The sequence below is a fragment of the Pinus tabuliformis genome, chromosome 9 (assembly GCF_031772625.1).
Source record: "Pinus tabuliformis cultivar Carrire ecotype Pingquan chromosome 9, CPIR1, whole genome shotgun sequence".
Classification (NCBI taxonomy): Eukaryota; Viridiplantae; Streptophyta; class Pinopsida; order Pinales; family Pinaceae; genus Pinus; species Pinus tabuliformis.
This window is the reverse complement of record NC_142307.1, coordinates 264,797,939-264,942,117: the sequence shown is the minus strand read 5'-3', so window position 1 is coordinate 264,942,117 and position 144,179 is coordinate 264,797,939. Positions and strand designations below refer to the sequence as shown.

Here is a 144,179-nt window from a genome sequence, read left to right as displayed (position 1 = left end):
TTCCAATTGTCTAGACATAGACTTGGTCATTCTCCTAGGTAATGCTTTTTAATTGGATTCTCTTGTACATATACTTGTTCTGGATATTCATCCTCATATTGATGTGTATATTCTTATTGCATGGTCTCATTTTCTTCTATTGTGACAAAGTGATTTCTCTTAAGAAAAGTTTCCCATGTCTCATGGATTTTGGCAAGTTTCCACTCTATAATCATCTTGATCAAGCCATGATGATAAATATGTTTGACATTATTTGGATATTTCTATGTTGTCTTAGACATTTTAGTGAGACTCTTCAATAAGTAATAGGAAAAATGCAAGATACTTTCTCCTCTTAAGTGTTGCAATATCCTAATGAGATAAATGTAGATAAGAATAAATCTACCATCACATGTTATGCACCTTTGTATTATCAAAGTTACTTCATCCCATCAATGCCTTAACTATGTTAGGGTCCCACCCTAACCCCCTTATTTATGTCATGGGATCATGTCATAGTCAAGAGTCAATAAAGCCCATATTAATATTTGTAAGTGGTTAACCCACAATTAATGACGGGACCACAGTTAGTTGCAAATGGGCGGTAGTATTAGATAGATGGTAAATGGGCGGTAGTATTAGATAGATGTTATTAATAAAACCCACGATATTGGCCCGTGGTATTGCATGTATGAGTCATATATAAAGGATAGAGACTCCCTGCGAGGAGTATCATGTCTTGTTTTGTAATCGAGCTCTGCTCTATTGGAGGTTGCCCCCTCGAAGAGGCCTGTGAACATTTCTCTCTGAATAATAAAATCATTGCTATTTTGTGCTCTGGGTATATTTTTTTCGCATATTCTGTGTTCTCGGTATCTTTTCTTCGCAAATTCTATGTTTGGGTATTACTTTGCAGGTTAAGAGCATAACAAGTGGTATCAGAGCACTTTCCAGGGCTCGGTGGGATCTCCAAATTTTAGCAAATTTTTTTTTTGGCTAGAGACGTGTTTCGGCGTCTTTAAACCACGGGATCTGTCGTTAAGCGCATAAACCTGCGGATTTGGGGAGGCATGCATGCAGGAAATACAAGAGGTGGTCACGTCTGTTGGACTCCCTTGTAACCCCTGTGGGTACCCCTTCGAGTAGTAGCGCATTAGACAGAACCGCGCACGGACTGTCTTCCACGTACCCTCTGGGTATATAGGAAGCCCCCTAGCTCCCTTGAAACCTCGCCATAGATAAACCTTCGGCCGTCTTGTGGCTACAGTACACCGAGAACAACACTCGGAGAGATTACTCGCCCGTACGATAGGGTAGTCGGGTTGTACGGCTAAGGGTACGGTCGATCCTCCTTAGTTAGAGCCCTGAAACATTGGGCCGAGTACTACTGTCAGACCCTTATGTATATTGCGATCTGTAGCACCTGACACTCCTCAAGACCATAGTTCCCTTTCTATCAGGGGATCACACATCACCTATTCCAGATCAGCAAGTGCAGCAGCAGCCGACATCAGTCCCGCAGCTCCATCAGATCAGCAGCAGCAGTTGTTCCACCATTCAGATCTCTCAGATCCACCAGATCGGAGTAGTTGTGAAGGGTTCCTGTCCCTGGATATAATTTTCGTAGGACTTTTGGCGGCATTGACATTCTGAGGATTTGGAGACTGCAGTATTGATCAGGAAGGAGTAAAACTCCGTTAGGAGTTTTCCAAAAAAAAAAAAAAAGTCTGAGATCTTCCGGGGCGCTTATTGGTGACCTAGCCCATCAGAATCAGGACGACGAGCTGAGAAAGGTGGTACCATTCAATTTCTTAGTAAAAAAATTTTAGGCGGTACCAATTTTTTCCTCAGGTTGGTGTATGGTAGAAACTCGCGCTCAAGCGATGGCCAATGAAAGGATCGACAAAATTGAAGACCATGTGCACTCTCTCCAAACTGCGGTGAAGAATATCGAACTTGAGCTTAAAGGAATAAGTAACCAAATACATGATGCACTCCCAAAGGGCAAGGAGCCAACCCACGAGGAGGCATATAATGGCCATGAATACCATGAGGGTGAGTCTAGCCACTCTCAGCACATCTGGCACACCCATCCACCACCTAGTCAGCGACCTCCCAAGTTGGATATGCATAAATTTGACGGTTCTCACACGTCTGAATGGCTAGCACAAATGGAGCAGTATTTCCAATTGAATCATATCATAGATGAGGGGACTAAGCTTATGGTGGGCACCATGTACTTGGACAATGAACGATGGAAATGGACGGAATGGCATCAGCGTTGCAATGGACATTTTCAGAATTGGGCTCAGTTTGCCAAAACTCTTCACAGTCGCTTTGAACAGGAAGACTCTTTTTTGGGGCATCTCACTAAGCTCCGACAGACGGGTACAGTGGAGGAATATATTACTGCTTTTGAAGCCTTAGCCTTCCGCACTAGGGGTCTCACAGATGAGTTCTACATGGAATGCTTTATCAGCGGTCTTAAAGAAGCCATCAAAGCTCAGGTTCTACTCCACCACCCTCCCACATGGACAGAGGCTTGCCAGGTAGCCCGTAAGGTGGAACATGCATTAACAACCCAATCCAGCCGCCCCAACTTCCCCGCTAAAGGTCGTCCCTCACAGGCTCCCAATACGACTCAGACACTTAAGATTCAAAAGGTGTCACCTGCGGAAATGGCCGAAAGAAGGAAGCAAGGACTATGTTACTACCGTGATGAAAAATATTCCCCAGGTCATAAATGCAAAGAGCACAAGTTTTTTTAAATAGAAGCCACTGACTATAGCTCCACCGAGGAAGATCCACCACTTGAGGAACCGGAGGAGATCGAAGAAGATAACCAAAAGGAAATTGTATCTGATGAACCAATTATTTCGCTAAATGCATTGGCAGGAATTTCTTCCCCTCAAACTCTCAAAATCAAGGGTTTTCTTAAACATCGCCCAGTAGTAGTCTTGATTGATAGTGGAAGTACCCATAATTTCATCCATAAAAAGATCGCTGAAGCAACACATTGTTTCGTCCGGGCAGTTTCTAACTTCCAAGTCCAGATTGCAGATGGAGGCACAATGAAATGTGAAGGTCGCTGTGAAAATGTCAAAATTCAAATGGGGGATTATCAATTGAAAACCCACATGTTTGCAATACACATGGGGGGTTGCGACATTGTCCTAGGCGCAGAATGGCTCCGCACTCTTGGGCCAATCACAATTGATTTCCAGGAGTTATATATGAGTTTTAAGCAGAACAACTCCACATATACCCTCCGTGGACTACAGGCGGGAGCCCCCTCTATCATCAGCTCGCATAGGATGGAAAAATTGTTAAAAAAGGGCCATCATGGAGTGGTAGCTCAATTCAATGCCATCCAGGTAGTAGACACCATGTCTCCGCCAATTCATCCTAAGATGCAACAGATTTTAAATAAACATCGGACGGTCTTTGACAAGCCTCATGAGCTTCCACCCTCGCGAGGGGAACATGATCATAGCATCACATTGGTTCCAGGGGCCCAACCCCCAAATGTGCGGCCATACAGATATCCGTTCACCCAAAAGAATGAAATAGAAAAAATCATCAAGGAATTGTTGGAAGCAGGTGTCATTCGTCCCAACATTAGTCCTTATTCATCCCAGTGGTCATGGTCCTCAAGAAAGATGGGGAGTGGCAGATGTGTCCCGACTTCAGGGCCCTCAATAAGTTAACAGTCAAAGATAAATTTCCCATCCCAGTGGTTGACGATTTGCTGGACGAACTCAATGGGGATCAATTCTTCACTAAGTTGGATCTTCGCTCAGGCTACCACCAAATTCGCATGAAGGAAGTCGACATTCCCAAGACAGCTTTCAGAACTCATGAAGGCCATTATGAGTTCCTGGTCATGCCATTTGGTCTCTGTAGTGCCCCCTCTACTTTTCAGAGCCTTATGAATCACCTCCTCAAACCATATCTCAGAAAATTTGTCCTTGTCTTCTTCGATGACATCCTCATCTATAGTGGCACTTGGGCGGCACATCTTCAGCATGTAGATCTACTCTTGCAACTGCTCCGCACGCATAAACTATTTGTCAAGATGTCTTAGTGTTCGTTTGGCATGGAAGAAGTTGAGTATTTGGGCCACATTGTGGGGCGTGAAGGTGTCAAGGTGGACCCCAAAAAGATCCAGGCAATGCAAGAATGGCCTCAACCTAAGACCTTGAAAAACTTGAGAGGATTTTTGGGTCTGACAGGCTATTATCGTAAATTTTTCCGCAACTATGGCCGCATAGCAAAGCCCCTAACGCAACTCCTAAAGAAAAATTCCTTCTTCTGGAACGAGGAAGCACAACAGGCATTTACCGCTCTCAAAACTGCCATGTGTTCCACTCCTGTCTTAGCACTACCGGACTTCACCAAATCATTTGTCATTGAATGTGATGCTTCAGGAAAAGGTATTGGAGCGGTCTTAATGCAGGAAGGGCGACCATTGGCCTTCACCAGCCAACAACTACGTGGGAGGAATCTGGGCCAATCTACCTACGAGAAGGAAATGATGGCCATCTTACATGCAGTCGAGACCTGACGACCTTACTTGTTGGGGCGACGTTTCCAAATCCGCACAGATCATCACAGTCTTAAATATTTTTTGGAGCAACGCCTATCTTCCCCACAACAAAATAAATGGTTAGCCAAAATGCTGGGATATGATTATGAGATCATTTACAAGAAAGGGAAAGAAAACAGGGTAGCAGATGCATTGTCGCGCCAATTTGAGGAGGAAAGTACTCTGCTCGCAATTTCCCTCCCCATTCCCGACTGGATTGAAGAGGCTCACAGGGAATGGTTTTCACATCTCGGGCTCTCCCAACTCATTTCTCAATTGCAGGTAGATCCTAATTCCAGCAAGGGCTACTCGTGGCAGAATGATATTCTTCGCTACAAGGACAGAGTCGTAATATCGCCAACATCCACCCTCAAAAGTCGCATTTTGGCAGAATTGCACTCATCTCCCATTGCAGGACATTCAGGCTTTCAGGAGACGTACGCTCGCACCAGAAGATCATTTTTTTGGGCCGGCATGAAACAGGACATCCTTGCTTTCGTAGCAGAATGTGACGTCTGTCAACGCCACAAAGGGGAAACCGTCAACACACCAGGCACATTACAACCATTGCCCATTCCGGCGTCAATTTGGACGGAGGTCTCCATGGATTTCATTACAGGTCTTCCAAAGTCTGGGAACAAGTCAGTCATCATGGTGGTTGTGGACCGACTGTCGAAGTATGCTCATTTCTGCGCCCTACCCCAACCATTTACACCAACTTTGGTTGCTCAAACTTTCATGGATCAGATCTTCAAATTGCATGGCATGCCCACTTCTATTGTGTCCGACCGCGACCCAATATTCACCAGTAATTTTTGGCAGGAGCTCTTCAGAATACAAGGCACTCAACTCAAACTCGGTACTTCATATCATCCACAAACAGATGGTCAAACAGAAGCTGTCAAAAAATGTCTAGAAACCTACCTTAGGTGTTTCACTTTAGAAAAGAAACACCTTTGGGTACAGTGGTTACCTCTGGCGGAGTGGTGGTATAACACCAACTATCATGCCACCACCAAAATGACTCCCTATGAAGCAGTCTATGGAAAACTTCCGCCTTCCCCTACTTCTTATCTCACGGGGTGCTCCAAAGTACAAGCAATGGATCAACTCCTACAACACCGCGCAACCATGCTTGCCCATCTGCGCGAGAATCTTCATCAAGCTCAGAACCGTATGAAGCAACAGGCTGACCAACATCGCTCAGAGCGCCAATTTCAAGAAAGGGATCAGGTCTTTTTGAGGCTGTAACCATATAAGCAAACATCACTCAAAGACAAGGGTTGTCAAAAGCTCTCTCCAAAATTCTACGGACCATACCAAGTACTTCAGCGCATTGGAGAAGTGGCTTACAAGTTGTCTTTGCCACCTACAACAAAAATCCACCCAGTTTTCCATGTATCGTGCCTCAAGAAAGTGATTGGGAACAATTGCCAAGTTCAAACTAGTCTACCTGAATTGGACAAAGAAGGGTCAATCTGGATTCAACCTGAACAGGTTCTAGACACACGAGACAAGCACCTGCGTGGCCGCATGGTTAAGGAGGTCCTCGTCAAATGGAAAGACACCTCTCCGGAAGATGCAACTTGGGAACCAACCACTATTCTTCAGCAGTTTCCGCAGCTTCAGCCTTGAGGACAAGGCTAGTCTTAAGGGGGAGGGCATGTTAGGGTCCCACCCTAACCCCCTTATTTATGTCATGGGATCACGTCATAGTCAAGAGTCAATAAAACCCATATTAATATTTGTAAGTGGTTAACCCGCAATTAATGACGGGACCACAGTTAGTTGCAAATGGGCGGTAGTATTAGATAGATGGTATTAATAAAACCCACGATATTGGCCCGTGGTATTGCATGTATGAGTCATATATAAAGGATAGAGACTCCCTGCAAGGAGTATCGTGTCTTGTTTTGTAATCGAGCTTTGCTCTATTGGAGGTTGCCCCCTCGAAGAGGCCTGTGAACATTTCTCTTTGAATAATAAAATCATTGCTATTCTGTGCTCTGGGTATATTTTCTTCGCATATTCTATGTTCTCGGTATCTTTTCTTCGCAAATTCTATGTTTGGGTATTACTTTGCAGGTTAAGAGCATAACAAAATAGCTATTAGGAATTCCTCTCTTCTAGTTTTGATTTTCCCTTGACCTTTTGATCAAATAAGTCCATGGTTTTCCTTGCAAATGTTGTGTCTTGAACCACTTTTCTCCACCTTGCGGTAACCTTCTAATCTAGATTAGTACATAGACAAGTGAATGGTTAGATGTCCCACTTGAACAAAATTTCCATCCAATGATAAGGAAAATTCCTTTGAAACATTTTTTAGTGTAGCCTTTCAACTTGAGGAAATATTCAACCCAATTTTTTTCCTCTAATATCTTAATGGTTTCAAGATGATATTTATCAATTTAAAAACTAAAAGGTTTAATTTTTCTAGTCATTCTTATTCTCTATATATCAACCCTTGTAAATCACTACCTATCCACTGCTTTATCAACCATGTATGCCCACTATTGTGATAATTTTATCTCCCTATAAGGCTATGCCAATTTATGTCAAATTACCCTAAAAATGATTACATGTGCACAATATGAATCAATACAACTGAATAGAAACATCAAAATTTCAATGCTTTAATATGTAAATTGTTGTGGATATTCCACTAGACAATTTTTCACAACAAATATGATAAAATTATACTTGAAAATCCAAAAAATATACAATATTAGGGTTTTTTTCCTCTTCAGATTTATGGATCTTTAAATTAGTCTTTGTTGCATATGCATGCAAATCAAATTTTATGAAAAAAATATAGAACAGGGAAATATAAACTCACAAACCATATTTGATACAAGATATATCCCAGAAAATCCTTTTGGGAGAAAACCTAGCTAGAAGGCGACATTGCTCCACTTTCTTTCTCTGAATAGAAAATAGATGCGAGTAAAAAGAAGGCTTGTGGCTTGTGGGCTAATACAATGCATAAATCATCTCTGTGTGCTCTCTTCATATCCCCCTTGGTTACTGTACTTATCTATGGAGTAGGTGCACTTGAAAAGAATGAAAACCCTTTTCCTCCTAGTGGCTTAATTATAACACAACCCAATAGACTATTGGTGGATAGGTTTCACTCCCTCAACTCTTAACCAAAGTTATAATATAGAAACTTCTAGAGTGTTATTCATCATGATCACATGGATAGCCATTTTCCATGAATAATGGGGGCTTACATGGCATTCTCTTGAATTATGGTGGTGAAAACAAGGCCAACTTCCGAGTGACATAACTTTTGCATATGGGATATGGTTGAGGTGATTCTTGCATTGTTGGAAAGGTATATGTGTGAAGGATAGGGAAAAAGGTGTGATTCTAATGTGGCAAATTTTAACCCCCCAAAAAACATCATTTGATGCCTCAAAATGCTCTCAAAAGGTTTCAAAACCCAATTTTCTAAATTGGGTCCCACGGGTAAAAATGGTCTTGTGAGTGATTCCTCCACTTTTTCCACTTTAAAAGAATCAAGATGGATGAAAAAAATAACATGATCCAATATGAGTCATGCCTCCCCATTTTCGAAGCATTTGGTTCCCACAATCTTCTACTAAATGTGGTGAGGAAATTTTTCCTCCACCTTTTCTTTGGTGTACCATTTAGCCTTGCTTGGAAGTTATCCTTTTAACCCAATCTACCAAAGTTCATATTGCCCCTATCTTGTAGTTTTGGACCTCTTCTGCAAAATTATGTCTTCTAAAAACTATTCCTGAGCATTTGGTGCCAAATCCTCCACAAAAGATAGGACTTTATCTAGCTTTGAAGGCTCATAGAGTTTCAAAATATCTACATTCACAATTGAGTAAATTCACATGTATGGGGGTAGACTAAGTCTATAGGCATTATCTCCCACCCTTTCTAGTATCTCAAAGGGACCTGTTAACGGTGCTGGACTCGCAAACATGTCATGAGATCTCCCTGGTAAGAAGTATCAACTAGACCTCAGACCATTTGGTGTAGGAGTCCCAACAGTGGGTCGTACGGTATCACCTTGACTGGGGTTGCGTGCAGAAGCAAGCAGGATGTCCTTGTTGGTAGCAAGGGTGTTACCAGTGCAGCAAGACAAGGAAGGTGCATGAAGGTTTCTAATACATGGAAAGCGGAATGAGTGCACCCCTTGGAAACATGTGGAAACACACAGCTTAGAAGGGAACACACGAGCGAAGATACATCACAAGCTGGAAGGCAGGTGAACGAACAATCCAAAGTGATGGTTAAACCAACAACACCTTTCATCAAGATTCATACATACATATATAGAAAGAGTCCATACATACATGCGTAAGAAAACAACTACATATATCATTAGAGTAACCAAGACAACTGAAATACAATAATAACATATGCATGAAACGTGTTGGATCTGTTATATTAAGAAAGTGAAAGTTCCAATCATACATGCAACCCTGACCAACCACTAGTTCCAATAGTGGAACGTTACAGTCATTGCCGCCTGCTCCTCTAAAGAGATATACTATCTCTGCACTTTGGAGAAGCCAAGGCTCGTTGCTATACACTCCAAGCTTTCTCTAAGATACACCTATAGGAAGTTTGGATCCCAAAAGGTTGTATAATGAGTTATGAGGTTCTATAAATAGCAAAGGGTGGGGTGACCCTTGAAATTCCCCTTTGTGACTCTTCACCTACCCTCATGACTCTTCAACTACTACATGACTATTACATTCAACCATCGACACTTGGTCTTTCACGTTTACAAGATGTTACATTACAATCTGCACATGTACCCATGTGAGACAAAATAGGCTTGATCAAGCCATGCAAGCTATCACTAAGATTGTGGGAATACCAACTCTTCGACATCCTCGTGATGATTGACGGTGGCAAACTGATGGCAATCTTGGTAGTCTATAATGGTGTCCGTGTGCTCAATGGTGACATCCTACTGAAGGTGAAATCTCACCTACGTTGCATCCGAGTACAATTATTTGGAACCTCTATCCAACTCGTTTGCTAACATGTGCATCATAGTCTTGAGTGCAACCGGACCAACCACATACTGATGCATAGTGTGTGCACTGATCTCCAAGTATGTGTTGGTGGCTACATACATCAAATCATCAAATTACATGTTCAGCTCCGTTCGGACTTGGTTCTTCGAATTCACCTCGGTGAGTGTGCCAATAGATGGGATCACGTGCATGCGCATAACGACATCCATGCTTCTGAATACCCATGCATGCGAAGCCTAAAAACATGTGATGAGCTACGGGAGTTCCCATAGTTTCGAATCTGACTCCGAATGTGTGCCTTCAAATCTATTGCCTTTGGCTTCATCATCTTTTGAAAATGCAATGGGGCTCCTTTGTATCTCATTGTCCATGTCTGCATGCGGTCAATAGTAGTATGAATATTTAACAAGATGCATGCTCTCCTTGCACAACATTGCTACCAACCGTTGAGATGGACAACTGCCTTATGCACAGTGCTGAATGTGGAAGACAACATCTGCATGATTGTTTCGAGGGACAATACTTCATCTAGTATTGCTCTCTTCAAATCTACTATGGTGGATGATGTAACATGTTCTCCTCCTTGCTTGGCTGCTTGTAACTCTTTGGCCATGCACTCATTTTTTGCTATCAATAATCGAACACTTGAGCTATTGGCCTTGGCATATGCTCTGGTTGCATTAGCCAATGCTTATAGATGCTTGCGCACATCAAATATGATCAATCGTTCTTCAAATTACACAGGAGATGTATGGAAATCTGGAGTAGACACTCTGTGCAACTGCATAACTCTGTGTTACGACTCATTGAAAGATATGTTGTGCATCTCCACTTCCAGATTGTCTTCAAGGATCTCTGTGTCTCCTTTATCGCTTAGGAGTTTCTCTGCTTCTGGATCTAGTGAAGCCAGTGGGGTAACCTCTTGGTTATGAGGCATGAGGTCTATGTCATGATCTAACTCTAGCTGCACCACATCTGTATGTATATTCTCTAGCATTTGTTCAATATCTTGAGCTAGGTCTTGCTCCCCCGTCTGCTCACCCTATCTGCTCTGTGCCAACTACTTGGATGAGTCTACAACTTGTATGGGTGCAGTTTCATAAATCTGTGCATGTTGCACCTCCTGCTATGTCTTTCCCTGTTGCACTTCCTTCTCTCTTCTGCATAGCTCCTATTCTCCTAGAGTTGCTACTTCAACTCTTGCAACTCCTTCTCTGCTTCCTCCATCCTCTATTTATCTCTTTGCCTTTGCGCGTTCCTCTTGTCGTGCTATCGCCTTTTAGCCTAAATCTTCAAAGCTGATTTCATCATGAGTGGATTTTATTTGAACTTGTAGATTTGTTCTGCCTCTGTGCTGTCATCAAACTTTTTCTTGCCTTTCTCATGTGCAAGTCTGTTACCCTCTTCTATTACTGATGATGGTGCTCTCTGAGATGCTACTTCGCTCTACTTCGCTAACCATTCCACAACTATGCCAACCGGTTCATTGAGCCTGGAGAAGTTGTGACAATATCTCCACGGGTCTTCCTCAGGCCAATGACATGCCCTGTGGATCCATGAAAATTGCACTCTCACATAGTGGTCCTTTACAAAGAAATGTGGGTTATATGGATTGAAACTTCTGGTTCCGAAAGTGAATCTTTTGAACTCCTCCGTCTCTGCATCATCATTCTTGAGATTCTATAACTCATAAAACCTGATACACAAAGGAAGAGCAGGCCAAGGTGCCTTCTTCTTCCTGTGCAGTCTAGCTGACAACCTTGTCAAGATGTGATATGAAACTTCCTGCATGACAAGCTTATCCATGGAAAACTTGGGTAAAACATGTGGAGGCTTCTTTGCTTTGTACATCCTTATGAAGGTGCCAAGGGGCGAGGCATAAAAATCTACTATGCCGATCAATGCCTCCACTGCTGCCTGCAACATGCAAGGTGGATCCTGCTCAAATATCATTTTGTACACCGGTGTGAAAAAGTGGTCTGACAACTATGTGATGATTCCGCGGAAGTTGCATTCAAAGAATAATCTGCAATAAGTCTGCATAGAGGTTTTTGAAGGTGTCCATGTCCACTTCAAACCTAGGAACTACTGACGGGCACAGATTGCATCCAAAATATAAGAGGACATGTATATCTATGCTTTCTGACCTTTGGGTGGATGTCGGGAACCTGTAACTTGTTCCTTCCAACATGTCAGACCAGTTGCATCGCCTTCCTTCGCTGGCTAGTTGGTCCAACGCAATCACCTAGCTTTGCGGGAAGGTCTTTGTGCTCTCTTAGCTGTATAAGTAGCATGAAAATATGGCCAACTACTAATGTGCCTTCCGCAGTACCAGACTGGGTGTTGTCCTGAACTTGGTTGGCTCTTTCACCCAACTCTTCAAGATATCTCTGGAGTTTTCATTGCTGCATGTGCTGAAGGGTTTCTCCATCATGATCTCTAGCTGTGGCAAGTGGTACATATCCTGATAGTCCTTCACCCTGAAGGTAGAAATCTCTGTCCCGCTAACACTACTCAACATCATCGTCTAAGGATCAGTGTGCAAGACAATCCAATGTATCACGTTCGTGCATGGAAATGCAGGATACCTACATGTAATATGATACAAGATAGATTTGTGGATGTTGACATACACCCTGCGGTCTTTTAGATCTTCCTCAAATGTACCTCAGAATGTATCGTTGATGTCTTGCCATTTCATCTTGATGTCTTTGTCTATGCACAACTTGGTGTCTTCCTAAACGGGCAAGGTCATAGACACTTGTTCAACTGCATCTCTAGTTTCACTTCGAATGGTGTCCTTTGACCCTGCTCTCTTGGAGGCCATTATACCTGTATTGCTGAGAGATGAATGAAAACCTGCTATACCTGGAGACATAGTGACACTCATGGAAAGAAATCTATCATTTTAAGAACAAAACAAATCTAAACACTGAAATGCAACACACCTGGGTGATTGGCAGTAAAGATTGTACAATTTTCACAAAGGAGGCTAGGAGACTGGCTGCCAAAACTACGCAAAGCACAATCTGGGTTGTTAGGAGGCCGAGTGACTCCTGGAACTGCACAATTCACAGTCCAGTATGCATGTTGAGGGTTGAAACTATGTAATGCGCAGTTTCAGTCAATAAGGACATGCATGCCTCTAGACTGCATTGTGTAATTTTCTGGGTCAGCAGGGAACTACCTCCCGGAATTGTGCAATGCAAGGCTGGAGGTCAATGTTGGCCAGGTTTGCGCAATTTCTCGAGGGAAGGTAGAGCCTTCACTTCCAGAAATGCGTATTTTTGTCTGGGTAAGGCAAGGTCTGGGCCAAGGCAGCCCAAACCTGCCGACGGACAACTAAAAACATGATAAGGTTTGGATGCATGGCGAGACTAAGTGTAGGCAAGAGTGAATGATCATGCATGCAAATAGTGAGTGCAGGATTTAGAAAATGGGAACACATGCATGTGATCTGAACTTAAATAGGAACACAAAAACTTACAGATATACTCATAAACATAGAGATTCAGCAGAAAAAACTTCATTTCATTAATAGAAAAATATTGAACTATGCTTACGAATAGGATGGAAATAAGATAGCTCGGGCGATGGTATCTTATCTATGAGAAGAGATGTGGCAGCTACATGCCTCTAGACTGAGTTACAATGAGGCTTAAGGGCCTTTTTATTATTGAACAATAAGAGAAAACTATAAATAACCAAAACCCTGACCCAAGGATATGTAACACCAAGAGTTTATGTGCCCCTCTGGGGTTAGTTTGGCAACCAACTTCCCGGGGTCGTAACTTGGTCATATTATCTCCGTTTGACGCGTATGATACCTCGTTGGGAAAATATCTCTGAGGACTACAACTGCCTATGCGATTACATAAGTAATCACCAGTGATTACATAGGTAATCGCATCGGAAGTTGTAGTCCTTAGAGATATCTTTCCAACGAAGTATCAAGCACATCAAACAAAGATAATATGGCCAAGTTACGACCTCGGGAAGTTGGCTGCCTAATTAACGCCAACGAGGCCCATAAACTCTTGGTGTTACATATCCTTGGGTTAGGGTTTTGGTTGTTTAGGGTTTTCTCTTATTGTTCAATAATTAAAAGGCCCTTGAGCCTCATTGTAACTCAGTTCAGAGGCATGTAGCCATTGTTGGGCCAAGGAAAAGGTATGTTTTCTCCTCATAAATAGCTTAATTAAGCATTTGTCTTCACATTTTTATATTCGATTTATGAATAAAAATACAGGAAACAATAATAAAAGCTGGGTAAAATCAATTAGTAACAAATTAGATAAATATGGGCATGGAAAATTGAATTTCACTATCTTTATATGCAGGGACACAAATTGGATGATTGTTGTTCAATCGACAGAACAACAACAACCAGTAAAGGAAAAAAGACAGCGTCTTGAGTATGGAAGGCAACGAAAGACTAGGAGGACCCATGCTATTCTATGATGAAATTAGATCAAGTGTTGTGAACTCATCAAGATCCCCTAATCTTGAGGATTCACTTCTATCCATTTACTTTTCCAAAAAGTTATATAAAGCCGTAAGGTGAATTGAACAACTAGTTAGGAATTCGCAAATTGTAACTATTCTTTTTGGGAATAAAATACTTTCATCATGGTGATGTTGTAACTCGGTTATTAATTTTAATGAAGAAGACTACGTTTCATCCGTAATCGTATTTTGAATATCTAACAACAGGGACTTCTGGAGACTTTGGGCCCAGTAAATAGGAGATCTTCTGCTTCAATTGTGTTATAATTATTTGTACTTATTCTCATAACTATTTATTATTGTTAGTTTGTAAAGTTAGCATCATTCTGATTACTGTGAGGATTGATGATTCTAATTTGCATTTGTTGTTCAGTCAAGATTCTATATTTAGCTATGTGTTATATATGTGTGATCCTCTTTATTGAATTGGTTATGCTAATTTCAGTATTAGATCGTTGTTCATTCTAAAGTGGCACTATCATAAATTTCAAAGCCAGAGTTGATTTCTTTCCATGAGATGTTTATATGTTTATTTGTTGTTCAATTGTTATAGCTTCCCTTCATGTTAAATGAATTAGTTTCAATACTAGTTAGATTGTTGAGAGTGGTTTTTTCTATTTTCATTCTGATTCAGTTGCTTACAGAATAGATTAAGTAGCCTTGAAAGTGTGTTACCAATTTCTTTCAGAATTGTTTGGATTGAATTTAGAGAGATAGACATTAGCAATTGCAACGATTCCAACTTCTTTCATTATGAATTGACCTCTGAACTCAATGCATATACAATGCTGACACTCTTGAAATAAAAATACTTTCCTTGGGTTGATGATTAATGTAGGTATTAAGATTGCTTGTAATAAGACATCTTAGTGCACCAACATTTTGGCACCGTTGTCAGGCAGAGTGTTTCAAATTGATTTCTTTTAGCTTTCTGTAAAAGAAATGGGTTTTAAAAATGAGAGGTAAGAACCTGCGTAAATGACAAGTAAAGTGCTTGCTCCTCCACCTACTCTTCAGAAATTGCATAGAGGTTAAATAGGATAGGCTTTTTATGAATGACTAGGAATAAAAAGATAGAAAAAGATCAGAACCCCCCACCTAAATCCACAAAACCCAAGGGATCGATGAACCTTGGGAGAACAAATTTTATAGACGAAATCATAAGAAAACATAGTCTTAAGAATCAGTAGGATTTTGGACTATATTTGGGAAAAACCCTACTGTAATCGCTCAAGTAGTAGGATCACCATGTGCAACTTACACTGAGATTCATAGCCAAATTGGAGGATCTGAACAGAGTTTTTAGGTTACAACAAATTTACATTCTGATCCTCTACAAGAGGGAAAATCGTGCAACTTAAGAGAAGGAGAGGGAGAAACCAATGGAATTGCTAAGGCAGAACCACAGTTGTCTGGACAAGGATCTCCTATGATCCTAGATCTAGGCAGTGCTGCAAAACCAATTTGGATTGGGAATCCTCTGCTTACTCAAATAGCACCCCCGAAATCCCTGAAGGATATTGGCACATTTTTGACCAAATGGCGAATCTACCACCTCAAGGTCAGACCTCGACATTGGAATACCCCATAGTCGACCAAGTGGCCAATGCCCCAATGAAAGCTATTCCCTTGCAAAGCATCTCAACCTTTCATGGGATGATCACAGAGGATACAGATGCCTTCTTATTCGAGTTCGATGTCCTCTACAGAGGGTATGACTATACCATTGACCCTCAAAAATTAAAATTGTTCCCTTCTACTCTAAAAGGAGAAACTTTGACGTGGTTCATGGGTTTAGGTGGACGTACTATTAACTCTTGGGATGACATGAAAACTTCTTTCCTCAAAAGGTACCAAGACTTCTGCAAGACTAGGGAATGAATACATGAGATATTTAAGATGGATACAAAGGATAATGAAACTCTAGAAGAATATGTCGAATGATTTCACTATAATTTTCAAAGACCCCCCCACACCACTTTACCAAAAGAAGTCCTGAGAGCTATCTTAATTAAGGGAGTGAAAGAAGAATGGATAGAAACTCTAAAGTTGAAGGGGAAAGGAGATATTTCTCAAGAATATTATGATGAAATCGTTCACTTGTGTATCAGGGGTTCACGAGGTAGCACATCCATCGGGTCAAGAAGCCGAGATCCTATGACCAGAGGAAGAAAACCACATAGTGGAGGCATAACAAGAATGGAAATCGGTAACCTCTTGGAAGACTTCAAGACAGACATCCTGGGCACCCTTACAACATAGCTGGATGTCCCGCAGGCTAAACAGAAACAAGCCTTAGCATAACAGAACTTGGATGTTTTCTGCCCACGTTGCCAGAAGAAGCACAACCAATGAGAGTGTCCATTGGACATGGTCCAGACATGTAACATCTGCAGCAAGGATCATGCCACTGAATAATGTCCATCACTTCCAGGGCTGAAAGCAGTTTTCAAAGAAGTAGAAGAAGAGATAGAGCCAGTATACTTAATGAACCAACATCGATGGTGGTAGGCCAAACCCACAGGTATGTCATAAGACACATCCCAGTTCTTTCCTTCTTCATCATTTAATTAGCGACAGAACCTCAGGGAAACATGGCAAGGCCAATAACCTTAATAAAATTGGAAATCCCAGCCATTTCCTATGACACCTTGGCCAACTCAGTCCTTTCCGGGTAATGGCTAGACGAATTCTCCTTTTACTCATGTTTGGCAAGGTAATACATATCCATCCCAGTGGCATGCCTCTACTTCTCAAAATCCAAACTGGTCTCCAAATTGGAAGCGACCTTTAGGGATATCCAATACACCTATGGGGACAGGTCCTCAACCTCAACCTACATTATCAGCCTCATATCCATTACAAAAAAATCCTCAACCCCTTTTGCGTCCTCAATTGCCAGCTCAATCAAATCCAAATCCCAATAACAGACTCATTCAGCTGGTGCAAATTGTCGAAAGCTCAGACTATGAGATTGAAGAAAAAGAATATAATGAACTTAGATTGAGGTCAGGACACATCATCACCCTTGGGGGAAATAGAGACCAACCATCAACTGAGTTAGAAACCCCACCTGTACATACACCATCAACTATGACTGACACAGAAATAAAACAAGGAGAAGATGCAGATGAGCATAAAGAACCTGAAAAACTCATAGTTACTTCCCCCCCATTCCCCGAAAGGTTAACCATGCCTAAACCAATTGTTTATTCAAATTTGATCTTGTTGGGGAATTGAAAAATCTTTGTATTAAAATTCCTCTCCTTTAGACCATCCAAGACATTCCTATTTATGGTAAAACGATTAAAGAGCTATATGTGAAGAAGCCTGTGAGGAAAGAAAAAGCTTCACCCACTATTCACGTTGTAGGGACCTTGTTTGATTTGCTCTTGGGAGGGGAAAATCTGATAAAGTATGGAGATCACGAGAATCCCATAGTTACAGTTCAAATATACGGCCACTCCTTTCCAAACACAGTAGTTGATTTGGGTGCAACCATTAACATCTTAACAACAGAAACTTGTCAGATACTTAGTGTTACAACTCTAGATCCAACCACCACCCTGCTAGAACTTACTGATTGTTCGATGGTAAGAACAAAGGGAACTTTACAGGATATTACAGTTTATGTTGATTCATGGGAGTATCCAGTAGATTTATTCGTCATAAACTGAAAGAGTCAATTGGATGCGCACCCTTTGATTTTGGGCCGACCTTGGTTGGAAACAATTGATGCTTATATAAGCTACCGAGAGGGAAGCATAACCATTGCTAAAGGGGATGCTATAAAAAATATTGTTTCATATCCTCCTACCAAACCAATTTTACCCATTGTAAAAATACATAAACAACCACACGCATAACTAGAAGAAAGCATTCGTTCACCTCTTACAGTAGCAGAGGCACTTGAATTTAAGGATCAAATTGAAGATGATGTTATCAACAACTTTATTAATTAGCTAGCTAATGTGAATAGTGTCAAATGTCAAATGTTAAAAGAAATTCTTGACAATGAAGCCTTGGAATACCCTTTGAAAGATATTGATGATCAACATATGCAAACAACTGTTGTTCACAACAACAAGCATGTTTAAATTAAACTAGGCAAGGTTTTACTCTTAATGATAGCCTGGAGAGTGGCCAACAACAAAAACTCATTTAGGTCCTGCAAAAATATAAAGGGATTTTTCCTGGGACTATCCTGACATGAAGGGCATAGACCCACAGTTATGTACGCATCATATCTACACCGAAAAGGATGCTCATCCTATTCAGCAGCCTTAATGGAGATTGAATCCGCATCTCAAGGACATTGTAAAATAAGAGCTACAGAAGCTGTTGGATGTGAATTTCATTTACCCCATTTTGGATAGAAAATGGGTCTCTCCATTGGTATTCGTCCCCAAGAAAAACAGGAAGTGGCGTATCTGTGTGGATTATTGGGAATTGAACAAGGAAACACAGAAAGATCACTTCCCTCTTCCATTTATTGCTCAATTCCTTGATACTCTGGCAGGGAAGCAATTCTTTTCTTTTTTAGATGGCTTCAATCAGAATAAAATCACCCCTGAAGAGCAAGTCAAAACAGCCTTCACCTGTTCATGGGGTACATTCGCTTACAGAGTGTTATCGTTTGGCTTATGTAATGCCCCAGCTACGTTTCAAAGAGCTATACTCAGCATTTTTGCTGATCTGATAAATGAAGGACTTGAAGTTTACATGGATGACATTAACCCATATGGGAATGACTTTTATCAAGAACTACAAACAATAGAGAAGGTTTTGGAATGATGCATCGCTACTAGGCCGTGTTTAAGCAATTTCAAGTGTCACATGATAATGACAGAAGGCATAATCCTAGGACATTACATTTCTGCAGTAGGGATACAGGTAGATCCAACAAAGATATAGGTAATTATCTTACTACCTACACCCTATACTCAGACTGAGGTATGTAGCTTCCTTGGATATGCAGGCTATTATCGCAGGTTTATCAATTTTTTTTCACAAATTGCTGCATCTTTATATGCTTTAACATGAAATGTTGAATTTAAATGGTTTGACAAATGTGACACAACTTTTACAGATTTAAAGAAACTAGTCTCAATGACACCAATATTGCGTGGACCTGACTGGGAGTTGCCCTTTCACATCTCCATGGACGCAGCAGATGCAGCAATAGGCGATGTCCTTGGCCAAGAGGAGGACATAAAACCTTATTTTATATATTATATCAGCAAAAATCTTACTTTTGCTAAACTTAATTATATAGTAATAGAAAAGGAATTCTTAGTTGTCATTTATGCTATAAAAAAAATTAGACATTATATAACTGGCTATCAAGTTTTTTCTATATACTGACCATTCAGCCAGTAGGTACTTAGATAACAAACCTATTACAAATGGTTGTGTGACTCATTGGTTGTTGCTTTTGTAGGATTTTAATATCACCATCAAAGATCGTATGGGGAAGGAAAACCCAATCGTTGATTTTATATCTTGAGTTCCAAAGATAAATGATCCATTGGCAGTGGATGACCAATTTTCAGATGAACATTTGTTTTTTGTAGTAGTAAAAACGCCATGGTATGCAGATGTAGAAAACTATCTGGCATTAGGAAAGCTGCCCAAGCACTTGACGGCAAGGGAAAGGAAACAAATTGTCTAGTGCAGTGCCCGGTTTTCTTGGATTGGCATATACCTTCTTCATACATGGTCTGATATGTGTATATGCAGATGCATTTGTGAGGATGAAATTTATGACAGCCTGAAGGCCTGCCATAACAAGCCCTGTGGAGGACACTTTGTAGATTGTAGAACAGGGCATAAGGTACTACAAATGGGCCATTATTGGCCCACTATTTTTAACGATGCTAAAAAATATGCCCAAGCTTGTGATAGGTGCCAAAGGATGGGTCGGCCTGGTCAATCTGCTGAAATGCCGCTGTAGGCCCAATTAGTAATAGAACCTTTCAAATGATGGGCATTGGATTTTGTTGGCCCATTTCATCCACCATCAAAACAAAAGGCCTATATACTGGTTTCCATAGATTATATAACAAAGTGGGTAGAAACAATAAATTTTCCAAGAGCTACGGAAGAAGTTGTAATTAATTTCCTTTTTAGGCTATTTCTGTGGTACGGTTTACCTAGGGAAGTGATAACAGATGGAGGAGGGAAATTTGTAGGGCATAAGATTACAACAACTCTAAGGAACCAACACATTACACATAGAGTCACTTCCCCGTATCACCCATAGGCGAATTGGTAGGTAGACAACACCAATAAGGTCATCGAAGCAATTCTGTCCAAGACAGTCTCAACACAAAGGTGAGACTGGGTGTTATGCTCTTGACCTGCGAGAAGATACCAGAATACCAAATATGCAGAGAAATATACCCAGAACACAGTACAATAAGAAATAAAAACACGTATTTTATTATTTAGAAAGGAAAGCAATGTTCACTTGCCTCTTCGAGGGGGAAACCTTTAATAGAGCTGGGCTCAATTACAAAATAAGACATGATGCTCCTCGAGGGGAGTCTCAATCATTTATATAGGATTCATACTTGCAATACCATGGGTGAGTACCATGGTTCTTATTAATACCATCTATTTAATACCATGGCCCATTTGCAACTAACTATGCTCCCTTCTTTAAATGTGGGTTAACCACTTACAATTATTAATATGCACTTTATTGACTCTTTACTTAACTATAACTATGACTCGACCCTATTACATAAATCAAGGGGTTAGGGTTGGACCTTAACATGCCCCCCCCATAAAAATAGCCTTGTCCTCAAGGCTGAAGCTGCAGAAACTGCTGAAGGACAATGGATGGTTCCCATGTCGCATCTTCTCGAGAGGTGTCTTCCCACTTGACGAGGACTTCCTTGATCATGCGACTGCGCAGGTGCCGTTCTCGTGTGCCAAGAACCCGTTCAGGTTGGAGCCAGATTGAACCTTCTTCGTCTAATTCCGGTAGACTGGTTTTAATTCGAAAATGGTTCCCAATCACTTTATTGAGGCATGAGACATGGAAGATTGGATGGATTTTACAATGGGTGGCAAAGCTAGCTTGTAGGGTACTTCTCTCATTCGTTGAAGTACTTGATACGGTTCGTAGAATTTGGAGATAATTTCTGACAACCCTTGTCTTTGACTGATGTTTGATTATATGGTTGCAGCCTAAAAAATAATTGATCCCCTTCTTGAAATTTGTGTTTTGAATGATGTTGATCTACTTGTTTCTTCATGCAGTTTTGAGCTTGATGGAGATTCTCTCTTAGGTGGGCCAGCATGGTTGTGCGGTTCTGTAGGAGTTGATCCACTGCTTGTACCTTCGAGCATCCTTGGATATAAGAAGTAGGTGAAGGGAGGAGTTGACCATAAACTGCTTCATATGGAGTCATTTTGGTGGTGGCATGATAGTTAGTGTTGTACCACCATTCGGTTAGAGGTAACCACTATACCCATAGATGTTTCTTTTCTGAAGTGAAACACCTAAGGTAGGTCTCCAGACATTTGTTGACTGCTTCAATTTGACCATCAGTTTGGGGATGATAGGAAGTACTGAGTTGAAGTTGGGTGCCTTATAGCCTGAAGAGTTCCTGCCAAAAATTACTGGTGAAGATCAGGTCATGGTTAGACACAATGGAAGTGGGCATGCCATGAAATTTGAAGATCTGGTCCATGAAAGATTGAGCCACCAAAGCTGGTGTAAAAGGGTGGGGTAGGGCGCAAAAATGAGCATACTTAGAAAGTCTATCCACAACCACCATGAGGACTGACTTGTTGCCTGACTTCGAAAGACCCTAATGAAGTCCATAGAAACCTCCATCCAGATTGAGGCCAGGATGGGCAATCACTATAATGTGCCTGGGGATTTGACTGTTTCTCCTTTGTGGCATTGACATACGTCACACTCAGCTACAAAAGTAAGAATGTCCTTTTTCATGCCCATCCAAAAGAATGAACATCGAGTGTGAGCATAAGTCTTTTGAAAGCCTGAATGGCCTATAGTGGGAGATGAGTGCAACTCTGCCAAAATATGACTTTTAATGGTGGATGTTGGTGATATCATGACTCTGTCCTTATAGCGAAGAATCTCATCCTACCAAGAGTAGCCTGTTGTGCAATTTGGATCCGCCTGCAAGAGTTGGGAGAGCAAAGGATGTGAAAACCATTCCTTGTGAGCCTCTTCAATCCATTCTAGAATGGGAAGGGAGATTGTGAGCAGGGTGCTTTCCTCCTCAAATTGGCATGATAAAGCATCTGCTACGACATTTTCGCACCCTTTCTTGCAAATTATCACATAATCATATCCCAACATTTTAGCGAGCCATTTATTTTGTTGTGCGAGGATATGTGTTTCTCCAAAATATATTTAAGGCTTTAATGGTCTGTGTGGATTTGGAAATGCCGCCCCAGTAAGTATGGTCGCCAGGTATCCACTGCATGTAAGATGGCCATCATCTCCTTATCATAGGTAGATTTTCCTAGATTTGTCCCACTTAGTTGTTGGCTAGTGAAGGCCAAGGTTCGACCTTCCTGCATTAAGACTGCCCTAATACCCATACCTGAAGCATCACATTCAATCACAAAATATTTGGTGAAGTCGAGTAGTGCTAATATGGGAGTGGAACACATGGCATGTTTGAGAGCTATAAATGCCTGTTGCGCTTCATCATTCCAGAGAAATGAATTTTTCTTGAGAAGGTGAGTGAGGGGTATAGCAATGCGACCATAATTGCGAACAAATTTGCGATAGTAGCCCATGAGACCCAAAAATCCTCTCAAGCTCTTCAAGGTATTTGGTTGAGGCCAATCCTGCATTGCTTGGATCTTTTTGGGGTCCACCCTGACACCTTCACGCCCCACGATGTGGCCCAAATACTCAACTTCTTCCATGCAAAAAGAGCACTTGGACATCTTGACCAATAATTTATGCTTCCAGAGTAGTTGCAAGAGCAGATCTACATGCTGAAGATGTGTGGCCTAGGTGCGGCTATAGATGAGGATGTCATCAAAGAAAACAAGGACAAATTTTATAAGATATGGTTTGAGTAGGTGGTTCATGAGGCTCTGAAAAGTGGATGGGGCATTACAAAGACCAAATGGCATGACTAGGAATTCATAATGGCCTTCATGATTTCGGAAAGCAATCTTTGGAATGTCTACTTCTTTCATGCGAATTTGGTGATAGCCCAAGCGAAGGTCGAGCTTAGTAAAGAATTGAGCCCAATTTAGTTCATCCAGCAAATCATCAACAATCGGGATGGGAAATTTATCTTTAACCGTCAGCTTGTTGAGGGCCTTGAAGTTTGGACACATACACCATTCCCCATATTTCTTTAGCACCATGACCACATGCGATGAATAAGGACTAATGCTAGGACGAATGACACCTGCTTCCAGGAGTTCCTTGATGATTTTTTCAATTTCATTCTTTTGGGCGAACGGATATCGATATGGGCGCACATTTAGTGGTTGGATCCCTAGGACCAAAGTAATGCTATGATCATGTTCCCCTCTCGAGGGTGGAAGCTCATGAGGCTTGTCAAAGACCGACAGATGGTTGTTTAAGATCTGTTGCATCTGAGGATGAATATGAAGAGGAGTGGGTTCAAAGGCTTGGATGGCATTAAATTGGGCTATAACTCCATGGTGGCCCTTTTTTAACAATTTTTCCATCCTATGTGTGCTGATGATAGAGGGAGCACCTGCCTGGAGTCCGCGGAGGGTATGTGTGTGGTTGTTCACTTAAAGCTCATATATAACTCTTGGAAATCCATTGTGATTGGGCCAAGTGTGCGGAGCCATTCAGCACCCAAGACAATGTCGCACCCACCCATGTGTATGGAGAACATGTGGGTCTTTAGCTGATAATCCCCTATTTGAAGTTTGACATTTTCACAACAACCTTCACATTTCATTGTCCCCCCATCAACAATTTGGACCTGGAAATTAGAGACTACTCTGACAAAACAATGCATTGCTTCAGCGACTCTTTGATGGATAAAGTTATGTGTACTTCCATTATTAGTCAAGACTACTATAGGGCGATGATTAATAAAACCTCTAATTTTGAGAGTTTGGGGAGAAGGAATCCCTGCCAAAGCATGAAGTGAGATAACTGGTTCGTCAGGTGTAGCTGGGAGCGCATTGTCCGACTGGTTGTCCTCATCTTCCTCCTCTGGTTCCTCAAATGGTGGGGTTTTCTCCGATGAATTGTGATCAGTAGCATCAATTTGAAAGAATTTGGGTTCCTTGCATTTCTGCCTCGGGGAGTATTTATCATCACAGTAGTAAGACAATCCTTGCTTTCTTCTTTCCGCCATTTCCGCTGGTGACACCTTTTGAACCTTAAGTGTTTGGGTAGTGCTCGGAGCCTGGGTGGGGCGATCGTTGGCTATGAAATTTGGATGAGTCGACTAGGCCACTAAAGCATTTTCTACTTCATGAGCTATCTTGCAATCATCTAGCCATGAGATTGGGTGTTGCAGTCGGACATGGGCTTATATGGCTTCTTTGATACCGCTGACAAAACATTCCAAGTAGAACTCATCTCGTAGACCTCCTATGCGGAAGGATAAGGCTTCAAAGGTTGTAATATATTCTTGCATTGTTCCTGTCTGTCGGAGCTTAGTAAGATGACCCAAAAAATTAGATTCATGGTCAAAGCAATCCGAAAGGGCTTTTGCGAATACCTGCCAAGTCACGGGCCTTCCATAGCAACATTGATGCCACTGCCACCATTGCCATCTTTCGTTGTCCAAGTACATGCTACCCACACTTAGCTGAGTCGCATCATCTATGATGTGATTCAATGTGAAATATTGCTCCATTTGTGCTAGCCATGTGGCCGGATGAGAGCCATCAAATTTATACATGTCCAACTTGGGTGGTCGCGACTAGGATTGTTGGTGGTTTCCAAAGAAGTGAAGCGAATGGCTAAACTCACCCTCAATGTTTTCATTAAAAGAATATGCCTCCAATTTTTCCCTCGACTTTCCCTTTGTGATTGTGTCAGCTAAGGTCTGGATCGTCTTCGTTAATGTGTCCAACTTTTGTTCAAGGGTGTCGATCTTCTCATTGGCCATAGCTTGCGCTCTCGTTTGTACCATGCACCGATCCAGTGCACTTGTCGTTACAGTGAGAAAAAATTTTGGACCACTTAATTTTTTTGACACTGTCAAGTGAATGGTACCACCTTGTTTAGCTCATCGACTTGATTCTTATGGGCTATGTCTCCTATAAGAATCCTGGGAGTGTCTTAGGAATACTGCAACAGCAGATTCCCTGAAAAGTTGCTTCTGCCCAATGTCCTACGAGAATCTTGCCCACGTATAGGAGCCACACAATAGTCAGATCTGTCGGTGAACCCTCAACTGCAGAGTATGAGTAGGAATGTGGCAGTGATCGAGCCCCTGCTGCTAGATATGAATGGCGGATCTAATTGTTACGACTGTTATAGAACCCAAACTGTTAGATCTGAATGGAAAATCTGATAGATCTAATTGGCAGATCTGATAGATCTGAATGGCGGATCTGAGAGATCTGAATAGCAGAATTGATTATTGCGGCTGCGATAGAACCCAACCTGCTAGATCATATCTGGAAAAGATGATGTTTGATCTAGAGAGAGTCAAGGGAACTATGGTCTCAAGGAGTGTCAGATGCTACAGATCGCAATGTACATAAGGGTCTGACAATAGTACTTAGCCCAATCTTTCAGGGCACTAACCAAGGAGGATCAACCGTACCCTTAGCCGTACAACCCGACTACCCTATCGTACGCGCAAGTAATCTCCCCGAGTACTGTTCTCAGTGTATTGTAGCAGCAAGATGACCGATGGTTCATCTATGGCGAGGTTTCAAGAGAGCCTAGGGGGCTTCCGATATACCCAGAGGGTACTTGGAAGAGTCCGTGCACGATTCTGTCTAATGCGCTACTACTCGAAGGGGTACCCACACGGGTTACAAGGGAGTCCAACAAGCGTGACTACCTCTTGTATTTCCTACGTACATGCCTCCCCAAATCCACAGGTTTATGCGCTTAATGACAGATTCCATGGTTTAAAGATGCCAGAACACGTCTCTAGCCAAAAAAAATTCTACTAAAAATGGAGATCCCACTGGCCTGGAAAGCGCTCTGATACCACTTGTTATGCTCTTGATCTACAAGAAGATACCAGAATACTAAATATGTGAAGAAATATACCCAGAACACAGAACAATAATAAATAACAGCATGTATTTTATTATTTATAAAGGAAAGCAATGTTCACTTGCCTCTTCGAGGGGACAACCTCCAATAGAGCTGGGCTCAATTACAAAATAGGACACGACACTCCTCGAGGGGAGTCTCGATCCTTTAGATATGATTCATACTTGAAATACCATGGGTCAATACCATGGTTCTTATTAATACCATCTATCTAATGCCATGGCCCATTTGCAACTAACTGTGGTCCCTTCTTTAAATGTGGGTCAACCACTTAAAATTATTAATATGAGCTTTATTGACTCTTTACTTAACTATAACTATGACTCGACCCTATTACATAAATAAGGGGGTTAGGGTTGGACCCTAACACTGGGTTTCTAGACTGCCAAAGGCCTTATGGTCCTATCACACTACTTGGTGAAATACTATTGGATATTCTCCATACCAACTTGTATTTGGGAAAGACCCTATATTTCCTATTGAATTTTAAATGAAGAGTCTCAAAACAGCTTAGGAAGTGGGATTTGATTTGACAGAAGCCCAAACCAAACAACTTCAACAAATAAATGAATTGGACGAAGCCCGACCACTTGCTCTAAAATGCAGCGCAATTATTCAAAAGTTGAGGGCAAAGTGGCATAATAGTCTTATTAAAAAGAATATGTTTCAAAAAGGAGATTGGGCACTCCTCTATGACTCCAGATTCCAAGACTTTCTGGGCAAGTTATAGACAAGGTGACTTGGCCCTTATGAAATTAAAGAAGTACATAACAATGGTACTCTCACTCTGACTACCATTGACGAGTCTGACCATTCTTTCAAGGTGAATGGGCATCAGGTGCGTCTTTATCACAAACCACTCACCAAAGAGTCTTTTTGTCAACAGGTAAGTGATGAACCCACTATACAAATTTTAGCTGCAGGGTGTGATGACCCGACAACTTTGCTCTCGTAAAAATGTATCTTTCTTCAGTTGTAAGTAATGTATATATTCTTTTATGGTTGGTTGCAATCTAGTTAGGCATCACCATGTAAATATTAGGATTTCTTTTGTTTTGGGTGTGTTTAGTAATTGTTGTTCAATCAATTGAACGATTGATGTTCAATCAATTGAATAGCACTAACTCCTTTTGTGTGATTCGATGTTCAATCAATTGAACAATTGCTATTCAATCAATTGAACAACACTAATTTCTTTTTTGTGCATTTTGTTGTTCAATCGATTGAACGATTGTTGTTCAATCAATTGAATAACACTTACTTTTTGTGTGTGCTTTGTTGTTCAATTGTTTGAACGATTGGTGTCCAATCAATTGAACAACAATTTTTTTGTGTTTTGTTGTTCAATTGATTGAAATATTGTTGTTCAATTAATTAAACAACATGCTTTTGTGTGTTTTGCTGTTCAATTGATTGAACGATTGCTGTTCAATCAATTGAACAACAATTATTTGTTTGTGTGTGATTTGTTGTTCAATCGTTTGAACGATTGTTGTCCAATCAATTGAACAACACTTTTTGTGTGTTTTGCTATTCAATCGATTGAATGATTGCTGTTCAATCAATTGAACAACACTTTTTGTGTGTTTTGTTGTTCAATCGATTGAATGATTACTGTTCAATCAATTGAACAACACTTATTTGTTTACGTGTGTTTTGTTGTTCAATCGATTGAACGATTGTTGTTCAATCAATTGAACAACACTTTTTGCGTGTTTTGCTATTCAATCAATTGAACAACACTTTCTGTGTGTTTTTCTATTCAATCGATTGAACGATTGTTGTTCAATCAATTGAACAACACTAATTTCTTTTTGTGTGTTTGTTGTTCAATCGATTGAACGATTGTTGTTCAATCAATTGAACAACACTAATTTCTTTTTGTGTGTTTGTTGTTCAATCGATTGAACAATTGTTGCTCAATCCATTGAAAAACACCAAGTTCTTTTTCATATTTTTGTTGTTTAATTGATTGAACGATTGTTGTTCAATCAATTGAACAACCCTGATTTTGCTTTTGTGTGTTTGTTTTTCGATCAATTAAACAACTATTGTTCAATCGATTGAACCATCACTATTCAGTAGAATAAATAGTTGTGATTTCTTTCTCTTCTATGTTTTGAATAAAAACCATCTAGTTGGATTTGTGCCTAAGATAAAGAAAAAAAACAATGTTAATACCATTATGATTTATGAAACCTTTTGATGGTCATCTTTATTCAAAAGCTGACATGGTGCATCTCTATAATGACTAGTTGAATATCTTCCCTTTGGACACATCATAAAATGATTTATCGTCTTAATACCATGATGGTTTATCTTTCACACTTTCAAATGGATAAATCCCTTTGATATGATGATATGGGGTAAAGCATAACTTTCATTGGCATTTTTTTACTTCTTACACCATCCCTGACTCTTAAAGAGTAAATGATCCTCCCTCTCTTTACAATAAAAGCATCAAAATATGAAAATATAAAAATATGAAAATGCAACAAACATTGTCTTAAAGAGGATAGGGGGTCTCAGTACGAGCTAGCCTACCATGATCATAAGGATGTAATGGGTGACATTCCATTATGGCCACCACACTAAGGTAATGACCTTCTTGATAATTAAAACTGTCAGAAGGACAGGGGGTCTCATCACGAGCCAACTTAATCACTTTGTTATATCCTGGTGAATGGCACTATGATTATCTAGTTACCATGCCAACATAGTGGTCTCTTTATAGCAAGAAAAGGAGAATCATCTAAATACTAAAAGGACTCTGGCTCATTTGTGGGGTTAAAAAAAAACCCTGTCGAGGCTATGAATGCCTGCTGGCAGTAGTGGCTTTGCTTGTGGTATTGAAGTACTATGTTACACTGCCAAATGCTCTCTATCCTATTACCACATATGGATTCATTTCTAAAGGAAAATTTCCCATTTGGACAACACTTCTAATTTAATTAGTCAACATGCATGGTAACCTATATCTTATATGCATTATATCATTACTGTCCAATCACTTTACCGATAGTCATTAATATTTATCGTCGGTCATACGCTTGTCAATTTTCCACCTAAGGTAAACATATATTTACATAATGATCTAAATCTCTATTTTATTTTACAGGAAATTCAAATATTTTGACGTGTACTTCGTTGATTGTCGGTGTTGTATTTTACGCTGCTTTTATTGATTGGTTTCCTGCATTTATGATTTAACGACGCTTTATCCCTTTTTCCCATGTTTGGTGGGTGTCGACGCCCTTTTCTGATTGGAGGGGGGATGATCTGCGTATCAACATCATGTGTGACAATTTATGGATAGCTTGTGTGATGATTATTAAACTGATTTCTGGTTAAAGGACTACATGATGATTGCACGTGTGTAATAATTATCAAACCATTTCTGATTGGAGGGAAGAAGGAAACGATTATGGAAAGTATGCAAGTTTATTATGATCCTGCGCCAAATATTGCTAATGAGACAAATAACATAATTTCCTTTGTTATTAACTCTCAAAACAACGTCATTTGTCTGTCAATAGCTTTAACATTCTCTGGTGCTGTCCCAAACTATGAAAGTATGAGAGAAATGCATGCAAGTGAACCAGCCATAGAAAGGAAAAAGCCATGCGAGGAAAATCCATTTGAAATGAACCCACAGTGCTTGTTGAAATGTGGCAACAAGAATATTCCAATTTAATTTTTCCTTGAATTAAATTGTGAATTAAAATCAAATTTCATCTTAACAGCTATTTGAAAATAATTAATTAAGTTATTTTGACTTAATTAGTTGGAGAAATTCAAGTTAGAAGTCTTTCTGAAGTCATGCAAGAGTTATCCCTTAAATTAAGGAGATAAGCCTTAAATTAAGGAGATAAGATTGAGTTATATTTGAGTTGTAACTAGTCAACTCAGTTTACTGAGTTAAGTCCAGTTAAATTAGTTCCAAAATGTTTGAGGGACTAATGGTGACTTAACAGTCAGCTAATGCATGCATGCACTCAACTAGTGTACTCCAGTTAACTGAAGATTCCCTCATCAGAAACTCATGCATGTATATTTTGAGAAAGACCCAGTTGAGATTAAAGTCAAGGACAATGTACTATCATTTGCATGTGTTTTCTTATAAATAAAACTCATGCATGTAGTAAAGGAATCATTCCTTGAGGATTGTGCAGTTCAGACAGTGCGTGAGAGAGTGTTCCACTTGGTGAGGTGTTACACTAAAAAATGTCACCATGACTATTTACAGTTAGGATGGCTCTATCAACAGTCATGTTACCCTCTTAGACAAGTCTTATGCCTCTGCTCTCCATGTCAAACTCCAAAAAAGAGAGAAAGTCTTTCTACATGTATTTATCTCTGGGGACGCAGGTTCTCTCAACCTTACCTGCGGGTACGCACCCAATGTTCACAAAAGCTGCGTCTTTGGACGCTCTGTATGTAAAGAGGCAGGTGCATCCCCCTGTAAAGGTTAAAATTCGCAAGTTTCATCTTTAAAAAGTCACTTGTGGTCATTTCTAGAGCATTCTAGAAGGTTGTTCGACGTGTATTGAGCGCCTCCAGATGGTTCATGCACTCCTACCAAAGAGGAACTTATCCCATCAATAAGGGAGCTATCCCATCCAAAGAGGGGATTATCCCATTGATGGTGGACCTGATTAACTTCCTCTTGAGCACTATAAATACAACCATTGGGCCAGAAGGAGAGGAGGTTGAAAGCTATACATTTCTAAGGGTAAATGCTGCAGGAATTAGGACTCTCATTTAGAAGCTTGTGAGGAGAGATTGCCATCTTTGCTTGTTCTATTTGGAAGTGGGTGAGCTTTGTCAAAGTAAAGGAGAACTCTTGATGGACCCTGGGAGGGACTTGCACAACACCAAGGTTCAGGTTGTATTTGTTCCTTTTGTTACCTATTAATGCAAATGAGTCCATTCTTCTCAATGACTTGTTATTTATGAGTTGTTTCATGTACTCCTTGGTCTATGTGTTAAATATGTTTTATTCTATGAGATTATCAAGTGCTATTTAATCGTTTGATTGTCAGTGTATGCAGGTTTCAAAGTGAAGGAGGAGCTGATCCGGATCAGCAGAGCTGGACTGCTACAACAGCGTTGGATTACAGGTAGGATCTAAACACTTGATTTCCCGTATAGTAAATGCATGTTTAGAGAAGGATTGCTCTTGTTTGTCTTGTTTGTCACTAGAGAGTCTTAGGCTCCTAGGGAGGTTGGTTGTGTCCGCACAATCGACTCTTTCCGCCAGACAAATTGGCGACTCCACTGGGGAATCCATTGATGTGAAAAGTCTTTTCCTTTGTATGAACTTTTCTCTGAGAAAATTGGTTTATTTTTCTGGTTTTGGCTCTGTGACTTTGTCTTTGGGTGGGTTAGCTTAGGGTTAGATTCATTTTGGTTTTTCTTGAGTTTTCCAGTAGGATGCACCCTCTGAGTATTGCACAGTGCGTCCCTGGACGCACTGTGCCTGTGTGCACAGAGCGGGCCCGCACCTGTTCTAACGGGTCGCCTGCGTCCCCTACTAAAATTTGAGAAAATTCCATTTTTTTCATTTTTGCTCTTAGATTTTGCTTTTTCTTAGTTTTTACTGCCCAGATTCATTAGTCCCTTGTCAAAGATCTTCACCTGAACTTGTTTCGATAGCATTGAGTGTTTTAGTGGATTTCATGGAAGTTTAAGCCCTAGGGTTTGATTTTTGAGTAGGTCTTGTAGTGACTTTGGCGGTAGAAGTTGTCAAGCCTTAGATCTCTCTGGTTTTGTCAGCATTCTAAGAAGTCAGACCTGTCATAAAGTCTACCTGTGAGAGCAACTTATCATTGAGTTGTCTCTTTGGGAAAATTTCGAAGTGCTTGTTGATTGAGTCTTGAATTCCATTTTACAAAAAGAACAAAAAGATTTGAGTTTTGTTTTGACTAGTCTTTTGATTCTGCATTAGCTGGTCCTTGATTTGATTTTGGTCAAGTAAAACAACCTAGAATCATCTTTGTGAGCTTTTGCCTTGTTAGGTTTGCTTAGAGTAGTTTCCCTCTTGATTTGCTTGTGAGTCAAGTTTTCATAGATTTTATAGCTTTTGAGATTGTTTTTTGTTAAGATAGGTTTATATGCTTTATTAAAAAGAGAAAATACAAAAACATCTCCTTTGAAAAGTTTTGTTTCAAGTAGCTTTGAAAAGTTTTGAAAGAAAAAGAGTTTTTTCGTGCACGTAAGGGGTGGTCATGTTTGTATGCTTGAAAAGATAAAGAGAATTGTTTCTTTGATTGTATTTTCTAAGGAAGTGGTTTTCTATAAAATTTGCATCTCTCAACTCTCTTAGTTAATAATTTCATTGAAAAAGGAAAGTAGCGTAAATCATCTTAGGTGCATCTTTGTAGTGGTTTGAGTCGAGTCTACACACCATTGGTTTCACTTCCGCTACCTTTTGTCTTTAAGAAAAACCATAAAATTAACGCTTAAAGTAAAATCGACGTAGTAACTTTTATTTACTAGGGCTCTGAAACACCAATTTAGATCAGGCTAGTGTCTTGGAGTAGGTGAGTAATTAACTCTCCAAGACAACAAAACCAAACAAGTAGCTTATCTTGTGATAGAATAAATCCAATTGTCTCATTTGTACTCTGGGAAAGCTCCTCTTAAAGGAGAAGCACGAGCTCGTGTCCGAACCAGTGAGGGGATCAATCCCCCCTCGTTGGGAACGACGCCAGACACGCACGTATTACAAACGGTAAACCTCGGATTAACCATTGTCGAGGAGCCAGGGGTCACTTGTCGGTAAACCTTGGATTATTGTCAAGGAGCCGGCAAGGGGATTGAGCTTGCTACTCTGCCCTTGCGTGCTGTCGGAGTTTAGACTGTTCCCCCAGGTGCATTTGTTGCGGTTGGTAACCTTAGTGACCATTATCTTTAGGATTCTACCGAGGTGACGGTGGAGGGAAGATCCCACTGTACCTGGAGCAGACGTCGGCTAGACTCACTTGGATTTTCTGGGGGGTTCACTTCACTCGAGACGGTTAAAGTGGAGGAACTTGGTCCAGTCTATTCATTAAGCAGGTTGCCGGGGTAACTGTTCCACCCGCCACTTCTGTACTGAATCCAGCGATGTTGGGCTTCATCACCAACTAGCGCTTTCGGTCTGGAAGGCTACTGTTTGTGCTTGGTTTGACGCCCTAGATTCTTTAGGCGTGTGATTCAAATTTGTTTGGTTCTTTAGAGACTTTAGGTGGTTTGATTTGAAATTTTATTTTGTTTTCGTGTGTAGTAGTTAAAAGTTTTTAGCTGTGGCGGAATTACCGAGACAGTCCCGTAGACTTCGGGGCCAGTCTCCTGAAGTTGTTTCTGTGGCCGAATTGTTGAGAAGATCCCGTAGGCTTAGGGGATCACCTCCTCGAGATGACCCGGGTAATCTAGAAGGTTTAAAGGTCCTTGTAACTCCTCCTAGTGGCAGTAGAGTAGGTTCACCTGAAGAAGGAGAATCTTCCTTGGTAGTCCATTCAGATTACCAAGGCTTAGAGACAGGTTATAATCTCGAAGCTGTTACAGTTTCTGAGCTTGTTGGTAGTTTTTCGTCTGCTAGTGATACAGGCGAAGAACCAGAAATATCTGAACCTGTTACTCCGACTTCTAGTGTTCCTGATTCACCGAGAATAGAAAGAATTATCACCGAAAATCTTCCTACTGGTTTGATTGCTATCGAAGAACTTGCTCCAGAGGAAGAAATAGGCGTCTCTAATCTTGAAGATCAACTTACTATTGATCTAAGGGAGCGTGAATCTATCTTTTACAGTCCTCCTAGAAGTACTACTTGGTACCTTTCGTTAACCAATTATTTAGACAACTTTGGGGTAGGTTTTTCTACACCTCGTACTCCTTTTCCACCTGGAGGTATTCATACTCCTGTCAATATGGCTGGTCCGTCGTCCGTGTTTACTCAAAGTCCTGAATCTTTCTTACATGGCGGTCCTTCTGTTCCCACTGGGTATCAATCTCTTTCTGGTACCTTTGCAGGGGCATCTCCTCAACCCGTTGATCATGGGTTATTAGTTGGAAACAGTGGTAATATACCATTGGGTGTAGGAGACATTTACATGATGTCAGGTTCAGTTCCCGTTTCCCAACCTCAAGGTGGCCAATTACTGCCTGGGGGACAGCCTCAGTTAATGCCTGGGGGGCAACCTCAAGGTACATCATTTGTGTCTGGGGGGCAACCTCAAGGTCAGTACGCGCCTATGGTGCAATACATACCTCAAGGTCAACCCCAGCCTCAATATGTACCCCAGGGTCAACCTCAGTATCAATATCAACCTCAAGGTCAATACGCGCCTATGGTGCAATACATACCTCAAGGTCAACCCCAGCCTCAATATGTACCCCAGGGTCAAACTCAGTATCAATATCAACCTCAAGGATGGCAACCTCAAGGATGGCAACCCCAAGAGTATCAACCTCAAGGGTACCAACCTCAAGGTCAAGGTCAACCCCAGTATCAGTATTTACCTCAAGGTTATCAACCTCAAGGTCAATACTCAGGTCAAGGTTATCAACCACCTCAAGGTCAATCATATGGTCAAAATATGGGAACTACACCTTACAATTATCAATCCTATCCTCAATCCGGTTATGGATCTCAGTATCCTCAACCTGTTATGGGTCAATACCCTGGAATGTTAGTGTGGGATCCATCACAGGGTCAACAGGTGTTGCAGCCAAGTATACAGTTGGTACCTCAAGCTGGACAACCCGTAGTTTCTGGTCCACCCCAGCAACCGCAACCTGTCCAGTCAAATGTTCAAACTTCTGTAACTTCGGTAGTTACTCAGCCGCCAATTGCACCTAGTACTCCATCTCAAACGGCTGCTGCAACTACCGCCACATCTACCATACTTACTTCTGGAGTATCGACGGCTCCGGTTTCTACTGTCTCTGTAACCACTCCTCAGACATCTTTACCGTTGTCTGGATCTACGATTCAAACCACGGTCCAGATGCCTGCAGGTCAGCCTGGTATAAGTACGGTTGTCACTACTCAACCTCAATTTGTTCACCAACCGTACCAGGGACAGTACCAACCTGGGCAAGCTGTCCAACAACCGGTTTACCAGTATCAACCGTATCCTGGGTACACTTATCAACAACCTCAACAACCCCAGTACGGTCCGGTTAATCCTGGTTTTCCAGGAGGATATAATATCCCAAATGCGACTCCTGTTCCTAGTTATCCTGGATATCCTCCTCCTGGGGCTGGTATTGTGACCCAGAGTTTTAGAGATCCTAACCGGCAGTTACCGTTTATCGCAACTTTGGATTTACCAGACTTGACGCGCCTAACGAACGATCCAATTCAATATCTTCCGTTCTGGCCGCCAATGCCAAATAAGTTGCCCAGCGATATACCCAAGTTCGAAGGTAAGTCTGGAGAGGATCCGTCCAATCACGTGATGACTTACCACCTCTGGTGTGCTTCAAATTCTATCTCGGATGATTCGATCCGCTTACGTCTTTTCCAGCGTACACTCATTGGTCTCGCGGCCAAGTGGTACATTGAGTTACCACGGGCCTCTTTTTACAATTTTAGCCAGTTAGCTACCTCGTTCTTAACTCACTTTCAGTTGCCGGTCAGATACGATAACGGCACGGAGTTATTAACTTCACTAAAACAATCAACGTCCACGTATATTTCTGATCACATTCATGAGTGGAGACGTCGAAGAAGGCTAGTGAAAGTTTTTATCCCGGACCAAATCTTAGCTGAATGGTTTGTTAAATCATTATTACCGAAGATTACTGAAGATGTAGCTAAGGCCGGAGTAGTTACTGAGGAGCAAGTCATTGCTCAGGCGCAATACCTTGACTTAGTTTACACTCAGTCGGGTACGTTACACGAGAAGATTCTGGATCTTCCAAAGTCGAATCAAATCGCTGCTGCTCCTTCGGGATCTCATGCCGCTGATGGTATGATTGGTATCGTGAATACAAAGAGCAAGAAGAAGTCTTCCAAGGCTTCAACTACTCCTATTATCACTTTGCCTGATTCCCCGACAGGAGAGTCTTCTCCTGAACTTACCGCCGATATTCACGCTGTAGAGTCATCTACGGCCAAATCAAAAAACGGTGGAAAGAAGAAAGGAAAGAAGAAGGCTAAAGCAGACAAGGCTCCGAAGGAGAAAACAGAAAAGTCGGAAACCAATGACGAAAAGCGCAAACCTCGATATCCTTGTCTTATTTGTGAAGAGGATCATTTTACGAGAGATTGCCCTCATCGGGCCGAGGTTGTGAAAATAGTCAAAGGTTCTCCCACTCCTGCTGTGTTAAAAAATCCATTTCCGGAGCAGGAGAATAAGATGATAGGTTCTTCCTCGAATGCCAGTGAAGAACCCATTTTGATGATGTCTCATGTGAGGATTGCGACTCGATCGCAAGATTATGGTAGTAAGAATCCTGTTGATGGTAAGGAAGCAGAATCTTCTCACTCTAACCCATCAACCTCAGCTCCTGGTTCCGATCCACTACAGATCGAGAAACCTAACCCGGACTTAGTAATTAAACCGCCCGCCAAGGGTGTACTTCGAAGGTCTGCTTTCAATCCACATGCGAGAGCAGCCCAGAATTACAACATTGTTGAGGACTTAGCTGTTTCACCCTCAGCAATGTCGGCGTTAGAAGTGCTGCAATCATGCCCAGCACAACGAAAATTACTTTTGTCGGCTATCAGAGCTGTTGATGTTCAGGACCCGAATCTAATAATCTTCGATCTAGAAAATAGTACACCGCGTCTCCCCCATCAAATGGCTTTCCAAATTCCAGTGATAGTAAAAAACAGGCCTATTCATAGGACTGTGATTGATGAGGGAGCTTCTACGTGTATTATGTCGATTCAATGTTGGAGATCTCTTGGTTCTCCTTCGTTGAACCAATCCCCCACCATCCTTAAGGCCTTTGATGGCCGTGGGTTCCGTCCGTTTGGTATTCTACAGGAATTGCCTATAGGGGTAGAAGGTAAAACCGTTAGTCTGGATGTGGAAGTGGTTGATGCCCCTCTAGACTACAACCTTCTTTTGGGTCGAAGTTGGTCATATGCTATGACGGCGGTCGTTTCATCGGTCTTCAGAGTAATTAAGTTTCCACATAACGGTAAGATCGTGACTATTGATCAGCTGACATACTTTTCATCCGACCCAGCCTCTTCAGAGAGTATCCAGCATGTCGGTAAGACGACAATCCCTTATAGGGACGTTGGTGTAGGTTTAGTTAAGGATTCCGGTTTACTGGGAACTTTTCCTCTCCCTCCACTCAGCGTAGAACCTTCATTTGCAACAATTCATATGATTACATCAGAAAACATTATTTATGATGATCCTTGGATTGTCCCATCTGACTCTGAGATAGACTCATTCGGTGATGCTATGCCTTTGAGTCCATATGAAATTGCTTATGAAGCTGTCATGTCTTTTACCGACTCTCGTTCAACCGAGCTCGACCAAATGAATGTGGTCAGTGAAGAATCACTTTTCACCTCAACCTTAGAACGGATAGCGTTTCCCGAAGTCGTGTCATCTGACGAACAACTTCGCGAAATCCTAAGTGTAGACGATCTACCATGGGAAGATCTCCATCACAGATCTTCGTTTTTACCTAAGGATGATGCATTTGAAAATGATTTTTCATCTATCTTTACCGCTGAATATGTCAAAGACGCTCAGGATCCAACGAAACATTCTGATTCAGAGTTGAATTTAGGGAATATTTCTCGTACTATTCCCATTGATATTTCAGTGAAGCCCGGAATTGAGGAGAACATTCATATAGGTGCCGCATGTACAGAAGATGAAATCCAAACTTACAAGGCCCTATTCCAAGAATTCCGCGATGTGTTTGCCTGGTCTTACGAGGAAATGCCGGGAATCGATCCTGCCATTGTTGTTCATGAAATAAAGACCTACCCGGATGCTAAACCCGTCCGGCAACGGTTGCGTCAGATTCACCCTCGAAAAGCGGCTGCGATTAAAGCAGAAGTCGAAAAGCTGTTGAAAGCAGGTTTCATTTATCCGATCCCGTTAACGGATTGGGTATCGAATATTGTTCCGGTCAACAAGAAACAAGGAACAATAAGAATCTGTATCGACTATAGGGATATCAATCGAGCTTGTCCAAAAGACAACTATCCTACGCCTTATATCGATCAAATTATTGATGATTGTGCCGGAAGTGAAATGTTTTCCTTCATGGATGGTTTTTCGGGCTATAATCAAATCAATATTCTACCTGCCGACCAACCAAAAACGGCATTCATTTGTCCATGGGGGACATTTGCTTATTGCAAATTACCTTTTGGGCTTAAGAATGCCGGGGCCACTTTTCAACGGGCGATGTCTTACGCATTTCATGACATCAAGCACATTGTGCAACCGTATCTCGATGATTTGCCTGCTCATTCTTTACATCGAGCTGATCACCTTGTCCACTTACGAGCAATCTTTATGAGGTGTAGGCATTATCGAATTCGGTTGAATCCCCACAAGTGTGTTTTCTGTATAGAAACAGGTCGATTGCTGGGATTTGTTGTTTCAAAAGCCGGCATTCGCGTCGATCCCTCGAAAGTCGAAGCTATCATCAAATTGCCTCCTCCTTCGAGTTTGCGCCAACTCCAAAGTTTGCAAGGGAAAGCGAACTTTTTACGCCGATTCATCCCAAACTACGCCGAGGTCACTAAAGGTTTTACACGGTTGTTGAAACAGAACGCTCAATTCTTTTGGGACGAGATTGCCCAACAATCTTTTGATGCACTTAAACACGCGTTGACCCATGCACCGTTGTTGCATCCTCCCAACTACAACCAGGACTACTTCTTATACCTCGCAGCTTCGCATTCCACCATTGGAATGGTGTTAGTTCAAGAAGATGAATTCGGAGCGGAACATGTGATATATTATCTCAGTAGGACCTTAAATCCCACTGAGCTAAAATATTCGCATGTGGAGAAATTGGCCCTGGCAGCCGTTCAAGCTGTCCAGCGTTTTCGTCACTACATTCTTCTCCGTAAAACTACAGTTATTTCGGATTGCAACCCTATGATTTACATTTTGACAAAACAACTGCTAGGGGGCAAGTACTCTAAATGGATCGTTATCCTGCAAGAGTTCGACTTGGAGTTCGAGAAGTCCAAGTCTAAGAAATCCTTAGTTTTTGCGGAATTGATGTGTGATTTCCCGCGTGCTGACACAGAGACTGTGGCAGAGGAGTCCATTGCGGACGAATCTTTGTTTCTTATCAGTACTTTAGATCCGTGGTACGGGGATATAATCATCTATCTCCAAACCCAAACCTTTCGGCCTGAAGCTTCAAAGGCGGAACGTCGAAAAATTCGGTTTCAATCCCAGCAATACAAAATTATTGGAGATACACTTTATCGCCGGGGGCAGACTTAGTTTTTCGACGTTGTTTAACTCACGAAGAGGCTGAGAGGGTTTTGAATGATTGTCACTCTGGAGCATGTGGCGGTCATATGTCTGGGTATGCCACAGCTCAGAAGGTGTTGCGCGCTGGTTACTTCTGGCCATCTATGTTTAAAGATTGTATCATTGCAGTCAGGAAGTGCCACAACTGCCAAGTGTTTGATCGAAAGATGCGCGCACCACCTGCTCCTCTCCACCCTATAATTGCCGTTGGTCCATTCGCCAAATGGGGTATCGACTTTATTACTTGTAACCCTCACTCGGCCGGGGGGCATGCGTATATCATCCTCGCGGTTGATTATTTCACTAAATGGGCCGAGGCGATGCCTACATTCGACGCAAGCGGCAAAACAGCTGCAGTTTTCGTATTCAATCATATTATAACTAGGTTTGGTGTCCCACAAGCAATCATTACTGACCATGGGAGCCATTTTCGAAACATCATGATGACTGAGCTTACAAGCCAGCTTGGTTTGCGCCACGATAGCTCTACTCCTTATTATCCGCAAGCCAACGGTTTGGTTGAGTCTATCAACAAAGTTCTGGTTATCATGATCCGACGAACCATTGGTATTCATCGGTCGAATTGGCACAACATGTTATTTTCAGCGCTATGGGCATACCGAACCTCAGTGAAAACTTCAACAGGGTTCACTCCTTTCCAGCTAGTTTATGGCTTGGAAGCTGTGTTACCCATTGAATGCGAAATCCCATCACTTCAAATGGCTGTCGAATTACTCCCAGCTACTTCCGAAGAGGAGAAACGTTTATTGTACTTAGCTAAATTAGATGAGACTCGACGTGACGCTGCATTGGCAATCGAGACTCACGCGAAGCGAATGAAAGCTCAGTATGATAGAAATGTGACCCCTCGAAGTTTTTCGGAGGGAGACCTAGTGCTATTATATGATCAAGCTAACGATAAGCTAGGTGCTGGAAAATTCGTTCCTATGTGGCATGGACCCTATATTGTAAAGCGAAAGCTAGCAAAAGGGGCTTATGAGCTGGTAGATTTTGATGGGGACTCTTTGGGTAAACCCAGAAATGGACTTTACCTAAAGAGGTATTATGCTTAAATGGTGGGTATGGAGAATTTTTAGTTAGGTTAGGTTTTCTTTCTAGCTAGTATGTTTGTTAGTTAGTCAGTGTGCTTAGCTTAGCAAGTGTGTTTTTCGTCGTTATTCTGGCTTATCTTGGTTTTACTCTTGATATTGCAGATGTCGACGCCTCTCCAAACATACATTGGATTTGCTGATGGTGCTTGTCGTAGTACACGGAATATCTCTTCCGCAGCTTGGGTTATCTATTCACCCTCTGACGAGTTAGTTTCTATGCATGGGGTAAGCCTCGGTCAAACAACGAACAACATTGCAGAATACAGTGCAGTGGTTGAATTATTATCCGAATCTATTTCATTTGGAATTCGACGTTTGATAGTGAGGTTAGATTCTGAACTTGTTGTATTACAGCTTAATAGAGTTTATGCCATTAGAAATCCTGTGTTATTAAGGTTGTTTTTGAGAGTGCGTCTCTTGGAACGTGAATTTGATTACATTGAATATCAGCATATTCCAAGGTCTTTAAATACATTAGCAGATGCAATTGCTTCTCGAGTGTTGGACAGACATTTACGATAATCATGCAAGTAAATTTAAAAACATTTCATCACATATGTTAAACAAGATAAGCCGGTAATAGTGATATATATATAGATAGGAGTGTGTCAAAAAATATACATCGTCTTCGATCATAGGTTGAAAAACACCTTATGATCGGCAAAAATGATAAAGTACAAAAAGTCAAAAATGTCACATGTGTCTACAAAGTGACTAGCCAATCACTGGTGGTGCTCCCTATACGACACCACTGCACGGGCTACCTTACGCAAAAATCTCCTAAACGGTCCAGGGACTGCGACTACATAGCGCTGAAGTCTGATAGGAATATCATCCATGGTAGTCTCAGGCATATCCGCCGTCAGACGCTCTAGATCCTGCTCCAACTCAGCTAGTGTCTCTGCAGCCGCGTCCTGTGGGGCCGGTACCGGTGCAACTGGATGTCTCCTCTCAAAAGGCCGGAGGTTGGCTGGGCGCTGTGGACCAACATCTGCATTTTGAAAATTTTTACTGTCAGTTTTGAGACGATATATATAAAAAACAAAAAATACATAATTTGAAAACTTGTGAAAAATAAAGTACCTCTGTCATCCCATTGTTCTCCCTGTGGAAGAACCATGTCCGGATCACCTCGAAAATCTACTCCGGCATACGGAAAGTCCTGGATCGAAAAAACCTGGTCCTCTAACCAGTGAAAATAACTATCAGTGAATCGAACAACCGCCGCGCCCTCGTCAGGATGCCGGGCCATCACCGCAACCCATCGTACCAGCTTTGGCTCCCGAGGACCCAAGATATCAACAGTGAGTTGCTGAGGGATCAGCATCGGAACTCTCTCTAAGGCAAAGCTCACGACTAAAGGCCCATATCCAAAGGTTTTCAGTCGTCCGTTCTTTGCCTTAGTCAGTTGGCTCTTCATATTAGCCGACACAGCATCACACCAGTTGAAAATGGTGCCTTGGTAACAGTCAATCGCCATCCGCATTTGGGACCCGGAAGCAATATGTAAAGCGGCTGCGCCGCAAATTCTGGTAACCGTGAAAGCTATAACTTTGAGTTCACGCAGAGAGATGTGTTTGATTTCCACGCCTTTCGCATGGTGTGCATTGGGTGTGCACCAATCTGCCCGGAGACTAGCAAGGGATTGGCCACCCGGCCTAGTCCCGGCTAGATTGAGTTGCTCACCTCTATTTGGCAAGCCAGTGAGAAAGTATACATCAGAGGGCTCTATCTCGAGCTGGTGCCCTCCTATGTAAAAGCATTGCTCTTGAACGTTCCATCTCTCAACCAGCCATTCTAAGAATCTCACCTGAGCCCTCATGCCAGGTATGGCCCAGTATTTATATAGCCCGCATGCTTTTAGGGCATCAATGGAAGGTTGATGTTCAATTGCAGCTAAATCAACATCCTCGTGCTCTCTTTCTCTCCAATCCAACATGGTGAATGCCCTACACACCAAGAAACAATGATTAGAATTAATTTGGGGAAATTTGAATGGTTATTTGTGAGGATTGGGGTTTCAAATTCCGCATTTCACGGAGGACGCACCCCGCGTTTAGAACACAGGGCGTCGGGACGCAGCTGGCCTGAAGGTGGGCTGCGTCCCCCGACCTTTTTCCTGTATAGGAAAAAGTCGGGGGACGCAGGTCACCCGAAGGGCACCTGCGTCCACCGCAGAGCGCATTTTGAAACCTAAACCCCCCCAAAAAACAAAACTAAAACCTAAAATACAATTTTAATCGGATGAAAATGAAGAGTAGGATGTTGTAAAATACCTGGAAGAGACGGCGTTCGATTCTGACGGTCGGATTTTCCGCAGCGACCACGGGAAGTTTCTTGCCAAAAGCCCTTTTTTCAACCTCAACAGTAAAATGGTAAAAATGACATGGTAAAAAGTCTTTTTATAGGTTTTTTGGATGAATTTGTTCATTTTTCACCATGGAAGGATGATTTTCGATGTATTTTTTCCTATCTTAAACAGGTATGAGTAATGTGTTGTTTTTGTGCAGGACAAAGGGACTTAGAGGGAAAATTGTCATTTTTCACGAACCAAAATATCAGAGTCATCTTTTAAGCCCTTTTCTGACTCCTAAAAAATGAAAAGATTGCCGAGCGTTTCTTTTACACTCGTTAAAACGGAATTAAAAGACGGTCCCCTTATAGCTCTTTTCTGACCGTAAAATCAGGAAAAGATTGCCGGGTTTTTGTCGTTTCAAACTCGATACGGAAATAAAACGACGTGTCCTTGATCGCTTTTTACTTTTCAGGTCAGTGACACTAATTATGAAAGTACTCCTTGGTCGCAAGATCAAGCGGTTCCCCCAGGTATTATTTTATACTTTTTCGGGCTTGAGGGACACAAATCTACGAAAAAGTTCAACTTGGAGTCTTCTTAAGTTTTTTAGACTCTCTAAAATTGAAAAACGCCGAGTTTCTCCTATACTGGGCTCGTTAAACATTTCACAGTAAAGGACCTGTTCAATTACAAACAGGAACGAACCACTCCTTCCTAGGGTTCGAATCAAAACTAGGTTGGACTCATTCGAAGGATGAGCTTATAATCAAGCATATGTTATCCTCCTCAAGCTTGTTAAAAATAAAGAGGTACTTGCCAGAAATGGTGGGGGAAAAGAGAGAAGAATGAGCCTATTTGTTACCTTTTGTCTCAGAAGAAACTTTATTACCACTCTTGAACATGACACTTTTCATTCACCTGGGTTGGGAAATCCTTTACCTCACAGTTGATCAAACCACTTTGAAAGTCTTCAGCCGGATTCCGGGGATTAACTTTGAGTCGTTTATCACCAAGCCATCTGTTGTGTCGTTATGTGTTCAAGAGGTCTGCAAGCAAAACTTTCATCTGCAAAATACTTGTCATCCATTTGACCATCCCTGAGTCAGTCCTTACAACAACATTTCTTCAACTTGAACAATGATTTCATGTTGCGGGCTTGCCTGCAACAGGTCGCTTTCTATCGACATCAGCACATTATCTAGAGAGATGACTTAGAAATCGTCAGTACCTTGAAGTCTGCATGCATCAATGGCAGGTTTCTCGCCTTTGACGTCAGTTTACATCATTGACTTTCGATCAAAGGATTCCGTGAAATGTTCGACATCAACTCATTCATTCACATCTCATGGATTGTACTGGGTACTTTGAGAACCATTGACATTACTGGTGGTCTCTCTCACGCTTGTTAACAGTTTACATCATCGACTGGTAATCAAGTGGTTTCTACCATGTTCGACATCAACTCATTTATTCGCATGGCTAGAATCGTACAAATTCGAGAAGTAGAAATGAAGACCCTGGATCTAGTTTCCACCATCCAGGCTGCGAGGAGTTTTGTATTCATTATCTAAGTAGACTAATCATAAACAGATGGCTGCGCCCATACTGTGTCTACAAAAGTCTATGATTATGATGTACTGCAAGATCATTCCTGTATCAGAGTAGTTAGTCTGTTAGTTAAAGTTTTAATCTGAGTATGGGAATGCCTACCTCAGTGATGATATAATATTATACATGTATTTTGTGTTGAAAATTGCAGGTTCTGACCAGGCTCTCCACGAGATAATCCTTGAAATGATAAAGCGCTTCACCCTTCCTAGATAATACAAAACCCTAATCTATTTCAGGCTTCGCACTTTAGGGGGCAATCTGTTACACTAAAAAATGTCACCATGACTATTTACAGTTAGGATGGCTTTATCAACAGTCATGCTACCCTCTTAGACAAGTCTTATGCCTCTGCTCTCCATGTCAAACTCCAAAAAAGAGAGAAAGTCTTTCTAAATGTATTTATCTCTGGGGACGCAGGTTCTCTCAACCTTACCTGCGGGTACGCACCCAATGTTCACAAAAGCTGCGTCTTTGGACGCTCTGTATGTAAAGAGGCAGGTGCGTCCCCCTGTAAAGGTTAAAATGCACAAGTTTCATCTTTAAAAAGTCACTTGTGGTCATTTCTAGAGCATTCTAGAAGGTTGTTCGACGTGTATTGAGCGCCTCCAGATGGTTCATGCACTCCTACCAAAGAGGAACTTATCCCATCAATAAGGGAGCTATCCCATCCAAAGAGGGGATTATCCCATTGATGGTGGACCTGATTAACTTCCTCTTGAGCACTATAAATACAGCCATTGGGCCAGAAGGAGAGGAGGTTGAAAGCTATACATTTCTAAGGGTAAATGCTGCAGGAATTAGGACTCCCATTTAGAAGCTTGTGAGGAGAGATTCCCATCTTTGCTTGTTCTATTTGGAAGTGGGTGAGCTTTGTCAAAGTAAAGGAGAACTCTTGATGGACCATGGGAGGGACTTGCACAACACCAAGGCTCAGGTTGTATTTGTTCCTTTTGTTACCTATTAATGCAAATGAGTCCATTCTTCTCAATGACTTATTATTTATGAGTTGTTTCATGTACTCCTTGGTCTATGTGTTAAATATGTTTTATTCTATGAGATTATCAAGTGCTATTTAATCGTTTGATTGTCAGTGTATGCAGGTTTCAAAGTGAAGGAGGAGCTCATCCGGATCAGCGGAGCTGGACTGCTACAACAGCGTTGGATTACAGGTAGGATCTAAACACTTGATTTCCCGTATAGTAAATGCATGTTTAGAGAAGGAGTGCTCTTGTTTGTCTTGTTTGTCACTAGAGAGTCTTAGGCTCCTAGGGAGGTTGGTTGTGTCCGCACAATCGACTCTTTCCGCCAGACATGAGGTGAAGATCATCCCAGAGGAACAACGCAGAAATATGAGCTTGTAGGGCAGAGAGGAAGGCTGGAGAGTAGCCAAGATTGCCTATGAGCATCTGTGAGGATTGTACAAAGAGTTGGCTAGCTGTGAGAGCTAAGGCTTTGTATAATTCCTATGTATTTCCACCTTGTATGATAATAAGATAGTGGGGTTTCTAGCTGAGGCTTTCCCCAAAGTATTTTCATGTGTATTGCACATTGATTCTTCTTCTTCTGGTCATATTGTTCAACTCGATCTTTAAGCTTCCGCAAATTGATAGTAGAAGTAGGTTATAGTTTTCTACTTTGATTTATATTGCATTATCGGGTTAACCTACATCAGATTTTCTACACGGTATCATAGCAAGATTTCTAGAAATTTTCTACATGGTATCAAAGCTGGATTTGTAGAAATTTTCTACATGGTATCAGAGCTGTGAACAATATACGGAGAAGAGAATTCGAAGTTTGAAGTTTGTGATCGTAGGTGCAAATCAAATTCTTATCATACTTCCAGGTTGGCCAATGGCGTTCTATGGCTTGAGACTCGAGTATGCCTTGGAAGGTAGCTCGAATTACATAGCATGGAAAGGTAGAATGGAGGCTATATTAGAAGACAAGGGATTGAAGGAATTCATTGATCAAGAAATCCCAAAGCCAGCTTCAACTAATGCACAAGAGTTTGCTGAGTGTAAGAAGTGTGTGGCGAAGGCGAGTTGGATCATCCTTGAGGGAGTTCGAGACCATATTGTCTTGAGTCTCCATGGGAAGGATACTCCATTTTCAATGTGGAAGAAATTAAAGGACCTCTACCATAACAGTATCGACCAGAGGAAATTGGCGCTCGAGGATAAGCTTCGAAGAATCAAGATGGAGAAGGGCGATACTATTTCCACATATCTGAACAAGCTCACCACCTATAGAGATGAGCTTGGTAGTGTGGGAATAACTACTGCCGATGAATATATGGTGAGCCTCACTCTCCTTGGCCTTCCAAAGAGTTGGAATAGCTACCAGGACTTTGTGAATGGAAGGGAGAAACCGTCGGATTGGGAACGACTGTGGTCGAATCTTATGCAGGAGGAGATCAGGAGGAGCACATGAGATGGTTCTTCATCCAAGGATGATGATGAAGAAAATATGGCCTTAGCAAGTAAGGCAAGGAAAATGAAGGGGAAGGCTTCTCATTCCAGATTGAATTCTTCTCATGGAGGGAAGAAGGGTGACATGTCTAAAGTGATATGCTTTAATTGTCATGAGATGGGACATTATGTGACTAAATTCCCATCGAAGAAGTCCAAGAAGGGATCCTCAAAAGGATCAGAAGGTGAGGAATTAGCCTCTCAATTCGAAATGGAATTTACCCTCATCGCATGCATGGTGTCATCAATGATGGATTGTCTTTGGTATCTTGATGGTGGAGCCTCATTCCACATGACTGGTGATAAAATTTTATTCAGTACCTTGGAGGAGAAAGACCTCAAGATGCACATAGAGATGGGTGACGATGAAAGGTATAGTGTTTCAGGAGTGAGCACGGTTGCTTTTCAGAGGGAGCATGGAGCTCCTATCACCTTGACAGATGTGAAGTATGTGTCTGGACTGAAGAAGAACCTGGTATCAATCGCAATGTTAGAGGAAAAAGGCTACGACGTTGTCTTCAGTAAAGGAAAGGTGTTCCTAAGACACATAGCCATGGGTCAGAACAAGAGGATAGGGATTCAGGTGAAGAATCTCTATAAACTAGAGGTAGATGATTGTGTAGCATTGAGTACGAAAGTAGAAATGGTGGAAAGACAAGACATTGGTGAGTTGTGGCATAGCTAGTTGGGCCATTTGCATCATGGGGATTTGAAGATAATGCAACAAATATCTACAGGACTTTCCGAAGGTAAACTTGAGCAAGTTGACACATGCAAAGGTTGTACCTTGGGAAAGTACACCAAGTCTTCCTTTCATGATTGAGATAGTCAAGTAGAGGTTATCTTAGAGCGAGTTCATACTGATGTGTGTGGACCATTCTCAACAACATCCACAATGGAGCAAATGTATTTTGTGATTTTCATTGATGACTATTCTCGTAAATGCTTGATTTATTTCATGCAGAAGAAGGACCAAACCTTCACAAAGTTTTGTGAGTTCAAAGCTTTGGTCGAGAAAGAGTTAGGGAAGAAGATCAAGGCCTTGAGAAGCGACAACAGTGGAGAATATGTCTCTCAAGAGTTTAAGGATTTTTGTTCAGCGGAAGGAATTAAATGAGAGTTGACGGCACCTCATAACCCACAGCAGAATGGGGTGGCCGAGAGGAAGAACATAACTATTGTAGGGGAAACACGGGAAATGTTGCATGACCAAGGCCTACCACTTCACTTGTGGGTTTAGGCATGCAACACAATGATCTATTTGCAGAATAGAAGACTGCATCGCATACATGGGATGAAGAAACTAGAGGAAGCTTTCTCCGGTAAGAGACCAGATGTGGGTCACTTTAGGATATTTGGCTCATCAATATATTTCCATGTGACAAAGGATGCACGAAAGAAGCTTGAGCTAACAGCAGAGTTGGGGATATTTGTGGGGTACATTGATACACCTCACTACTATCGGGTGTACTTGCCTACCAGTCAGAGGACAATGGTTTGCAGAGATCTCAAGTTTGATGAGCAGAAGGCCATGGGAGTTTCCCTTGAGAGGGAGCTCCAGCTACAAGCTATGGAGGAACTGTTGGTTCCTAAGGAGGAGAAGCCTCAGACTGATGCAGAGCAGTTGCATGTAGAGGTTACAGAAGTGGAGACATCCACTCAAGCAAAGTCTTCTAGAGACCAGATGTTGGAGGATGCAAGAGAGAATGTGGGAGCATCATATTCTCAGCGCAGACAGAGGAGGTCACCTAAGAGGTACACTGGATACATGGCCCTTGCTGGGGAATGTGTTGAGACTGAGCCATCTTCCTTTGAGGAAGCAATGTAGCAACTAATTTGGGTTGATGCTATGGTGGAGGAGTATGAATCCATAGTTTGTAACAGTGTTTGGGACGTGGTTCTGAGACCAAAGAACAAGTCAGTTGTGAGTTCCCGTTGGCTTTACAAGGTAAAGCAAGCTGCTGATGATGGGAGGATCATGTTGCTACAGTATATTTCAATAGCGGAGCAAGATGCTGACATTTTGAAAAAGGCATTGTCAAAGTGTAAATTCAAGTTCCATAGAGACATGATCAGGGTGGCAGATAATCCCTTTCTTGTTGAGAGGGAGTGTTGAAATGTGGCAACAAGAATATTCCAATTTAATTTGTCCTTGAATTATTTGTGAATTAAAATCGAATTTAGTCTTAACAGCTACTTGGAAATAATTAATTAAGTTATTTTGACTTAATTAGTTGGAGAAATTCAAGTTAGAAGTCTTTCTGAAGTCATGCAAGAGTTATCCCTTAAATTAAGGAGATAAGCCTTAAATTAAGGAGATAAGATTGAGTTATATTTGAGTTGTAATTATTTAACTCAGTTTACTGAGTTAAGTCCAGTTAAATTAGTTCCAAACTGTTTGAGGAACTAATGGTGAGTTAATAGTCAGTTGATGCATGCATGCACTCAACTAGTGTACTCCAGTTAACTGAAGATTCCCTCATCAGAAACTCATGCATGTCTATTCTGGAAAAGACTTAGCTGAGATTAAAGTCAAGGACAGTGTACTATCAGTTGCATGTGTTTTCTTATAAATAAAACTCATGCATGCAGTCAAGGAATCATTCCTTGAGGATTGCGAAGTTCTAACAGTGTGTGAAAGAGTGTTCCACTTAGTGAGGTGAAGATCATCTCAGAGGAACAATGCAAGGAAATAGGAGCTTGGAGGGCAGAGAGGAAGGTTGGAGAGCAACCAAGATTGCTTGTGAGCATTTATGAGGATTGTACTGAGATCTGGCTAGCTGTGAGAGCTAAGGATTTGTATAATTACTATGTATTTCCACCTTGTCTGATAATACAAATAGTGGGGTTTTTAGCTAAGGCTTTCCCCAAAGTATTTTCACATGTATTGTGCATTGATTCTTCTTCTGGTTATATTGTTCAGCCCGATATTTAAGATTCCGCAAATTGATAGTAGAAGTGGGTTATAGTATTCTGATTTGATTTATATTGCATTATCGGGTTAACCTACATCAGATTTTCTACAGTGATCAAGGTATTAGACCAGGCTCGTACAATTCTTGAGCGCGTCGGCTGGCTACAATACTTGACCAAATTATAGGGATTTCATGAGGAAATGACACTTAAATTTCTGCAGAATTTACAGAATGGTCACACCATGGTGAAAGGCAGGAACATAACGATCTCTAAAACAGTCATAACTGAAGTCTTTGGACTTCGAGCAGAAGGAACGAGATGGACAGACAAACATGTTCTTCTGCAGGATGCAGTTACAGTATTTCAGGACCCAGACGAGAAATTGGTGTGAGAAGGAAAAGGGGTTCACCCTACAAATTTAAGATAGCCATGGCAAGTATTGACAACCATTGTGCAGAGGTATATCACATGCAACGGATGACAGGACGAGGTAAAACCTCACCAAATTGAACTACTAGATATTTTGAAACAAAAAATTACAGTTAACTTTTTATTTTATTTAAATTTTGTGTTACATGACGTTTCTCGTCGAGTGAGAAAGGCAACAGACCCACATATAGTCATTGTCCATCATGGGTTGATCAAGTTAATCATCATTCATGGACTAGCACAACAACAACTAACCTGGGATAACCTAGTAAATCCTTCTTTGACCCTACCTATAGAAAACCCAACGACTAAAGAAGAGGAGCCAAGAGTGGCAGGTCCAAAAGGGACAAAGAAAAGGAAGAATCCCTCTTTGGCCTTGGGCCCAACAAAGCGAAGATTCTTTGTGAGAATAAAGTCACAGTGACACACCCCAATTCAAATAGATGATGCAAGGCCATCTCACGTGCCCCCTCCAAGTCCATAAGATGACTCTTTGCAGGACTATGAGGAGGAGGTTGCCTGAGTACTAGAGAATATGGGAATATTCGGTGAAGGAAGGGAGCAATCCAGGAATTTTGAAGGGAAAAATTATGCCCCCAACCAGTCTGCCCCTGCTGGCAGTCCTAGTCATGATAAAACCCTGCGATTTACTGATAATTTGGAAGAACAGAGGGAACCAGTTCCTTCTATGGAGAATCCCGTTCAAGCAGAAATGCATGTAGAGGAAACCATTAGGGAGGGAAATCAAGTAGAAGCTACTGATCCACTGGGACTCCCAGAAAAGGAAAACCCTACACAAGAAACCCTGGAAGGTGAAAATCATCTAGGGGGCACCATTTTTACAAAGTCCCCATAGGACAAGGCCCATCTAGAAGAAGACCCTGAAAATGATAATTGCTCAGGAGACACCATTCCATTTGGGTCTCTTGAGAGGGAAGCTCATGAAGAAATAAACCTAGAAGGTGGAAATCCGTCGAGAGACATGGTTCTGTTAGAACCCCATCCTCATGTTGACACAATTCCACCTGAACATGAACCTAAAGTAAATAAAGTTGTACCACCACCAGTCAAAGACCTCACGACAAAGAAAACATACAAGGACAAACTTAGGAAGTTGCTTAAAAAGTACAGGAAGCAAAAGAAGAAAATTATGCAGCTGAGAGAGTGGTTGAAGGAAGCAGTTAGGGTCAAGAAATTGAAAATAGAATTGGAGACCACACGGACCCAAATAAAACAATACTTTGGGAAAGATATTGAAACCCAGACTGAGACCCTTTTGGTTTACTCAAAAGAAACCCAAACAGAGCAATGTATTTTAGAAAATAGTGAAATGCAGACATAAGATCCTTGTGTTTTCCCACGGGAAACCAAAACGGATTTCCACACTACTCACACTGTTGTCCAAACAAATTTTGTAGAGAATATTTAGGAAGATTGTCATATGACCCAAGGAACGGCTGAGGCTGCTGTTCAGACTGACCCAATGGAAACTCAGGATGATGAGGTCCAGATAGAGGAGATGTCTGACTACATTCCCCTAGTAAGGGAAGAAGTCATTAGGAAATTGCAAAATGATCTAGCCAAGAATCAGTAGGAATTGACTCGACATAAAGAGGAAGTAGTGACCCTACGAGTACACCAGGAATTACGAAAGAAATTTGAAGCACTCACAACCATAGAGGATGAGACTTTCGTTAATTACATGGATGAACAGAAGAAATTTGAAAAAGCACAGGTCAAGTTGCAGAAGCTAAGGAGAAAATGGAGACTATTTGCTCTCTTTATTCAGATGCCTTGCCATGCCGAGCTCCTGCCACCAACTATGCACTGTTCCTGCTAGAAAGATACCTCTTATTGAAGGTCAAAGCCGTTAAGGCTGGTAAGTCAGTGGAAATTAAGACCACCCCAGACTTTGTCAAGTGTTTCAAAGAACATAATGAATAGGTACAACGCCTCTTGTGTGAATTGTACATGCATAATTTTTTATTAGAGGATGACTTAAATAGTAACCCTAGCCCCTTCATAGGGGATATCCAATTCCAATATTTTATTTCCTTTGCCACTAATTAGATCAAATGGGCTAAAGTCCATAATACTTTTCGGAAGAGAGAATATGGCATATACTTATGGGTTAGGGGAGAACCTACAAAACCCCTGCACCTCTATGTCCAGCAAAAACAGTTCATGAAATGAACAGGTGTTGTGGGCCAATTAGGACTACTACAGATAGAAATAATACAGGCATAGAATGAATACATCTAGGAAATCAAAGAAGAAGCTTTGTCTACAGCCAGACAAAGATGGGAAGCCTCCAACAATAATGTCAGGAATAGAGAGCCATTTGGGTTCAGAAATTTCAAAGTTGCCTCCACTCGCTTACACAAATACAACAACATGGTCCTAATCATGGGCCCTGATTGGATAGGGTGTCGATATAGAAGTCCAATTATCTGGTATCCTCTAGATGGGTACCGCAGTGATTATAACTTGCCAAATCATCAAGTGAACCTGTGTTTTGCAGTGCTCAAATAGAAAAATGGTTTCAAGTTGTATAAGGAGGAAGTATATCCTACTTATTCCTTAACTCAACTACACCTTAACCATTTTATTGCATGAGGACATGCAAAAATGTAAGCATGAGAGTATGTTGGGCTGAGGAAAAGCTATTTTTTATCCTTGTAAATAGCTTAATTATGCACTTGTCTTCACATGTTTATCTTTGTTTTATGAATAAAAATAGAAGAAACAATAGTAGAAGCTGGGTAAAATTAATTAGTAACAAATTAGATAAATATGGGCACAAAAATCTCACTTTCACTATCTTTATATGCAGGGACACAGATTGGACGATTGTTGTTCAATCGATAGAACAACAACAACCAGTAAAGGAAAAAGGATAATGTCTTGAGTATGGAAGACAACAGAAGGCCAGGAAGACCCATGCTATTCTATGATGAAGTTAGATCGAGCGCTGCAAAATCCTCAGGATCCCTTGATCCCGAGTATTTGCTTCTATCCATTTACTTTTCCAAAAAGTTATATAAAGCCGTAAGGCGAACTGAATAGTTAGTTAGGAATTCGCAGATTGTAACTATTCTTTTTGGACATATAATACTTTCATCATGATGATGCTATAACTCTATTATTAATTTTAATGAAGAATACTGTGTTTCATCCATAATCGTATTTTGAATATCTAACAACGAGACTTCTAGAGACTTTGGGCCAAGTCAATAGGAGATCTTTTGCTTCAATTGTGCTATAATTATTTATGCTTATTCTCATAACTATTTATTATTGTTAATTTGTAAAGCTAGCATCATTCTGATTACTAGGAGGATTGATGATTCTGATTTATGTTTGCTGTTCAGTCAAGATTCTAGATTTAGCTATGTGTTATATATGCATGATAATATTTATTGAATTGGTTATGTTAATTTCAGTATTAGATCGCTTTTCATTCTAAAGTAACGCTATCATAAATTTCAAAGCCAGAGTTGATTGCTTTCCATGAGATGCTTATTTGGTTATTTTTTGTTCAATTGTTATAGCTTTCCTTCATGTTAAATGAATTAGTTTCAATACTAGCTAGATTGCTGAGAGTGGTTTTTTCTATTTGCATTATGATTCAGTTGCTTGTAGAATAGATTAAGTAGCCTTGAAAGTGTGTTACGAATTTCTTTTAGAATTGTTTGGATTGAATTTAGAGAGATATACATTAGCAATTGCAACAATTCCAACTTATTTCATTATGAATTGACCTATGAACTCAATGCATATACAATGCTGACACTCCTGAAATAAAAATATTTTCCCTGGGCTGATGATTAATGTAGGTATTAAGATTGCTTGTAATAAGACATTTTAGTGCACCAACAATTGCCACATATCTTCTTAGAGATAAGCTACCATTGCTCAAGCTATCTTATTTCCATTATGTTTGCAAGCATAGTCCAATATTTTTCTATTAATGAAATGAAGTGTTTTTCTACTGCATCTCTGTGTTTATGAGTATATCTATAAGTTGTTGCATTTCTGTTTAAGTTCGGATCAATGGTATCAGAGCAGTCTGCTATTTCTATATTTTATTTGCATGTCCCCAACGAGGTCATGGTATAAGGAGTTAGGGCTCGATCTCGTTGAACCATTGCATGATCAACCTCACAAAACCCGACAACATCCCATGGTGGAAGAAAAGAAAGACGAGGGGGCAGAAGATACTTTCAAAATGTTGCTCGAAGAAGCCCTCGAACGATAGAGGGACGCGATGATGGATAACTTTACCCAAATCCTTCGACGACTACCCACAGGTGATGCATATTCATCGAGTAGCTGCTCTAGAGGTGCCACTCATTTTAAGGTACAAGTTAACTTCGATATTCCCATATTCGAAGGCCTCATAGATGCAAACACTGTAGATAAATGGTTAAATCTATTGAAAGGGTATTCTTCAGTTCATGACTTTTCCAATTGAGAAAATGTTACATTTTCACTTCTCAAAGCCACCCCACACATCAAGGATTGGTGGGAAACCTACTGTGAACAAAACAACGAGAGTGAACCCTCGTTGTTTTCAGTTGCACCCACTTGGAATTCTTTCTGAGATGCCATCAAGGAACAATATTACCCTATTGGGAGCTATGAAGATAAATATATAAAGTGGTGCACGCTATGGCGGGGAAGGGACCAAGATGTGTCGAAGTTCACGAATGCTTTCCATACCCTTTGCATGAAGCTTGGTATCAAGGATACTGAGTGGCATTTGCTGCTCAAGTACTGCGGCTATCTACATAAGTACATCCAGGACGAGATGGAGTTCTTAGACATTTTCTAGCTTGGCACGACGTATCATTACACTGTAAATATTGAGCAGAATTTTAAACAGAAGAAGCGAGACTTTGGATCTGCGAATCCAAAGCAAGGAAAAGGTGCCCCCAAACCACAGAACAAGGGACCAAGCCAAGGCGGGGCTACCCAGGACAACCTGCTGAATTCGCAAGTAAAGAACAACACCACAAAGACAAAGAAGGATATGGGAAAATGGTGTGAGTTCCATAAGAGCCCCACTCACAATACAAGTGAGTTTCAGGCCAAGTAGTCACTGGTGGCCGAGTTGAAGGCTTCTAAATCAGATGCAGGTATTGACTCTGAACCAGAACCCGATAATGGGATTGACAAAGGGAAGTAGATCATTGATGCAGAGCCTAATGCCATTGTGGCCACCAAAAAGATCCAGAAAATTGAGCCTGAAGGTCCAGAGGAGGAAGAATGCCTCTTCCACTCACAGATGTGAGTGAAGGGTTCTCTGCTACGGTTCATTGTTGAGAACGGGAGCCAAAAGAACCTCATTTCAGCACAATTAGTGAATTGGTTGGGCCTAAAGACTACAACACATCCACAGTCATACATCATCTGGTGGATTCACCAAGGATGCGATCTTCGCGTCAGCCAACAGTGTCACCTTCCCTATAACATTAAGCCCTTCACAGATGAAGTATTGTGTGACTTTGCTCCTCTTGAAGCTTTTGATGTATTGTTAGGACAACCATACTTGTGGAAGCGACATGATGTATATGAGTCTAGACCTCGCTATGTGATTATTACTTTGGCTAATAACTTGTATATGATACCAGAGGTAGTACCGCCTACCACCATCTCTTTGATCATTGCAAAGAAATGCAATAAGATCATTTCCCAGACCAGGAAATTCATTTTCCTTATGATTCACCCCCAAGGCAAGAATAAGGTTGTGGCCATGGCTTCCAGGCAGGGCTCCTTTGCATAGCAACACTAGATGGAAAAGGTCGTGGAGGAGTACAGGGACGTTTTTGCATCACCCACAGGGGTACCTCTGCACTGTCAAGTCAAGCACTCCATTGATCTGACCCCAGGCATGTTGCTACCCAATGGACTAATCTATTGATGCTCTATTCTGGAGAAGGTTGAGACCAAGAGGAAGATTCAGGAACTACTACAGAAAGGGCACATCAGGCCAAGCTCATCACCCTGTGGGAGCCTAATTATATTGGTACAGAAAAAGGATGGGACCTGGAGGCTCTGTATTGACTATCAGGCACTGAACAAGATCACTGTCTAGAATAGGTACCCAATCCCATGTATTGATGACCTTCTGGACTAGCTCAAGGGGGCCAAATATTTCAACAATATTGACTTGAAATCAGGTTATCACTAGGTTCCTATCAAACCCTCTGATGTGTGGAAGACTACCTTCAAATCCAAGGAGGGCCTTTTTGAATGGTTGGTCATGCTGTTCGGATTGACGAACGCCCCTGCAACCTTCATGAGACTGATGGATGACATCTTGCGGCCCTTCACCAATGCATTTGTGGTGGTGTATTTAGATGACATCTTGATCTTCAGTTAGAATTGGGAAGAGAATGTCCACCATATTCGACAGGTCCTTCAATCCCTTCGACAACACAAGCTGTGTGCTAACTTGGAGAAATGTACCTTTGGCCTGACCCAGGTTCAATATCTAGGGTACATCATTGATGATTAGGGTGTACATGTGGACCCATCCAAGATACAAGTCATTCAGGATTGGCTAGCCCCAACCACTCTAATAGAGCTCCACAGCTTTTTGGGTCTTGCTAGTTTCTACCGTAGGTTGATGTTGGGGCTCTCACATATCGCTTGGCCTTTAAGTCAAGTCACCAAGGGTGAGTGAAAGCCAAGTTCCTTTGGTCGGAAACCCAACATCAATCATTCTCTGAGTTGAAGAATCACCTCTATTCTGCACCAGTGATCACATTACCAGACCTACAACAACCATTTGAGATTGAGACAAATGCCTCTGACTATTTCATTGGTGCAATTCTTACTCAACATGGGCATCCAATGACTTACCACAGTGAGACGCTTTCAGACACAGTCCAAAAGTACCCCACTTACGACAAAGAAATGTATTCCATTGTGTAGGCTTTCCGTCAATGAAAGAATTACATTATGGGGAAGGAAATGGTAATCCACACAGATCACTGACCTATACAGTTCATACAGGCACAAGGGAAGTTACAAAATGATTGTCATTAGAAATGGTCCACCTATCTGCAATAGTTCCTTTTGAACATTAAGTATAAGAAGGGCAACATCAATAATGTCGTTGATTGCCTCAGCTGACCAATGGTCATGGCGCTAATCACTATGCTCGACTCCTGTGGGCATGAGACATCAGGGTGGCCGCATCATAGAGCGATCCAGAATTTGGTAGCATATAACAGACACTCCCGGAAGGGAAGAAAGTTCCAAATTTTCATCTTCAGGATGCACCATTATGCAAGTTGGGACACATATGTGTTCCTTCAAGTGAGTGTGCCAAGATGATTTGGGAGGCACACTACAGTTGGGTCGTTGGACATTTCGGAGTAGAGAAAACCATGGAAGTATTGCAAAAGTATTTTTATTGGCTGAAACTTCATTAGGATGCTGGGAAGTACATTAGATCCTACACTGCCTACGCCATTGCCAAACCAACCATCAAGAAGCAAGGCCTGTATACTCCTCTACCTACTCCTAGTTTGCCTTGGCAATCTGTATCCATGGATTATATGTCAGGTCTTCTACCAAGCATGAAAATGATTGCATTTTCATGGTCATTAACAGATTCTCTAAGATGGCCATCATGGTGGCCTGCAAGAAGAGTATCACAGCAGAGGCCACTGCTAAGCTCTTCCTTGAGCGAGTGTGGGTACACTTTGGGATCCCACAGTCCATTATCTTAGATCTGGACAACAGATTCCCGAGTGCATTTTGATCAAGTCTGTAGTCAATGCTGGATACAAAACTCACTAAGTCCATGGATTTCCATCCCCAAACTGATGGCCAAACAGAGGTTGTCAATAGGATGATCATAGACATTCTGTGCATGTACAACTCGAAGAATCCACACACATGGGATAAAAGTCTCTCCTATGTCCAACACAACTACAACAAAGCTCTCCACAACTCAATAGGCCATAACCCATTTTAGGTAGGGCTAGGATTTTAGCCATTATGCCCCATTGATGTGGCCATACCATTTGCAACCACTCAGGTAGATTCGACTCACGTGCAATATGAAGTTGGAAGGGCTAAGAACTTCATTGAGTGCATTCAACACATCTACCAATAGGTCCATGATATATTGGTCAGATCCAATGCTAAGTTCAAGAAGCGCCATGATCAACATCGAGTGCTGCACAAATTCTAGGTGGGCGACAAAGTTTGGTTACATTTGTAGGAGCGCCTTGTTGGGACCCACTGCAAGCTTCACCCACTTCGATATGGGCCATACACCATCACCAAGGCCATCAAGGAGAATGCCTTCGAGCTCAGCATCCCACCATTTCTTGGTCTGCACCTAGTGTTCAATGTAGATTGCCTTTGGCCATACTTTCCACCATTGTTGGACGCATCTAACATTGTGGAACATCTCACACCAATAGAGCTCAACCCGGACTGCATGGAACATGCCACAACTGATCAGATCATGGACACATAGATCAAGAACACTTAACAACAGAGGATACAACTATATCGAGTTGTCAAAGTAGGCCAATTCCTTCACCAAGGCAAATGGCTCACCAAGGACCAAGTTCAACAAAACTTTCCTCATCTCATGGAGGAACTCAATGCAATGGGAACCATTGCTTCCTAAGGGGGGAGGACTGATCCAGGTAGATATTGGTGGCCACCAGCCTATTCCACTTCGACCCTCACCATTGTTTATTTCAGTTTTTAAGTTTCTTTAATTGTAGCATAGTTTACTATTTTTCGCAATTTTTCGGGTCCTAAACTTTCGAAGCCGTTTTGAGGCCCTAAATGACATTTTTTTGGCAAAGTTCCACCACCGATTAATATGTTTGGAAAAATTCCACCGCCGATTACATAGGTAATCGCTAGCGGAATTTTTCCAAAAAAGCATCGTTTAGGGCCTCAAAATAGCTCTGGAAGTTTAGGACCCAAAAACTGCCAAAATTAGTAAACTATGCTACAATTAAGGAAATCAAAAAATTGAAAGAAACAATGGTGAGGGTCCAAGTGGAATAGGTGGGTGGCCACCAATATCCACCTGGATTAGCATGTGTGTGAAATGAGCTGCCGTAACAACAACCATCAGTGCAAAACAGTGTCATGCATGCGACAACAGTGAGATGCAAACAAAAACTGAAATGATGCTTCTATAAGCTAATATACATTAAAACGATAGCGGGTGTTCAACAAAACTAAGAAAAACACATTTGTTCAAAGTGAAATATGAAAAGAAATAGAAAGAAGAAAGTGATATGAAAAGTAGACTTACCTGGAAAAAGTTGAGCTGAATGTGCTGAAGACTCCTAGATGTGTTGTGGGATGTCTAAGCTCCAAGATTGATGTGAGGAATGAGCTCTGCAATGTCTAATAAATGATTTTGAGGCTTATGACGTGCATGTCAAAAATCTTGGAAAAAGCGACACTTGGTGGGAATTTTCTAAAACAATCTTTGCATGTAACCTTCAACTGCTAAAAATAGATCCCTAAAATTTAGGGATGCTTTTTTCATGTTTCCTTTTGCTATTTCGGGACAAAGTAGCATATGTATCCAAATTAGGATTGCTCAGTCCCGGGGGGAATCGGTCAACCTGAATACACATGTAGCAATCTGCAAGCCTGGGAAAGGGATTTGTGCAGTTTCTGGGCTAAGCAGGGTAGGTTGTCCCTCAGGTATTGCGCAATATCTGGGGTCAGCAGGTCACTACCTCCCAAAATTGCATAATTTATGGGCTGAAGCCCAGTGACTGACTGGATTGGGAAATTTTCTGAGGGAGAGTTGCCTGGCTGGATTGCACAATATTGGAGCCCAACAAGCAACCCAACAGGATTGTACAATTTCTGGAGGGAAGGTTGGTTCCCCTCTAGAATTGCACAATTTTCTGAGTGAACCTCTCAGCTAGCAAGTTGACATGCATATGCTGGCACGCCTTTGAAACTTAGTTGAAGCCTATGTACTTGACAATACAATACATGCTGCTAATGATGGTTGGTAGGGAGGCTCCAAAATGAAGCTAAGGAAAAATTTTGGAGGGTGGTTGTAGCCGCTGCAAAAAGACAATACCACAAAGCCTCAATTTTCTTACCAAGACCTTATAGCCTTTCCTTTTTCAGTTTTAATAATACTTTGTCTCACATCTTGAATGACTTCTCTATTATGTAATGATTATGAATACCCATGTATTTTTCCTATGAATTTTTCATTGCCTCTTGTACATATATATGGATTTGTTTATTTTATACAAACTTCCAACCCTCAAGCATCACCTATAAGATCCTCCCTTACTTCACGTTCCTGCCCATATGCAACATCCAAAGGTGAAGGTGTAAAATATTGAAAACAAGTTTCAAATGGGGAATTACTAGTAGAAGTGTGGAATACTCTATTATAAGAGTTTTTTTATATATACTAGAATTCCATCCCATGTCTTTGGAGCTTCTAATTATAACCCCTCAAAAGTTGTATCAAATCTTATTAAATACTATTTTCCCTTATGTTTGTGGATGGAATATTGTAGACCTCTTTAACTTCATGTCCATATTCTCCCACAATGTAGTCCAAAATGAACTAAGAAATATTGTGTGCCTGTCTAAAATGATGCTCCTTGGTATCCCAAAGTGCACCTAGACCTGTCCAAAGAACAAGTTTGCTGCCTCTTTCCCATCGATGGTATTTTTACAAGGCATAAAAAAAACATCTTGTTGAACCTATCAACTACCATGAACATGTAGTCATGTCCCTTCCTAGTTGTTGGTAAACCTCCCATAAATTCCATGGAAATGCTTTCCTAGGGACAAGTGGATATAGGTAAGGGATGATATAAACCATGTTTCCTTTTAATAGACTTGTTGGTACCAAAAAGCATGCATCCTTTTATGAAATTAGCTACATGTTCTTACATCTTGGGCCAGTACACATACCCCTGCAAGTTGTACACTGTCTTCCCTACACCAAAGTTCCCTGCAACCGTGGAGGTGTGAGTCTCTCTAATCAGCTACAATCACTCACCTTTAGGAACACATAGCTTATCTAGCCTATAGGGTAACCCATCGTGGAGATGGTAGTCAATGATGCTTCTTAGGTCCTAAAATTGTCATGTTTAATTCACATTTTCACCATATGCTTACTCATGGTTTCATTGTTATTACTATTTCTTTGCACAACTATTGAGCTAATTATCTTAAATTGAAGCATGATGAGGTGATTTGATGAATTTCCTTTTTTTTAATGATTTAAGAGAATTAATATGGGATTTTCACTAATGATGGTCAATGTGATGTTTTATTCTTATGATAAGTGAAGAGTTCTCGTTCATCTAGCTCAGTTCATGTCCATACAACACTATTCTTGCACCCTTGAGGGTTCTTGCACTAAGAACCGATTGTGCATGTTGTCTTCGACACTTTTCACATATGTTGCATGTCAAGTTTCTCAGGAAAACATATGGAGTCAAAAACAAATAATTGGTCCACCAACTTCTACATGAAATACATTTATGCCCACACTAATCCGCTTGCACTAAAGAACAATCAATTTGGGGATTTGATCAATCAACACACTTTCTGGGAAAACCGAAGAAGGTTTTTGTCTAAAATAATGTTTTAACACCTCCACATGAGTTGGAATGCACCCATGTCACACGTGTGGGTTTATAGAAAAAATTGACAAATCAGCCTCAAAATTCACATTGTTTTCAAACTGTCAAATTTGTCCTTGATTCTTGTGCAGATGAAAGAGAATCTCGAAAATACAGAAGGCGAGTTTTGTTCTCATTATAATAAATTGACTAAGACTCAATCCATTTTCCACAATTCATCAAGGTTTGAGCGTTACACAGAGTTGTTTGAGGCCAATTTGTTAAAAATGCAGAAATTTCCAGAATAAAAAAAATTGGTATGTTAGAGCCAAAATTCATCTCGTAACCTCCATAAAAATCCCATCCATGGCTTGTGTGAAGGGGAGGATGTTATTTTAATTTCATATTGTTGGTTGGAGCTTGGAGCATATTGCTTTTGATGTAAATAAATGAACAACATTTTAATAAAATTCATGCTAGGTTCTATAATTTAATTATGTGTGTTTAATTCCTTCACTGCATTTTTTTTTTGTAGGAGGCATGAGCTAGTTGGTTGGGCCCACCAATCTAGATAATTTCCATCCTCCTAATGCATTCATTTATCTATGTTTTAGATATGTTAATTGATGCTTCATATTTTTTCCATTTGGTGTGCTAATCTGTGCATTTAGTTTCATATCAGGAGATTTATGGTGAAAAAATCATATTCTTTATCTCTCAGCTAGCTATATATCTTTGATCTATTTATGGTTCATATCCATGATTCTGGAAACTCTATAACTGTGTAAATGATGAGCTTTTATGGTAGATGTTTTATTCATAAATTGTTCTCATAATCAATTGTTGAACAAATGCCATAACAATATATTCATATGTGTATCAAGTTAATTAAGCCAACCAACACTATGTATTACACTTTTTTCGTAAAGGTTCTGGACTTTGGCTATCACCTGGAGTGCATTTTGGAGAGGTAATCCATAAGTTGCAATCTGTAATTGATTTATTTGTTTCTACATATAAAAAACATAGTTCATATTCAAGTGATTCAACATATTTAATAACAACATCTTAATACATGAAATGCAATAGGTTCATTAAGATTTGGAAGTCCCTTTCCATGTATTTGAATTTTTTTGAATAACAATTTGGGTTGCATTAAAAACTAGAGTGTTGGCTAGATTGAAATTCAAATTGCAAGTCTAGTACCACTATTGACTTGTTTATGCTTGTACATCCAAACAAAGTATGTATGTTGTTGAGTGGATTATGAATGACAAAGATATACCGGTGCATGTAATGAGTTGTCTTGCATGGATTCTATTAGAGTTTGCATTAAAAGGATTTTCAATATTAAATTCTAGACCTATAGCTTTTCTATGTTATTATAAACAAATTGATCATTTTGTTTTTAAAAGTTACATAACATTAACATATTTTTACATGATTGATTGTTGTTTCCAGAATTAATATTTAATTGAGTTTAGTTGTAAAGGATTGAAGTGTACATGAAAGTATAAGGTCTGAGTGAATGGATTAATTAAATTTGAGTGAGAACAATTATTCACATGATGCTTTGATTACACAATTAGTAGATTTAGAGTCCTACTTGCATTTATTTTAATTTCACATAGAGATAATCTTTGATAAAGGTGTGTGTAGGCCCGGTTGGAGTTCTGTGAGGGAATTTATTTTACAGATATAAGTTGTGCAGGATTTCAATTTCCTTTCTTTTTAATTTATTGAGGATAGACTTTACATTCTCTTAAGTAAATGTTCAAGTTTCCAGTTAATTAGTAGCTAGGGTTTGTAGTTATTTTTCAAATAGGGTTTGCATTTTCACAGTCACAATTTTCTTTCTAATGGCTAGTAGTTAATGTTTTCTCTTTAGTTTCCACTAGTTTTTCTTTTAATTTCCATATCTAGGGTTTGATTTTTAATTATCAACAATTAGGGCATGCCTTTCATTAGGGTTTGTTTTCCATTATTAGTAAATGTAGGATGATTGATTGCAATAGCTAGGGTTTTGTTTTTAAATATTAGTTTTGAGTGCAGGATTGGAACATGATATTGACTAGTGCAAGAACTCAAGAAGTGAGAAATTTCTAGAAAAATTAGGGTTTTGTTTTGCAGGTTGTTGAAGTCTCTCTTTGGCGTTTCCAGTTTTGCATCTTGAATACCACGGACCCTAGATTGACATTAAGTGTTGGTCTATTAGTCAAACACATACTACACCGAACATTTTGGCACCATTTCCAGGGAGGCGCTTAGGGGATTGATCTTGGTGACCTATTGCATTTGGTTTTCTTTTTCACCTAGTTTTTCTTGCAAGCTTTTGTTTCTTTCCTACACATTTTTCAAAGTTTTTTACTTTTTTATTTCTCAGGTGTTGTAAGAAACCCCCCTTATCTATTCATCCACGTGATGACAAAATATACCAACTTGCTTATTGAACATAAAAAATGGTATTTGGAGGAATCTTTTAATGAGTGTAGAAATTCCTTGTAGATTGAAACTGCTAATTGTAATTTACTAAAACAATAGACTTTAATCTACTCTACTCATTAGCGGAAGCAATCAAATGATCCTGAAATCATGAAGCATAGAAGAGAAAGAATTCAATCAACACATTACACAATGATTTCCTCAGGAAAGCCACAACTAAAAACCCCTGCTATCTGTCTATTGCATTAGTTTGAGAAGATTACAATTCTTTTCTCAAGCCCCAATAACCTACACACCATCACTATCTATATCATTGCTTCCTAGACCAGCCTAGGCCAATACTTAACCAATTTCTAACTTTCCCAAGTCCCTATTTCCTTGCGTTGTTTCCTTGGGAATTAGACCCTGTTGGCTTGTTGGAGCCTAACCCAGGTTTAGAGTTAATTAGCCAAACAAATACCTGTACTACTGGCCCTTTCGGCAACAGTCCACCGAGCATGGATTGAGGTCTCACCCGAAGTATTATGGGGGGTTGCTAGAACCAGGTTTCCGCACCCTTGAGATGTTTGAGGGGTTGATTTGGTCCAACCGATAGTCCCTTCACGCAAGTTACTTCACACACTTCCCTGGCCTTCGCACCTTGATATATTCACCTTTGTGCAGCCCTAACCAGGGGTTATGGAGCTTTTTCACTGATGGAGCAATGATCTGCGCGATCTCCCTAAGTCACACCTAATATCTTACTTATATTCTTATAACAATTAGTTATCTTCGCGTAAACAGATGCCTTATATTATATTTACTTATTCAACACATTCATATGAGTTCGTACAGTAAATAAATAGTAAACTTTCAATTCATGCCCAATAATACATAAACTAGGAAAAGATACACAAAAATATGGTAAAACTTCTCTTTTATTAATTCTTCCCACAGTTACAGACTCGACCTGCCCTATGCACTCAAATACAGGGGTCCGCACACTCAGCTGCAGACTACTAGGCCTCTGCGCACTTAGCTGCAAAGCCTTCTCCTACTTTATGACCAAAGACATGACTTACACTTCGACTCAATGCTTCATCAATTCCTTAGATCCATCCATGCTTAAATTAGATTCGATTTCTTCTACACTTAGAGCCTCGCTCTATTTATACAATCCCACGGTCCGCGGACCATGGGTAGATATTTCAAATTGACATTACATTACAAAAACAAGAGCGGAAAACCCTATGACTCTATTATGACTTCGCACCCACAATTCGAGGATTCTTTACAATGGACTTAGTCAAAACTTGGGCTTTAAGCCCCAAAACATGCCTTGGGGGGGATTCCACACCCAACAGGCTCCCAACACAAAAATCGCGACCCGCCCTCGAGTCACTCTATTAGTGCGGAGATCTTTGTGTGGAGACCCTCCAACTCTGCTCAGACAGTTGCAAGGTTGGCAGCGCACTGAAAGACTGCCTGCTAAATCTCCTGTACTTGTTGTTCCGAGACCGTGGTGACATAACTGCTCCCTTGCATCTGTTCCTGTGTCCCTTGCATTTGCATGAGCTTGCCTCCAATTTTTGTTCTAATAACAAAGGCATCGTCAATCCAGGGCTGAATGTGCTCCTTCAAAACTGGCTCTCTATGTCGTGTTGCGTCTACTTGTTCTTTAAGCACTCTGTCGTGTTGCATTCGTGCAAGCCTCTTAGTGAGGGCCACCATCTCTGCACTCAACCGCAGTTCTGCTATATGAAGGTTTAGCTCCAGCTGAACCTTGGACATTCATTCTCGCACATCAAGCACCCCTGCTGCTAATTTGTGGATGCATGCCTCTGCTGGTGCTTCTGTTGGGATGGCCAGCTCAGAGACCATCTGGCAGGCTTCTTCCAGTACCTGTGCCATATGCCTGTTCTGTGACATGAACTCGTCACGCTGCAAGCTCAAGTGCTCCATGTTGATCTTTTGCTCACTCAACACCTGCAACATGCGGCTCTCCCTAGCCTGCAGTTTTGTAGTAATCCCATCCTATAGAACATAGAGTGTCTCTTGCGATAGTTAAGCCATGTTGATCCCTATCCCTTTTAGTGCACTAACCTTAGGCTAGTCGGCCTCATTTGCTATAACCAGTGCCCCTTCTGGCAACACTATTGTGTTGGTTGTATGAGCGTGCAACATTTACTCAGCTGCAATTGTACCCATTGCGAGGTTGGTTGAAAGAGCACCAGCCTGAGGAGTGTGCACCTACAACTCCTAAATCTGTGCTCGGAAGGCCCCCAACACAATCTTATTCTCCTCCGTGAAGTACTGGAAGGCCTCGGTGGTGACGTCGGGTCTTGTCTCTTCTATGTCGTGAAAATCCCCCATAGTAAGGGTGATCGGGTTGATAGACAACTTGGATGCTTTTACCTTCTTTTGCAGCCCCGTCCGCTCGCTCGGGCACTGGCGCTTTAGTTGTGTTGACGCTGTTTGTGGGTACGTTCCACCCTCTTCTTCCTCTGTTTTCATCTCTTTCTCCTACTCAAGCGAAGGTGACTTCTGGCCCTCGCACACCTTCTCTGCTACTGCTATTGCAACCTTTTTCTATTCTAGTATTGCCTGTGTAGCATCCCATGCCTCCTATGCTTTTTCTACCACTGCTTCTTGCCTTCTCTTTTCTACCAACTGTGTCATGCACAGTTTTGCCTCCTCCTTCTTCTACTGTGCAATAGGCTTTTCCACTACGGTGATGTCTGGGGCGTGCCTTTCCGGCGGCCACATCTCTAGTACATCGAAAATCACATCATCGGTGGCTATGAAGGGTAACTCACTCCACTTCTTGGCAGGGTCCTTGCATGCCTTGAGGTATATGTGATGAAAGTCCACCTTAAATTCTGCAAAACTTTGCAGGCTATTGTAGATAGTGGGTGATAACCATGGCTTGCGGTTCATCCCCATTCTGATGTTCATCTCCATTAACACCCAGAATATCTTATTGTCGCAGACTTGAATCACATCCTTAGTGGCCCATAGCGAAGCATACTTCGCAGCCTTTGGGAGAGCCCTTGCAATCGTGGGGAACTAGCTGTCCTCCGACAATTCCCCAGCCACCAGCACTATGGACAGTAGAAGCCATGCATTATGGAATGTTTTTCCTCATTCATGTGCCTCGTGGAAATTTTCCAAGAACTCTTTGCACAAGAATTCGCACCAGTTAAATTGGACCCCTTCTGTGCATTATTTAGCAAGTGCCACCACTGACGTGGGTACCTTGTCTACGCAGCACTTTCGCATGACCTTACCCACCAGTATCTGAGTCACCACCCTAACTGCTTTGTTGTTGATACTGGAGATCGCGTAGCCCCTCTTCTTCTTTTCCAGCTTTTATTTCTTCTTCATGACCTCCGCGATGGCCAAATCGTTGCTCTTCCCCTCCGAGATATTTGTGAGGTCCTCTCCTTTACACAAGTGTTATAGACATTTTTGTGCCTTACAGCATTGAGCATGAAATGTCCATAATCCAAGGGATCCAAAGTCCCTAAATGAGTTGTTCCTACCCCTAGAGGAACAAGGTCAACCAAAGACAACTTCTCCCAGAAGTTCTCCACCAAAAACCACTCAGAAACAGTCAATTCAGGATCAATTCAGAGGCTCCACTAGCTGTCTGCGCTGAAATTCAGAGATTACACTGGCTAGGTGCACTGCAACGCAGGTAGAAGCACTACCAGGGTGCGCTGAGCGGGAAATGACAAATGGCAAGTTCATTCAACGAGGTGGAAAGACCATGGAAGCTTCCAGAATCTTCCTCAATGACACTTGCCTCAATGAATTCGACTAGTGATGAGTAAGAGGTTCTCAACCTCCAAGTGGAAGCAAGAACTGACAGAGAGAGGCCACAAGTCAAAACATGAGCTGACTCATCCTCTCTGCTCACATCTATATATGGATCTCTCACCCAGAGGTTCAGGAGGCTGGAATTTTGTACTTTGCAGAGAATTGTTGTTGGTTTGAGATTGAGATTAGTACATTGGGTGATTTATGCTTTGTTGGAGGAGAGGAAGGGATTCCATCACTAGGAGGTAGATGCTGGATCGGAAATCACTTGGTTGTATCTCCTCTCAGGCTTTATTATCTTATCAATAAACTATTTGAGTTTCTCCTACATGTTGTATACCAATGATGTTTTGTTATGCTTACATGTTTAGCTTAATATGATCTTGAGCTTTTTATGAATGTATATCTGTATCTTTGTGTAGTTTCTCTCTCTTGTGATCTTGCAGGAATTCGGTGAAGCTGGGCCGGTGAGAGAGCTGGGAGCTTGGAGCTACTGAAGAGAGGAGTGATTTGGATCGACAAACTAGCGGAAGATACAGGTTAGTTAGATCCTCCTTCCTCATTTACATTTCATAAAGAAGAATATTCGAATAAGTTTACCTGTTTGTTACTAAGGCACTATCACCTCTTAGAGTGGGATAGGGGCATTCCGTATTGGATACTTTTCCCAACAACAAATTGGCGACTCCGTTGGGGAACGTATCTTGTTGGTTTATTTGTGTTTCTGGTGTTGTTCTTCTCATAAACTCAAGAGTGTCGAATCGAAATGCACTTGCCATTTTCAAGTTGCAAAGTAGAGATCTGCCTCTCTAGTCCACTCACTGGGCCTGTTTTTATGATCTGAACAAACTGATGCACAAGTGCTCTAATAGCCCTTTGTGATAGATCTTAGTCCTCCTTTAAATCATCCTCCTAATTGTACCTAATTGATAGCTTTGATTTGGCCAAAAACTGTTGATTTAACTGCAAACCGTAACCCAGAACCCAGAAACAACTCTCGTTTCTGCTTCAGTGCAGACTCTGTGAAGAGGTTCTGCATTTCAACGCAGGTCCCGTGAAGGCTACCTGTGCTGAATGTCAAAACCTCTGTGTTGGGAGTGTGCTGATTAGTCTTTGCCTTGTGCAGCTGTGGTTCCCTGCTTCCTTTTGCTCAGTTTTATCTCTGTTTTTTGCAGCCTGTTATCAGTCAGTGTACCTATCTGAAACCCCTTTTCTTTGCCTCAATTCCGCCTCAGTTGTATAAAGAAACTGTATTTGTTCTTTGTGTATTTGTTACATCATTTGCAGTTTCCCATTACAAAAGTAAACTAGTCATACTGTCGCCCCTAGATCTAGACCTGCCGTAAGTGTCGTTTTGATCTTAGGAGTGAGTTTGTTTGCTGTTCACAGTTGATTGAGCTTGTACTTTTGTCATTTGGTTTGAATTTATGCATTTCTAGTGTCGAAACAAGTAAATCATAAAGTGTCGTAATCGTCTTTTTGATTTTGAAAAAGGAACTTGTTTATGTTTTCACTTGAAATCGAATTCAAATTTGTACAACAGCTTTCTTTTTAGGCATCAATATTAAGGAAGCGAAAACAAATACATGCATTTGTGCATTTTCATTTTGATAGTTTGCATGCTTTGATTTAGGGAAAAGTGCATTAGAGTGTGCTCTATGCTCTTTGAGAAAAGTTGTATCTTCCTTTTCCCCTTGTAGCTAGGATTTTCATTGTTGAAAAGATATAAAAGCTTGCTTATCATCTTTAGACTGCATTTAGGAATTGTATCATACATCTCGTGGTGATCCAAAAAGGCAAACTTCTAAGAAATATCAACCTAAAATAAATTGAATGAACTTAACAACGCTTTGTAACATAACGCACAACATAGAGGTCTAGGCTAGAGACGTGTTCCGACGTCGTAAAACCTGGTGACTGTCGATCTCGCTGATGGTTGGGTGATTCCTCCTGAGGGACGATAGCGCTAGTATGGATTGTGCTCCCACGTACCGTCGAGTATATATTGGGAGACCCCTATAGGAATAAAGCCTTTATCCTTAGGAAGCCGTGTCGGCCGCCCTACTGATCGCAATGCACTGAACATAGCATTCAGGAAGATTGACCGCCCGTAACCTAAAAAGTATTCTGCGGTTTTGCGAAAAGTTTGGCACACCCTCTACCTAGAACTCCAGAGCAGTTCCTTTTGGCCTTTTTCAGACTCTATAACGGAAAAAGTCCATCCGAGCATTTGTCACTTCGGGCTCATTAAAACATCGAAGGAGACTAGAGTCATCTTTAGATTTTTCTCAACTCTTTAAAATTGAAAAAGCAAGTTGTGTCTAAAGCGTCGTTAAAAATTTATTTTAAACGGAACAATCACCCTCTTTTCCTGCGTTGATCTTTAGGTTGAGAAAATGGAGCACACCAACGAAGGAATTCCCCTTGGTGGAAATCCTAGTCCCTTCTCCTCTTGGGGAGATGTTGGTGCGCCCCATATGGCCACATTGTCGCTTCCAGGACTGACAATTGGCTTGCCGGTCTGGCTCTTTCAACCAATGTCGTTCAGAACACCACTATTCCTGAACAGTCGAATCAACAGTTAGACTAGTCCAGAGTTGCCCACCAGCCTTCTACTTCATCTAATTCTTCCTCTCCTCCTTCCTCTTCGCTTGACGGAACTGGTAAAACAAAAAACCAAGTTCCTAAGGAGAAGAAGGAAAAGAAGAAGAAAGAGAAGAAGAAGAAGAAGGAGCCAAAAGTGACTGGGGTCAAACAAGTGTCGTCTGACAAAAATCCACACACAGCACTGACTAGGCCTAAATCGCCATGTGTCATATGCAAGGGAGACCACTTCCACAGAGATTGTCCCTGCATCCCTCAGATACTATGGTCTCCCCGTTTGCACAATCCGGTGGCATCAACCTCTGGTAGCCATGTTGAATGCATACCATCAACTAGCGAGAGTGAAGTCCTTGGACAAAAAGGGAGAGCTAGATCTCCCTGTAGACTGTGCGAAGGAAACCACGCCATCCACCGTTGTCGCTTCTTAGACGAAGCGAAAAGAGTTGTGGATGATCGTCCGGTTTCACCGTTACGACTTCCTCCTGGATATAAAAAACTCTTGCCGAGTCCTTCGTTAGTTGAAAATACAGCTGGCCCGCTCAAGTGGTCAGCTGAAGCGCCGGTCATTGAAGATGAACCAACTGAATCCATACCTGACGAAAGTCAAAAGGTCGAGGCGGCAGTTGACCCGGTCTTGCCTTTGGAGGATTTATCTTCGAATGATATAGTCACTGAAGAGGATAAAGATGACACCATCCAAATTCTCTTCATCAACACAGACTTCGACGAACACGGGGGCACTCCCCCCATTCCTTTATTGCAGGAAGGAAGTTCGTTAGAGCGATACCTGGCCATTTACTCGGTCCCACCACCAAGCAACCTAGTTGTCTCCTTCGACTGGAACCAACTAGGCATACCCCATTTGCCAGCAAGCATACCATTCAGAATTATCGTCCAAATATACAGAATGGTCATGGATGGCACCATCATTGATGAGGGGGCATCTGTGAGTATCCTTTCCTCTATTTCTTGGAAAGCACTTGGTTCGCCAGCGCTTTTGCCTGAAATGAGAAGTCTGACAGGCTTTGATAAAGGAACCAGTCAACCTTTAGGGATCCTCCCCAATGTGCCCATAACATTGAGAGGGAAGACCGTTCAAATGAACGTGATGGTCGTTCAAGGACCCTTGGATTATAACATACTCCTTGGACGAGACTATATATATTGCATGGGAGCCATCATCTCCTCACTCTTTAGAGTAATGTGTTTTCCGCATGAAGGAAGAGTGGTCAAGCTCGTGGACCAGCTTTCATTTCCCGGATCACGCATCGCAAATAGTCATATACCTTCCCTAAATGGTCTTTTCCCGCAAGAAATGTCTCAACCCACGGTCCGTCCTCCCGATGAGCGCAAGTAATTCGGAAGGATATGACTGGAACCCAGGGGGCATGCGTCCTGGTCTGCTTCGGCAGGAAAACTTTGGGTATAAGGTAGGTTTCAGCGGGAGAATATGACTAGTCCGTACCCCGTCCATGGTTGGAAGAGGGGTTGTTCTAGAATAAGATTCTTTTGTCAAATTTATGTGAGTTGGCGGGTATCGTCGCTCACCTTTGTTTATCTCGGTAGACATCGCCGAAGAAGTGTTTTGTTTGAAAGATTAACAAGACAATCTTTGGGTAACCTGAAAGAGGTAGGCCTCTCTCGGTAAAATGATTGTTTTAGCGGAAGTGAAGTAGAGGTAACCTTGAAACTCTGTTTTATACCTGGGGGCATGCAAACCTTTTGGAGTGCAAGAAAAGAGCAGTTATTTATCTGTTTTTTAGGTTAGTCGTTTCCTAACTTGCATAAAGAAAGGATGCGGGGCATAGCTTTGTAAGGCACAAGCCCCATAAAAAATGGAATCTTACATGAGACATTCTTATCATATGACTGGATTATCGAGCAGTTTTAGCACATAGTTCATGCTCGTTAAAAAATAAACATAAGATCAAGCAAATGTTTCAATCCGCGTTTAAGCTCGTTAAAAAATGAACTACCTGGTAAATAACCACCGTGAATGTAAATTCATCAGCCATTAAAGCCTTGGTCATGTTTGTACCATCACCTCCACTTTTCCATTGGCCGATCATTCACCTCCATATGATTGTTTACCCATTTTGAGGAACAGCTGCGAAGAGTGATTTCACTAGCCATCCTTGTGACACTACCGTGATTGGAAAATTCCAACCCTTACCTGGAATCAGCTGCTAACCCGTTTTATCACTCGTTTCTCAAAAGACGAGTCTTCTTTAAGCTCTTTTCGTCTGACTCGTAAAATATGAAAAGATTGCCGAGTTTTGGCCTTCCAGCTCGTTAAAGCGACCGGAAGTGCTATCCCTCCTCTAGATTTTAATCTTTTTGGACCTGAGGGATTATTGCACAAAAAGATCAAGCGCTTGTTTTGTTCGGCTCGTTAAAACTATCGAAAACTCATCCCTTCTATATTGTTTTATACTTTTTCGGACTTAAGGGATTAGATGACGAAAAAGGAACTTTGGAGTTATCTTTACGTACCTTTTTAGACTCTCTAAAATTGAAAAGGACCGAGTTATCTTTGTCACTAGACTCGTTAAAAACATTAAATAGCGACAAACTTGTCTTTAGACGAGAACGAGTTTCACTATCGCTAGGCTCGTTAAAACATAGCGATGGGTTTTCCCGAAGGGAAAATTATAGAACAAGCATATGTTATCCTCCTCAAGCTTGAAAAAAATAAAGAGGTACTGGTTAGAAATGACTGGGGAAAAATTGGGAAGAAACTCAAAGAACTTTTATTGGTAGCAAGTCGCTCTTGAACATGACACTTCCACTCCGTGCCTGAGTCGGGTTGGGTTGTTTCATTCACCAGTCACATCGCCATGGTCTCGCCATACCATCCAACTTTGGGGTAAATGCTACCAATCCATCACACAAGTGTCGCCGATATGTTCAAGAGAAGTCATCCAGAGAAGTCAACCGTGTCCCATCCACTACCATACATTATCCTTCATCCTTTCATGACCACCACCCTGAACCATATATCATCAGATCGTTTTCACCTCCATCAAAATCATTTGCTCCGTTCCGTGTCACTGATGTGGGATACATTAAGGCCCTCCTTTGATGGATCGCTTCTTGACGACATCAGCTCATTATCCAAGAAGTTGATCTAGGAACAACCCCTTTAGTACTTTGAAGCTTGCATACCTCAACGGCAAGTTTCTCACTTTCGGAGACAGGTATACATCAATGACCTTCGACCGAAAGATTTTGCGTGGTGTTCGACGCCAAGTCCTTTATTCACACCACGTGAATTGTATTGCAGTACCTTGAGGTTCATTATCATTATCGGTGATTCCTCTCGCGCTTGTTAACGGTTTACCTCATTGACTGGTAATCAAGCGATGTCTTTCCTTGTTCGACTTTAGAACATTTCTCACATGGATCGACTTGTACTTAGAGTGAAGATCAGACGAGATTGAAGACCCCGGATCTAGTTTCATCCATCCGAGCTGCGATATATATTCAGGAAAAATAAAGACATTGACATGTACAACATTACAGTAGATAATCATCCTATCAAAAGGATGATGATTTCATCAAAATCATCAGTCTACCATCAGACGATTGTCTGTTCTATGTACAGAAAAATGAATTTATAAAGCCGAGCATGGGAATGCCCGCCTCAGCTAGATCATGAAAGCAGTATGAAAAATAATGTATTGTATTGTATCTTATTACAGGTCTCCTCCCAGCATTGGAAGAACTTCAGATCCTCCTAATAAAGCATTTCACCCGATAAACGACCTCATACTTTAAGGGGCAACTGTTATAGACATTTTTGTGCCTTACAGAATTGAGCATGAAATGTCCATAATCCAAGGGATCCAAAGTCCCTAAATGAGTTGTTCCTACCCCTAGAGGAAAAAGGTCAACCAAAGACAGCTTCTCCCAGAAGTTCTCCACCAAAACCCACTCAGAAACAGTCAATTCAGGATCAATTCAGAGGCTCCACTAGCTGTCTGTGCTGAAATGTAGAGATTACACTGGCTAGGTGCACTGCAACGCAGGTAGAAGCACTACCAGGGTGCGCTGAGTGGGAAATGACAAATGGCAAGTTCATTCAACGAGGTGGAAAGAACATGGAAGCTTCCAGAATCTTCCTCAATTACACTTGCCTCAATGAATTCGACTAGTGATGAGTAAGAGGTTCTCAACCTCCAAGTGGAAGCAAGAACTGACAGAGAGAAGCCACAAGTCAAAACATGAGCTGACTCATCCTCTCTGCTCACATCTATATATGGATCTCTCACCCAGAGGTTCAGGAGGCTGGAATTTTGTATTTTGCAGAGAATTGCTGTTGGTTTGAGATTGAGATTAGTACATTGGGTGATTTATGCTTTGTTGGAGGAGAGGAAGGGATTCCATCGCTGGGAGGTAGATGCTGGATCGGAACTCACTTGGTTGTATCTCCTCTCAGACTTTATTATCTTATCAATAAACTATTTGAGTTTCTCCTACATGTTGTATACCAATGATGTTTTGTTATGCTTACATGTTATGCTTACATGTATGTTTGTATCTTTGTGTAGTTTCTCTCTCTTGTGATCTTGCAGGAATTCGGTGAAGTTGGACCGGTGAGAGAGCTGGGAGCTTGGAGCTACTGAAGAGAGGAGTGATTTGGATCGACAAACTAACGGAAGATACAGGTTAGTTAGATCCTCCTTCCTCATTTACATTTCATAAAGAAGAATATTCGAATAAGTTTACCTCTTTGCTGCTAAGGCACTATCACCTCTTAGAGTGGGATAGGGGCATTCCGTATTGGATACTTTTCCCAACAACAAAAAGAGCTGGGTAATGCGATGGATTAAGTGGTCTATGATGGGAATGGGATCCTCCAGCTGCAAACACACACCATGCACTAGGAAGAGGAGCTGCCTGATGACGAAGATCGTCACTTGGGCACAGTGGTAATGCGGCACCCAGAGAAGGTTTAATAACCCTGCCTTTTTAACTCCGCGTAAGCACTTTTGTGGCTCTAATTCTATAACCCTTGCCCCAGTGTTCTGCTTCGGCTTCATGATCTACGTGTTCTCTATGTGAGCGAATTTCTCGTGGTTAATGAGATCCCAATCTTCAAAATTCAAGTTCGGCACCTGTCCCAGGTGCGTGACCTCAAAGATGATGTCGTTTAGGAGGAGAGGAGTCTGGAGAGAGCTCTTGCTCTCGTCGAGGTCCTTGGGCACTTTTGCCTTCCCCTTCCGCAGGGGGATATACGTGGGCAGCTTTGTTGGAGGGTGCAGAGTCTCTGTTTCTTCCTCCATGCCCTCGTCCTCGTCTTCTTCAATTATGAGGTCCCCCAAGTCTTCTTCCTCCTCATTGGTTTCGAGGTTAACTACTTTCCCTTTTTCCCCAATCGTTAATCTGGTGCACAGTGGGTTTCAAGGGGACACATGCACCTGAATCGTTGGCTATTTGTCTTTCTTTGGTCTCAGCGTGCGTGGCGATTTAGGGATTTCTGCAACAATCCTGATGCCTTCAGGGGCATCTTCTATGATCAGGACCTGTGCGGCCTCTTCAGCGATCATCTCTGTAATTTCCCTAGCTTCTTCAGATGCTGGTATGTTGCTCATCCAAAAATCTCTCAATCGCTCAATCAGGGGCTGAATCAACTCTCTGCATAGGGTAACTAGGTCTTGGCTTAGAATACGCAGGGCATACAACAACTCAACTCACAAATTACCAAGTGTTTTTTGCTGGGTAGCACTTTATTATTTATAGCACCTTTTGAGTTTGAATTCGACCGTTCCCCCCAAATCCGGTCCATTAATGCTCCCTTTGCAGCATATTTTCCCAAATCTTGCCCATAAATCGCGTCTTAAATGCCTGCTACCTGCTCCATTTGGTCTCAAGTCAAGCATCACATTCTTAATAGCGATTATAACGGTCACTTTCCAACAACCCGCATGGCAGCGCAGCCCCCCTTGTGCGATCGCGGACATTGTGACACTTTGCTCCTGCGGCAAGCCTCAACATCACACATCTCCTAGGAAGAGTAGTTTATAGTCCCGCTCCTCCTTTCAACTACCTAGAGCGCCAAGACTGTACCTCCCATGGCTAGTCAAGTGGTTGCTCCACCTGTATAGCATTTCAACGGGTCGTCCATCACTTTTCTTGGAAAACATACACCTTCGATTGTTACTGGTTGCGTCACACACTTTATCATCTGCAGCGTGCCACCTTGGGTGATCCCTTTAGTAATATGCGGTCCAATCCAAGGCATCAAGCTAATCAACTCTCGATGGTAGTCCCCAAATTTGTCAATGTAATTGTGCACACCCTGTTTTATCACCTTGGTTTTCTTATCGAGAAAATCCTTCTTTATTTCGTCCTCCCACTTCTTGAATTCTGCTTCCACCAGAGTGCTTTTCTCCCTTAATCGCACCCTTTCTTTCATAAGTTCTTGGAGCCTAAGATCACCCTATTAGATTTCTTCCTCAAGTCCCAAGCGTTCTACTTCGTTCAGTTGCGCGATCCCTTCTTCAAAGACTCCGCGAGCCTTCATATCTACTGGCGTTGCTATGCACGGACTAGGAATTTTATACTTTATGGGGATTATAGTGTTCACTCTATACTCAGGCCTCGGAGGCATCTTCTCCATCAATTTCTTGCATGTTGTCCTACAAGCCCATAGAACCACTGGTACGCATAGGTCCCAATCACACACTTCGTTAAAGGTTGTTGCATGGATAACCTTCTGCAACCTTATTTTTTCCATACTTCGTTGTTCCAACTGGAGAGTTCGTTCATGCAATTTCCTTTCATGCACATGCCTATTGACCATGTCTCCTAACGCGAAGTCTGTGTGCATCTGCGTAGGTTTTTTAAGATATGCTTGTATCCATCTGGACAAGTGCGGCTGCAGAGTGTTCTGTCCAGAAATCTTGTCGGTTAATTGCATCTGAGGCTTCCCAAACCACATGCACATCATTCTCTTTCATTAGTGCCAGTCCTTAAAACTTCCTTGTTGTGTTCCCCACCACCTCGTGGGCGTAGTGTGTAATACCCATTTCAAAGCCTCGAAATGTTGTTATTCTGACACTTCTCTTTCGAATATGTTCAGGAAAGCATCTACCTCGCTCAACCCATCATATGTAGGCAGATCTCTTACTTCCATTGATACACAGTGCAACGATCTTATCATCATTTGAGTTTAGCGTGGTTACCTTGTGTAACTAGTTCTACCATCGCTCTATCTCTTCATCTGAATTTAACATACAGAAGCTTTCGCGCTCCTGTGAGTTTCTCCCATCTGCAGTGGGTTTTACCCAATTTTTCTCTCATGCGGTTATCTTTTAGATGCAGTCTAAATCATCATCACTTTCATAGTCGCACACTGGCTCTGTGTAGTGGATATTTCTGCAAGGTCCAAAGGTAAAACTACGCGTAGAGACTTTTTCTCAAAAATCATCTTGCGCTTCTTCATATTTATCACCCCATTCATGTCAGTGGCCCAATAGATTCCTAGTAGCACAGGGTAGGGATTGTTTTCATCAACAATCTCTATCACTTCAAAGTCTACTAGTGCACTTGCCCATTTGATATATATGGCGATTCCCTACAATATCCCCATAGTTATTATCTTTTGGTGGTTCGTCATTCACAGTTGGATAGGAGACCATTGCAGCGTAAGCCTCCCCATGTGCTCCCATGTCCGCTTTAGAAGAACATTCACATCCGATCCTAGGTCTAGAATCACTTGGTCCATCTCATATTCTCCATTCTACGTGGTCAATCTCATTTCTCTTCCCATCCTCATCACATGCTTTCCAATCTTCCAGACTACGCGCGGTTCTCTTGGCGCGGTCCCAACACATCTATTAATGAGTTTCTGCAATCCCTTTACAACCTTACGGTCGCACAGCAGCTTCATGCATGTTTCTAGGAATGTCGTGAGCATCGATGGGTCCATTTATGACTCTGGTCTGTCTTTGCTTCCTAAAGTGGAGGCATCAATGAAGCTCTTCCTAGCTTCCATGAAGGTTTCCTTAGCGTGCTCCAAATCAAACTCTGGTTCTTTTGTCGGAGCCTTGCGAAACCAAGTACTATCTTTAGGTTGCTTGCCTTTATCATCCCCTATCGTAATTCCTCTTCAGAGCACAATGTTCACATTAGGGGCTTCCTCGCACAGATCAGACCTCATCATTTGTAGGTTATGAGTTGGGGGAGGCTTGTTAATTTTTGGTATGTTCTATGCTAGAGAAATTTATTTAAATTTTCACAATTAGCAATCACATCAGCATTACGATAAATTGCAGATAGAACATAAATATAATATGCAGAAGACAAGCCAAGACAAGAGGACACAAGATATGGCACAAGCCAGGGACAAACCCCACAATGTGTGGGGAAACCCTTTGATCAAATCTTTTTTTATCTTCAAAGTTCAGCAGAGAAAGAGAGAGAGAGAGAGTACAATTACAACAAAATTCAACACTTTGACTTGTCTAGATCTAAGCATAGATCATCTTCTATAACAATGATATCAGTTGAAGACATTCTGCTTCAACTGATTCTCCAAGGTGACTCCTTCACCTATCATCGTGCTGCATCTGGTCCTCTTGCTGTACCACTCATACTGCACCATACTTCACTAATCACGTTGCTCATGTCCATGATATTATCCATCATCATGCTGCCCTTCATGTCCATGATCATCATTCATCATCATGTTGCTGCCTTGACAGATGGCATTCTATCACTGTTGTTCATTGTGATAGGGCTGCTTCAGGTAAGCTATTTTATCACTGTAGATTATGCTTAGAGTGTAGTAAACACAATCATCACTTAAATACTTTCCAACATGATCACATCAATGCTAAGACTGAGATAGCAACTACAGGATTACTATGATCTCAATTAGACCCAGACAATGAGGATAGTAAGGGCACAAAAACACTTATGTATATGCCGAGATTAATAGCACAGACTTCATGCTAATGTTGTAACCTTATCTGTAGTCCTTTCTCCTTCATCCATCCATGATCTACAAAGTATGAGATCTGAGATTCATCTAGACTGCACCTACAGGTATGCTGAGAATGGAACCTACACCAGACCTTAGTTAATGCTGCATCCTCATCGAATTAGATCATGTACCTGAGATTTTGCCATGACTGCACCTAATGCCCAACCGAGGTGCAGTCAAGCCCTAATGTGAATCTTCTTCTGTTTGCGGATATGAGAAGTCCGTCTCTCCTTAACTGCGTATACCTGTAACTGCTCTTCAAAACATCAAAAGTATTTGAGTTCGTATGACTATCTCCATGACTGCACATAGGGTCTTACTGTGGCTTCATTAACTGTGAATAAAGGTTTCCATGGACAACGTAATGTTGTGCGTATTGCCTTCATTATAGTGTATGGACAACGTAATGTTGTGCATATATATTGCCTTCATTACAACGTATGAGCTGCGTGATGCTATGAGTATATACAAATGTGGAATGGCAGAGAGGAGTGCGAGGTTTAGATGCATGAACAGGTCTTGTTGACTTGACCCATTGACTGAGTTTAGATCTTCATAAGCCTACGGCTCCTCTTCCATATTGGATTGTGGTTATGACAACAGCTTCTTCATTGACTGCGATTTGCTGCGGCTGTTCCTTTTATCACTGTGGCTGACTGTGGCTTGAATGCAGCCTTTTCTTCATTACTGTGGCTACCATATATACCTGCAGGACTACGGATTGACTACAGCCTTCTCTTTATTACTGTGGCTGCCTTTCACTGTGTATAAGGAGTCTACGAGACTACGTATGAATGTCTCTATCTTTGAATGCGTAAGCATGTTAGGGAATCACTTGACAACAGATTATGGCTCCTTGCTGTGTGTATTAGTGTCTCAAAGACCAGCGTATGTCCTATCTTTATGACCTGTGGCTAGGGCATGTTTGTACTGCAGCTAGGGCATTATACACTAGCATATACTCTCAACATTTCTCCTTTTCCAAAAACCCAGACGTGGAGAGGAGATCACATGAAGAGTGTATCTAAAAGACTTCACATCCTCTCTTATTTATACTAAAAGCATAAGGTTGAATAGACATGACGATTTGGCTTCTAGAGCCTACATAAGAGCTGGTCGGCTTGACAATAATTACATAAACAAAATAAATTCATATCTCCATAAATACTTATCGGAATCGGATGATCTTTGGATCAATCCTACACCTCTCGATGAGAGGGATCCAATAAAATTATCAGCTACCATAAATAAGCTGACCCACATGGAGTTTTGCCCTAGTTGCCAATTTAACACTCCCTCTCAACTAGGGGGAACTCCATCTGCTGATCCATATGTCCGACTGTACTATCTCTGCCATCAGTGCCCTACACTGCTCTGCCCATATTTGCTCAGCTCTGCTGGCTCTGCTCTACTCTACTCAGCTCTGCTGGCTTTGCTTAGCTTTGCTCAGCTCTGCTGGCTCTGCTAGCTCTGCTCTGCTCGACTCTGTTGGCTCTGCTAGCTCTGCTCTGCTTTGCTCAGCTCTGCTGGCTCTGCTATGCTCTGCTCAGCTCTGTTGGCTCTGCTAGCTCTGCTCAGCTCAGCTTTGCTGGCTCTTCTAGCTCTGCTCTGCTGGCTCTGTTGGCTCTGCTAGCTCTGCTCTGCTGGCTCTGTTGAACTATGAAGAAGAAGAATTGATCAAGAATGTCTCATACCATTATCCACTGACCCGAAGTCAGACTCAGAGTGCGTACCACTGGTCCCAGACCAGTCTCAGCTGACCCAAGGTCAGCGTCATAGAATGTACCACTCTCACTAGTTCCAGACCAGTCCTGCACTGACACGAAGTCAGTCTCGGAGTATGTACCACTGGTCCCAGACCAGTCTCAGCCGACTCGAAGTAAGCGTCATAGTATGTACGCCTCCTACCACTAGTGTTAGACTAGTACAATTGATCCCAGATCAATGGAGGACATCCTAGCGTAGGGAGTATGGTAGATACAACAATGCATCCATCGGAACTACTATGGTCCCTAACTTCATTTCCCTGCTCATTGATCAGATGAGAGGTACTTCCCATGAGTCCCAGACTGCATGGGTAGGATGCCTCGACAGGAGAACTTAATCAATCCTGTCCTCATAGGAGAACACATCAATCCTGCTACAATCGCCATGGAGAACACATCAATCCAGGCTGCCATGGAGAACACATCAATCGAGGCCTCACAGGAGAACACATCAATCCTACTACAATCGCCATGGAGAACACATCAATCCAGGCCTCACAGGAGAACACATCAATCCTGCTGCAATCGCTATGGAGAACACATCAATCCAAGCCTCACAGGAGAACTAATCATCATGCTACACAAGAGAGCGAATCATCTTGTCCCACAAGAGAGCGAATCATCTTGTTTCAGTGTGCACCACCAGGGGAGGGTGAGTCACCCTGTGGTCGTATGTTGCTCCAATAGAACTGCAAGCCCCCCAAAGCTCCTAGAGCTCAATGTATGTAGCATGCAGGACCATTTTACAAAGGTCTCTCGACGACTCCAAGTCGTTCGGGAAAATCACAAATTTGATCTTTCCTCAGGGCTCTGTCCTGTACATCATCTCAGTGTGATGGAGCCTCCTTGATCATCGACTTACCATATTCCAGATAATGCAGTAATTTATGTCTATCCCCTGGAGCAATTGTCAAATACGAGATTCCTCAATAATCGAATCCCATCTTTGGTTGTCACAGAGAATCACAGTGGTTTTCATCATGTGTAAAAACAGCTCACTGAAGAGCTTCAACAACCAGATTGCCTCACAGAAGGCCATACTATCAACAATGTATTCTGCCTTGGTGGTGCTTAGAGTCACCGACTTCTGCTTCCTGCTCATCCAGGATATCGAGGCAGATTCCAAACATCACTGAGAAGTGCTCTAGTGATCCTCCATACTTCCTGCCCACTCATCATTCAAATAATAATGTGGTTTCATATTTCCAGCAATGTATCTCAATTCATGAGAGATTGTGCCCTGAAGATATCTTAGAAGATTCTTGGCACCAATCTAGTGAGGCTCAACCAAATATGAGCTCACCATGCTAACTGCAACACAGATGTCCGGACGGAGGTTCTCCAAGAACATCAACGCGAATGAGTTTATGAAACTCAGAGGCATTTACCAAATCTGGTTCGACATCATTACCATATAACTTCTAAAAGTTAAGATCCTTGAGGCAGTCACAAGCTTGCATCTTATCTTCCCACATTCAGAATCCAACTCCCTCTGTCTCCTATAAATGAGAGGGTCTGCACCTGTCAGACATAGGTGCCGGTATGAGAGGTTTATCATCCACAACCTTCGAGTGATGGTTTGGATCGGTTTCACTCCTAGTGAATCTCAGCTGCATTAGACAACTATCAATCCTCTCATATTATGCTTGAGGTGTTTTTCTTCAAGCCATAGAGGGCTTTCTTCCACCTGTATACATGAGATTCCTTGATCATGATTCTCAAACTCCTCGGGTTGTTCCAAACCTGTGAACCTACTACATGAGGGGAATGGTACCCTTATAATATTTTCCTTTGGTACATTTCAGACATGTACCTTCATGCTTCCTTTTGAATTCAGGCATCCTAGACACCATCTGACTCACAGACCTCTAGAGCTGAGTCAATGGACATGGTCCCCAGTGGACTTCCTGCAACTTGATACAACCCTGAACTCAAAAACATCTTTAAAAGATCTATTTTCAAACACGTACCTTTCCATCGATAAGTGTCGCCCTGCAACCTTTGACTTCCATTTCTGAGATGGACATCAGGTTCGATCAGGTACATAAAAGAGATTTTGGGGTTCCTTGCTTTCGTGGAAGAGTCGACCATTTCCTTGATGACCTGCATTACCAGTCATTCTTTTGATCATTGAAGATGTCCCAGGAATGATTGTTATCTTCATCAAGAGATGTGTCTCTGCCATTCGGACACTTCTTCGCATAACGGCCGAACTTATTTCAACAAGGCATCCGCCTTTCCTTCCACCCTTAGATCTGAACTTCCCAATGAAGTGATCTTAAGATGGACCATCAAAATCTTCCGTTGCGCCATTCTGATAACATTCTTTGCTTTGAATTCACCCTAGGTGAATTATGAGGAACCCATTGATCCTTCTGTCTTGTCCCAACTGTCTTCGGTGATTGCTATTTCACTCTTGCTTGGGCATTGTCTTCACCTCAGCTCTGATACCATGTTAATTTTTGGTATGTTCTATGCTAGAGTAATTTATTTAAATTTTCACAGTTAGCGATCACATCAGCATTACGATAAACTGCAGATAGAACATAAATATAATATGCAGAAGACAAGCCAATACAAGAGGACACAAGATATGGCGCAAGCCAGGGACAAACCCCACAATGTGTGGGGAAACCCTTTGATCAAATATTCTTTTATCTTCAAAGTTCAGCAGAGAAAGAGAGAGAGAGAGAGTACAATTACAACATAAGTCAACACTTTGACTTGTCTATATCTAAGCATAGATCATCTTCTATAACAATGAGATCAGTTGAAGACATTCTGCTTCAACTGATTCTCCAAGGTGACTCCTTCACCTATCATCGTGCTGCATCTGGTCCTCTTGCTGTACCACTCATACTACACCATACTTCACTAATCACGTTGCTCATGTCCATGATCTTATCTATCATCATGCTACCCTTCATGTCCATGATCATCATTCATCATCATGTTGCTGCCTTGACAGATGGCATTCTATCACTGTTGTTCATTGTGATAGGGCTGTTGCAGGTAAGCTATTTTATCACTGTAGATTATGCTTAGAGTTTAGTAAACACAGCCATCACTTAAATACTTTCCAACATGATCACATCAATGCTAAGACTGAGATAGCAACTACAGGATTACTACGATCTCAATTAGACCCAGACAATGAGGATAGTAAGGGCACAAAAACACTTATGTATATGTCGAGATTAATGGCACAGACTTCATGCTAATGTTGTAACCTTATCCGCAGTCCTTTCTCCTTCATCCATCCATGATCTACAAAGTATGAGATCTGAGATTCATCTAGATTGCACCTACAGGTATGCTGAGAATGGAACCTACACCAGACCTTAGTTAATGTTGTGTCCTCATCGAATTAGATCATGTACCTGAGATTTTTCCATGACTGCACCTAATGCCCAACCGAGGTGCAGTCAAGCCCTAATGTGAATCTTCTTCTGTTTGCGGATATGAGAATTCCGTCTCTCCTTAACTGCGTATACCTGTAACTGCTCTTCAAAACATCAAAAGTATTTGAGTTCGTATGACTGTCTCCATGACTGCACATAGGGTCTTACTGTGGCTTCATTAACTGTGAATAAAGGTTTCCATGGACAACGTAATGCTGTGCGTATTGCCTTCAATATAGTGTATGGACATCGTAATGTTGTGCGTATATATTGCCTTCATTACAACGTATGAGATGCGTGATGCTATGCGTATATACAAATGTGGAATGGTAGATAGGAGTGCGAGGTTTAGATGCATGAACAGGTCTTGTTGACTTGACCCATTGACTACGTTTAGATCTTCATAAGCCTGCGACTCCTCTTCCATATTGGATTGTGGTTATGACAACAGCTTCTTCATTGACTGCGATTTGCTGCGGCTGTTCCTTTTATCACTGTGGCTGACTGTGGCTTGACTGCGGCCTTTTCTTCATTACTGTGGCTACCATCTATACCTGCAGGACTACGGATTGACTGCAGCCTTCTCTTTATTACTGTGGCTGCCTTTCACTGTGTATAAGGAGTCTACGAGACTGCGTATGAATGTCTCCATCTTTGAATGCGTAAGCATGTTAGGGAATCACTTGACAACAGATTATGGCTCCTTGCTGTGTGTATTAGTGTCTCAAAGACCAGCGTATGTCCTGTCTTTATGACCTGCGGCTAGGGCATGTTTGTACTGCAGCTAGGGCATTATACACTAGCATATACTCTCAACGTTTCTCCTTTTCCAAAAACCCAGACGTGGAGAGGAGATCACATGAAGAGTGTATCTAAAAGACTTCACATCCTCTCTTATTTATACTAAAAGCATAAGGTTGAATAGACATGACGATTTGGCTTCTAGAGCCTACATAAGAGCTGGTCGGCTTGACAATAATTACATAAACAAAATAAATTCATATCTCCATAAATACTTATCGGAATCGGATGATCTTTGGATCATCCTACACCTCTCGACGAGAGGTATCCAATAAAATTATCAGTTGCCATAAATAAGCTGACCCACATGGAGTTTTTCCCTAGTTGCCAATTTAACAAGGCTGGAGTACTCCCTTGTCGCACAACCTCGCTATCAGTGTGGGACAATCCTCCATCTCATGATCAAACAATTTACAATGCAAGCATGAGGGGCATGTTTGATTCATACAATCATGGGCATAATGTCCTCCCCCCCCGCAATTATAACATATCAGTTTTCTACAACCTCTTCCAAGTCCTCCTCCACCTCGGCCTTGTCCGCGCCCCTGAAATCCTATTTGTGCCACTCTTGCGTTCTGGTCAAGGGGTCACGTTTCAGCTTGAACTCTATAGGTGGGAGTCCTATCCATCATCAGCTCATATTTTCTATAGGTGTGCCCATCGTGTCTGACTGACCTACAAAAATTATAGAACAACTGTTGCGAATTCTGCATGTACTTCTGCAACAAATGGCAGTTTTCCATAGCATGTTTTCCTCCTAGTTGACAGATCGCGCACCACAAAGTAGGTGTCGTGCTAGTTCCTGCTTGTGCCTCTAGTCTTAATGGCATCTATCCTCCTCCCGCGAGGTAATTTGTGAACACTGGGAAGTGGTCCTGGTCATGACCCTGACCCTTACATTTAACACACCATACCTTGTCGCGCACTTATGGGCGAGCTATCCTATCCCGTTTCAAACTCTGCATCTCAAGGCACAGGTTTTTAAATTGCGTGTGGATCTATTGAACTCCCAGGTTAGGATCCTGTAATGAGGTTTAATGCAGCCTCATCACGATCTCCAAGGCCTCATCCTAAGTTGTTAGCCTCTGTTGTGACAACACATTCCTTAAATGCGGCGTTAGCGATGCTACAAGCCATTGCGGTGTTGTCCTTCTGTCAAAGTCATATTAGCTTCATGAATTGTACACTTCAGTCCCTAATCCAACTCCCAAGGAGTCTCGGCTGGTAGCATTGTGATCTCCTTGAATCCAATGATTGATTGTGCCTCTGACTTCGGTTTACTAAATTCTTTGTTCAACGTAGTTTGGATGTCTGTGATCACTGCATTCAGATTGTCATTAGAATGCTTAATATACTAGGTCAGCACGCGATCCTGCAGAGTGTTGACCAATGTTGCTTTCTTTATATTGTCATCTGTAACTCCCTGTGCTTCCCATACAAATATTATCACGAACCAAAACTGATCCAGATCTTCATTTCCTACTCCCTTAAACACCGACAACTTTAACACACTTTCCATATTGACTCACGGTGGTGGCAGAGGTGGTATGGGCAAAATCCTCTACCTTATCAAATTGATCGCACTTCTCGGTGAGACCTTCACGAGCTCTTCCTCATTCCATCACGGAGGTGAAATCAAGGGGCTAGTTTCTAGTTCTGCACTACCTTTGTTTTTATAAATTCTCCCACTTTGCGTAGCCTTGAACACCAATGTATTTGCATAACCCTCTTTCACACAGTATCAGTTTAATCCAAGTGTTCAAAGACTTAATGTACTTAACTTGTAGTCCTTTGAGGAAGTGTCACTCTGCCTCACTATAGCTGATTGAAGTATCTACCGCAAACTCAGTGATGAATCCTCCTATAATTCGATTAAGCCAGTGATCAACAATTCGCATGATCTTATCCTTCGATGCTTCCAATCTGCACACCAACTCTGGGGTCCACATAATAGGACTGTCAAGCTTGCACCTTCCTTGGCTATTTGCTAGCTTCACGGTCCACTCATACAACTTAGTAGGGAAAGATGCAAAGAAAATTTCGTGGATCTCTGTGTACAAGTAGCAGTCTAACCACTCTTCTTTTGATAGTTGCAGATTCTTGTACTCCTGTGCCGCGAACTCGTGAATTCTTCTGTCCAACCAACCTTCAATTTCTTTCTTAGTTGGATTCCAATGATACGACATTAGACATCTCTATGCAGATCCTGAACCTGGCAACATAACCATTTGTTGGCTTCTTGGGGCCTGACCCAAGTTCGAAGTTAATTAGCCAAACAAATCCCTGTACTACTGGCCCTTTCGGCAATAGTCCATGGAGCGCGGATTGAGGTCTCACCCAAAGTAGTATGGTGGGGTCTTGGAACCAGGTTTCCGCACCCTTAAGATGTCTAAGGGGTTGTTTTGGTCCAATTGGGAGTCCCTTCATACAAGTTACTTCGCACAATTCCCTGGCCTTCGTGCCTTGATATATTTGCCTTCGTGTAGCCCTAACCAGGGGCTGTGGGACTTTCGCACTGTTGGAGCAGTGATCTGCACTATTTCCCTAGGTAACACTCGTGATCTTACTTATCTTCTTATAACAGTTAGTTATCTTCGCATAAACAGATGCCTTATATTATATTTACTTATTCAACACATTCATATGAGTTAGCGTAGTAAATAAACAGTAAACTTGCAATTCATACCCAATAATACATAAACCAGGAAAAGATACACAGAAATATGGTGAAAATTCTATTTTATTAATTCTTCCCATGGTTATGGACTCGACCTGCCCTGCACACTCAGCTGTAGAGGTCCTCGCATTCAGCTACGGACTACTAGGCCTCTGTGCACTCAGCTGCAGAGCCTTCTCCAACTCTACAACCAAAGAGACGACTTACACTTCGAGTCAATGCTTCATCAATTCCTTAGACCATCCATGCTTAGCTCAGATTCAATTTCTTCTAAACTTAGAGCCTCGCTCTATTTATACAATCCCATGGTCCATGGACCATGGGTAGATCTTTCAAACCGACATTACATTACAAAAACAAGGGTAGACAATCCTATGACTTCGCGCTCCACGCCCGTAATTCGCAGAGTCTTTAAAATGGACTTAGTAGAACTTGGGCTTTAAGCCCCAAAACATGTCTTGGGGGGGATTCCATGCCTAACAACCCCTATTAATTAGGGAAATTCATCAAAGGAATTGCGTTATCCATCATATGCCTTCCTCTGACTGCATGCACCACCTCTACAATTAAAATGATTATAAAAATGGTAGTACACTTCCCCTGAACTCCAATATTAACTAGGTAACTCTCAAATATGACATGCATGGGTTATTTATGAGTGAGTCATCAATTAACTAGTCTATCACTGCAGGCAACACCACACTACTAGACCTCCCACTAGTTCTTGCTATAGTTGGAACTAGTTTACTGACTTTATCTCAGTTAAATTGAATTAATTAATTACAGCTCAAAATAAACTCAACCAGGGCTCTTATAAAGTAGGAGACATTCTACATGACTCATGTTAGACACTCCACTTGAATGAACTAATCCAACTAAGTCAAATTAACTTAGTTAACTAATACAAGTTTTCATGTGATGTGGAATTATAATTTTATTCCTAATTTCATTTAAGGACAAAATTAAATTAGGATATTCTTGTTGCATTTTTAACAATCCCTCTAAAAAGGAAAGGTATTATATGCTACCCTGATCCTGCCTCTATGGAAGTCAAACTTTCCTATTCGCAGTGCCTTAGTTAGGATGTCTGCATCACGTTCCTCTATAGGATTGTACTCCAACAACATGATTCTCCTCTACACACAATATCGTAGATGGTGATACCAGATGTCAATATGCTTGGACCAATCATGAAACATTAGATTCTCAAAGAGTTTGATACAACTCTGATTGTCACAATAAATCATCTTCAGATCCATATGCTAACCAAATAACCCAACAAGGATCTTCGTCATCTAGATAGTCTCACAAGTTTCTTGACTAGCAACCATGTACTCTGCTTTTGTTAAGCTGAGTACAACTCATCTCTTCTTCCTGTTGTACCAAGAAATTGTTGCTGACCCAATACTGAAGATTCCCCATAATGTGCTCTTCGTGTCAGATGGACCCCCTTCCTAATCTGCATTTGTGAAGCCTTGAAGCTTCACTCCCTTTGTCTATATATACCAAAGACCAAACTGGGTGGTGCTTCTGAGGTATCTCAACACATGTTTAACTACCTTCCAATAGAGTTTTGGTTGGCTTAAGCATTGCTTGAATAATCTGGTTAACTGTAAAATATATGTCTAATCATGTGTTCACCAAGTACATAAGTGAACCCATAGGCTACCTATAAATAGTATCCTCCACTACTTCACCAAAAGTAGCATCTTCCTTCCTCTAATCCCCTGCTAGAGGATTCTCCATGTGTTTGCTTCTCTCCACGTGGAACTTCTTTAGTATCTTGTTGACATGCTTTCCCTGAGAGAAAAATAGTTCCTCATCTCCTTGCCATACTTCCATACCAAGGAAATAATGCATGATCTCCAGATCCTTCATGTCGAATTCTCTTGCAAGATCCTCTTTGCAAGATTTTACCAACTTCTCAGGACTTGCTAGAATTAAATCATAGACATATTATACTATAATAACCAATTTACCTTCGACCACTATATGGTAAAGCTTTGCATCTGCTTCACTTTTGGTGAGGCCCAACTTGGTGAAATAGTTTTCATTCCTAGTGTACCAAGCATGGGGTGCTTATTTCGATCCATACAACACTTGCTTGAGTCTGCACACATGCAACTCTCTATTGAAGGTCTCAAATCCTTCTAGCTTCTCAATGTACACTTCTTCCTCAATCACTCAATTGTGCTGAAAGTGATAGAATATATCTGATTAAAGAGTACCTTGCTACTGGAGAATAGGTCTCCTCGTAATCAATTCCCTTCGCTTGAGAGAATGATTTAGCCACAAATATGGCCTTGTGTTTCTCCACACTCCCATTTTTTGCTTGCTTTACCTTATAAATCCATCTAGAACTCAACACTGACTTGTCTGATAGTCTTGGGACCACTTCCAAAACACTATTGCTGATAATGGAGTTATAATCCTCTACCACGGCATCAACCCATTTTGGTTGCTGCACTGCTTCCTCAAATGAGGATGGCTCAATCTCTACACAATCTCTAATCAGAGCCATGTATCCAGTGTACTAATCTGATGACCTCCTCTGTCTACACTATGATGTGGGTTCTCCCACATTCTCTTTAGCATCATGCATTAATCTGTCAGCCTCTTTGGTGCACTTCCTTCCATCTCTGTAAGTATCTACATGAGTGGGTGCTTCCACTCCCTTCTCCTTTACATACAGCTAATCCACATCATCATGAGGTTCTTCCTTTGAAGCTAAAATCTCCTCATATGCATGTAACTGAAGCTCCCTCTCAAGGGAAAATCTCATAGCCTTCTCTTCATCAAACTTCACATCTCTACGAACCACTGTCATCCTGTGAGATGGAAGGTACACCTGATAGTTGTGAGGTGTATCAGTGTAGCCCAAAAATATTCCCAACTCAATTGTTGGCTCTAGATTTTTCCTTGTGTCCTTGGTAACATGACAATAAAATAATGAACCAAATATCTTGAAGTGTGACACATATGGTTTCTTACTTGAAAAAGCTTCTTCTAGTGTACTCACCCTGAGAATTTGATGAGGACTTCTATTATGAACATTTACAACTATGTTGCATTCTTCAACCCACAAGTACAATGGTAGGCCCTGATCATGTAACATTTCCCATGAAGCTCCCACAATAATTTTTTTCTTCCTTTCAACCACCCCATTTTGTTATGGGTTATGGGGTGCTATTAATTCCCGTCAAATTCCTTCTAATGAACAAAAGTTCTTGAATTCAGTTGACACATATTCTCCACCATTATCGCTCTTGAGAGCCTTCACTTTCTTGCCAATGTCTTTCTCAACAAGTGATTTAAATTCACAAAATTTAGAGAACATCTGATATTTCTTCTGCATGAAGAAAATATGAAACTTACATGAGAAATTATCTAAAAATATTACATAATACTTGTGCTTAGCCATTGAGGCTATTGAGAACGGTCCACACACATCTGAGTGAAATTTTTCAAGGATTTCTTGTGCTCGAATTTCTTTATCATGAAAGGTGGATTTGGTGTGCTTCCCAACGTACACCCTTTGCATGTATCTCTTTGCTCTAGTGTACCCTTGGGAAGTCCTGTAGAAATATGTTGCATTATCTTCAAAACTTTATGGCGCAAGTGACCCAATCTTCTATGCCACAACTCACCGATGTCTCGGCTTTGCACCTTCTTTACTTTTGTGCTCAAAGAAGCACAATATTCTACATCTAATTTGTAGAGGTTCTTCATCCAAACCTCGATCCGCTTCACTTGTCCTGAGGCTATGTGACAAAGTAAATTCTCTCCTTTTCTAAATATCACATTGTAGCCATGGTCCTCCAACATAGAAATTTAAACCAAATTATTCTTCAAACTCGGAACATACATGAAATATTTTAATGTGAGAGGAGAACCAAAATCCCTCTAAAAAGTAACAATACCGATTCTAGTTACACTATACCTTATATCATCTCCCATTTCAACATGCATCTAGAGGTCCTTCTTGTCCAAGTCACTGATGAATTCTTTATTTATGGTCATATGCAATGAGGCTCCCCTGTCTAGATACCACACATTACACATCACCGATGTCACCATGCAAGTGATGAGGGTGAAATCCAACTTGAATTGTGAGGCAAGAGCTTCACCTATCGCTACTCATGAGGGCTTGTTGATGGATTTGTTCTAGTTTTAACCCCATACAGAACTTACTTGCATACAAATTATAAAAACAGAAAATAAACAATGGCAAGAACATAAAACATAAAACATATATACACAAAGATTTTCCCCTGGATCCCAAAACCAGAATTACCAAATTGATTTTTCATTATGTTCCTTTCAGTGTTACAGTACATATATATACATGATGGAGCGTCCATAAATCCAAAACCATTAACGTTGGATTAGAACATAACCGTAGTTCCCATGACTGAATCTACAAGGTACCTTGGGTAGAAAACCATCATGGCCAAAAACATGTGACAAGCCATGCACAAAACCATAGGTAGGTCTGCCCACCTAATATAGGGTCCAAATTTCTTTTCCCCAAGGTGCTGCCCCAAACCTCGTAGAGGGGGGCTACTTTTGCCCCGCCATGTTATAGACATTTTTGGGCACTGCAACCCCAATCATATATGTCCATAAACCAAGGGCTCCTAAGTCCCTAAAAGTGTTTTTCTAACCCCTAAAAGAACAAGGTCAACTGATTACATCATCTCCCAGAAGTTCTCCATGAAAAACTACTCAGCACTGGTCAAAACTGGACCATCTCACCTGCTCCATGGTCAAAGTTCGCTGCATCCCACCTAAATGCACATGGGAGGTGTGATGCATACTAAAAAGCCATTCTATGGGGTGTGATGGGCGAGAGTGGAAAAATGGCAGAGTCAATTTGCGAGGTGGAGGATCATGGAATCTTCCAGAAACTTCTCCTGTGACACTTGCCTCTCTGCATTCGCCCAGGGATGAGTAAGAGATCATCAATCTCCAAGTGGAATCAAGAACTATCAGAGAGAGGACACTAATCAAATCTCAGAAGCTGACTCACCTCCCTGCAATCATCTATATATGGATCCCTCATACCAGAGATCCAGAGGCTGGAATTTTGTATCTTGTAAGGAAGTGTTGCTGGTTTCTTGGTGTAACATCATAGTGTTGGGTGATCTAAGATTTTCATGAGGTGAATAAGGGCTTTCTTGCTGAGAGGATGACGCTGGGTCAGAACAATTGGTTGTAATCCTCTTTGCTATTCTTGATATTAATAAAGCTATTCAAGTTTTCCTCCACATTCTTGTATGATTGATGATATATGCATTTGTGTGGTCAATCTATATTTGGTCCTATATTGTTTATGATAGTAGATCTCTGTTCTTGGATAGTGTTATGTTGCTTTGATTCTACAAGTGCTCTTTGAAGCTGGGTAGACGAGGAAGCGAGTGGCAAAGATCTATCAGAAGGGAGAGGAATCAAGCAAGGAATCAAGCACAAGACAGAGGTTGGTCTCCTTTGTTCCCCTCTTATCTACTTCTCATAAAGGAAAACGAAAGTAGTTTTAGTTAGTTTGTTTCTAAGATAGCTACCAGTCTTAGTGGGACTAACAGCTCTGCATAGACACTAGATTTCCCAATAACAAAATGGCAACTCCACTAGGGAGCGAATAGATTGTTTGTTTGTCTATATTTGTTTGCTTTCTAAACTTACAGACGGAGCTTGAAGTCAAGCCAGCTAGCCTTCGAACTGTATTTGCTATGCAAGTGCAAAGTAGATCAATGTTGCTTCAGTCTATCTTCGAGTTTTCTTTATGAACTAAACAATCGATTTACAAGCTCTCTAATTTCCCTTGTGGTGGCTCTAGTAACCTCCTTAGATCTACCCCTGTGATTTATTTACTAATTATCACTTGCTCGGCCTAAATCCCTGAATTGTGCTGCAAATTGTGACCAAGAACTGGATCAAAAGTCTCGCAATGTACCATCGCACCCTCTCTTCAAGGATATCAGTATGCATCGTACTTCCCATGTGTTGTAGGTGGGATGCATACTAGAATCCATGTGTAACAGGTGCACTGATCAGAAAAGGCTAATTGTGCCTCCAGACTTTGGTTTTTCTTCACTCTTTTCAGCTCTATTCAGGAGTTTTGTTGTCTGTAGTCAGTATACCTCTGTTGGAAACCCCCTTCCTTGCCATTATTCCACCTCCATTGTGCAAAGAACTGTAAATGTTTTTTATGTATTGTGAGCCATTTTCAGTTCTCTTTTACAAAGAAGTAGCATAATTGAACTGTCGTTTCTTGATTTGGAAGTGTCGCAAGTGTCGTTTTCAGTCATAGAAGAGAATCCGATTATTCTTGATAGTTGATTACACTGTTACTCTTGTATTTGATTTGAATTAGTAGTTTTTCAAGTGCCGAAAGCAAGTTTTCAATTCCGAATCACAAAGTGTCATCATTGTCTTCATTTTGTCTTGAAAACAAGCTTGTTAGTAATGTTGCTTTGAAAAATAATTCAGATTTGTGCTTAGCTTTCTTTTTATCATTCACACATTAAGAAGGCTGAAAATAAATACACGCATGTGCATTTGCATTTAGACTTTCTGTTGGTTTAATTTATGACAGTGCATATAGTGTGTGCTCTCTGCTCTATGTTGAAAGAATATCATCTCTCTTTCTTTAGTAGCTAGGATTTTCATTGCAAAAAGAAGATTAAACGATTGTTTATCATCTTAGATTGCATTTTAGGAATTGTATATCTACATCACACGGTGAACCTGAAAGGAAATTTTCTTAAACAAGATCAACTGTAAAATAAATTTAATGAATCTAAAAATGCTTTGGAACCTAACGCACAACATTTAGAAGTCTAGGCTAGAGACGTATTCCGGCATTGTAAAGCCTGGTAATTGTTGTTTTCATTGCTGGTTGGGTGATTCCTCCACTTTGAGACGATGAGTGCCAGTACGGACTTGTGCTCCCACGTACCATCGAGTATATATTGGGAGACCACAATAGGCTATATCCTTTATCCATAGGAAGCCATGTCTGCCTCCCTATCGATCGCAATGCAGTGAACACAACATTCGGGAAGATTGACTACCGTACCGTAAAATGTATTTTGCAGTTTTGCGATTGGTTTGGTAATCCCTCTGTCTAGATTTCCAGAGTAGTCTCTTTTATTCCTTTTCAGATTGCTTAAACGAAAAGGTCCATTTGAGAACTTCTCACTTCAAGCTCATTAAAAATCGAAGGCGACTAGAGTCATCTTTTGTTTTTTTTCGACTCTTAAAAATTGAAAAAACAAGTTGTGTCAAAGCATCTAAAATTTATTTTAATCGGAATAAACATCACCTATCCTACGTTGGTCTTAGGTTGAGAAAATGGAGTCCACCAACCAAGGATTTCCCCTTGGAGGAAATCCTAGTCCTTTCTCCTCTTGGGGAGATGTTGGTGCACCCCATATGGCCACGTTGTCACTTCTAGGATTGACAATTGGCCTGCCCATATGGCTCTTCTCAAACTCTGTCATTCAGAACACCATGATTCTTGAAAAATCAAGTAAGCAACTAGACGATTCCAAAGCTACCCCCCAACCTTCTACTTCATCTGATTCTCCCTCTCCTCCTTCCTCTTCGCTTGATGGGGCTGGTAAAGCATAAAGTCAAGTAACTAAGAAGAAGAAAGAGAAGAAGAAGAAGGAGCCAAAGGCAATAGGGGGAAACCAAGCATCATCTAGTGAAAATCCACACACTACACTATCAAAGCCTAAATCTCCATGTGTCATTTGCAAAGGAGATCACTATCATCGACATTGTCCCTGCATCCCTCGGATCTTAAGGGACTGGTCTCCTCGTTTGCACAATCCGATGTCGACAACCTCTGATGATCATGTTGAAAGTACACCGTCAACTAGTGAAAGCAAAACGTCGGGACAGAAATGGAAAAGTAAATTCCCTTGTAAACTATGTGAAGGCGATCACGCCATCCACCATTGTCCCTTCCAAGACGAGGCTAAAAGAGTTTTGGACGACCGTCCGGTTTCACTATTACGACTTCCTCCTGGATATGAGAAACTCTTGCCAAGTCCATCACTAGTTGAAAATATGACTGACACGCCCTTGTGGTCAGTCGAAGCATCTATCATTGAAGATAAACCATCTGAATCCACACCAGACGAAAGTCAAAAGATCAAGGTGGCAGTTGACCCGGTCTTTCCTTCAGAAGGTCCATCTTCAGATGATACAGTTACTGAAGAGAACAATAATGACACCGTTCAAATTCTCTTCGTAAACACAGACTCCGATGAACATGAGGGCAACCTACCCGTTCCTTTACCACAGGAAGGAAGTTCGTCAGAGTCATATCCGGTCGTCTATTCGGTCCCTCCTGCAAGCAACCTAGTTGTTTCCTTCGATTGGAATCTACTAGGCAGACCCTGTTTACTAGCTAGTGTACCATTTCGAATCATTGCTCACATATACAGAATGGTCATGGCCGGTATCATCATAGATGAAGGGGCTTCTATGAGTATCATTTCCTCAACTGCTTGGAAAGCGCTTGGTTCGCCATCGTTTTTGCCTGAGATGAGAAATCTAACAGGCTTTGACAAAGGAACCAGTCGACCGCTAGGGATCCTTCCCAATGTGCCGATAACATTGAGAAGGAAAACCATTCACATGAATGTAATGGTAGTCCAAGGACCCCTAGATTATAATCTACTCCTTGGACGTGACTATATTTATTGCATGGGAGCCATTGTCTCCTCACTCTTTAGAGTAATGTGTTTTCCGCATGAAGGAAGAGTGGTCAAGCTCATAGACCAGCTTTCATTCCCCAACTCACACATAGAAAATAGTCAAATACCATCCCTGAATGGTATTTTTACGCAAGGAATGTCTCATCAATCCCCAGTCCGTCCACCCAATGAGAACGAGTGATTCGGGAGGACATGACTGAAACCTAGGGAGCATGCACCCTGGTCTGTTTCGGCAGGAAAACCTTGGGTATAGGGTAGGTTTCCACAAAGGATATATGACTGGTTTATGAGATTAGACCGGAATAAGATACCTCTGTCAGAAGGTAAGCCTTTCCCGATAGAACAAATGTTTTGTCTGCAAATTGAGGGGTAACCTATAAAAGGTAGGCCTTTCCCGATAAAACAAATGTTTTGTCTGCAAATTGAGGGTTAACCTAGGAAACTCTACTTCTCTATACCTAAGGGCATGCAAACCTTTTAGAATGCAAGTGAAGAGCGACCATTTATTTTTTAAATTTGTAGGTCCTCTAACTCTTTAAACTCGTAGGATTGGTCGTTTCCTAACTTGCATAAAGAAAGGATGTGGAGCAAAGCTTTGAAAAAATACCATATTAGATGAGACATCCTTATTATACAAATGGATCGAGCAGTTTTTTTGTGGAGTTCAAGCTTGTCAAAAATTAAACATAAGCAGTGAGCAAATGTTTCCCCCAGAGTTTAAGCTCATTCATTAAAAAATGAACCAATTTCCGGTAAATAGCCATCATGAATGCATTATCATCAACCTTTGAAGCCTTGGCCGTGTTCTCATCATCATCTCCACTCTGTATTGGCCGATCATTCACCTCCATTTGATTGTTTATCCTTTTTGAGGAACAACTACGAAGAGTGATCCTGTTAGCCATCCTTGTGACACTGCCGCGATTGGAAAATTCCAAACCTTACCTGGAATTAGTTGCTACCCGAATTTATCACTCGTTCCTCGAAAAACGAGTCTCCTTTAAGCTCTTTTCATCTGACTCGTAAAATATGAAAATATTGCTAAGCAATTGGCCTCTCCAGCTCATTAAAGTGACCGGAAGTGCTATCCCTCCTTTAGATTTTAATCTTTTTTGACCTGAGGGATTATTACACAAAAAGATCGAGCGCTTGTTTTGTTTGGCTCGTTAAAATTACCAAAAATTCATCCCTTTTGTAATATTTTATACTTTTTCGGAATTAAGGAATTATATGACGAAAAAGGATTGTTGGAGTTTTCTTTACGTCCCTTTCAGACTCTCTAAAATTGAAAAGGACCGAGTTATCTTTTTCGTTAAACTCGTTAAAACCGAATAGCGACAAACTTGTCCATACAACAAGAACGAGTTTCACTATCGCTAGGCTCGTTAAAACATAGCGATGGGTTTGCCCGAAGGTTAAATTATAGAACAAGCATATGTTATCCTCAAGCTTGACAAAAATAAAGAGGTACTAGTCAGAAATGACTGGGGAAAAATTGGGAAGAAAACTTGAAGAAACTTTATTGGTAGCAAGTCGCTCTTGAACATGATACTTTCACTCCGCATCCGAGTCGGGTTGGGTTGTTCCGTTCACTGTTCATATCACCATTGGTCCATCACACCATCCACATTTGGGGTTAACGCTACCAATCCATCATGTCAGTGTCGCTGATATGTTCAAGAGAAGTCACTCAGAGAATTCACCTGTGTCTCATCCACTGCAATACATTCACGCTCCATTCTTTCATGACTGCCACGCTGAACCTTGTATCATCAGATCGTTTTCACCTCCAAAATCATTTACTCTGTTCCATGCCGTAAATGTAGGATTCATTAAGGCCCTCCTATGGCGGGTTGCTTCTTGTCGACATCAGCTCATTATCCAAGAAGTTGACTTAGGGACAACCCTTTCAGTACTTTGAAGCTTGCATGCCTCAATGGCAAGTTTCTCACTTCCGGCGACAGGTTTACATCAATGACCTTCGACTGAACGATTTTGCGTGGTGTTTGACGCCAAGTCCCTTATTCACACCACGTGAATTGTACTGTAGTACCTTGAGGGTCATCATCATTATCGGTGATTCCTCTCACGCCTGTTAACAGCTTACATCATTGGCTGGTAATCAGACGATGTATTTCCATGTTCGACTCCAGAACATCTCTCACATGGATCGACTTGTACTTTGAGTGAAGATCGAACGAGATTGAAGACCCCGGATCTAGTTTCATCCATCCAGGTTGTGATATATATTCAGGAAAATAAAGACATCAAATGTACATCATTGCTGCACAGATAATCATCCAACCTAAGGGATGATGGCTCTACCAGAATCATCAGCCTGCATACAGACGATTGTCTGTCTTATGTAGATGAAAATGAATTTATAGAGCTAAGCATGGGAATGCCCACCTCAGCTAGATCATGAAAATATTATGAAGATAATGTATTGTATTGTATCTTATTACAGGTCACCTTCCAGCTCGAAAAAACTTCGGATCCTTATGATAAAGCATTTCACCCGACATCAAAAGATTAACGACCTCATGCTTTAGGGGGCAACTGTTATAGACATTTTTGGGCACTGCAACCCCAATCATATATGTCCATAAACAAAGGGCTCCTAAGTCCCTAAAATTTTTGTTCCAACCCCTAAAAGAACAAGGTCAACTGATTACATCATCTCCCAGAAGTTCTCAATGAAAAACTACTCAGAACTGGTCAAAACTGGACCATCTCACCTGCTCCATGGTCAAAGTGCGCTGCATCCCACCTAAATGCACACAGGAGGTGCGATGCATACTAAAAAGCCCTTATATGGGGTGAAATGGGCGAGAGTGGACAAATGGTAGAGTCAATTTGCGAGGTGGAGGATCATGGAATCTTCCAGAAACTTCTCCTGTGACACTTGCCTCTCTGCATTCACCCAGGGATGAGTAAGAGCGTTGGGTCCCTATAATACTAGTGATTACCCCATTACTATTGTAGTTATACCCCTTATTTATATTGTTGTGCCCCTATTACCCCCATATTGTTATTTCTGTGCCCCATAGAATCCCTCTATTGTTATTTTTGTGGCTTTATATTATTATTGTTAGGTCGGCTGGATTATATTGTGACTCCTTAGACTCCTATATATAGAAAGGAGGTTTTGTCATTTGTCATCATCCAAGAATTGTTCATTTATGTAATGTAAAGGAGGTTTCCCCCTCGAAGAGGCTGAATTCTAAGGCGTTGATCTATCTTTTCTATCTTTTCTTGAGCTGGTTTCATAACATTTGGTATCAGAGCTTTGGATTCTAGGGTTTCGCTGCTCCAAACAGGTCATCGTGGAATTTTCGCTATAACTTTTTTTCTGTGATGTTTCAGAAGTCACAAAAAAAACCCATTTGAGAAGAATTGGTGCTGAACCTTGGGTCCGAATTTCAGAGCTTTTCGCGTGATATTTTCGGAGATATGATCTGAGGAAGTTGGTCTTTTTGCAGACTCCTGAATTACATTCAAAACAGGTGACCTGGGGAAAATCGTCATAACTCTCTCTCTGAGGATCGGATTGAAATTTCGTAAAAAGGTACAGAAAGAGGACGGACTGTAGTTTCTTGTGTGTGTGTTTCAGATTCAAAGGTTGAAACAGTGACTCGTGGCACGTCGTACAAGTTCGCTCTACTGAACCCGTCTAAAAGCAAGTCACTGTGGGAGATTTCACATAACTCTTCCTTGGAGAATCCAATTTGGCTCAGACTTGTGGCATTGGAAAGAGGACGCAGAAGGCTACTACAGGTAGAAATTTCAGAACTGGATGATCCGAAATTACAGAGATACATCAGATTCAATATCAGGCTTCTATAAAGTGAAAAAAGGTGTGTAGTTTTTTTAAATTTTTGTAAGCTTGGTTTAACGGAATTCAAAGGGCATAGTAAAGCATTATTATCGGTAACTGATGCCCCGAGGAAAGAAAATGCAAACACCTAGTAAGGAACCTGAAAGCTCTAGCATGACTCATGAAGAAGAGGAAGAAATGCTACATGATATATCAAAATTACAAGAACAAGTGCAACAAATGTCACGCTCACAAAAGCTAACAGAAGCTAAGATAAGTGGTGTGGAATCTAAGATAAATGGCATGGAATCTAAGATAAAGGGCATGGAAGCTAAGATGGATGATTCGAAGACAGAATTGAAGAGAGACATGGCAGATTTGAAGATAGATATGAAGACAGACATGGAAGAATTGAAGAAGTTGCTACAAGAAAGGGTCACTAATGGTGAAAAGGTAGTAAAGGAAACTCATGATGAGAACAAAAGAAATGTTAATCATGATTCCATAGATGCTAATGTTGGATCGAAGAATCACCATATTCCAAAAATCGATATGAGGAAGTTTGATGGCAAGGATCCCGCCACATGGATATTACAGATGGAGCAATTCTTCGATCTCAATAATGTGCAAAACACACAAAAGGTACGTATGGCAACTGTATATTTGGAACCAAATCAGTTTGTATGGTATCAATGGCTTTGCTCTCGTAAACAATTTATCACTTGGGCAATTTTTACGGAAGAATTGATAGCACATTATGAGGATACAAAAAGCAACACTTTTTTTAGCCAATTGATAAGTCTCAAACAAAAGGGTTCAATAATGGAGCACATTGAGGAGTTCCAAAAATTGAACATAAGGGTAAAAGATATTCCAGAGGAGCATAGGATTGATGTGTTCATAGGGTCTTTAAAGGATAATATCCAACATGATGTTCGCCTTTGGGAACCTGATTCATTAGAGAAGGCATTCAGGTTAGCAAGAAAAATGGAAAGCAAAATTATGGCAACCAGGAAGCATACCACTCACAACTATAAAGACGGAAGTGTTGTTGCCCCTAGTCTTCCACAACCTATAAGGTTGACACCACAACAATTGGAAGAAAAAAGAGCAAAAGGGCTTTGTTACAGTTGTGATAGCAAATACACTAAAGGTCATAAGTGTGCTGAGAAGAAATTATTCTACATAGATTGTGAAGAGGAAGAAGAAAAGGAGCAAGAAAGGTCAAAAGAAGAAGATATACTCCAGGAACAAAGCCTAGATGAAGAACAAATAAATCCGACCATATCTTGTAATGCATTGGCGGGAATTACCACTCCTCAAACCATCAAGATAGAAGGACAAATCAAGAAGAAAAAGGTAATAGTGTTGATTGATTCAGGAAGCACCCACAATTTTATTCATTGTAGGGTAGCAAAAGAATTGAATTGCTTCCTATATCCAGCACCAGAGTGTCAAGTGATGATTGCAAATGGAGGAACAATAAATTGCTCTGGAAAGTGCCATAATATCAAGCTATCCATGGGAGAATATGTATTGACTAGCCCAATGCTTTCCATTCCAATGGGAGGTGCTGATGTTGTACTAGGAGTCCAATGGCTACAATCCTTGGGTACAATAGCTTTTAATTTTCAAGAACTTTTCATCAAATTTTCTGTGGAAGGAAAGGAAGTTGAATTAAGGGGTATTGCAGGGAAACCAGGAAAGATAATCAGCTCTAATGGTATGACAAAGCTTCTAAAAAAGGAGCAAAGAGGTGTAATTGCACAATTATGTTCGCTAGATGTTTCCACATTGGAATCATCTATTTCTCCAGATCTCCAAAAAGTCTTGGACAATCATTCCAAGGTATTTGAGACTCCCAAAGGTCTCCCACCTATGCGTGATCATGATCATGCTATTCATCTGATTCCAGGAAGTGTTCCTCCAAACATCAGGCCGTACAGATATCCCTATGTCCAAAAAAGTGAAATTGAACGTATGGTTGCAGAAATGCTAGAGGCTGGTATAATTCAACCGAGTCAAAGTTCTTTCTCAGCTCCAGTAGTATTGGTGCACAAGAAGGATGGATCATGGCGCATGTGTCCAGATTATAGGGAGCTCAACAAGCTCACTATTAAAGATAAGTTCCCCATTCCTGTCATTGATGAATTACTGGATGAATTGCATGGATCAATTTACTTCACCAAGTTGGATCTTCGTTCGGGATATCATCAAATCAGAATGAAGATTGAAGACATTCCAAAACAACATTTAGAACTCATGAGGGTCATTATGAATTTTTGGTCATGCCTTTTGGCCTTACCAATGCACCTTCAACATTTCAAGGTTTGATGAATTCAATTTTCAAACCATTCCTTAGAAAATTTGTGTTAGTATTTTTTGATGATATACTAATCTACAGCAAGTCTTGGAAGGATCATGTTGAACATGTTGACAGGGTGCTACAACTATTGGAGGAGAAACAATTATATGCAAAAAGATCCAAATGTTTCTTTGGAGTCCAGGAGGTGGAATATTTGGGTCATATTGTATCTCATGAAGGAGTTAAGGTAGACCCTAGCAAAATTAAAGCCATTAAGGAATGGAAAATCCCCACATCCATAAAGCATCTGCGAGGATTTCTTGGGTTGACAGGGTATTATCGCAAGTTTGTTAAGAATTATGGGAGAATAGCAGCACCTCTAACAACATTATTGAAGAAAGATTCATTTTCATGGACTCCGGAAGCAACAAAGGCCTTTGAACATCTTAAAGAGGCAATGTGCCAAGCACCGGTCTTAGCTACACCGGACTTCACAAAAACCTTTATTGTGGAATGTGATGCTTCAGGAAATGGAATTGGTGTTGTTCTAATGCAAGATGAAAGACCCATTGCTTTTGAAAGTCGTCCAATCAAGGGAAAGTTTTTAAGCAAAGCTATTTATGAGAAGGAAATGTTGGCAATACTCCATGCACTTAAGAAATGGCGACCCTACCTAATGGGAAGACACTTCAAGGTAAAAACGGATCATGATAGCCTTAAATACTTTTTAGAACAAAGATTATCCTCTGAAGAGCAACAAAAGTGGGTCACAAAGATGTTGGGTTATGACTTTGAAATCATCTACAAAAAAGGGAAGCAAAATGTGGTGGCAGATGCACTCTCAAGAAAGGATGAGGATGTGGAAGCATTGTTGTGTGCCATTTCTATTATCCAACCAGATTGGATAAACGAAGCAAGGGAGGAATGGAAGAATGACGAAGAAGTGTGGGCACTTATTCGAAAGCTACAACAAGATTCCAGTACTTCTGATACATTTAGCTGGAAAAATGATTCGTTATGGTACAAAGATCGCTTATACCTCTGTAAGAATTCCCAGCTAAAACAAAAGATTCTTATGGAATTGCACACTTCTCCCTTAGGAGGGCACTCAGGATTTTTAAAAACTTACCACAGGGTTAAGAAGGAATTTTTTTGGGATGGCCTTAAATCAGATATTCAAAAGTTTGTGGCGGAATGTTTGGTTTGCCAGCAAAATAAAGTTGAAACAATTAAGACACCGGGTCTATTACAACCTTTATCCATTCCAAGCCAACGTTGGGAGGAGGTTTCAATGGATTTTATCACAGGTTTACCCAAGTCTGAGGGAAAGAGTGTCATCATGGTGGTAGTTGACAGACTTACCAAGTATGCACACTTTTGTGCATTATCACATCCATTTAAAGCCAGTACAGTTTCTACTGCATTTATGGAAACAGTTCAAAAGCTACATGGAAACCCAAAGATTATTGTAAGTGACAGAGATCCCATTTTCACTGGAAATTTTTGGACAGAATTATTTTCTTGTCTTGGTACTCAGTTAGCTCATAGCTCATCTTATCATCCTCAATCTGATGGGCAAACTGAGATAGTAAACAAATGTTTGGAAGGATATCTTCGTTGCTTTGTATCTGATAAACAGACACAATGGGTCAAATGGTTGCCTCTGGCTGAATGGTGGTATAACACTTCCTTCCATACAGCAACAAAAATGACCCCATTTATGGCACTTTATGGGTATCAACCACCATCCATCACATCATATTTAAGAGAAAATTCTAAGGTTCAGGCAGTGGAACATCACATCGAACATCAACAACAAGTCCTCCAACTCTTAAAGGATAACCTCGTGTTGGCACAAAATAGAATGAAACAACAGGCAGATCAACATCGCAGTGAAAGAAGTTTTGATGTAGGTGATTGGGTATTCCTACGGCTACAACCATATAAGCAAATGTCCCTAAAGCAAGCTAAGAAGGATAATAAATTATCACCAAAGTATTATGGTCCGTACAAGGTGTTGCAAAAGATTGGTACTATGGCATACAAATTGGAGCTTCCTGCAGCTTCTCGATTGCACCCAGTTTTCCATGTTTCATGTTTAAAGAAGGTTATAGGTGACAAGCTCCCAATTCAAACAATATTGCCAGAACTTGACGAGGAAGGAAAAATTATATTGGAACCGGAAGCAGTCACAGAAACAAGAACTCGACAGCTACGAAATCGATCAATTTCAGAGTATCTTATCAAGTGGAAGAACTTATCCGCTGAAGATTCCACATGGGAGGATGAGAATTTTATGCAGAAGTATCCAGAACTACTCAAGCGTTGAGGACAACACTTTTTTGAAGGAGAGGGGCATGTTGGGTCCCTATAATACTAGTGATTACCCCATTACTATTGTAGTTATACCCCTTATTTATATTGTTGTGCCCCTATTACCCCCATATTGTTATTTCTGTGCCCCATAGAATCCCTCTATTGTTATTTTTGTGGCTTTATATTATTATTGTTAGGTCGGCTGGATTATATTGTGACTCCTTAGACTCCTATATATAGAAAGGAGGTTTTGTCATTTGTATCATCCAAGAATTGTTCATTTATGTAATGTAAAGGAGGTTGTCCCCTCGAAGAGGCTGAATTCTAAGGCGTTGATCTATCTTTTCTTGAGCTGGTTTCATAACAAAGAGATCATCAATCTCCAAGTGGAATCAAGAACTATCGGAGAGAGGACACTAATCAAATCTCAGAAGCTGACTCACCTCCCTGCAATCATCTATATATGGATCCCTCATTCCAGAGATCCAAAGGCTGGAATTTTGTATCTTGTAAGGAAGTGCTGCTGGTTTCTTGGTGTAACATCATAGTGTTGGGTGATCTAAGCTTTTCATGAGGTGAAGAAGGGCTTTCTTGCTGAGAGGATGATGATGGGTCAGAACAATTGGTTGTAATCCTCTTTGCTATTCTTGATATTAATAAAGCTATTCAAGTTTTCCTCCACATTCTTGTATGATTGATGATATATGCATTTGTGTGGTCAATATATATCTGGTCCTATATTGTTTATTATAGTAGATCTCTGTTCTTGGATAGTGTTATGCTGCTTTGATTCTACAGGTGCTCTTTGAAGCTGGGTAGACGAGGAAGCGAGTGGCAAAGATCTATCAGAAGGGAGAGGAATCAAACAAGGAACCAAGCGTAAGACAGAGGTTGGTCTCCTTTGTTCCCCTCTTATCTACTTCTCATAAAGGAAAACGAAAGTAGTTTTAGTTTGTTTGTTTCTAAGATAGCTACCAATCTTAGTGGGACTAGCAGCTCTGCATAGACACTAGATTTCCCGATAACACACCACTGTGCCCGGTACAACTAATGGGGCCTTTATCGGTCCCCCTCTAACCCCCTGACTTCACTACTGGGGCTAGTCATGGAAAGAATATAACACACACCCAACATTCTCCCACTTTTTATTTTATTTCCGAAGGGGGCCATAGGAGAGATTAATCATTGGTCCAACTTTGCAACACCCATTGTTTCTCTACACCAAGAGAACTTCTCCATGTTCATAGACTTTGTCGATTCATCTGCAATATTCTTAAAAGTGTCCACCTTTACCAACAACACCATTTTGTCCTCAACCATATCCCTTACAAAGTGATACTGAACACCAATGTTCTTTGTATTTGAATGATAAGCAGGGTTCTTTGCCAAGAAAATTTCACTTTAGCTGTCACAGTCTATCCTTATATCTAATTGTACTAACCGCATACTTGAACAAAATCTATGCAACCAAAAATCTTGCTTTCTTGCATGAGTGGCTGTGAGTTGGAAGTGCCATTACATACTATCTCTTACTCATCCAACTGACTACACCTCCAAATAGGTTAAACACATACCCACTTGTAGATATTCTCTGATCTAGATCTCCAACCCAGCTTGCATCAATAAAGCCACATATGTCCAAAACTCAATCCAATCCTCATATTCCTTGGTAACACAAACCATAATAACTAGTGCCATGCAAATACCTGAAAACCCACTTCACTATTGTCCGATGCTCCTTCCTTGATTTTGACATAAACCTACTCAATACTCCCATTACATGTGAAATGTATGGTCTAGTAGGAAACATTGCATACAACAGGCTACTGACTACACTTGTGTATGGAACACGAGACATGTCCTCTTCCTCTTTTTGTGTCCTGGGACACTGTTCAGTAGATAACTTTACACCTATAGGAATAAAAACCTTCACCAGTTTACTATCCTACATATTAAACCTCTATAGTATTGTGTTGAAAAAATTCCTCTAGTTTAACCAGAGCTTCCTCTTTGCCCAATCTTGTTTAATTTCCATGCCCAAAATATAGTTTGCAGCACCAAGATATTTCATGTCGAATTTGGAGGACAATTGGCTCTTCAAATCCTGGATAATTTCATTGTTATTTCCAATCAGTAACATATCATCCACATACAAGACCAAAAAAATAACACAGTCACCAACTAATTTAAAATACACACAATGATCTGCTTTTCTTATGGTGGATCCAAGTCCCCATATAAATGTATCAAATTTCTAATACCACATCCTTGGTGACTATTTTAACCCATACATAAACTTTTTAACCTTCATTGCAAAGCCTTTAGGTTGCTTCATGTAGATCTCTTCTTCCATATCCTCGTGAAGGAATGTTATCTTGACATCCATCTATTCTACCTCGAATTCAAAAGAAGCAAAAACAGATAAAAGTAATCTAATAGGAGCTACCTTGGAAGTAGGAGAAACAAATAGCACCAAAATCAATTATTGACACCTAGGAATAACCTTTTTCTACAAACCTAGCTTTGGATTTCTCCACCTTGCCTTATGCATTCATCTTCTTCTTAAACACCCATTTTCTTCCAATGGGTTTCCTTCCAGCCGACAACTACACTAGATCTCAAGCCTCATTTTTGTCCAAAGATGCCATTTCATCAACCATGGCCTCTTTCCAGAGTTTTCCATCCTTTGAATCTACTGCCTCCCTGACAGTTCTAGGATCATCATCAGTAATAAATAAAGAAAAATTTGAACAGATTGCAACTAGACTATACCTTTATGGCTCCCTTCTTTCTCGAATTGATCTTTTCACAGTTGGAGTTTGTGGCTCTTCATATTTTGATTCCTCTTTGGCTTTAGAGTCTGATTCTTCCTCCTTTAGCTCAAAATCTATCTTCTTAGGTTCCTTTAGTAGGACTTCATGTTTAATAAAATCTTTCATCTCTCTAAAAACCACATCACGGTTGTACACCCTTCCTTGTTTATGGGTTCCAAAGCTTACAACCTTTTAAACCATTCTTCTACCCAATAAATATGTAGCTTTCATATTTACTATCCAACTTGGCTCTTTTATCCTTTGGAACATGTACATATGCATCACATCCAAATACATTCAGATGTGAAAGAGAGGGTTTCTTACCAATCCATACCTCTTATGGAGTCTTATCCTCCAGCACTGTTGAAGGTGATCTGTTAACCAGGTAACATGTAGTCTCCACCACCTCTGCCTAGAATTCTTATCCTAACCTGACACCACTGAGCATGCTTCTTGCCTTTTCCATCAATTTCATGTTCATTATTTTTGTAACTCCATTTTAATGAGGTGTGTATGGAGTAGTCTTCTATCATGCTATTCCACACTTCTTACAAAACTCTTCAAATTCCTTCTTGAAAAAATCTCCAACATTATCTGTCCTCAACACCTTTATTTTCTTCTCTGTCTAATTTTCCACCTGAGCCTTAAATTTTTTAAACTTGTCAAAGACTTCATATTTCTTCCTGAGGAAATATATCCATGTATTCCTTGACAAGTCATCTATAAATGATACATAGTACACATACTTACTCAGTAATGGAACCGATGAAGGTCCAAACACATCACTGTGCACAAGCTCTAATATTTATTTCACCCTGTTAGCACTAGAGGGAAAACTCACCCGATTCTGCTTCCCATATCCACAATTTTCTCATAAATCAAAATACAGAGAGAAATTAGACATACCTTCTACCATACCATTACCATGAAGTATTCAAAGGCCCTTCACTCCAATATGTCCAAGACTTTGATGCCAAAGCATGGTATTTTCTCTAGAGACCACAAGGATTTCCACTCCACTTTCAGAAATCACAGAAATGTTGCACCCATCAATAATAGTGCTACCGAGAAGGTTGTACAAAGTTCAAATATGAACTCCCTACATCAATACCAATGCTCCCAAAACCATATTGCAGGTATATTTCTCGAACAATGTTTTTACACCTGCATCATCCATCTTGCTTACAGAAATAAGATTTCTGGCCAATTTAGGAATATGTAGAACACCCAGAAGTGTTCTAGTCCTTCCACCTTGCAATTTCAGCTTGACTTTTCCACGATCGGTGATTCTAGCCTTCTTGACATCCCCTAAGAAGACATCACCACCATCATATTTATCATATGCAAAGAACCACTCTCTGTGGGGAGTGAAGTAAAAGGATGCACCTGAGTCAATCAACCATGCCTCATGATCTACATGTGTACTTGAAGAAGAAGCCATGTACACACCCCCACATTCATCTGAGGTGGTTTTCACCTATTCAGACGGAGAATCATCAGATCCCTTTCCTTTCTCATGAGCTTTAGATATACAATCATTTTTGAAGTGCCCTTCCTTTCCGCATTTCCAACACACCTTTACAGGTTTTCCTGGAGATTTAGATCTCCCACTCGAGGATTTGTTTTTGTTTCTGTTGTGGGACTGTCCTCATGCAGACAAGGCATCACCATTCAATCCCTCCATATTTTTCCTTCTCATATCCTCTGACAACAAGGATGATACAATTTCATTAAATTGCAAGGTAGTTGTATTGCTACCTATTGCAATGACCAGACTATCCCACGAATTTAGTAAAGAAGAAAGAAAATTGATGCACTTATCTTCATCTAAAATTTTAATATCAACAGATAACAACTAGCTTACCACAATACTAAAGGAATTCAGATTTTCTATCACCAAGTCTCCATCCTTCATCCTCAAGTTATACAACTTTTTCCATAGGAACAGTTTATTCACCAGAGACTTATATTGGTAGAAAGTCCCTAACTTGTCCCACAAAGCCTTCGCCAAAGCTTCCCTTGATACATTCAACAATACTGAATATGAGATACACAACCGTATTATTCTCTTTGCTTTCTGATCCAAATTCTTCCAGTATTCATTAGACATTATTATTGGTTTAGTACTTGGATCTACCATGATCCATAAAACTTTATCCACCAACAGATCCTACATCTTGAGTTTCCACAACTCAAAACTCTGACCATTAAATTTCTCAATCTCTATCTTTCCACTGCTCTCCATCTTCTTTCACCACAAGAATCGATCCCACAGATCTCCCACTAAATAGTGTCTACCACAGACCCGAGCAAAATGCCTCAGTAGCAAAGGCGTCCCCTTCAAGCCGAAACAAATCTAATACTAAATATAGGTTTTAACCCCATACAGAAATTACCTACGTATGAATCCTAAAAATATAAAATAAATAATGGAAAGAGCATAAAACATAAAACAAATATACACAGAGATCTTCCCCTACATCCAAAAATTGAGACTACCAGATTGATTTTTCATTATGTTCCTTTCAATGTTATAATACATACATACATGCATACATACATACATACATACATACATACATACATACATATATATATATATATATATATATATATATATATATATACATGCTGAAGCATCCATAAACCCCAATCTATTAACAATGGATTAGAATATAACCATAGTTCCCTTGAACAGATCTACAAGATACCATGGGAAGAAAACCATCATGCCCAAAACCATGTACAAAACCCATGCAAAAAACCATAGGTAGGTCCACCCACCTAATATAGGGTCCAAAAACGTTTTCCCCGAGGCGTTGCCCTGAACCCCATAGAGGGGGGCTACTGCCTCCCTTGTGACCCCCCCACTACACCTAACACAATGAAGGAGGGGCTACTCGCCTCCCCTCTAACTCCCCAGCTTCACTACTGGGGCTAGTCATGGAAATTTGTGCAGACACTTCATGTCATAGTGTCCCATCTCATGATAGTGAAAACATTTAATCTTTGACAATTCCTTCTTCTTGTCGCCCTGACTGTAATATGATTCGGAATGGGATGATGTAACTTTCTTTTCCTTTCTAGCTAAGGCAAAATTCTCCTCATAATCACGTTTAGATGAGGAGCCATCTCTGGTGTTTCACCGAATCTCTTATTGCACCAATTCAGACCACAAACACTCCCAATCTAGTAGCTTATCCCTCCCATTTACCAAATCCTAATAGTTGTGCCATCTCTTGGGAAGGCCTAGAAGTGTTAGGCTAACTACATCACCTTCAAAAACTGTAAAACCAACATTTCCTAGCTCATCCCAACATTGGGTGAACTTGGTCAAGTACTTTGGTATTGTATTGCCCTTCTCCATCTTGATTTTCCTGAGATTTTCCTTCAATGCCAACTTCCTGTGGTCATTTTTGTTTTGAATCAATTCTGTTAAGGCCTTCCACATTGCATATGGAGTCTCCTTACCATAGAGGTTCAATAAAATATGATATCGAACTCCTTCTAGGATAATCCTTCTCACCTTTGCAACACATTTTGTCCACTCTGCCAGATCTTGAGCATCACTTGTTGGAGGCTTAAGAATATCTTTGTTTATAAATTCCTTAAGCTCATTTTCTTCTAATGTTTCCTCCATCCTTTCCTTCAAAGTAATATAGTTTGAACTACCCTCAAAGGTATATTCGAGTCTCATTCCATAGAACGACATCCTACTGGATCTGAAGTATGATACTGCAAATTTGATTTCAGGGTCAAAAGGAAAACTTGTATTCTCCTCTTCTAGAGTGATTTCTGCTCCGATACCATGTAGAAATTCCTTGTAGATTCAAACTGGTAATTGTAATTTACTAAAACAATATACTTGAATATACTCTACTCATCAACCAAAACAATTAAACGATCGCGAAATCACGAAGCATACCAGAGAAAGAATTCAGTCACACATTACACTATGATTTCCCGAGGAAAACCACAACTAAAAACCCCTACTATCTGTATATTGCATTAGTGATAAAATATGAGAAGATTACAATGCTTTTCTCAAGCCTAATAGATCTTTGCACTATCTCTATCTGTCTCACTGCTTCCTAGACAAGCCTAGGCCAATACTTAACCAATTTCTCTCTTGCCCAAGTCCCTATTTCCTTGCGTTGTTTCCTTGGGAATTAAGCGCCTATAAATTAGGAAAATTCCTTAATGGAATTGCATAATCCATCATGGGCCTTCCTCTGATTGCATGCACCACCTGTACAATTCATGTGATTATACAACCGATAGTACATTGTCCCTAAACTGCAATCTCAATTGGGTATCTCTCAGATCTGACATGCATGAGTTATTTATGAGTGAATCATTAGTTAAATGGCTGATCATTGCAAGAAGCACCAAAATACTAGACCTCCTACTAGTTCCTCCAACAGTTGGAACTAATTTAACTGACTTTAACTCAGTTAAACTGAATTAATTAATTACAACTCAAAATAAACTCAACCAGGGCTCCTATAAAGTAGGAGACACTCTACATGACTCAAGTTAGACCCTCAAATCAGATTAATTAAGCCAATGAAGTCAAATTAGCTTATTTAACTAATAAAAGTTGTCATGTGATGTGTAATTACAATTTCATTCCTAATTTAATTCAAGGAAAAAATTAAATTAGGGTTTTCTTGTTTCATTTTCAATGATGAGGAGTTTTGATGTTGCTACAAAGATATATAAATCATCAAATGATGAACTTATGAGTGTAGAAATCAGTATTTTTCTTGAAAATTTTAAAAATGATTTTATTTGTTCTCTTAGTTCACAATTGGATGATTTGCAAGAAAAGTGAAAGTGGGATAAAATTGAAGAACAATTGTTGATGTTTTGTACCATCTACAAAAATAAACACTTCATAAGAGAATTCTGACTGAGTAGCCTAAAAGTTTGAAAAAATTGTGAGGAGGTTTACTCAACAGAATTTACTGACAAGATTACTAAAGGTGCTAAGGAAATCAAGGAATTGAATCGATTTCCAGGTATAAATCAAACCCCATCATCTTTTAATACTTGGACTAATTCTTATTCTTCTTAGCAGGTTTCTCAACATGCTTATAATCCTACAGTTTCGTGATAAAATTTTAGTCTTCTTCTGAGTTAACATCCTACCTTTTGTCCATAGTAGATCTCTCTTTGGTCCTCTTCTTCGAGTCAGATATCCCCATGGCCTCAAGAATGGTTTGGAGCATTTTTCCTAGGGAAGTCTTTCATGGAAAATCAATTACCCAAACAATAACAACAATCACAATTTCTACTCAATGCACCATCAAGTTATCATCCTTCATGGTCCCATCTACCTGTGTAGCCTTACCCTAATCCATATCCCATCCCTTATCCTACTCCATACCCTAGCCCTAATCCAAACATTAGTCCATACCTTAATCCAAACCCTAGATCTAGCCCTAATCCATACCCTATCCCTTATCCTAATCCATACCATAACCCTAATTCAAACCCTTAACCTAACCCTTGTCTAAACCCTAACCCAAATTATAATCCAAATCCAAATCCTAGTTCAAGCCTTAACCCAAATCCTAGCTTAAACCCTAATCCGAACTAGCAAGTTGCACAACAATTTAAAACACCTATTCTTCTCATTGACTCCCCTACTGAGTGTAATGATATATCTTCAAGGTTGGGGGAAGGGGTGAGTTTGGAAGCATCTCCTATCAATACATAACATTCACCTCAGGAAGATCTAATTCAAAGACCATTGGAGGAGAAATCTTTGATTGGAACCTATTCTAAAACTGTTGTTAAAGCTCAAAATCCTAGAATTTCCCTTAACCATCCTTGTCAATCTAAAGAGAGAAAACATCAAGCTATGGAAGGCTTGTACATGTTGGAGAACCATGAATATGTGGGTCCTATTGAAGCTTGGTTCAAAACAATTGTAAACACACCCCATTCCCTCATCATTTGGCAAATCTTGGTACCATATCAAGTAAAGCTCCTAGTTTTTGATACTCTGATATGTGCTAAAGTTTACATTTTGAATCTAAGTGTAAGTATGTTTAGTATTTTGTTACGCACATGGCTACATTAGAAGTAATCCTACACTCAAAGTATATATTCCTCCCTCTAAATTAGGGTAGGGTAGTATAAGAGAAATGAATAAAGATGTCATCTAAAATAAAATTGTTATAACAACACTCTTGAAATTGAAATTATCTAAGGCACACCTATTGAAATTTCCATTATTTTTCACTCTTGTGGTAAGTCTTGTCGGAAGAAATTCATTCTTAATGCCTCATTATTTCGCAAAGTGATTGTAACTGATGGATTGGTTCCTCTTCATAATTGTTTAGTCATCCATTAAGTCAATCAGGGGAACTTGTCATTGTTATGCTTAATACTTTCCATTCACAAGCCAAAACTCTAATCCTATCCTAGTCATTCTATCAAGTTGTTGTCCAAGATTTTTTTTCAAGTTTCTCTTAGAAGATATACTGAAAAACCTCCTATGGAAAAACACTCTTGTAAAACCCTAATGATCTCTCTGTTGAAAATAACAACAATAAATGCTAAAAAGAGCACTACTATAAATAGCATTTCGGGATACATTCCAATTTTAGTTAGTCCCTAAACTAAAATTGAGAATTAAAATTCGAATATGATCTTAGAAGTTGTTTGTAAAATAATTAATTAATTCATCTTGAGTTAATTAGTTGTAGAAAATCAAACATGAAGTCTATGTTAAGACATGCAACAGTTTCCCATTTGATTGAGGAAGTTATCCCTTGATTAAGGAGATCAGGATGAGTTGTACTTTGAGTTGTAATTAGTTAGCTCAGTTAACTGAGTTAAGTCTAGTTAGATTAGTTCCAACAATTTTTGGAATTGATTGTGAGTTCAATTAGTTAATGTATGCATGCATGTAACTATTGCACTTCAGATAACTGAATATTATCTCATAAATAAATCATGCATGTCAGTTCAATCAAAGACCCAGTTGAGATCAGATGATGGGGCAGTGTACTATCAGTTGCAGGAATATTCCATTGAGGATATCTCTTGCATGTAGAAGGAATTCATTCCTTGGAGATTGCGCAATTACTTTTGAGTTTGGTGAGTTGTGTGAGAGGTCAATTCACACAGGTGGCAGCCAGAGGACCTAAGAGAAACTGCACAAGGAAATAGAAGGTTTGGAGGACTAGAGGAAGGCATATGTTGTGTCTATTCAGTCTATGAGCTATATTGAGGGATTGTACTGAGAGTTGGATAGCTTGTGAGCTAAAGCTTTGTGTAATCCAGACATATTTCCACTTGTATGATAATACAAAGATCAGAGTTTTTAGCTGAGGCTTTCTCCACAGTATTCTTCTGTGTTCATGTGTGATTGATTTCTCATTCTCTGTTATATGTGTTCTATTTGATCTTGCTCAAAATCGATTAAGCTTCTGCAAGTTTGTTTGTAGAAGTAGATCAAGTATTTTGCTTTAGTATATTGCATTATTAGGTGATCTACAATGGGAAATTCTACATGGTATCGGAGCAAAGGTGATCAAAGCGAAGAAAATTATACAAATAAGGGAGAAGTTCAAAGTTTGAAGTTCCTGATTATAGAATTTGAATTCTTATCACATCTCAAATTTCACCAATGGCGTTCTAAGGTTTGAGACTCGAGTATGCCCTTGATGGCAGCTCAAATTATATAGCCTGGAAGGAACACATGGAAGAGGTATTAGAGGACAATGGTATAAAGGACTTCATTGATAAAGAAGTCCCCAAGCCAGTAGCAGTTAATGCCCAAGAATTGGAAGAATGGAAGAAATGTGTGGCTAGAGTGAGGAGAATCCTTCTGGAGGGAGTTCGAGACCACATAGTCTCAACTCTCCATGGGAAGGAGACACCATTTTCAATGTGGAAAACATTGAAAGATCTATATCAAAACAGTAACAATCAGAGGAAGCTGGTGCTGAAAGACAAGCTTTAGAAAATCAAGTGTGAAAAGGGCAACACGATCTCTACATATCTGAACAAGCTTACCACCTGCAGGGATGAGCTTGGAAGTGTAGGGATCATGACAACCGATGATGACATGGTGATTCTTACTCTCCTCGCACTTCCTAAGTGCTAGCATAGCTACCAAGAATCGGTAAATGGAAGAGAGAAACTGCCAGATTGGGAACGAATTTGGTCAGATCTGATGCAGGAGGATATAAGACGAAGCACCAGAGGTGGATCTTCATCAAAGCAAGATGATGAAGAAAATCTAGCCTTAGCGAGTAAGGCGAGGAAAGGGAAAGGGAAGGAATCCCATTCCAAATCCATTTCTTCCCATGGTGGGAAGAATATTGACAAATTGAAAGTGAGATGCTTTCATTGTCATGAGGTGGGCCATTATTCTACGAATTGTCCACAGAAGAAATCCAAGAAGGGATCCTCGAAAAGGATCAGATAGTGAGGCACTGGCCTCACAGTTCGATTTGGATTTCTCCCTCATCTCATGAATGGTTTTATCGATGGTGGGATGTGTTTGGTACCTGGACAGTGGAGCTTCATTCCACATGACCAGCGACAAGAATCTTTTCAGTACCTTGGTGGAGAAGGATCTCCAGATGCGGTTCGAGAAGGGCGATGATGGAAAGTACCATGTTTCAGGTGAAGGTACAGTTGTGTTTCAGAGGGAGCATGGAGCTCCTCTCACCTTGACTGATGTAAAGTATGTACTGGGTTTGAAGAAGAATCTTGTATCCGTTGCTATGCTGGAAGACAAAGGCTATGATGTAGTCTTTAGTAAAGGAAAGGTATTCCTAAGGCATATCGGCACTGGACAGACCAAGAGGATTGGGATTCGAGTAAAGAATCTCTACAAGCTGGAGGTAGACGACTGTGCTGCATTGAGTTCCAAAGCAGAGTTGGTGGAGAGCCAAGATGTTGGCGAGCTATGGCATAGAAGATTGGGCCACTTGCACCATGGAGCCTTGAAGATCATGCAATAGATTTCTACCAGACTTCCCAAGGGAAAACTAGAGCAGATGGATACATGCAAGGGTTGTACCTTAGGTAAGTATGTGAAATCTTCCTTTTAGGATCGAGACAGTAGAGTTGGAGAAATCTTGGAGCGAGTTCACACAGATGTGTGTAGACCATTCTCTATATCCTCCACCTCTAAACAAAGGTACTATGTTATTTTTATTGATGATTTTTCTTGTAGATGTTTGATCTACTTTATGCAGAAGAAGGATCAGACCTTCTTAAGGTTTTGTGAGTTTAAAGCCTTGGCAGAGAAAGAATATAGAAAGAAAATAAGGGCCTTACGTAGCGAAAATGGTAGAGAGTATGCCTCCCAACAGTTTAAGGACTTCTGTGCAGCAGAAGGAATTAAATGTGAGTTGATGGCAACCCATAATCGACAAAAGAATGGGGTGGCCGAAAGGAAGAATAGATCAATTGTGGGAGCAGCTTGAGCGATGCTACATGACCAAATCCTACCACTTCATTTGTGGGCTGAGGCATGCAATACAGTAGTATACTTGCAGAACAGAAGCCCACATTGTATACTGGGAATGAAGACACCAATGGAAGCCTTTTCCGAGAAGAGACCAGATGTGAGTCACTTCAGGATCTTTGGATCATCGGTTTATTGCCATGTGACCAAAGATGCCCAGAAGAAGCTAGATCCAACAGCTGAGTTGGGGATACTTGTGGGGTACACTGATACACCCCACAACTATCGGGTGTTCTTGCCTACCAGTCAGAGGACAGTGGTATGCAAAGATCTGAAGTTCGATGAGCAGAAAGCCATGTGAGTATCACTTGAGAGGGAGCTCAAGTTGCATGCAGAGGAGGAACTTTTAGTTCCTAAGGAGGAGGAGCCTCAGACTGATACGGAGCAACCACATGTAGAGGATCCAGGAGTGGAGACATCCACTCATGTTGAGTCTTCCAGAGATGGGAAAAAATGATCAAGGGAGGATGACAGGTTGATGTTGGATGTGAGAGAGAATGTGGGACAACCATCTTCTCAGCACAGACAGAGGTGGTCACCCGAGCAGTACACTGGTTACATGGCCCTAGTTGGGGAGTGTGTATAGATCGAACCTTCTTCATTCCAGGAATCAATGCAGCAACCAGTCTGGGTTGATTCTATGGTGGAGGAGTACAACTCCATCATTTGAAACTGTGTTTGGGATGTTTTCCCAAGACCTGAGGACAAGTCAGTGGTGAGCTCCCGATGGCTTTACAAGGTAAAGCAGGTAGCTGATGGCAATGTTGAGAAACATAAGGCAAGGTTTGTTTCCCGTGGTTTCTCACAAGTCGAGGGGATTGACTACGATGAGACTTTTTCTCCTGTAGCAAGGTACTCATCTATCAAATCAATGTTGGAACTATCAGCTCAGATGGGTCAGAAGATCCATCAGATGGATGTGAAGACTGCGTTCCTCAATGAGAAGATTGAGGAAGAGGTGTACATTGAGCAACCGGAAGGTTTTGAGACCTTCAATCATGATTCGCATGTGTGCCAACTCAGGAGAGCTTTATATGGGCTGAAGTAAGCACCTCGTGCTTGGTACACCAAGATCGACAACTATTTAAAGGGTTGGGCTTCACCATGAGTGAAGCAGATGTGAACCTCTACCACATCATGGTAGAAGGTAAGCCATTGATAATTGTTCTTTATGTTGATGATCTGATTTTGACAAGTGATGATTAGTTGATCAAGTCTTGCAAGGAGGACCTTGCAAGAGAGTTCGAGATGAAAGACATGGGTCTTATGCACTACTTTCTAGGCATGGAACTGTGGTAGAAGGATGGGGAAGTGTTTGTGTCTCAAGGCAAGTATGTCAATGAGATACTCAGGCGATTCCACATGGAGAAGTTCAAGCCCATGCAGACTCCTCTAGCTGGTAACTGGAAGAAGGAGGATGCTACTTCAGGTGAGGTAGTAGCTGCTACTGTTTATCGACAGCTTGTGGGTTCATTGATGTATCTAGTGAACACATGACCAGATTTGTGCTTTGTGGTGAACCAGCTGAGTCAAGCTATGGTTCAGCCTACCAAGTTGTTTTGGAAGGCAACAAAGCATGTGCTGAGATACCTCAGAGGCACATCTCAGTATGGATTGTGGTACAAATGTACAGAGGGAGTGAAGCTTCAGGACTTCACAGATGCAGATTGGGTAGGGAGTTCATCAGACCAGAAGAGCACTTCAGGAGGAATCTTCAACCTTAGTTCAGCTACAGTTTCTTGGTACAGTAGGAAATAGAGGTTAGTTGCACTTAGCTCAGCAGAGGCTGAATACATGGCTGCCAGTCAGGCAACATGTGAGGCCAATTGGATGCGGAAGATTCTAGTTGGATTGTTTGGTCAAAGGATGGATCTAACTGTGATCTACTGCGATAAACGGAGTTGTATCAAACCCTCTGAGAATCCAGTATTTCATTACAAGTCCAATCGCATCGATATCTGGTATCATCATCTTCGAGACTGTGTGGTGAAGAGGATCCTGTTGTTGCTGTATGTTTCAACCGAGGAACATGATGCAGATATTTTGACTAAGGCATTGTCAAAATGCAAGTTTGAGTTCCACAAAGACAGGATTGGGGAGATTAATAATCCCTTTCTTGTTGAGAGGGAGTGTTGAAAATAGCAGCAAGAAATGCTAAAATAGCACTGCTAAAAATAGCATTTCATGATACATTCCAATTTTAGTTAGTCCCTAAACTAAAATTGAGAATTAAAACTTGAATATGATCTTAGCAGCTATTTGTAAAGTAATTAATTAATTCATCTTCAGTTAATTAGTTGTAGAAAATAAAAAATGAAGTCTATGTGAAGACATGCGACAATTTCCCTTTTGATTGAGGAAGTTATCCCTTGATTAAGGAGATCAGGATGAGTTATACTTTGAGTTGTAATTAGTTAGCTCAGTTAATTGAGTTAAGTCTAGTTATATTAGTTCCAATAGTTTTCGGAACTTATTGTGAGTTCAGTTAGTTAATGCATGCATGCATGTAACTGCTGCACTTCAGATAATTGAATATTCTCTCATATATAACTCATGCATGTCAGTTCAGTTAGAGACCCAGTTGAGATAAGATAATGGGACTGTGTACTATCAGTTGTAGGAATATTCCATTGAGGATATCTCTTGCATGCAGAAGGAATTCATTCCTTGGAGATTGCGCAATTACTTCTGAGTTTGGTGAGTTGTGTGAGATGTCAATTCACACAAGTGGCAGCCAGAGGACCCAGGAGAAACTATGCAAGGAAATAGGAGGCTTGGAGGACTAGACGAAGGAATATGTTGTGTCTATTTAGTATATGAGCTCTATTGAGGGATTGTACTGAGAGCTGGATAGCTTGTGAGCTAAATCTTTGTGTAATTTGGACATATTTCCACTTGTATGAGAATACAGAGATTGGGGTTTTTAGCTGAGGCTTTCCCTAGAGTATTCTTTTTTTTTTCATGTGTAATTGATTTCTCATTCTTTGTTATATGTGTTCTATTTGATCTTGCTCAAAATTGATTAAGATTCCGCAAGTTTTTTTGTAGAAGTAGATCAAGTATTTTGCTTTACTATATTGCATTATCAGGTGATCTACAGTGGGAAATTCTACACTCTCATTATAACCCTTGTATGATTATCTCGAGGAATTGTTCAATCATTATCTAAGATGATTTCTTTAAAATGAGTATTTAGGGTAGCAAGAGCAACCAGTAAAGATTAGTCATTACCAACTTTTCATGATATCCCATGCTCTTAAGAAAAAAATTTCCTCCACACCTATTAAGTAACCTATTTAAGGTTAATCATAATTGGATTTTATTTTAACATAAAAGGATTAATTGAGGGATAGGAGGTTTCATTACGATCCGATCTACCATGATCATAGGTCCTAATGAGAATGACATTACCGCTACTGGTCACCAATCCAAGCTAATGGATTTAAGTTGAAAAGATGGAAGACAAAAGGTCTCATCACAAGTCGGCTTGTTCATTCTTTTTATTTATTGTGAATGACATTGTCGTTTGTTGGTTACTAAGCCAGGACTATGGCCTTCGATTAATTTTTAAAGGTAAATTATTTTAAATGGTTTTGAGTCTATATCTAATAGATGGGACATAAACATTTCATTGGGTTAAATTGTATCTCTTTCAAGGCTATAGATGTCTATTGCAAGCAGGGCCATGGATGTTGTTATCACTCAGATTTTCCCTTAGAAGCCATCAAAAGAAGGGACACCCCGAGGTAACCACAAACCAATATTTTAAGTACAGAATATAGCCAATCTGTACTCAAAGAGGGCTCTCTCTTTATGATTTAGCTTTGTTTATGGGATTTTAGGCTAGTTATGAAAGATTGGGGGGTTTTGATTTTGTTTGGTGGTGGAATTCAAGAGCAGATGGGTAAAACAAGGTATTTCGAGCCATTGGGATATGGAGTCAACTGAAGATGGCTTAACTAGATCAGGTTGATTCAACAAAAGAGGGCTTCATAGGGCAAGATAGCTAAACAAGAGACAAATGATAACTTGAAAGGGTGAAATGGTCTTGAAAGGGAGGAGGGGAAATTAACAATCCTTCAACAAAGTTTCAAGATGAGAGAAAGTGGGTGATCATTAATAAAAAGCAATTAATAATTCTTTGCTAAATGGCCACAATGATAAACTAAAAGCAGGGAGCAACTAACAATTCCTTACCTATGATAGCTTGGAAGAAAACATTAAGAATATAAATGATTTTAAAGAAAGAATGCAGTAAATCTCTTTCTGAAATATACTTTTTCATTTATCATTTAGATATGAAACACATATGAATATTTCTCGTTTGACATAGGAATCCTGTAAGAGTCCTTTGCTTTATTACTTATCCAGCCAGCCATACAATAGTTGTTCAATAGCACTTCTATTCCAAAATAAGGTCTTTACAAAAATGTCTAAGAATCCACCAAAATACTTCAAATGAAGAATTATTTATACTAATTGTAAACTGAAATATCTTGAAAAAATATCAACATTAGTTTTACAAATATCTCCAACTATTTACATTAATAGAACTTAAATAAAGGACATTCAAAACTAATGAATTTATTTGGCACTATTTCTATGAATTTATGGTGAAAAATAAGAGAAATTCGAATTTGGTAGCAACACTTAGTTGATGATGAGGCATCCCAGTCACTAACTGCATCCTTCCTTTGTGCATTCTGCCCTAGAAATTCTGCAAACTTAGGGTCCAATGATACGCTTGTATATCTCAATCCGAGATAGATATGTAAAAAGTGAAAGAAATTATTTTATATAAGTATGTTATTGAGATAAACCTCTCTCAGTTTCCCAAAATTCAGCTCCATATGTTCACAATATTCTCTGAAAAAAGATGTCAAAAATAGGACTTTGCACAAACTGAAAAATAGGCTGTGAAGACATGCACTTATATCCCTTTTGGTAACACCTGTGTAAAACATGAGATAGGTTTTTGTAGATTTTCCTGTTAGGAACAAAAATGTCCTCTTGTTTCTCAAAAAACTTCTTGGATTGGCCACAATAGTTTCTGCAAAACTATGACTTAAACAGGAAATTTCTGAAGAATGTACCATTTTTGCTCTGATTTCATCTTTTAACCTTAAATTCCTTTCAACTGTTTTTCACTTTTACTTTGGATAAGCTTCACTGTAGCTGGTGAAAGTATTTTCATATTTGTTTAACCCTTAATGTCTTCATGTTTACTTTTACTGTTTACTGTTTACTTTTTTACTTTTACCGCTCTATTTTTTCATCTGTCTTCACTTTGACATGAATTTGTATACTCTGTTTTGTAAGTGTCTTCCCTGTTGTTTATCTTCACGCTCGCTTATTTACTTGACTTGGTATTCAATCTGATACTCTTTAATCTTGATACTCTTTGACTGTTCTTTACTGTGTCCTTTTAACTTCACTGTATATTTTATGATTTTACTGTCTGTTTCAACAGTAAATCCTTTTAACTCCATGTTTCCTTTGCTTGTCTTTTAACTGTATGTTTTATTTTCCATCTCTCTTTGAATAGTCTTGATAAAAATATTAGAGTAAACAGGTCTTATGACTAGTATTAAGACTTTTTTATCTAAGGCTGTGGTCTTCTTATCACCTATTGTTGGAGAGGTAAATCCCCTCTATGGATAGAGGCGATCCCTACTAGCCCAGAATGGGTCTAGCAACAATCGATCAATGCTACTGTGCAAGTTCCTAATTGCAATTAAAAGAGAGGAAAAGAACACCTACTTGGATTCCAACGCTATTGTTTGATGAAGAGATGCCGCTCTCGCTCATTCGCTCTGGCCGGTCACGATCTTCCATGATCTCCGCGAATAGATACCTGCACACATGAAGAGACAGACAAACACAAGCGTGAAATCTAATAAAAGAAATTATACATCAGTCATAAAGGATGTAATTCACATTAACCATTGCAAGACAAATGAGAATGGAACCATAACAGTAGTCATCTATTATTAAATCAATAACAGAGAAAGGTACAACCAATGTTCTGACGCTGAGTCCTTCTCTTGAGGGTCCAGCCAGCAAGTCTCCTAAGCATTCACCCTCGGAGGTAGATTCTCCCAAACCAAAAGCTCTCTCTCACACAAGCAATACTCACAACCTTCCTTGAGCTTCCTCTAACAAAACCACACTTGTCACACCAACTACCTACTAACAGCAGCAATCCAAGCACTATGAATTCCACACTATCCAAAACTAGCTGCTCATGGTAATGGTGGAGGTTTAAGTAGAGAAGGAGTCTCCATGAATGGTGGGAGGACAAGCTTATCTTCAAGGAAGGTGGTTCCAAAAGATGAACAGTCATGCCATAGAAGGGAGGGCGATACTCACAAGGCTAACAACTAGGCCTGGAACCATCTGGAAGGCTGGCTGTTGGAACAAATTTGCCCAAACTAGATCAGCGTGGGTGCAACACTGAACTGACAGCGCATCACAATAACAATGAAGGTTGTGTCAGCGCAGCTTGGTGCTTTCATAGGCTGCGCTAGCGCACAAAATTCGACCAGCGCAGGAAACCCGTGTGCTTCCGCGCTAGCAGCGCACCAGTAACACGATAAGCCGCCCGTCAGCGCGGTTATTTTAATAACAGACGCGCTGATGCAGTAAACTTTGGAAAAGTGGGTCATTTGGCCAGTTTAGAGAGCATGAGCATGGTGCATTTGGTTCCATGAGACATTAGGGAGACTAAGAAGGATAAAAGATTTTGTGTGAGACATCAGAGGGAGGTGGTAATATGCAGAGTTCAACTTCTCTTGAACATATCGGCGGCACAATAGCGGAGTTTGGCAGTATCTGACATCAAATGAGCAGAGGTCATGGTGACAAGGCAATGAGCAAACAATGCTCGAAAGAACCGCCCAACCATTACGATCGAGGAGTACTTTTTGTGAATAGTAGCTTCGACCCGAAAAAGTAAAAAAGCGGTCGGAAGCACGTCGTTTTAGAGCCAGTAACGAGTGCGAAACGACAAACACCCGGCAATATTTTTAAGTTGCACAGTCGAAAAAGAGCTTAAAACGACCGCCTCTCACTCCCTTTAACGATCCGAAAGGAAGCTCGGCCATCTTTTCTTGATTCATGTTGGAAAAGAGCTTAAAGACGACACATTTTTTTTTTTGGGACCAAGTGCACGAAGAATCGTTATGACCACGCCGGTTACTAGTACCTGCATAAGAACACCACCCGCATAAATCCGTTCGATATGCATAAAAACATAGTAAAACATGCATAAAGGAATAATTTAGTGACATTGGAGTTAAATCCATGGTGAAAATACGACGAAAACCCACATTTACAAGAAATTATAGCAAATTATGAGTTTTTTACCATAAATAGGGGGGTAAAAGTCATTTTTTACCATTGTTACCATTTTGAGTTGTGAAGAACGTTGAGGAGCTGCAAGGTTGACGGAGCGATTTCCAGCCCGTACAGACACCATTCATCCGGCAGCTTGTTCCAAGTAGGTTCTCCTCTCCCCGCGTTCCATTTTGAGCCTTTTTTTGAGCAATTCCACGGTGGGATGTGGCCTTTTGGGCGAATTTTTTGAGTGTTGGTGCGCTCTCTGTTAGCGCGGGTTTCCCGCTTGGGACCGCGCTGATCGATTTATATTTACACGTACCACCACATGGGTCAGCGCGGAAAACACGTGTGCTTCCACGCTGACCCAGTGAAAAAGCAATGGTGCGCCATTTTCAGCGTGACTGTTTTAGAAACAGTGGCGCTGGCGCCGTAAAGATTTATTTTTTAAGAATTGGACGTACAAATCTCAACGGTTAGCAACCTAATATTTTTTCATGGTCTTGCAGGGAAAAATGTCTTTTGTTTGGCAAGAGAGATCTCACGATGATGAGGATATAGCTGCCTATGCACTTTCCGAATGCCGAAATGCAATGCGGGCGTGCGGATTCTTGAAATTCTTCCTTACTCCGCGCCTGAGGGCGCAACTTGACTTGCTTGAGCTCTTAATCAGAGCTTGGAACCCAGTGGATAGTAAATTCACGATCTGTGGCCAGGACATTGAGTTTGATTCCACGGACATTTATTTCTTGAATGGATTGTCACGCCGGGGCCGGATGCCCATCCTGGAGGGGCAACGACCCAGCAGTGAGACTCTCGATCAGCTCATGGCTCGAGTGTGCCCACGGGCTACGAAAACACGGAGCGGGAAAGTTGGTATCCCGACAGTGGCCGACATGCCTCTTCGTACCATACTCTTTCTAGTGACCTGGGCAGCGGGCTCTTTGGCCAATCATGAGGCCTCAAAGACCCAACTACTACTAGCTCTGGAGTGCTTACAGCCCACCATTTTCAACTAGGCAACAGCTGTGACCAATAGCATGAAGAGGCAAGTGAACAACTACCGACGTGGAGAGTCGAAGCAGTTTGCATATGGGTCGCTTCTACTTCTTCTCATGCTGGAGTGGGTGTCGGCCCTACAGCTACAGACCATGGTTGTGGATCCACCTAGAGGTCATCGGGAGACGAGGGCGAGTCGATGGGCCCGCGTCATGCCACGCGGAGGTGGAGGCCGCCCAGTGTCTTGGGGAGTGTACTTCCGAGAGTGGCTGGATCGACAGGTTGTCATCGTGGAGGACTGGCCATATGCTGGAATGGACTTCCGCAATGATCCTGACATGCCACTGCCCGCAGGAGAGCATTGGGACGATGGAGGTATGACACTTGATCTCTTTTCAATATTTTTTGATGTTTTTAATTTTTTCATGTACATGTCTTGATAAACATCACGGTGTGCAGATGTGGGACCCGTGAGACCCATCGGGCTAGCCCCAACGGCACGGAGAGAGGGACAAGGAGCTGGAGCCCTGGCCCTAGTTCCTCCAGGAGTTGATACGTCGGAGACTGTAGCTCGCAACCTCGAGGGTTTGCTGGAGGGGGTGCCAGATTACCAGGGGGTCGAGGAGGTCCCTATAGAGCATCAGATCCACACAGTGGGGGTGGCACCCAGGATGCACCGCCTTTTGAGGCGAGTGGCACGGGCAACAGTATGTTATAGAGAGCATAACCCAGATCAGTAGCTATCTAGGTTTTTCCACTGATGTTTTGAGAGACACCTGTCTCGGATGTACCGAGGACACCGGCTTTTATTTTTTGGACATATACACTTATTTTTTAGCGCCTTAGTGCGCCACACGATATATATATATATATATATATATATATATATATATATATATATATATATGCTGTTTTTTGGATGGATCGTTTCACATGTGATGATGTTTTTTTTAATATGTTTATGCAAATGTTTGATACAATTGTGATCTATGCATCAGTTGCACAACACACGACCCATGTATTTTAATTTTATGCAAGCTTAAAAGCACATATGCAAGCACACATGAAAACTGTGCTTGGAAAAGAAATTATTTACATATGCTTATTCTATGGTCTTATTGTGTTTTCTATCTTCTCTTGTATGATGGTTATCTATTACGCAAATGTCTATCCAACACATGGTTTTCCAATGCATCGGTTAACGTATTTAATCGTCTCGGAATGTGTTGATATGTGATATAATCAAAATTCCTTTCTAACAATCTCACACGTAAATACAACCTTAGAATGCGTTGGTCTCTGACGGAATATCACCCGTTGAGTTGATGGACAACAAGTTGAGAGTCCAGGTTTACCACCAAAGCACGGATGCCAAGATCAACTGCTTCGGCTAGCAATTCAATTACAGCACTGTATTCGGCAACATTGTTGGTGGTACGGCCCAAGCACACGCCTTGAAGATCTATCAACTCGCCGTGAGGATCATAGATCGCCCATGCCGCAGAAGACAAACTGCAAGTACTACGGCAGGCGCCATCAGCGAAGCCAACGTAAGGTGTATTAGACATCTGCACAAGAAGAAGAAAACAAAATAAGAGGCAAACACGCCTTCACACCAAAGCAAAACTAGAAATCATGCACACATGACACACTTGCTAAGAACACATGTATGTACAAACTAGGTGCACGAAATCATGCATAATATTTCTTCAAATAGAGCCCGTTGCGGGGCTTGTCAAGAGGATTTCCTTCGTAATCGATCAGCTCATATGCCCCCTTTTGCAAAACTCTCTTCACGATATAGGGGACTAGCCACATGGATTCGAGTTTTCCTGCCCCCAGCTTATCTTTAGCTTGATCATAGAGCAGTACTAGGTCTCCCTCAACAAAGGAACGAGGTCGATTGGTATCGTCGAAGTGGGCCTTAACCCTCTTCTTCTGCGCTTCAATAGCTAGAGCGGCTAAGCGATGGGTCTCGTCTAGCTGTTCTAAATAGAGAATTCGTTCCTCCACCGGAGTAGTGTTGGGAAGTAACTCGACAGCTAACTTCAACGAAGGAATCTCACACTCAACAGGAAGGGTGGCCTCCAGTCCATAAACAAGCTGAAAAGGAGTGAAACCGGTGGCGTCCTTCACAGAGGTCCAGTAAGCCCACAAGGCAGGGAACAACATCAGATGCCAGTTAGACTTGTGCGTATTCACGGTACGTTGGAGCATTGTGATCAAAACTTTTTTCATGGCTTAAACTTGGCCGTTGGATTGAGGGTAATACGGTGTCGAGCTATCTTGATGCAAGCCTAGCTGGGTCGTTAGTTCCATCATCATGTGATTACGGAAATGTTTTCCGTGATCTGTGACAATAGCCTGGGGGACTCTGAACCGAGTAATAACATGATTAAACAAGAACTGCGCCGCTGTGTAACTGTCTTGGTTCAGTGTAGGCATCGCTTCGGCACATTTGGTGAAGTAATCCACAGCAACGATGATATATCCATGCCCCCCGGCCGAACGAGGGTTACAAGACATATAATCAATGCCCCATTTGGCAAATGGACCTACGGTAACAACAGGGTGTAGTGGTGCAGGAGGTGCACGCATTTTCCGGTGGTAAACCTGACATTCATGACATGCACGGGCGGCAAGGATGCAATCCTTGAAAATAGAAGGCCAGAAATAACCAGCACGGAGAATCTTCTGGGCGGTAGCATATCTGGACATATGGCCACCACAAGCGCTGGAGTGGCAGTCATTCAACACCCGCTCAGCCTCCTCGAGAGTCAAGCATCGGCGGAGAATAGAATCAACGCCGAGGCGGTACAGGGTATCGCCAATAATGCGATAGGGTTGAGACTGGTGACGAATCCTTCATCGAGCATCTTTCGATACATCAGGACGGAAGGAAGACGTCTGCAAATACACTATGATGTCCCCATACCAAGGGTCGAGGGTGCTGATGAGAAACAATGTTTCATCCGGGATATGCTCTTCCGAACGGGATGGTACAGAAGGGGACGGCAAAGAACAGAGCAGTTCTGCAAAGACCAGAGATTTCTGAGACTTGGCAGCAGTAAATTCCAAGTCAAACTCTTGTAGGATGACAATCCATTTTGAGTACTTGCCCCCCAGCATCTGACGTGACAAGATGTAGGTCATAGGGTTGCAGTCGGAAATCACGGTCGTAGTACACAAAAGGATATAGTGCCGGAATCATTGGACGGCACAGACAACTGCCAATGCCAACTTCTCGACATACGCGTAGCGAGTTTCTGTATCCAAGAGATTGCGACTAAGGTAATAGATAACGTGCTCATTGCCATCATCATCATCCTGCACCAGAACCATGCCGATGGTGGTGTCAGCGGCAGCTAGATAGAGGGAATAATCATGGTGATAGTTCGGAGGTCTTAAGAGTGGAGCCGAGACAAGGAGGTCCTTGAGTCGCTCGAAAGACTCCTGGGTGATGGCATCCCAACGAAAGGGTGTGTCTCGCTTTAATAATCATGTGAAACCCTTAGCTACCTCGGCATAATTCGGAATGAATCATCTAAGGAAATTCGCTTTACCCTGCAAGCTCTGCAATTGCTGCAAAGAGGCAGGGGAAGGAAGATTCAAGATGGCCTCAACTTTGAGGGGATCCAAACGGATGCCTTCTCAGGAGACGATGAACCCGAGCAGTCGGCCAGATTCTATGCAGAAGACACACTTATTAGGATTAAGCCTTATGCGGTAGTGTCGACAGCGGAGAAAAGTCTCGCGAAGATGAGAAGGATGGTCCTGACGCTTAGCTGGATGAGCCGGAAGGTCATCCAGGTAAGGTTGTACAATGTGACGTATATCATGAAAGGCATAAGACATTGCACGTTGAAATGTAGCGCCGGCATTCTTTAGACCGAAAGGGAGCTTCTTATAGGCGAAGGTGCCCCAAGGACAAATAAAAGTTGTCTTGTGCTGGTCTGTGGGTGCAATGTTGATCTGGTTATAGCCAGAGAAGCCGTCCATAAACGAGTAAATCTCACTTCCTGCGCACTCATCAATAAGCTGATCGATGAAGGGCGTAGGGAAGTTATCCTTCAGACAAGCACGGTTGATATCTCGGTAGTCAACACAGACCCGGATAGTACCCTTCTTTTTATTCACAGGGACTATATTAGACACCCAATCCGTAAGAGGAATGGGGTAGATGAAACCATCTTTAAGAAGCTTTTCGACTTCGGCCTTGATGGTTGCACCCTTTCGGGGGTGCACAGGGCGTAAGCGCTGACGAACAGGCTTAGCACCTGGGTACGTAGGTATTTTGTGCACCACTATATTAGGATCGATGCCGGGCATTTCCTCGTAGGACCATGCGAAGACATCACGAAATTCACGAAATAGAGCAGTATAGAGCTGAACTTCCTCAGGAGTGCAAGTGACTCTGATATGGATATGCTCGACGATCCCTGGTTTAATAGAGATGTCGATTGGTTGGGTTTGCGTGATATTGCCCATATTGCCCTCTGACACTTGATATAGTTGAATAGGTGTCTGGAGGGGCAGGGATGGGACACAAGAAGCAAACTGCTCGAGACATGTGGTCATTTCCGGATGGGGAGGGAGAAACGAAGAGCGATGGTGGTGATCTGACCAAGGGAGCTTGTCGAGAGACATAGTCTCTATGATGGCCTCATCGGAAGGAAATATTTCCTTCAATGGATCCGACGTAGCTTCATCTCCTAGCCAAGGGAAATGATCATATGAATCGGGAACTGCTTGGAAGAGCAGGTTCATCAGGGGGAGCCGATGCAGCGACAATCTCGATGTAGTTGAGTTCGGCAGGACTCAACAGCATCATATCACCCCAAGAGTCTTCCTGATTAGCAGGAGGAAAAACCCACGGATCTGAGCGCACAGAGATCATATTGATAGGGGCGAGATTCGGAGGTGGGTGGGGAAAGACTCCCATTAAGGTGGGATCTTTGAAAAGTCCAGCACCCACGTTCACGAGTGACTTTGAGGTATGCTCCACAAATGGCACATTACCTTTAGAAGAAGAGGCGAAGAAAGAGAGCTGGTCCACCGTGACAATCTTCCCCTGGTGAGGGAAATGAATGACACGGAACAGGGAGGAAGCCACGGCTTGCATGGCATATGTCCATCTCTGTCCGAGGAGGAGGTTGTAAGTCAAATTGGCGTCAACAACTTCAACCTCTACTTCTACGGTCTTTCCTTCCAAAGAGATGGGTAAGCGTTGGAGGATACCGTAAGGACGAGATTCTCACTACAACAAAACCAACGATTTGCGCCAGATTTAGCGCCAGATTTTAGTGCATTTTTTTTGTAATTGTGATGAGCAACCTGGCGCTAAATCTGGCTCTATTGTACAATTTTTAAAGCGTCCTTTTTTGCACCTGATTTTTCATCCTTTTTCACGCTAGATTTTGCATCATTTTTTACACCAAACTATGCATCATTTTTTGCGTCAAATTTTGAACCAAGATTTGTATCTTATTTTATGACAGGTTTTGCTTCTAGTTTTGTGTCATTTTTTGCATCTATTTTTCATTCTCTTTTGCTTCCTATTTTGTGTCTTTCTTTGCTTCCATTTTTGCACCATCATTTGCATCAAGTTTACACTGTATTTTGAATCCAATTTAACGTCTTTTTATGCATCCATTTTGTGTCAGTTTTTGCATCTAGTCTTACGCCAGGTTTTGTATCTAGTCTTACACTAGTTTTTGCTTCTATTTTTGCACCAGCTTTGGTGCCTATCTTTGCACCATGTGTTGAATTTGATTTAGCACCAAATTTTGCATCCATTTTTGTGCCCATTTTTGCATCTTTTTTTGGACCATTTTTTACATCCACATTTACGTTTGATTTGTCTCTATTTTTCCCATCTCATTTTGCACCATATTTTGCGTCATTTGTTTCATCCAATTTTGCATCATTTTTAACACCATCTCTTGCATCTAATGTTACATCATTTTGAGCATCCAAATTTGCATTTATATTTGCATCTTATGTTGAGTCATGTGTTGTGTCCACCTTTGCATCTTATTTTGTGTCTAATGGTACATTCAATTTAGAGCCATTTTTTACGTCTACTTTTGTATTTGTTTTTGCACCAAGTTTTGCATCCAATTTTAAGCTATTTTATGCCCCTTTTTGCACCATTTTTTGTGTCTACTTGTGTCCAATGTTGCACCATGATTTACACCGACTTTTTCATCCAATTTTGCATTTTTTTGGTGTCTAGTTTTACATCGTTTTCACCATCCAAATTTGCATCTTTTTTTGCCTCATTTTGTGTCCACATTTGCATATAATTTTGTGTTTGAGTTCGAGCCTAAATTTGCATGTGATTAGGAATCATTTTTTACATCCAATATGGCATCCTTGGTTTCACCTTTTTTCAACCCCATTTTGCATCTTGTTTTATGTCTTTCTTACATCTTTTTTTTTCCTTTTTTGCACCCAAGTTTGCATCCCAAATTTACACCATTATTTGCATCATCATTTGGCATATTAATTTGTAACGTTTTTTGCTTCTTTTTAACGCTCAACTTTGCATCTTATTTTACATCTAGTTGTTTTCTTTTTTGCATCTAATTTGGTGCCCATTTATGTGTCCTTGTTATTGCCCAATTTGATATCCTTTTGTATGCCATGTTTTGTTCCCTTCTTTGTGTCAACTATTGCACAATTTTTCACTTCTAATTTAAAACACTTTGTATGTCAATTGTTTGCATTTTGTATTAATTCCTAGTTTAACATCCAATTTTACTTTCAATTTTGCATCCATGGTTACATCCACATTTGACTTCTTATATAGAGTATATTTTTCTTTACATATATGACCCCCTTTATAGATTCATAGTGAAATATATGATAGTTTCTAAATATCATTAAAGCAGATATCACAATTCAAAATCATTTGTAAAGAAATTTAAGAGAAATTGACAACATCCATCCAAAAAAATAACAATGTGTCATTAACAATTTTCAAAACATGTATAAAATAGCAACATAATACTAATAAAATCAGTATTATTTTTAATCAAAACAAGTAAAATTCAAATATGATTAACAAATCAAAATATTTCATGAATATCGTTATTCTACGATAAATTAACAACATACATAAATCAAACTCATCGTATGATTACAAAATCAAAATGTCTCATTGATATAGGGTAAATTCACAACACCCATCTAAACATAACAATGTCATTCTACACAATAATTTCTTCATAAAAAACAACGCATGTGCATGCCTAGCTACCACCACCAAGATCATCCTCATGATCATCTTGACCATCCTCATTACTCTGATCCACATCATCACCAACACCGCAACTATCATCATCATCTCCTCCTTCACCACCATCATCCTCATCCTCATCCTCATGATCTCCTGATATATGTTGAACATAATTTGGATCATCGTCTTGGCAATCATTACCTATAGCATTCTGACAAAAAAAATCAATATTACATGTTAGTATTAATTACATAACACAACGCATGTTTTTGTTATACAATGTTAACCATAAAATGAGGTAAGATATACTAGCATTTGCACCAAATGTTGCAAAGGAAACGTCGTAAGGCATAAATTGAAAAATACAAATACAACAAAAGAATACTTTGATAAAGAATAAAAATATATTGAATGCTCAAATCAATGCCCCATTAACTGGAAGCATTTAGTAGACATATCTAATGCAGAGACAAGCAAAAATATATAATTCTTCAAATTCTAGATGGATGCAATCACTTAGTAATGCCATGTTGAGAACCTTCCTCTACTTGTAATATCCTCTATCAGGGGCAACCTTCATGCCTCTACCTTATATCAACACTGACGAAGTTAGCAATCCCATTGGCCCATCCTATTTATCTGTCAAGTTTGAAGCATAAGGCAAGTGACTGGACACTGGTATTATACAATAAGCTGAAACCTAAAATGAACTTCCCCCATGGGCATGACGGACAAGAGATGGGGCTTTTCTTAAATAGAAGAGATAGGGAAATCTTTACATCCCTACCTCATCAACACTGATGAAGTTAGCAATCCCATTGGCCTATCCTATTTACCTGTCAAGTTTGAAACATACGGCAAGAGACTGGACACTGGCCAATCCTATCAGATATCCCTCTATCAAAGAAACATTCTAATGGCCCCTGCTACAATTATACAATATCTAGAGAGCATCATTAGAAACATCCTTTGGAGAGATAAAAATGAAAACAAGTGGCCTCTACTCCATTGGAAATGGGTGGCATTTATTAAATAAGGCACGAGGGACAGAATGCAAGATCTTTTTAGCAAGGTCCCCTATACGAAAATCTATTGATACTATTGATGGAAACACACTTTGGAATAAATCAATTAGAAGTATCTGGTGTGAGGCAAAAAATAGAAGAGATAATCAAGAAAATATGTATGCCTAAAGGTTGTATAATCTACAACGATGTGCTTCAAAGTAAAATTTTATCTAAGGTAGACACAGAAGTTTCAATTCATACAAAATTAACTATCAAATTGTTTTGTTTAGACTCTTAGAGCTAACTTTAAGTTTTAACAGCAGAAGATCAGACAGACCAGTGGTTTAGGAACTCTGCACTCCTCACCATTTTTGTATACTTATGGAGAAATTATAGATTTGTCAGATGGATGAAGATGTTTCTGAAAGCATCATTTTGCAAACATGAAAATTCTCCTCTGCGTAAACAAATAAAAGCTGAAAAAAGAGAAGAAACCAAAAAAGGGGTAGAAGTATAGGCCAACCCAATGTGAAATTTCAATATAACCTTCTCTAACCTTGTCTAATTTCTAAACAACACATTTAACTAGTCATTGATGTCATGTTTCCTCTTTGATGCTTTACATCAAATTTACTTCATCTAACCCCAGCAAGGTAGATGTGCCCACCACACCACTTCATGAGAATGTGTACACAGTTGTACGTCCCTTCATTATCTCAGATGATGCTTTTACTCTCCACCAAACTCCTCGCATGAGAAAAGCAATCTTTGCAAGGTCTCAGTTCAGATTTGGGAAGCTTTGCAAAGGCACATTGTGTTGTTTCATGATGGTAAATGTTATTCATGAATGGCAATTTCTATCTAATTATGCTGAATCCAGGGCATCCTCTATTATTCCTTGCTGCTTTATGGTTTTTCTGGTTTTGTTTATGGTGGTGTGAGGCTTTGTCGAGGTGTGGTGTGAGAGAGGGACCAGACCATCTTGGGCTACCCTCCTCTTGGGATCAGCTCCTACTCAGGTCTCTTTATTTTCTTCCTCTCGTCAAGTCCTTACTCCTCAGTTGGCCGGGGCACGCACTTCTGAGGTGGATTCTATCTGCAGCAGGGCCTCCTCAGGGCATACATAACCCCGAAAGCTCATCAATTTCCCTGTGAGTTGGAACTAGCATTTGAGGGTGGGAAAATGGCAATGGAAATTTGAGAGGTATCACTGCTTCATTGCTGAAAGGTCATCTATCAAGAGTAGATGTACCAGTCCCATTACAACTAGACAGCTGTAGGGAAGGGTACTCCTTTCCAAAAATGACACTAAAAACAAAATTCTGATGATGATGAACATGATGCAGTTGGAATTTAAAGCCATGGACAAGCATTTGACAAGGATAAAAGCAGTCTTACTGCATGGAAAAGCCCCAACTCATCTAGACAGTCCAGGTGATCAAGCACCCATAGATGTGGAGGTTTCCACCTCCTAGTCTCCTCATGAAAATTTATGTTTTCTATCTTTACTATTATAGTAGGATTATGTGTTATATTTTGTGGCTGTTAAGCCAAGGCACTGTAGGCTTTTTTAGAACTCAGTATATATTTTTAAAATGTATTTTTTTGGACAGCAGACCTCTTGTATTGCCAATGGTCCGGTTTCCCTAGTGGCAGACCAGAGGCATACAGAAGGTTGGATCATATGTGATCATCAACAGTTAATAAAAGGCCTTTAAATTACCTCCCCACCCCCTCCCAAAAATAAAAAATAAAAATCATCTATAAAGTTTAGAAACTCAATTATTGAGAAGATTTTTCGGCATAAATCACATCATAAATCATTTGTCGACGCGTTCCAAACCAACAAGTGTGGTTCATCGTCAGGACAAGTTGAAGATCCAGACCATGGCAGATTATTTTCCAACTAGCAAAATTAAATCACAACTAGGTTATTATCCAGCTAAGATTAATCAGAAATCAATTTTTTAAAAGTATGTTCTTATCAAAACCAAATTTAATCAAACTTCAAAAGTATGTTCTTATCAAGCCCAAATTTAATCAAACTTCAATTATACCCTGAAGATGAGCTCTGCAGTGTGGTCAAAAAACTGAGGAATAATCTACTCCAACACAGCTCTCCTCTTGAATAAAATAATGTCCAGCTACCTGAGCTTTAAAGTCATTCTAACCTTTTGTATGGAAGATTTATAGAATTCATTTCCATTTTAGTTATAGAAAATCCCAATAAAGATAGTGATTGATTTCATGTTTGTACATATGTAATGAACACTTAGCACAATAGTATAGCTCAGTTTTCCGAACCCTTTCTACAGAAGGCATAATACCCAGGGAGGTTACAGGATCTATTCCCAAGTAGTTCTGTCCAGTTACCAGCTGGTATTTCAACTAGAAGTCAATTCCATTCCTCACCCAGAAAAAAAAATACAGGGAAAGGAGGGAGAAAGGGGGATTCCATCACTCTGACAATGTACCAACTTCCTCACTTGGAACAGTTAATATGTGGGCAAGTTAAGGGAACATCTTTCTCTGGGAAAATTAATAAAAACAATTACTGATGCAGTTACCTCCTTATAATGGCATAAATAAATTTTTTGTTGAATTAATGTTTGTAAGGAATTATCTTTGTAAGGTTCCAATTTTGATGTACGGGCAGAATAAATTATAAACCTATCCATCAACCAAATGAGTCTTGCAAAAAGAAAGAGATAAAGAGAAACTATTCACAAAACTTACCTTTAGCATTTGATGGCCTCCACTATCACTGGTGCTGAAAAGTTGCAACATCGGTGTTTCTTTTTGCGAAGGAGAGTGAGTAATTTCACTGCCTTTCTCAAAATTTGATAAATCACCCTCCCAGTCCTGTAGTAGTCACAAAGAAACATCTTAATATAATGAGGCATTTTCCAAACAAAACCTTTTTAAAAATGGTGCATTGGATAAGGTAGCCTACGTCAGAACACTGTATAGGTCATAGAGGGAAGACCTGTAGCTGCTCTCGGATGGCAGGCACAACCTTATGCAAACTGTCAAAACAGCATGGCGCACTTCCCGACTTCACATCATTGTATGTCGAATCTATGCTTCGAATAAGACACAGTAGCTCTTTTGAAGATACCAAAACACTTAATACCTACAGATGAAAACAAAATATTACATTAGAATACAACAGACTTTAACAAATTATAAAACCGGTTTTCTGGAAAAGCAAAGAATAGAGGTAACACTGCAAAGGACACATTCAGAAAAAGATGTTATTGCCATTACATATCTCAGTTCTAATGATACAATGAAATACGCATGGAAATTCAACTGTGAATAACCACAGTCCACCCTTTTGAATCCCATTTGATATACTTGTCAGAAAATACATTAACAAACAAATTATACATGTACTATGAACTCCAGTATAAACTGACATAAATCTCAGCCAAATACCAAACCTGTTGAAAATTAAAGTGATCATGAATATACAACGAAAATGCACGAATGTAAATTGGATTTCAAGTATTGTTTCTATCTGGATAAAAGAAACAAATTAGAAATAATAACCACCAACTGCTACCGTTATCAAAGAAGTGAACTTGTTAGAAGATCAAGCTAAAACAGTGAAATATTGAAATCCAGGAACATTTTCAATAAGACATTAAAAAACAATCATCAAACTTGGCAGGAAACGCAAGGTTTCAGGCAAGACCACTGCCCACCCAACCATGATCCACCTAAGTAACATTGAGTTGCACTCACTTCTTATGTGACTTGAGAATGGATTACGAATGCCGACTATTGGCATATCAACATTATCCAGACAGTTATAGGGAAAGATTTGAGAAACTTAGGACTTCAATTTTCTTTGAAAGCAACAAACTTACTACACACATTCAGGACATTTTTTGGTCAGAAAATCATTATGATTTACCAACATGGATCCATCTTAAGCACGGATTCACATAAGTTGATATTCACATAAGTTATTGATATAGATCTTCAAGTCTTACTACACACATTCAGGACATTTTTTGGTCAGAAAAGCATTATGATTTACCAGCATGGATCCATCTTAAGCACAGATTCACATAAGTTGATATTCACACAAGTTATTAATATAGATCTTCAAGTAATTTATTTATATAAAGTGTTAACTTATTTTTTGAAAAGTATAAGGTTTAAACATCTTACTCGCATAATTTTTTTTACTTCTAATTACTTTACATGAAATTATATTATAGGTCAAATGGATAACTAATTAAACATGTATAGCATATTCTTTTTTTCTTTTTTATTATAGCCAACATTACTTTTCTATTTAGAGAATATTTTATTTTTATTTTAAGAGGGACACATGTCAACTCTAGAGTCCAAGTTGAGCACGGACATACTTACACATCACGTTCACACTGGGCTATAAAATGAGCCTCCTAGCCCAATTATACTATAAAGACAGCAAACATGATCACTCCCAATTTGTGTTGAGAACCCTTGACAGTGCATAAGAATATACCAAAAAACATTTTCTTCAAAATTGCATAGTCAAACCAGGTTTGGGTTGGGATCACAAGTTTGTCCATATCCATTCAATATCTATGCCCATTATACAAAGTTAGCGAAGTACCTATCAGATGTAAAATGCAAAACTCAATCCTTCTTTGCAGAACTCGTCCAAAACATGAAGCATATAAATTGCTCGCTGAATTATCAAATAGAAGTAACTTCAGTGCAATGACATCAGGCTGAATTTACCCATTGTTTCTCGAGCAATAGACATGATAATTTATGGAAATGACCCTCCACAAAAGACTGTAAATAGATGGTGTGCTTAGCTATTTGATTGGAAATCTTGTCTACAACTATTTAAACTACAATGAATTTGTCAACATAAAATAATAAGTTGGATAGGTATTTTTCAGACACAAAGCATTTGAGATCCAAAAAATAGACGCTAATCTAAATGTCTCTAATTTAAAACACAGACAATTATTTGTTTGTTGAATTAACAACCAAATTAAGTTTCAATAACACGACGTAATTTTCACATACAAAGCATTTGAGTGCAAAATAAGAAAGATAGTTTAAACGCCTATAAAATAAACCAAGGAAATTTTTTGTCTGTTAAACTAATAAACAATTATATCAAACTCAATCCTACATTTACATGCATGAAGACTGCTCATAACTTAATCTATCAGGAATGGATCATTTGTTGTTAATGTTGAATTTTTCTGTTAATATAGCACTGACAGCAAGGCAAATTCAATATTTAAAAGGCAGCAATCTACATTCGGATCTGGACAACACTTTTTCTCCTTTCCTGCTATGTGATTATTCCCATGCAAGAGGAAGTTCCAACTAATTGATTTTCACACTTCCAAAAGTAAATTCCTCATGTCTGAATTTTCTAGATACAAAACCTAGGTATAATAATCCTAATTGTTGATCCTACCTTGAAATAAGTACCTTTAATCCACCATTGGATCTTGCTTTAAATAAACATGGGGTCTTGCTTGAAGTGTCAAAGTTTATTCATCTATTCCTTGCTATTATCAATAAGACATAATAGAATAAAGGAAAGAGCAATGCACCTTGTGAGTCATCTGAAGAACTGCCTTGGTATTGATGTGCACGAACTTGTGGGAAAATACAAGAAACTGAACAACAAGAGAGCTATAAAAAGGATAATTAGCCAGAACATAGTTTTGCCAATGATCATTATATCCATAACAACTTTATTTCGTGCTTCTTTTTACTAATGATCCCACAGAATCAGTACCAGTCTTTTGCTTTTGAAGCAAGCTACCTGAAAGTGGAGACAATCGTTGATCCCTATCCCTAAGCATCTTATTCTCTGCCTCCAAATAATGATCCTCTTCGAGAGCGGGCATCATTTCGCCTTCTTCACCAATATTCCAAGGCTGTAAATAATCCAACCATAGATCAATAATGTGTGTGGCCTTCTTCAGACAAGCACCTACTGGCCAATAACTGAAAGCTCGTAATATAAACCTGTACAAAGGCCTCTGTAACAGAAGGGACCATGTAGCAGGCACAACCAAACTACTCCGTGGCAAGGAAAATGACCTCAATCTCAAGGTATCCATTTGTGATGCAGCTCTCCATCCAGAATTCAACTCTTCTTGAGGACAACACAAAGTACTGCTTACATAATTGACCAGTATTTTCACAGCCTCTGTGATTTCTACACTGGGGAGACCATACCTATGATATCGATTATTAACAGGTAACAAAATACCAAAAGACTGGCAAACCCGTGAAGGTAAGGGCGAAAAATCGTCATTCACTAACCAAAACTGTACAAAGGTATGAACAACAAACTCGGCGCGAGAAAATATCGATGGATTCTCCTCGAAAAAATGATGTACAGACACACTGGGAGCACAAAAATCAGATATAGGAACAAATTTGTGTAGATACAAATTCAGAAGATGCAAATAAGGGCTAGAATTGAACTTCACAGGCCTTCCATTGTCATGGCTACCGTGCAAACTATGCAGAGAAGACGCCCATTTCTCGAAACGAGACCGGGAAGCCTTCTTAAACCCCAATTTCATTTCATCCGAATCCGAACGATGCATAATATCATTATCTTTGCATACAACGTAATAAGCAAACCAAAACATAAAATACTCAAATGCATTCAACTGCACCTGAATCCTCCTCCATGGCCGTCCTCCTTCAATCGGTCTTTAAATAAAGCAGGGCAGACTTCGGATAAGATATAATAACCCCTCTCCAACTGAAGCATGTGACGAATCCACGCCGGAAGGCGCTCGGATGGAAACACATAGCGAACCACATTTTCCTTGTCTGCGGCAAAGATTGACGAAAACAAAGCTCCAGACGGCGAGAGAAGATTTACGACCGCATTCGCGGAATGCTCAGAGGTCTGCGCGATCCATCCGCCAATGCCGGACGGCTGTAAGACCTCCTCGAAGCCGAAGATCTTGCGGAGCAGAACGGGGAAGCATGTTATGTAAAAATGCCTGGTCTGATCCCAGCTGTGCCTATCGATGAAGGATTCCACGACCCGGCATGAATTCAAAATATCAGACGATGATGAGGAAGCATTCAATAACAACGAACTTAATTCTTGGGCTTCGAAAGAGAAATCTGTCGAAGGTGAAGAAGACACAGCCATTGCACCTCAATTTTACAGTCTCTCTACTGATCCGGTCGGAGGCTTAAATCCCGAGATAAACCCCTTGAATCTTCCTGAACCCTCATGCAGAACCACTAAACCCTACACTACATCGGATCGCAGCACTCACTGATCTAGTATTATAGGCATTCGAAGGTGGGGATACTCTTCTCTTTATTTCAAAATATTTGCACCGCCTTAAGTAGCTTTTCAACTTTTGCCATTTCCCTTGAAAGACGTTAGTGTGGGGTGGGGAAATTATGTTGTTTTTGAGGAGTTTTTTGGTTTGTGGGGACAGGGCCACTCTTTATGTGACCATCCGGGCAAGCGAGGCGGTAATCTTAAGTTCTTGCAGGGATATCTTATCTCTTATGGATTAATATGATTATTGATACTCTCTTATGAATTACTTACATTAGTGATAAGGATAGGGGATTAAAAATTTAAATATAATAATAAATTATATAAAAATAAATAAAAATTTGATGGGGTGTTGAGATGTGTGTTAGGTTACTGAGCGGATTTGTTATTCCGTTGTCACCCCAAACATTAAAGAGAGGGATAGTGTCGCCCACATTTAATGATAATGCACTGTTTTAATTTGGAAATCTTTGAAACTTCCTCAATTTCCTACAATTGTTGGGGTCAAATTGATGATATTTGGTGTCAATGTCGTGTTGTCGGTTTATCTATGGGATATTTCCTCTGCGGCTTCTATAGTAGTTCCTTAAGCAACGTGGAAGGTCCAAGTTGTTCTTCCATGTTGGTTTGGCCTTCCATCCTTCACTCCATTTCATGAGCTAGACTATCTACATTTTCCAAGTATTGGCAAGGTTGCATGTGGCCCGCATACCCACTGGTGGGAGTACCTGCACTTAAACTCTTCTAGGTTTATGGGAGCTCAACTCCAACAAGTATACTAGTATTGTCTTTGCTCTTAATTTTTTCCACTGGGTCAGCTACATTTATATTACTTTGGTTTGCTTGGTTTAGGATTCTTTGGGGAAGGTTCAACGTGTTATCTAGGGGTGAGGTAGCCTTGTCCTCCTCCTGCCTACGACAATCTTCCTCACATTGTGTCTTGGTTTTACCATTCCTTTGCAACTCCTTTAGCCTTTGGTTTACCTTCCACCTTTATCCCTAAAATCCTTCATTTTGTACATTGTCCATTGGCCTCACTTTGGTTTTCAATCCCCTAAAATCCTTTTGTCTTTCGAGACTTCACCAATTAGGTTCACTCGCCTCATTATCACCGTGCCTCAACAATGGATGTGGTCGAGACGTGGCTCTGATGGTTAAGGCCCTTTTGGCAAACCCTGTGCTCAGTTGCAAGCCCTAATTGTTGTTTACCTCTTCAATGCAACTACCCCCCCCCCGCCTTCCCACGAGAAGTCCAGGATGAAATTGTTAGAAAATCGATAATGGCAGCTTATTGTACTTATTTTCCTTTAACTTGATATTTGCTTGTGAATCTTATTTATCTTCTTTGTGTTCTTTAGTTAGATCTATTCATCAAACAATGTCAAGAACAATAATAACAACAATAGACACATATATTGGCTTTCTTCTTAAAATATGCTTCAAATGATATACAAAGACCCAAACCCTAGACCAATCCTTCTCCTAGTACCATGTCATCCCTTCCTTAAATCCTTCCTTGATTCTACACCAAAATGTTAGACACTGCAACTTTGACCTGCCAGCTTCAATACTGCTACCCAACCTGCAACTTCGACCCTGCAATTTCGACCTTAAAGCTTCCAAGGAAACCCTAGAGCAGCCTCCTCTTGGGACCTTCCTAATAGCAAGACAACTCCTTATGAGTTCTAGATCAAGTATCCTTCCTTCTAGTTACAAGATGTTGCACTTCATCTTCCTACAACTCAGACCTGTAACTTCACTTCTTCCTGCAGCCCAGAAACCCTAGAATTTCGCACGTGTGAGAGAGATAGAGCCCAAAACAAAATATTTATGTCCTTCTTGTGCTTTCTTGGCCTTCACTCTTCTTTTCCTGCTCTTCCCAGCTATAGATCGAACTCTTTCTTGTAGATTGAACTTGTTGAGTGAGTTTTTCCAAATGAGGTTGAATTGCTTCCTTTTATATCCTTCTCAAGGGGTTGAATTCTCTCCTTTAGGCCGACTTGATTTTCCCAGGGTCGACTTGTACTTTAGGAGCTTCCAGGATTTTCTAAACTCAAAAATAATTATTTTTACAAATATATTTTTGCCCATAAGGGTCTTATAAACATGATGTTGACTCCTTT

At 40.7% G+C, this 144,179-nt stretch overlaps 1 protein-coding gene across 1 annotated transcript; it reads right to left on the bottom strand.

Moving 5' to 3' along the window:
- Positions 1-66,439: 66,439 nt before the first annotated feature.
- LOC149148220 (uncharacterized) lies at positions 66,440-141,352 on the bottom strand. Its single transcript, XM_089442104.1, has 5 exons — positions 140,507-141,352; positions 140,342-140,407; positions 137,749-137,895; positions 137,499-137,624; positions 66,440-66,658 (listed from the first exon to the last, which is right to left on the bottom strand). The coding sequence occupies exons 1-5, from the start codon at positions 141,350-141,352 to the stop codon at positions 66,440-66,442; spliced, it is 1,404 nt and encodes a 467-aa protein (XP_089298230.1).
- Between the last annotated feature and the right edge of the window lie 2,827 nt (positions 141,353-144,179).

Coding starts and splice junctions, on each gene's coding strand:
- LOC149148220 (XM_089442104.1), bottom strand. CDS start 141,352: ATGCATCGTTCGGATTCGGATGAAATGAAATTGGGGTTTAAGAAGGCT. Junction 140,408..140,506: donor CTGATTCTGTGGGATCATTA/GTAAAAAGAAGC, acceptor CTTGTTGTTCAG/TTTCTTGTATTTTCCCACAA. Junction 137,896..140,341: donor TTCTTCAGATGACTCACAAG/GTGCATTGCTCT, acceptor TTTCATCTGTAG/GTATTAAGTGTTTTGGTATC.